The following is a 144,179-nucleotide window of genomic DNA, read 5'->3' on the forward strand; positions in this document are numbered from 1 at the left end:
TAGCAAGTTAGTAGGAGCCGCTGCAGCCAAGAGAAACGAATGCTTAGTATGCAGAGGCCCGATAGTAACTTCGGCGGGTTTAGTTAGAGGATAATGTAACACTTTTCCCGTCACCCCCATAGCTGGAATAGTTTTGCTGGTCACCTGTAGATTGAAAGGAGAGGTTATCACAGATCGGGCCGCCCCTGTATCTACAAGAAAAGTTTGTTTCCTGCCAGCTATGTCAACTATCATTGTTGGTTCTTCACTCTGACTCTCAGTTAACCTCACTGGCTGTAGACTACAGGTATGACCTGACCCCTAGCGCTGACTATTGATTTCCCGTGCAGCATTTGCTGCCGTAATATGCGCGGGTAGATGTGAGTCTTCTAGTCTATGTGAATCCTTTCTTGGAGGATATCTATGTGACCCACCCCTATGTGTATTGAGTCTTTCTTTATTACAATCTATCCTGTAATGTCCTTCCTCGTTACAGTTGAAACACCTGATCACTTTAGGTTTCCTGTTATATGGGTTGTATGCTGGTGGTCATGTGTGCACCGCTTCTAGAGCCTGTATACTTACCATCATTAACTTATCACTTTTCTCTTCCCTTTTTCTAAAAAGGTTCTTGTCATGCTCCACAGCAGACTCCCTAAGGAAGTCTACCGTGACGCCTCTCCAATTAGGTAATGTGGTTTGTACTCTCGTCTTTAAATTTTCCCTAAGGCCATCCATCAGTACCCCTACAGCTACCTCTCTGTGATGTGGGTCCTCACTTATGTTGGATATCCCAGTAAATCGTGCGATCGCTGTTATAGCTCTAGCAAAGTAATCTGAGGCAGTTTCACTATCCTTTTGTTTAATGGTGAAAATCTTACTCCAATTTACCACTACTGGAAAACAGATGGCTAAGTGTTTGACAATTTGTTCTATATTCCATTGGTTAATCTCATCAGTCAGGGTGTCATCTTCCTCCAACAAACAATCTCCAATAAATTTTTGTGTGTTAGTATTGGGAGGAAGACACGCCCTCAACACTACCCGCCAATCCTTACTGGTTGGTTCGTGAGCATTTCCTAAGTCTTTAACAAATTTCTGACATTTAGCTAACTCTTTTCTAGGATCTGGGAATTCAGTCATAATGGAACGTAATTCTGATCTAGTCCAGGGACAATGCATTGTAACATTTCTTAAAGGAACTACACCATTCTAATCTGGTTTCCCATTGGGAACCGATATTGTGCGGACCGGGAACACACCCTCTGGTACACTAACTTCAGGGGACGCTACAGGATTTACAGGCCCTAGATTTAGAACACTTTCACTCCTAGTGATCGCGCTACTCTCACCTATCTCAGCCATTTTCTCATACTTGCGCTGAGCCTCTAGTACATTAACAGCATGGGCAATGGCCGAAATCACAGTGGGTTCATCTTCATTTTCAGATACACTTGATTGAAACTGATTTAAAACAGGGTACAACTTAGTAATTTTTCTATTTTCAGTTTTAACAACGGCTGTACTTACCCCTCCCGCCACATAAGGTGGCGGGGGCGCGCTTGCGCTGAGTTCGCCACGCTTCTCAATGGTTACATCCGCCTCGCGCGCGCTTTTTGCCACGCCTATTTCCGGTTTGCATTCGCTGCTCTGCCACGTGTTACCTTCCATTTGCCACAATTTTAAACAATCATTATGTCTATTTCTCTTTTTCGTTGACTTGATCAACCATATTTTATCTTTTACAGTATTTAGTACCTCTGCATTAAAACTCCCTATTGTTGGGAAAGGCCTATCACAAGCTTTGGTCATCCCGACCCACGTGTCACAATACACAGTTGCATATGCACCATATTTCTTACACATGAGAAACCTCGCTGAACCAATAGGGCCTTCCTTAGGCAGTACACTGACCATCTCTAGCGTATGCTTAGCACCCATGTTGAACAATATACCTTCTACCCGGAACACAGACACACCGCAATGCTCTGTTCCTTCCGGCCAAATGTGAAATACAGACACACCGCAATGCTCTGTTCTTTCCACCTAATAATTTCAACTCTGTTGCTATACTCACCGCTAGAGATCTATAATGCTCGGTGAACGTATTTCCTTTAGCCGCGCTCACTCGCTTTTCTCGCCCTTGGCGAGGGTCCCTAATACAGAAATATCACTGTGGGCCCCAAGGGCTATCAGCTCCTCGATACCCTGGCTCAACCACAAAAATCTGCTGAGTTTATTATCGCTGGGAGCGCAAAGTCGATACAATCAACCTGCCTTTCCAGTATAATTCCTCCTAGCTGCTTCACCAATTCGCACTAACGGTGCGACCGGATCGCACTGCCTACCAATACTAATTATTAGCAAACCTTGCAATCTATTGGTAGCGCTTTGCGAAAACACAGTTTTCGCATTCGGTATACCTGCCCTGTATACCGTCCTTCAGTTGGGCAATCCGCCTCGTCAGACAGCAACTGAGCACCTCAACAATAAAACAGTGTATCTACGTTACAACATCACACACTATACACCTTTTCTGCGCAGAAAATCAAAAGTTCCCAACAATAGTAATAATGTCTCAGAGGCTTTCACAAGTAATTATACTATGCATGTATAATAACTATCAAAACGATTGTTTAACCACGTGGCAAGTTTACCGGAAGTTCGCGTACGCACAGCAGGAAGTACACATACGCTAAACAATGCAATACAGTTAAAACGCACAATGACAGAAAAAAGAAACAGTTTTCTCTTTTGTCCCTAGGTTCTAGTTAGCGTGCCCTAGATAATGCAAAACGGACATTCGGTTTCGCAACACAGAGTAAAATTCAGGTTTTGAACACCATGCGTTCTTACCCGTTTATGACGCGTCTCCACCCTTTTTTGAGGAACCGAAATCCGTTGGTCTTGCGTATCATCGGCAACGAAACCTCCAAAGCTCACGAGCCCCCAATTGTTAATGTGCGTATTGTCGCTAACCAATAACGATTGTCGAACCTCGATTTGTGTTTCCAAAGCACAAAGATTTATTCGCAATAAGTTGAAAAATATGCTCAAGCGAAGTAATAGTAAATACAGCCGTTACTTATCGCAGGCGCTCTGGATCCAGTGCAGTCATTCAATCCTGAAGTCTGGGGACAAGATGTCTGCACTCTGGATCACAAGCTGCTGCTTATATACACAATCAAATACAGTAATACAATGAAGATGGTATGGCTTGCATCTATTGGTCCGGGTCTCAGGAATGTCCAAGGGGTCGTCAATCATTGGCTGGTTCATCCTAAGGAATCCAAAGGAGGGGGGTCATCTCTGCAGGGGGTATGCTCTGCTCTTCCCGCCAGGATTCCTTAGTCTTAAGTAGTTCATAATTCCCTATCATTCATAACTTGCGTATGCACTCTGCGATTCCCTCGCAGAGTGAACCAAACAGTAGGATATGTAACAAGGTTCATTATACCACTCATGATGTTATTCCTTTAACCCGTTCCGTGTATTTCACTAATATGCATGTAACTCTGATATAACATATAAATACTACTATATTTCGACATAACTGACTATGTGTTGCAACTACCATTAATGTGTACTATTTTATAAGTATGCGTGTTAGTGCGAATGTATGGTAAAAGACCAATTACTGTTGCTGCCACGTGTAGTGGATGCGTACGCCCTTTCACGCCGTAGCGTGCCCTTGTACGTCGATGCGTACCGTACGCATCTTTTCAAACAAAGACAACCAAGTTTGCTAGACTTTAATTGAAATGACTTTATCCAATTTACTGACTTCGACATAGACTATACCCAATTCCTTCAGCGGTGATACTACTTTCATCTGCAAGATGGATGTCTCTCTGTGATCCAGGTTGAGTTCTGTGAAAAAGTTGCTATCACTTGTGTGACTTATTGCTCCCAAATCGCTCACAAACTATGGGACAGGTGACTTTTTTTTGCTTTAAAAGTTCCACTCTTCTGATTTGTGCATGTGTTAGTGAGTGTGGCTTTAGAATTCAGGTTGGACCCTTTTAGAAATTTCATGTGTAGCTACGTTTCCCATATTGAATAATCTTTCTTGAAGTGCCCGTTTTATGGAACTAAAATTTACTCTGGTTTCCTCAATGTGTGAATTTCTATCTGTGGCTTTAAGGGCCATTCCTGTGTCTCTTTCTACATTGTCATGTATGATTTCCTTTATATGATGGTTTTCATCTATAAGCCTGGTTTTCACAAAGTCTAATGTCAATTCAGCTTGAGGCCTTGTTTCCAGGGCATGATTAAATGCACTGTATGTGACAGGTAGACTGCACAGAAGTATGGCTACCATGTGACTATGTGTTATGCCCTCACTCATTGACCTGAGTTGCACTAACAATCCATCCCTGATCCCTCCCTTCTAGAGAGTAGGCCTAGATAAATATGAAATGTCAGGCAGATTTCAACTGGTCCATTTTCTTGTTGTTATGGTTCCATCAGATTTTGCCCATCTATTGAATGAATTTATATTCAGCTATGAAGTGTGCTTTGAAAAAAATGGATGTTACCAATGACTCGCATCAGATATTTGGCTCCCCCAATACTCCTTACAATTATCATTTTGTCCCATAAACCTCAATTTGACAAATTGGTAGTAGCTGGGAATATTTTCCAGGCTCGTTTATCAAGTTTCAGCTTTAACCTTTCCAAAAATTACTTTTATAAATATCTCCAAATTCGATACTTTATAAAATCATTACCCACATCTGTCTGATGCCATCAGCCACTCTCCCCACATTCCTTATCTGTTCTGGACAAACAGCACATGAAAGAGGAAATCTATAGATCGAATAGTTTTTTTTACAGATTTCCATTCCCATTTCCTGGAAAGGTAAGCAGATTAGTGGTAGGTGGATATTGGCACTTCCCTAACCAATGAGTATTGGTCGATAATCTGTGTTTATCAATGTTTAAAATGTCAAGATCCATATGTAAATATATAGAATGTATATGGAGGAGAGGCACCAGAGTCCTTCTACCCCATAGTTTTGTACTGTTCAAAAATTTCCTGTCTGGTATAATACCAACGTGATTCACAGTGTACTAAAAACTAATGTACACCTCACCTCATTGATACACATAGACATATACTCCCTGCAACATATCTTTGGAGCTGCTATCACACATGCTTGGCGTACTGCAAACATGGGTTGTTGGCATTCTTTAAGACCATGTTAACATGGATAACGTTCATTTTCTGTCTACCCCCATTTCCTTCCTTCTTTATTCTGCACCTCCAAGTTTTCCACTTAATTTGGAAAAGCCTGAACTACTAATAAACTACTGTAATTTAAACAGGAGGCAGTGTGCAACCAATTCCACAGCGCTGTACAGAGAATATTTGTCATTCACATCAGTCCCTGCCCCACTGGAGCTTATAGTCTAAACTCCCAGACACAGATTCTCACAGGCTAGGGTTAATTTTGTCAGAAGCCAATTAACTTACTAGTATGTTTTTGGAGTGTGGGAGTAAACTGGACCACCTGGAGAAAACCCACTCAAATACATAGGGGGAGAACATACACACTCCACACAGATAAGGTCCTGTTCGGGAATCAAACTCATGACCCCACGCTGTTGTTATTATTATTATTATTATTAATTTTTATTTATAGGGCGCCACAAAGTGTCCGTAGCGCCGTACAGGGACAAACAAGTACAATACAAGGTGGGACAGCACGGTACAGTAAACAGTAAGCACAGTAACTCAGTAAGCTCAAAGCACAGCTAGAGAGAGGGGGAGGGAAGACCAGCAAGCGCTGGAGCCCAAGAGGAAGGGCACGGATGACGGGGAGACCCCCAGAGGGGTGGGGGGGGAAAGGTAGCTGGAGAGCAGAGTTAGAAGTGAAGGAAACAGGAGGAGAGATGGCCCTGCTCAAGGGAGCGTACAATCTAAGGGGAGGGGTAGACAGACAGAGAGACACAGGGATGAGAGGGAGAGAAGGGGGAACGGGGGCAGAGTCAGGGGAGGGGAAGAGGCAGAAAAAGGTAGGAAGTTAAGTGGGAGACTGGAAAGCTTTGAGAAAGAGGTGGGTTTTTAGAGCCCTTTGAAACTGGACAGATTAGGGGATGTTCTGATGGAGGGAGGGAGCTTGTTCCAGTGGAGGGGGGCAGCGCGGGAGAAGTCTTGGACACGCACATGGGAGGAGGTGATCAGAGGGGAGGAGAGGCGACGGTCATTGGCAGATCGGAGAGGGCGGGATGGAGCGTGAATAGAGATGAGGTTGGAGATGTAGGGAGCAGTGGAGTTGGCGAGGGCCTTGTATGTGAGAGAGAGGAGCTTGAACACGATTCTGTAGGGGAAGGGGAGCCAGTGAAGGGCTAGGTAGAGGGGGGAGACAGAAGAGGAGTGACGAGAAAGGAAGATAAGCCTAGCGGCTGCGTTAAGAACGGAACGAAGGGGAGCGAGATGAGAGTGGTGGAGGCCAGTGAGAAGGTTGCAGTAGTCCAAGCGGGAGATGATCAGAGAGCTGGGAGGCAGAAGCCACTGTGCTGCCCTGTGTCCATCTGTACTAAGGCTGCTTAGCAACAGCTGTTACTATTCTAGATATTCTAGATGATCTAATGATCATATAGAGAGGTGAAGGCCTGAGAAAAAAAAAACATTGATACAATGAAGATCATGGAAACCCTATGTGGGGTATAGATGCAACTAACTAATAAGCGCTTTTTGATGCTCTAACCAATCAGAGTGAAGCTACTTTGGATTGAGGACATTGAAAGACCATTATAATAGACTGAGACAGACACACACACACACACACAGAAAGATAGTTACTGAATCTATTGAAATAAAGAAACTGTTGTGAGTTGGCATTCTATAAATCACACATTTTCTTTCGGAGACATTTTTTCTTTGACTAGCAAATTTAAATATTTTGCTGCTTTTAAAGAGTTCTGTTTAGCGGGGATGTGATGAATTTTAGAGAATGTCAATAAATTAACAGATATTTTATATTTGTCTACGTATGTGTGTTCACTCTCTACGAGACACCCACTTTCTCTTTGAACATTTTCACAGCACAAGCTGCAGAAAAAAAAACAGATTTGCAAATACTACATACATTTCCAAAGATTATTTGGATGACCCTTATGGGTGTAGAGAAGGTAGATCATTGTGATGAAAGCACAAGTAGCCCATTTTAGGGTTTATCTTGATCTGGAAGTCACAATGCTGCTTCCTATATATCACTAGTATTCCAGAGAGTTGCCTAATCAACTACATATTGCAACCCACTGTATACAAAACATTTTCAATGTGCAATATATTCTGCTGGGGCATTAATGTCAATAACTGAAAATGCATATGGGCATGGAATCTTAAGACAAGTGCCATTTCACAGATTGAGACCTTAGCAAAGTAGGACTGCACAGTTCTTGTGTGCAGGCAAGTGGGAAAGGAGGGTCCCCACAATCCTTCCACCATGATTGTCCAATATAGCAAAAATCCTCAGTGCAATTTGAGCCAGAAAAGAAGAAGAAAAAAGTGTATTATTTGATAAAAACAAAAAACCCACCTTTTCAGGATTAAATTGTGTCCATTATAAAAATGAAGAAATACACAAATTATAGTTTAGTATTTATACAAATAATCTTGTAGACTAGATATGTGTTAAGTGCACTCACCTGTGATCAGAGACTAACCTTTAAAAGAATGTTGATGTGAAAATTTCTCATATATAGGAGGAAAAAAACCTGAAAATTTAGATATAGATATTGTGCAAGCATGTTTAAAAATGTGGTTATTTTTATAAAGATTGTGAAAATACATTTCAATTAAACCCATGTTAAGATTAATGATTGTCAAGAGTGAAATAAGTGTGGATCTGAACTGTGTTTAGCGCGAGTGGCATTAAACTAAAGATCCCTGTACTGAAAAGCATGCTCTCCAATTAGCAGCATGCTAAATACTGAGGATTAATTGGTCCACACTCACAAAGGATTTCAACTAATTAAAAAAGTGCCTTTGAATTGCGTTAACTAAACTCTTCTATGTAAGGCAGACTGACAAAAAATAGTTCTGATTTATTAGAACTAATTATAAAATATTACTAATTAACTAAAGGACATAAATAAAACTATTTTCTATTCCCTTTGGCAAAGGCCTTAACAATTAAAACAGTAAATAACCAGCAAAACAGAATCCAGACCATTTCTTTCATATATGGAGAACATAGCTAAACTGTTCATTATTCCCAATAGACTTAGTTATCATTATTATCATTTGTTTATAAGGCAACAGAAAGGTTCCACAGCACCATATGTAGAGCATACACTACAAGACATTACAGAATATAACAGAAAAAAAGCCCAAACAGTACACTACAAAATAGCCAAAACAGTATCATACACAGCAACTAGTTGGAGCAGCAAGAGAGGGTAGCTAGGTAGTGAATAGCCTCTCCCCTAAGACATGAGAGATGATGGAGCAAGTCCACACAAACTGAGCCCATACCCTGGAATATGGGCTCTGCAAACAGGATCAGTGCCACCGACTGAGGAGAGGTGGGAAAACAAGCGGGTGTGCTGGTGGTGTAGATGAAGATGGAAGACACAAAGGAACAGGGCCCCGATCGTCAGAGCTTGCATTCTAGAGGGTAGAGGCAAATGTGTGTGACACAGACAGGGTTGGGACAGTGTGATAGGGGAGTAGGGGTAGGTTAGGAGAGCTGGTAGGCTTAGATGGAGACATGGGTTTTGAGTGCCTCTTTAAAGCCTTGGAAAGTGGTGCTTACTGGTCTTCCTTCCAACCTATCACACACTGTAAAACCTTGGACATGAGAAGTATTTTCACACCCCGGCAAATATGTGAACAAAGAAAATGAAGTATATTTTTATTTAAAACAATTTACCAACAGAACTATAGCACTTTTATTAAAGGGTTAAACAACCAACTCTGGTCCTCCTTCTGCCCTACCAAGGGTGAAAAAATCAACTCCCTCATTCTTAACTCTCCCCCTTATACCTGCCACCTGGATCCCATTCCCTCTCGCCTCCTTCGCTCCCTCTCTCCCACTGCCTGCTCACCTCTTCAATCTGTCACTTTTCACTGGCATCATCCCCTCTTCCTTTAAACATGCCCTTATCTCTACCATTCTCAAGAAAACGAATCTGGACCCCACCTCTCTTGCTAACTACCGCCATGTCTCACTTCTCCCCTTTGCTTATAAATTACTAGAGAGACTAGTCTGCAACCGTCGCCCTAAGCACTGCTCTAACAACTCCCTTCTGGACCCTCCCCACTCTACTGAAATCGTCCTAGCCAAAGTTACTAATGACCTTCTCTCAGCTAAATCTAAGGGTCACTTCTCCCTGCTCATCCTCCTGGACCCTCCGCAGCCTTCAACTCCATTGATCACACCCTCTGTCCTCGCTTGTTTCTCCTCCTACCTCGCCAACCACTCCTTCTCTGTATCCATTTCTGGTCCCCCCCCAACCTCCGCTCTCCCTGTAGAAGTCCCTCAGGGTTCGATTCTTTGATCTCTACTCTTTTTGCTGTACACTACCTCCCTGGATGATCTTATCACATCTTTTGGTCTTCAGTATCATCTCTACACCAATGACATTCAACTATACATCTCTTCTCATGATCCCCACCCCTCTCCTCTCTCATGTTTCTGACTGCCTTTACACCATCTCCTCTTGGATGTCTACACACTTTCTCAAAATTAACATTGCCAAAACCGAACTCATTGTCTTCCCTCCTTTCAGATTTTCCTTCCATCTTGATCTCTCTATAACTGTTAACAACACCACCATCTCTTCCGTTTCCCAACTTCGCTGCCTGGGCATTACCCTCAATTCTTCCCTCTCCTTTACCCCTGCACATTTAATCTCTCACCCAAACCTGTCGCTTCCAACTGTGCAACATCGCCCACATCCGGCCCTATCTCAGGATACCTTGAAAACCATCATCCATGCACTCATTATTTCCTGTCTTGATTACTGTAACCTTCTCCTCACCAGCCTCCCCCTCTCCTTCATCAGGTCTATACTTAACTCAGCTGCGAGACTCATCTTCCTCTCCCACCGCTCCTCTCTGCATTGACTTACACTGGCTCCCCTTTCCCTACAGAAACCTTTTCTCACCCTCACCTACTCCACTTCCCCATACATCGCCAACCTCCTCTCCATCCTGTTCCCCGCATTCAGCCAATGACTGTCGCCTTTCCTCCACTCTGATCACCTCATGCCACTCCTGAATCCAAGATATATCCCGTGCTGACCCCCCCCCCTCCACTGGAACGATCTTCCATGCTCCATCCGACTGTCCCCTAATTTGTGCACCTTCAAACCGGCACTTAAGACTCATCTTTTCCTCATCGCCTACCACCCATCCACATAACCTTCTCTCCATGTTTTGATCTCCTCACCTCTCTTCCCCTCTCCCGCTACTCGCTCCTCTTGCAATTGATGCCCTCTGACTCCCCATTGTGCCTCCTGTGTGTTTGCCCTCCCTTTAGGATGTAAACTCTTACGTGCAGGGTTCTCTTCTCTCCTGTCTCTCTACCTATTCTTCTCCGCCAAATCCACTGTGCTAGCTATGTTTGGAGCTAATGAAGTAATGGTATGTTTTGTTCACTGTTCTACCCTGTATGGTCCACTGTCTGTTTTCTGTACGGTACTGCGGAAACCTTGTGGCACCTTATAAATATAGATTATTATTAATAATAATAATAATAATAATAATAATAAAAAACAATAATACTATAATATAACATAAAAGGGAAAACAATACATTACACTACATGATCTCCTAAAGCCAATCTTTGCTGCATCCCTTTCAGTAATGATCCAATGTATTCAGGCTGTTTTTGCTCATACTACAAGCAAGGGAGTATTCCTGTTCAAGTGCGAAACTGTTTTTGTCGGGCACACACTGTTCCCAGTACTCAGGTAGGAAGAAGATAGCCAGTCTTTGCAGTCCCTCTTCTCCGCCTCACAGTTTTAGCAATTTGGAGGGATCCTTAACTGCAGCCAATTCAGCTTTACTGATCCAGACCTAAAGGGATAATCTTCAGCGGGTAACAGCCTCCTAGACAGCCTAGTGGGAACATTAATCCCCAACACTTCCTGGTAGTCAAATCTTCCAGAGGTCAAGTCTACAGGACTCCCTATGGCTTGGGTCACTGTGCTTTAACCAGGCATCAATTCCCTTGGTGATGGCGAGAGCTCCCCTTTCTGACTCTCCAACTGGCAGCTGATACCTTCCTGGAGCTGGATAAGGACAGAGGCTCTGTCCATCCACTAACATAGATGAAAGAAATCTTAGCACAACATTGCATAAAAGACATCTTGTCATGCGCCTACGCACTGACAGTAGGTGCAAAAGGCGGGCACCTGTAAGCTCCGATTGCTAGACAACGGGACGTCTTCTTAATTCCGGGTTCGGCATGCGCGTGCGTCCCTGGGCAACAGGGACATTACCCAGGGACGGAGGTTGCTGGGCAACGGGGACATTAGGCGGCTTCCGGTCGGCTGTCAGCGTCTCTGACCGCCGACAAACCTCCCAGAGTTTTCAAGCTTCATTTAGGGGTTATTTATAGGATGGCTCTGGCACCACTAGGGTGCCAGAATATTGGTTTCACCCTGCTCCAACTCATGTTTGATTGTTCCTGTTCCTAGTGTTTTAACCCGGCTATCTATTTCACCTCCCTGTGGATCTCACTTTGTACTTTTGCTGCCTGTTTGGTTTCCTGACTTATGGCCTGCCTCTTACTATTGTTTGGATCATCCCTTGTATCTTGCCGCCCGTTTGGTTCCTACCCAGATTGACTGACTACGCTTTGGTCCACTCCATTACTATGCTGGTGGCTGTCTCTGAGAAGCACAACGACTACGCGCCTCCTTGTTTAGCTGCGACAATACCAGCTACTAATTCCTTTCTGAGGGACAACAGAATCACCCAAGGAATAATTGTGAGTTTTATTGTCAGGCAGTTAAGCCTTCTTTAAATTACCACATTTTTAACATAGAGGAAAGAGAAATTAAAAAAACAAGGAAGGAAGAAGGAAAAAGAGAAGAGTTGGGAGAGAGGAAGTGGGAGAGCGAGGAGCGGTGTGGCTAGAACCGCAATAAGGAAAAGAGGAAGAGTAGGGAAAGAGATACAACAAGAAGGACATTGTACCCGCTTTTAAGTAAAGGGACCACCTGGCTACTTCTTAATGCCACCTTGCTGGCAACTTTTCTGGGGAGAACACTGTTAACTCCTCATGTCCCCAAATGGATCATAATATATAAGTATACAAATATTACAGCCAAGATGTGTATCTCATGGGTTGAATACTTTTTTTTTTTTTTTTGGATGAACATACTTCTAAATGATATAGTGAAGAGCAAAATAAATGATCAAACCTATAAAATGCACACTTTAAGAAAAAAGAACAGGAAGAAAACAAATGCAGAGTAAAACAGTGATGCGAAGCTCAAACAAGATGGGGTGCAATGGTGATGCTCTCATTTAAAAAAATACTTATAAAAACAAAAAACACAAGCAAGTTCTTCAAGAAACGGTATTAATAGAGTAGCTGTCGTACTCTGGAGTGCAAGGAACACAGTACTTGATGAGGATGTCTTTTGGGTTCAGCTGCAGAATGCCCTGAAAATTCAAAAGCTAATTTCTTTTGCAATGATTCTATCAGAATCAGTCAGCACACGTCTGTCAGACCAGACAAGACAGACAAACGTGAAAGAGTAGAAAAGCTTTCTCAATCCGGGCAAACCTACAATTTTCAGAAGTTTAATAAGAAAGGGAAAATAAACAATCAGAAACAATTGATTGTGATAGGTTAGAAATCTGGACTGATGAGACAAATTTTCGTGATGCGACAATGATTTTATTGTCATTTCTAACAATTTATTATTTATATAACATGAACAAAAATTAAAAACAGTTTAATGTATAGAGTAATAAATGTGTCATTACTGTCTAACTACTTAAACAGAACACATATTATAATCCTGTATCCAAAATTAAACTCATTTAATTTTCCTAAAGTAGCAATGTGAATTTATATCTGTAGGGTGCTAACAAAATATGTATTGCATACATTCCATTTTTTACCGACTTTCCCGATTTAACTTTTCATGTCTTCAACAATTACCAAAACCACTATATTCAGTTTTGTTTTGTTTTTTTACATTTTTCTTTCTTTTTTCAAGCATGCGAGATACAAATTTTCAAAAAAAAATTCCTTGTTCAGATGTTCCCTGACGCAAGATAGTGCCAGACGAATGCATGGCTTACACCTCCCATGAAAGGCAGTACCAAGAGTTAAATCCTGATCCAGATCAAATAATAGCGGCTATGTCAGACCCTTGAACTGGTATAAAATGCCCTGACCTGAAACTTCACTGCTTTTTATGCCTGCATTGGTTCCCACAGTATTGGTTTCTGGGTATCAGGGGATTGTACAAATTAGTGGCCCTTATCACCTGAGGATGGTAGTCTCTGCCTCTAGTCCTCCAGAACCCCCTGCTACTGATGACTCCCCAAAGTCTGGAGCTAAGGGGCGCAAACCTTGTATAATAAAGGGGCATAATCACTATAGATATGGGCTACCCTTGAATGTCTTTTTTTGTGTTCTCCAAAAACTCCAAGCTCACTGCACTTCAAATCCAGGAATCACAGTACTGTTGGGTCCCGATTAGGTCATTCCACATCAAATCAACACAGGGTTTCAAACTGACTGTTTCAGACTGAATTTAAAATTTGGTATAATAAATGCTGCCATGGGTGTAAAGAAAAAAAAGAGGTTTAAAATTAGAGCTTGCCCAACTCTCTAGCTTAATTAGGTGATCTACAAATGCAATTTAAAAAGCAAATCTTTCTTAAAGAATTGTCTTAAAGGCATATAACTTCAAAACCAGTGTACATATCAGCCTAAGATTTGGGGGGTTTCTTTACACCTATAGAAGCATTTATAATACCAAATTTACCTGAAATAAGAGAATGTTAGGTAGAATTTTTTTAAAAATTGTGTTGATTTCATATGGAACTGGTTACGATTAAATCCATTTTACATTGGGTCTATTGATACAGAATTTCGGGGAGTCCTCCTGGAAGAGGAGGCAAACCTGCCGGAATCGCTTAAATTCACGGCATTGCATGGCGTGAATTTCAACATTTTCTAGTGGGGGTGGGGCAATGGTGACGCAATGACATCACCATGCCTCCTCCTACCCACTGTCACATGACTTCTGCCCTGGGGATCTCCCAGGTAAGAAGTTTCGAAAGTTGGCATGTATGGGTAAGAGTTTCATGTGACTCTTCACAATCTTATGTGGTAATAATAAGCCTGCCAACATCTTATGATTCTAATTCAGGGCATCCTACACACACTTCTGAAGCTGCTTCCACCTGCTCATAAAAACAACCCTCCATTGTTATATGCACCAGTTACAGGTGGTGGTTGTGTAAAAGATAGGGACCAAAAACTGATGTGGCGCAAAATGGGTTAAACTTGGCTACAACAGTCATTTCTGTTAGATACATAACTAACAACCCAGTAAAACTGTTGACCATGAGTGCATTTCTCTAACATGTTAGTAAATATATTTCAAGAACACTTTTCTTCATTACATAGAGGCTGAAAATTCTCTAACTCTATGATGAGCAATACAAGTATGTCGATAAGATCCTTTTTTGCAAAAGTATTACTGTCAGGGCCATACATGCATACGTTTGAGAGGGGTCTCTGCATTCACACTCCATACCAAACCGAGATTTATATATCCCGCCAATCATCACCACCCACCAAAAACATGGCCGCTTGTCCCTGCGCTGGGACATAATGTAGCTAGCATGGTAATACAAGGAACGCGCCTCCCACAAAAGGCTCCGCCCCCAATAATAATCACAGCCTCAGCGCGCGGGGACGACCGTCAGTCAGAAGGAGGAAGCTCTTCACCCGCCAAACGCACAAAAGCGTCCTATCCACGCAAACGTTAAGGTACATTGGCAGCCATTTTTCATATGGGCACTGTGCGAGGGCGCACATCTATAGACTAATACAGCCATGACCCGGCACACATAGACGGGGGGTTACTAAAATTTCCTGCTTTAATACCCACTCCAGTTGCCTAACCTTTGCCTGCGTTAGCCAACCTCATCCAACGCCGTCGAGTGACGCCTCTCACACCTAATTGGTCAGTGGGCGAGTCCGCTGCCCCCCCTCCTTGGAGTGTGGGAGGGAGGCAAGGAGATAGAGGGCAGGACTGGGGGAGCGCGCGCTAAAGGTTTGGGGTTGGCGATTTGAACGCGAGGCGCCGGCGCGCGGGAGACAAACGGAGAGCGGGAAAGGTGCTGCGCGCGCGGTTTATCTAGAGCACCGAGCGCGAGACCACTCTCCCGGGCAGTCGCCGGAGCAACGGACGCAGAGCGAGGACCGAGACGTCACCGACCCGGTAACCGTCACCTGCACCTGACACCCATTGTGTCCTGACCGGCATTAGCGGCCGTGTGTACTTTATGTGTGTTATACCGGGGTGATCTCACGTTCCCGTCCACTCAGTGTCCAGCTCTGTCATGTGACATCTGTCTGGTACATTTACTACATTTTAAACTCTCATTTTTGTCTAGTTATATGTTATAGTGGTAATTACAAATAGTCATCACATTTCCAAGCCCCTGGCCATCTACAAGGCACAATATTTCATTTTTATACATCTCCACATGATCCTGTTTTTTATTATTATTTATAGAGCACCTGCATGTGCTGCAGCGCTTTACAAAGGTAATAAGGATATTAAAGGGCAATGGGTTTTTTTTTCACAATAAATGCATGTATTTTATTTATATTATATTAATCTTTTATTTGAGATGGATAGTTATTATAAATATCAGCCATACACTTCCTAAAATTGTAATGATGTGGGCCACTGATTCCGCAGCGCTGTACAGAGAACTCGCGCACACATCAGTCCCTGCCCCATTGTAGCTTACAGTCCAAATTCCCTAACATAGACAGACAGAGACTAGGGTCAATTTTGATAGCAGCCAATTAACCTACCAGTATGTTTTTGAGGCTATATAAATAAATGGTGATGATCTCCCAATCCTTGGTAAATCCTGTAGCATTTCTGACACAGTTGTTGATATAAATCTGTTTATCCTCTAGTGTTTGTACGCAGTGTGTGGACGTCCTTGGTGGTATCATGGCAAAGGTACAGATATTGAACATGGTGGTTCTCGATAATCCCTGCCCATTCCGTAATCCTTTCCAATTTGAGATCACCTTCGAATGTATAGAAGATCTACCAGATGGTGAGTGACCCATGTTCATTTCTGTGCTGTAAATGGGTGTTCTAATGGCAAATGTTTTGCATGACTCATTTTTGGCAGTAAAATGGGGTACTATGAGATCAGTTTTTGGTTTTTTTCAGTAGTTTTGTTTTCTAGAGGGTATCGTTCTGTTCTGTCATTTGCTTTCTTCACTGGGTTGGAATTTGATTTAAAAATGTTTGCTTTTTATCACTATATTGCCCTGTTTTATTTAAACCATCTCCGGTGAACTCCTCTGTTTTCACAGACCTTGAGTGGAAAATAATATACGTGGGTTCAGCAGAAAGCGAGGAATATGACCAAGTCCTGGACTCAGTGCTGGTAGGCCCAGTCCCTGCCGGGCGTCATATGTTTGTGTTTCAGGTAAGAAACAGCTTGCCTCCATTATGCCTGTTTTATGAAGTTGGTTCATGTCTTGGTTATAGAGCTGTGATGGTGCACATCATAAGTTACCAAATGTATCAGATCTGGACAAACACTTATTTGTATCCTTAAGGGTATGATAAAATAAAAGTAGATAAACACATTTACAGGGTTTAACAATTGACTGCAGCATGTATGCTACTTGTTTTTACTTTCCTTATGACTATTGTTTACTATGGATTGTGCAAAGTGCAGTTTCTTGAACTATGAGAACTTGCCAGGTACTTAAAGTGACCAAGTAGTCTGTACACATGTGCGGGGTGGGACATGGTAGAGCAGATTTGATATGTTTCCTATATTTGTACACATTGACCAACAATTTACATATGAATGTTTTAATCTCGTGCTTATCAATTGTGGATGAAATGCCCATGAGGCAAGCCCTCGGTGGCCATGTGAACCACTGTGTAACTAACACACAGCTCAAATTAGACAGTGTCAATGGTCATGTGTGCCCACACTACACCTTTCCTAAAGTAATATATTGTAGCCTGTTCCGTGTTGTAATTAGAGAAGTTTCGTTATAAAGTAAAAATTAAATGTTGACCTATTTCTGAGTTCATTGGTACCATATTAGAAAGTCCTATAATTTATAATTAAACATTGTTGTTTGTGGATGATAAAAATGTGTAACAGAAGTAACGTCATGCACTTCCCCTGTGCCCAGTTTGAATACTCAAAACCCGCTATGGTTCCTAACTATTGTGCTGGGTCTACCTTGTTGCATGCCTCCACTCTACCATTGAGTGCCCTTGTCAGTGTCTGTATTGGATTCGGGCTCTGCGAGAATGCGCAGGGGAATAGGTGAGGGACTAGAGGAGATGGCGCAGGGGAGTAGTTGAGGCACAGGGGAGGAGACGGCGCAGGGGGAATGGGTGAGAGGGACAGGGGAGGAGATAGGAGAGACGTAAAATGACTAGAGACATCTTAAGAATGGAAGCAGCAGGGATGCAGCCACTGTTTTGAGAAAAGAAAATAATGGATGATAGTAGATAAGGATAAAATTGAACTTATAGAAAAGGAAATTATGCAAAATTAATTTGAGACGAACAACAGTAAGGGAAGCCTGAAGCAAAGTGGGAATCAGTGATCGACTACGAGGGGTGCCACATGCACTTGGGATAAATAGGGACTATTATGGAGATATTAGAGGAAAAGTCAATATGGCTGTAAGTTTAGCGTAGGGACAGAGTGGAGGCTACATCAGCAGTCATCTGAAGACACATGTATCTACCGACACTAGACACTGCTGACAAGCAGTGGATACTGGCATAGAGTAAGTTTGCGCTCAGAAACTGCTGAAAACGGGGAGGGGGGGGGGGTATGAATTTAAAGTTGGCCACATGCTACAATATGGGGCATCTGACGTGATTATTTCTGCTCTTGTGGCCAAAAAAAACAAATGCAATGTCTAACATTTATCGTATTGATAGTTTGGATCATAATGTCATGATGCAAAATGTAGGATCGTTACATCAGACTGTGAGCAGTCATATTACATAGTAACATAGTTGATGAGGTTGAAAAAAGACACCAGTCCATCAAGTTCAACCTATTTTGGATCTCCTGCGATCCTGCACTTATATTTGAAATTAATCCAGAGTAAGCAACCGCCAATCTGTTTCAATTGGGAAAATCCCCCCAGACTCAATATTGCAGTCCTATTTTTACCCTATATCCACTACTATCCTTCATTTTAAATGAACGGTCGTATCCCTGGATACACCTTTCCGCTAAAAATTTGTCTAACCCTTTCTTAAACATATCTATTGAATCTGCCATCACAACCTTCCCTGGCAATGAATTCCATATCTTAACTGCCCTTACTGTAAAGAACCCCTTCCTTTGCTGGTTGTGAAATTTCCTCTCCTCTAACCTTAGGGGATGACCATGTGTCCTGTGTATGGTCCTTGGGGTAAAAAGTTTCCATGAAAGCTCTCTGTATTGACCCCTAATGTATTTGTACATAGTAATCATATCTCCCCTTAGACGCCTCTTTTCTAAAGTAAACATGCCTAAACTGGCTAACCTTTCCTCATAACTTAATGACTCCATACCCTTTATCAATTTTGTCGCCCTTCTCTGAACCCTTTCTAGATGAGGTCTTACCAACGATTTATACAGTGGCAAAATTACACTGTCTTCCCATCATCATCATCATCATTTATTTATATAGCGCCACTAATTCCGCAGCGCTGTACAGAGAACTCACTCACGTCAGTCCCTGCCCCATTGGAGCTTACAGTCTAAATTCCCTAATATAGACACACACTCACAGACAGACACATCTATGCCCCTTTTTATGCATGCCAATACTTTGTTTGCCCTTGCAGCTGCTGCTTGACATTGAGCACTATTGCTAAGTCTACTGTCTACGAGCACTCCCAAATCCTTTTCCATTATAGATTCTCCTAAATTAATTCCATTTAATGTATAGATTGCGTTCTTGTTTTTGATCCCTGAATGCATAACCTTACATTTATCTGTGTTAAACCTCATATTCCATTTGGCTACCCAATCCTCCAGTTTATTTAAGTCCCTCTGTAGAGAAGCTACATCTTGCTCTGATTTTATTACCTTACAGAGTTTAGTGTCATCTGCAAAAATAGAAACTTTACTCTAAACCATCACCAAGGTCATTAATAAATATATTAAAAAGGAGTGGTCCCAGCACGGAACCTTGAGGTACTCCATTTAAGACTTTTGACCAATTAGAAAATGTTCCATTTATCACAACTCTCTGTTCCCTATTCTCTAACCAGTTTTCGATCCAAGTACAAATTTTGATTCCTAGACCCAGTTCCCTTATTTTGTAAACCAACCTCTTGTGTGGCACTGTATCAAAGGCCTTTGCAAAATCTAAGTAGACCACATCTACTGTCCTGCCCTGGTCTAAGTTCCCACTAACTTCCTCGTAGAAACTAATTAGATTAGTTTGACATGGCCTATCCCTCACAAATCAATGTTGATTCCCACTAATAATTTTATTGCGTACCAAGTAATCCTGAATACTGTCCCTTAAAATACCTTCCAGTAGTTTCCCCACTATTGATGTCAGACTTACAGGTCTATAATTCTCTGGTTGTGATCTCGTCCCCTTTTTAAACAACGGCACCACATCTGCTATTCGCCAATCCCTTGGTACTGAGCCTGATGAGATTGAATCTCTGAAAATTAAGAATAGCGGTCTAGCTATTTCCGAGTTTAACTCCATAAGGACCCTTGGGTGTATGCCATCTGGACCTGGAGCTTTATTTATCTTAATATTCTTCAGTCGCCTTTGGACTTCTTCCTCTGACAACCAAGTATTAATTAATGGCATGGTTTCATTTCCATTTTTATGTATTACTCCTGCCATTTGTTCCTCTCTGGTAAATACTGAAGAAAAGAACGTGTTTAATACCTCTGCTTTTTCCTTAGTATCATTTATCAATTCACCCATCTCACTTCTTAGGGTTCCTATGTTATCTTTTTTAATCCTTTTGCCATTTATAGACTTAAAAAACTTTTTGGGGTTTGTCTTACTTTCTTTTGCAACGTGCCTTTCATTTTCTAATTTAGCCAATCTTATTTCCTTTTTGCATGTTTTATTACATTCCTTGTACCTATGGAAGCACTCCTCTGACCCTTCAGACTTAAACAATTTAAATGCACGCTTCTTCCTTTGCATTTCTTTCCTTACCTTTTTTTTTAGCCACATTGGTTTCGACTTAATTCTTTTACATTTATTTCCCATAGGAATGAACTTATACGTATATGTTTCCAACAACATTTTAAAGACGGCCCACATTTCTTCCGTATTTTTTCCTTCAAAGGCTTTGTCCCAGTCTATGCTCTTTATAGACTCCTTTAGCATATTAAAATTTTCCTTTCTAAAGTTTAAAGTCCTAGTTGATCCCTTATACTGTTGTTTCTGGAAACTAATTTAAAATGAGACCATATTATGATCACTGTTTCCCAAGTGCTCCTTTACTTGAATATTTGATATTACGTCTACGTTGTTTGTTATTACTAGGTCCAGTATAGTCCGGTTCCTAGTTGGTTCCTCTACTAATTGGGACATGTAATGGTCTTTTAGCGTGCTCAGAAACCTATTTCCCCTAGCTATACCGCAGGTCTCAGTACTCCAATCAATGTCCGAATATTTAAAATCCCCCATAATTAAAATTTGTCCTAGTTGTGTAGCCTTTTCAATTTGCTCTAGAAGTTGGGCTTCCTCAATCGTACTAATATCTGGCAGTTTATAGCATATCCCTATCAGCAACTTCTCTGAACTTTTTCCTCTGCTGGATATTTCCACCCACAATGCCTCTATATTATCACCAATATTCTCGTATATAACTTCCTGAATACTTGGTTTTAATACTGGCTTAATATAAAGACATACTCCTCCTCCCCTTTTATTTACCCTATCCCTCCTGAAGAGAGAATAGCCTTCCAAGTTGACTGCCCAGTCATGTGTATCATCCCACCAGGTCTCCGTAATACCTATAATATCATACTGCTCATTCATTGCTACTAGTTCTAACTCCCCCATTTTACCTGTCAGGCTTCTTGCATTTGCAAGCATACACTTAAATACCTAAGGGAGGCAATAGACTTCTTTGTGCTTTAAAAAGGGCCACTCATCGGCTATGCTTCCCTTTCCCCCCTCTCCACCCCCTTGACTCTTGTTAAATTCCTCCGTACTACTCTCAATGTCTATCCCATAAATACTTGCCTGCCCCTCCACCCGGAGCCTAGCTTAAAATCTCCTCCAACCTTCTAACCATCCTCTCCCCTAGCACTGCAGCCCCCTCCTCATTCAGGTGCAATCCATCACGACAATAAAGATGGCAACTGACCGAGAAATCAGCCCAGTGCTCTAAGAATCCAAAACCCTCCTTCCTACACCAATCTTTTAGCCATGCATTAACCTCCCTAATCTCCCGCTGCCTCCCTGGACTAGCGCGTGGCACAGGTAGTATTTCCGAAAATACTACCTTGGATGTCCTTGCCTTAAGTTTGTGACCTATGTCCCTGAAATCATTCTTTAGGACACCCCTTCTTCCTCTAACTTGGTCATTGGTGCCAACATGCACCAAAACCGCTGGGTCTTTCCCAGCCCCTCCCAACAATCTGTCCACCCGATCCGCAATATGCCGAGCCTGAGCACCCGGGAGACAACACACTGTTTGGCATGCACGGTCCTGGTAACAGATTGCCCTATCTACCTTCCTAATAATTGAATCCCCTACCACCACAATCTGCCTGGGTCCCTGAGTAAATTTGGTCCCCTTTATGCTGGAGAGACCATTTCCCTGGTTGCTAGAGGAAGCAGTCTCATCCAACTCTACCAATTCTGAACTGCCTTCCACAGTATCTTCATCCAATCTGGCAAATCTGCTGGGATTGTGGTTAGCTCAGAACTGGCCTGCCTCTTCCTCCCTCTGCTACCCCTAGTAACTGTTACCCAGCTGCCTACCTGTGCATCCTCCTCTGTCTCTGCTCCACCCTGCTCAGCTAACGCATCAACGGTGAGCTGTAAACTCTGCTCCAGGTTGGCAATGTCTCTCAATGTTGCAATGGTCTGCTTTAGATCAGTTACCTGGGCTTCCAAAGAGACCAATTGCTCACATTTCTCAGAGGTATAAACCTTGGAACACTTGCTCCAAGTGTGCATACATATGACAAGATATGCATTGAGTGAGATCATCAAGCCTGCTACTACTCATCTTATTATGGCTAACCTAACTTCTTATAGCCTCCAGTGAACTTGAGTACTAGCCTTTGCTAGCCACTTTCCAGATTAAACTCCTTACTGGATCTAACTCCACACTTTAAACAAAAACAGCACTTGAAATAAAAAAAGCAGTGAAATCACAAGCTCAATGAAATCGCTTGCTACCTCTTGTTAAATAGAGCTTGCACTAACCAGCTGTATCAACTATGCATTTAAACCACACCCACTAGCTCTAACAGAGAGAAGGAAAAAAAGAAAAGAAAAAAGGGACACTTAATAAACACACAGAAAAACGAATCCCGTTCAATAAACACACAGAATAATTACCCAAACTATATCACTCTCTGACCACAATAACAGGCCCAAGTGGAAACCGGAAGTAACCGGTCACTGTACCTTGTCTCCTACCCATGCTATCCAGCAGTGAGTGCGCCCACACAACTAGGTGCATTGCTGCTTACATGGTTACACACTGTTATAGCACTGATAGAAACCGGGTGGAGTATGAAAAGTCGACAGTCCTAATATCTGCCTGTTCTTAAGGTTGACACAGGTAAAATGTCTGCAGGGTTGTAAGGTCGACTGTCAAAATGTTAAGATAAATCATTATATTTAGTACGGCAATAAATGAGAACCAGGAAAATGAGGGGGAAAAAAATGGCGTGTCCCCACAAACAGCTTAACCAACCTTTATGCTACCAGCCTATACTGGTATTGGGGAAACCAGGAGGGCAAAACATGTGGGGTCCCCCTGCCCTAATGCCAAACCAGCCCCAGGCTTGTGAGCACGGGACTGGATTACCTAGGGAGACTGGGTCTGCAAAAATAATGGGGGGGGGAAGGTGTCTGAGTTTTTCTCAGTATCTTGCCCCTCCACCCGTCAGGGCAAGATTTGGTAATTAACACTACTAGTGGAGGTGTGCTCAGTAAATGTGTTCACAAAATCCTCATGGAAATGCCACCATCAGAGTTCCTGGTGAGGGAAGTTCCAGGAGGGCTTTATCTTTTATTGAATGTGCCTTTTACCCCACCTTACTCACATTGGGGGAGGGGGGGGACACACCTGGTAGAACATGGTGCAAAAGCCTGTTGGAATGGTCTCATTCCCCCATCTCTTTGAATGGAGTGAAAGGACCTTGTTTGCTATTCCACAGTGAAAAATCCTAAAAGCACCTCATGTAGATATAACTGCAGTATGGTCTTTTCTAAGTTTTATTTTTAAAACCGATATTTTTGCTTTGTTTCATTAGAGAAACACAGTCCAAAACATTTGGCAACTTCTCCCATGGTCGGAGACACCATATATGCGCTTTATTCGCTGGCTGCACACATGTCCAAAAATGGAGTAAAATCTTTCTATGCGATCATTGCATAGGATATGAAGTGCCAGAACACCTCCCCAAAATGACTGCCGTTACAATTAAACACTTCTAGGATCTAGGGGTATAGCCTTTGAGTTTTTGGTGAAATTCTTTGGAATTGATGTTAATATAAATCACTAATGCTTCACTGCAGTGATTCCTTTTCATTACAACATGGTCAACTAGAGAAACGCCCACCTTTGTTAAAACACTCCATAATTAAAGTATACTATGGTATCATCAGTCCCTATTGCTGAAACAATGTGTTATTCTGCTACCGTCCTAGCAATTATCATTTAAAAGCCCTAAACCTAAAACAAGTTGCCTTTGTATAAAAGAGCTTACCCATAGCAACCAATGTGATTTTTTTGTGATTTTGTCATATTTCTAGTATTACAATCTAGGTACTATGTGTAACTTTTTTTTTTCTCAAGTTTAACTGTGACATGTAGATATTTGACTTTTCTAGAAAGCAACTTGTTTTATGTTTAGTTCTACTGCAATATGCTATGCTGATGTGTAGATTGAGGATGGAAATGTCTTTCTTTGATCATCTTAGTGAAGTTTGCTGTTGCATGCTGTACAGATCTAGAGAAAGGCCACCTAAAGTCTAAGCAGGACAGTAATAATTCTGGAAATAATATTACACTTTGAAAATTGCAGGCAGAGGCTCCGAATTCAAGCCTTATCCCAGAGTCTGATGCTGTGGGAGTTACAGTCGTCCTAATTACTTGCACATACAGAGGACAGGAGTTCATCAGAGTCGGCTATTATGTGAATAATGAGTACTCTGACCCGGAGTTGAGAGAGAATCCACCCTTGAAGCCAGACTTTAATCAGGTACTGCCCGTGTGTGATTTTTCTCTTCTGAATGTATGAATTTAGTGATGTTGGATAATAGACCTTTTACTGACCTGTCGGGAGCCTGCTTATCTGGTCACACTGCCATGCCAATTCTGTCCTAAAGTCCTAAATACCATGACCAATGTTGCCTCCAACAGATAAATCTGAGACCTTTTGTGTGCCCCAATCCTGTTGGTTGCCCTTACTTATTTCAGTATACATAGCTGTCTGCATATTTTACTAAACATTTACAGAAAACTAAAAGGAAATCCTATTCTCACGTTCCCTAGCAAGTTGTGACAAATGCATGATGTTGAATATTGGGTCACCAGGTTACAACTTTTCTATAGAACACAATTTTACAAAATATCATTCAGTGTTAGAAGGATTAACAAACGGGATGTGTTCCCTTTTCTATACCTAGAAAAAGAGTATTGTATGCAGTTCTATATGTTTATCATGTTAGCCAACACTTGGCTTTAAATAGTGCTATATAGATACATTGTGAAGGAGTCCAGTGCATTTTGGATAAAATTAAGTTTTGCGAAGGGGTTAATGCAACAGCCTGCTAAAATAGGGAAGTGGACTGTATCTGCAGATTTGATATGGCAGGCAGTGACCAAGGCTGTTGGCTAAATCAAAAAGGCAAATAGTCAGACACATCACATGATCTGTAATACATTGCAACTGGACCAGCTATAGTCTAAAATGCATGTGTATGCTCCCAAAGGGATTCGTTGCTTACAGATAATGAAATTTGTCTTGATTATGCACCATTGTGTGACTTGAAAAGACTAATGTAGCCACTAGATAAAAATTTCATATTTAAATGTTATATTGCAAATATTTGAAGTGTCCTGTGTTTTTGTCTTTCTGTCACCCTAGAATACATTTTGTAGACACTGCTCTGCACGATTTCTGGCTTTGTATCATTTCAAAATGTTGTAGTGTTGCAGTGGCAACGCTGTACGTTTATTGTACTAATAACCTATAGCTCCCATAAAGCCACAACATGCATCAAAATATCTCCCACTGTCACATCAGCAGACAGCCTTCACCATGTTTGGAGCTGGTAGTTTTGAAATCCTGCACATAGACTATAGCTACTAATAAGTCACCACAAAATGAAATGGGAGGGGTGGGTGAGAGTCCTAAGGCTGTGTACCAATGTCTGCTACCCAGAGTAACCACTGTAAACCATATTACCCTGACCAAGCATTGTTACATTTTCTAAATTTAGGTTCACAGTTATGTTGTATTGGACAATATGTATGTTTAGACCCAAAATATTTAGTGGAAGCCACTTGTTTGAAAATGGACATATCCTTTATAATGGTAAAGGTGATGGGAAAACGGATGCAGATGTTAGAGGGGGAGTGGTGTATCAACTGCAATACATATGTTGCTAGCAGCATAGCATGACATCTGACTTTCCAATCTTTCAGCTCCAGCGAAACATCCTGGCATCAAACCCACGCGTGACACGCTTTCATATCAATTGGGATAGTGCTAGCGAATCAAAGATGGAAGATATTGAGAATGTGGACCCTGCCTCTCACACTATGCTTCCCCCATCTTGCGGACCCACCAAGGGGCTCACTGGTGCACTTAACACAATCCCAGAGAATTCAATGGACTGCATATGAGTGCTGTAATGCTGGGGCATGTGAGCCTTCCAAAGGAAATCTGCTTACTAGTCACTATGCCCAGAAAGGAAAAATACACCTATAGACTTAAGCAGTGGCAGCTTCTGACTTGTGGTCTTTTTGATCACTACCAACCTTTCCATATTGCATGATGTCCTCGGACTCAAGTGTCTTCAACTTGAAGGTAATAAAACCCTATTACTAAAAGTCAGGTTGAGAGAAAATTGTCTAGTTATTCAGCTTTGAAGCTGAGGCCCCTTTTTCTATATATGCTTTTGTGGTCTGTTACTGCCATCTCTTGCGGTCAATATGGCTTTTGACAGAGGAAGACCTGGAGTGTATTTGCACTTGGATCTTTTTAATGGTAGATGTGATTCTACAACACCTCCCTTTCACTGTTCAGCAGCTGACTTTCTGCTTTGCCCTGGCAGAGATCATAGCTCATATGTCCATCGTGAAATGCCAAAGGAGATCTTCCAGTTGAGTTTGTTCTGACTGCAGTCCTTTGTTACAGCAGATATTTCTTTTCTCTGGGCACTGTTTTACTTCCTTTACACATGTGACACACTGCCATTTACCAAATCGTAGAGCAGCATTCTTGCAACAGGATCTTATTTTATTACACTAACACTTTTGTCTCCTGTGATTAATGAGTTATATATTGATGTTCATTGAATTGTTGTATTGTTCATGTTGTGCTTTGAGCCAAGACTTTCTGCACACAAAGGACTAGTCCCAGGAGGAATATATGTTCTGATGCACAGGGATGAATGCTTCAAAATGCAGTCTAATGTCGGTGCTATCTTCTACCAAGGAATACAACAAGCACTTGCCCACTCATTAAAGATCTTAAGCTCAAAGTGGCCAAAGCCACTACTTCTCTAAAGCGTGTATTTTCTCACTCCATGAGACTGTTCATTCACAGACTAAATAAAACCTCAGCTTCTACAGGATTTGGGTGCTTTATGCCACAATTGAAGGCAGATTTTCTTTTTTTTTGATGTTCCTGTCTCCAGCATTCTCATTTTGTTTTGTGGCACATTTTAAAAACAGCTGTAATCTTCAGTATGTATTTTGTTATTTTATATATATTTGTGAGTAGGAAGTTCCTTAAATAAAAGCACTTGAGCAGGGTGTACTAATGTAGTCTTGTACATGTAACATTAGACAAAGAGGTGAAGGGCTTTTGGATTATACATATTGTAATGTAATTGTATTTGCAGTTTGTGTGAATCTGTAGATGCCAATTGATAAATACAAGAGCTTTTTGTAATAACTTTTCCATGCTTTAGCACATATTACATGTGTGGCGTGAATACTTAATGTAAATAGCTGGGAAAGATACTCTTTCACTATGGTGACCAATTTAGGACATTTCTCACCCATCAGAGAAAATATACCTTTATTTAACACTTGTTTAATAGCTTTCTCTACTTGATTTCTTTACCAGCCAGACATTATTACATTGATCATGGTAAACCCAGCAACCTGAGGACTAAAGATTTGGCTGCTACCGCTTTCCTTTTTCAAAATAAACTAGTTCTCTGTAATAAACTTAATGCAATGAATAAGTTACTAAACATTCCTTGCCATAAAACATCTATATATTATAAGTAGATGTTCACTTTGAATATAAACCATGTCTTTAGCCTTAATAGAATAACTATTGGTGGGCTTCTAAAAATCCCTTCACTGTTCATGTATTATAGCAATCATCTAATATATAAAAGCCTAGCGGCGTGTGTGTGTGTGTATAAAAACTACCGGGTGACAGTGCTCAAGCTGCAGTGCCACCTGCTGGGCGGAGTTATATACTACACACCTAAATTCTTAGCATTATCTAATATATAAAAGCCTAGCGGCGTGTGTGGCGATGAAGATGACAAGAACCTTTTTAACACCTTAAGTAGCTTGATTTGACTAGAATGCATGAGTATCATGCACGGGTTAACTTGTTTATTTATATGGTGCTAGAAGATTCTGTAGTGCTTTACAATTGGAAACGATAATAAAACAATACTGAGTAATATATACATACAGAGGTAAGAGGGCCCTGCTCGCAAGCTTACACTCTGGGACAATAGTTTGATACACAAGGGTAAGTACATCATAATGAATATTTGTCCAGATAGAATGTAAAGGTTACAAAGTATTTAGTGGGCTGTATGCTCAGTCACACAACTATGTTGGTCAGAGGGTCGTTGCAATAGCCTTACAATAGGTGGTTTGTCTGCTATAAAATTGCCTTACATGAAAATACGTTTTAAACATCGTTTAGCATACTGTGACCGCAGAAATGGATCAGTTTGATATCCCTGTGGGTAACTGCGTACCAGTGCTACTGGTTTATAGCTATAGTGGACTCAGACTAATAGTTTGAGGTTTAAGTACACTATTGCTGTAATTTATTTACAATGGAGGGATTTTTGTTTCATTGTTGCTAATCACCCTTGCATAGCTTGGGTATATAGTTTGCTTCTGCATAATACATCTAGAAGGTGATAATATAAATTAAGCACTCCTGTCTTAATTGTTTCAATGCTGCTTGTAAGCACTGAGCTGCATGCTGTGCTTCGACCTGTCATAATTTGGTCGTTTTACAAGCTGGCTTACTGACTAGCAGAATGTGCCATCTTGCTGAATGGTAGACACTGTCAAGCTGCAGAGTGTTTGTCAGCTCAGGAGGAGGTCTGCTAGCCCAAGAGAGCATGTTAATATGTGTACAGTGTTAGGCAAGCTGGTGTGTGAACATGTCTTACTAAGAGGGGATACCATCTGCATGCACAGATTATCATGGTCTTCAGCATGAACAAAACAAACATGCAATTCAAAGTATATTGTCAGTTATTTAAAAAAAAAAAAAAAAACATATTTTTAACCTTTTAAATAACTTGTGACTATACAATCAAGTGCATAAAGCAAAGACAAATTTAAAATACTTTTATTAGTGAGCACCTTGAAATTATAAACACTTTTACGATTTGTTTCCTGACTGTATGCAGCCATGATGATCTCTGAGAGTGTGTCACTATGGAAATGTTCTGCTCTTTGGTGTGAGCAGGTAAAAATGCTGCACCAAGCACTGATACGGTGCTTAAAGCCTCATGTTTCATTGATGTCACTAGTTCCTAGTGAATTGATAGGTTGGGGTCTATGAATATTGGTTCAGCTAAAATAAATGGCTGCTACCTCTGTATACATGGCAGCTACCACAAAAGCATGCTCTTACCCTTACGAGGGTGGGGGAGTGGATCATGAGTGAATTGTAGTCATCGTAGTAGCAAATATTGACTGAATCAGTCTGAGGGGCAAAAAAGAAAATTGTCTACGAGCTGTTTTGTTCCTTTTTAAAGGGAGGGGATAGAGAGGCTGGACTTATTAAAGAGGGTGGTGAAATGCAAAAAATGTGTTTTAATTATGTAACGGGCTGCTGCAAGCTGATTGCATTTATCTATCCAGGGGCATTTGTAGTGAAAAACAAAAACTTATGTATATCACGTTCACACACTTGCCATTGTTAATGATGCTTGGGTCAAGTATATTTTCTGTAAAAGTCTCACTTCATAATTGGGGGGGGTTAACAACTTTACTCAAAGTTCAGCAGTTAAAAGTAATGACATGAAAAACAATGCATGTCCACATGCTCAAAACCTGAGTAAAGTAAGTAATGAACAATTGTAATAGAATTGAAGGAACATGAACATAAAGGATGTGTAACGTTTCGGTCCCGCAAGTAGCACCTGTTCCGTTACCCGCATGTCATTGGTTTGGAAACTGCCATGTTCCAGCATCAGACAAACTTCATTCATTTCATTCAGCTATACTCAGTTCGGCACAGGTGCAAATCCATTGCACTTCTGGACCTCCCTCCTTTTCTCATTGTCATTTCTAGAGCACTATTTAAACCTCCTGGATTCACCTGTCTGATGCCTGTTCTTCAAACTCACTTCCTGTAGCCTGTGGTTCTGGTTCCTGTGCTCCATGTGGATCTTCCGCTATTCCAGCCTGCTCTCAGTTCGTGGCCTGTGTTGAACCATTGCACCAGTACCTATCCTATTATCTGCAGTGTACTTCATCGTGACAGCTCGGGTTCTCTCATCGCTATCACTCAGCCATTACTACACCTGTGATTCCTCAGCTGTTATCACGGGTTACCTCCGCTACTTCAGTTTGCTTTCAGTCTCTGCCTGAGTTGAACTATAGCTGCTCCAGTACTACTATTACCATCTTCAGTGTACTTCATCGTGACAGTTCCAGTTCTCTCATCGCTATCACTCAGAGTCGTTACTACTATTGTGACTCATCAGCTGTTACCACGGGTCACCTCTGCTGCTGCAGTCTGCTCTCATCTCTGGCTGTATTGAACGCCTGCTGTTCCAGTACTGCTATTTACCATCTCAACTGTACTACATCGCAACAGCTTCCGTTCTCTCACCGCTATCACTCGGAGCCGCTACTACTGCATCTCATCTATTGTTGCTGGGAAAAATCCTCCCAGAGGAAGAGTTTTTCCACTTTCCCAGCCAGAAACCTCGGCCATGTCTGTATATGTCAAAGAAAATCTGCAGAGGGGATTCATTAGGCCATCTGTCTCCTGCCGGAACGGCTTTTATTGTTAAAAAGGACTGGTCTCTCTGCCCCTGTATTGATTATCGGGGTCTCAATGATGTTACGGTAAAAAAATCGGTATCCTATCCCTCTCATTACTGAGTTGTTTGATCGCATCAAAGGGGCCAAAATCTTCTCTAAACTAGATCTACGAGGGGCCTACAACCTGATCTGCATACGCTTCGGAGATGAATGGAAGACAGCGTTTAACACTCATGATGGTCATTACGAATACTTAGTGATGCCCTTCTGGGCTTTGTAATGCCCCAATTGTCTTCCAAAGTTTCATCAACGAGATCTTCAGAGACCTGCTCTATTCATATGGAGTTGTCTACTTGGACAACATTCTCATATTTTCCCAGGATCTTCATTCTCATCACCAACATGTCATTGAGGTTTTGTCTAGGTTGCAGAAGAACCAACTATATTGTAAGCTAGAGAAGTGCTCATTTGAAGCTACATCCATGCCATTCCTAGAGTACATCATCTCCGGATCTGGGCTACAGATTGACCCTGAGAAGGTTCGGGCAATCTTGGATTGGCCACGTCCAGCCACTCTTAAAGCAGTACAGCGCTTCTTGGGCTTCTCTAGCTATTACAGGCAATTTAACCAGGGGTATTCCACCATCGTTGCTCCCATTACGGCTCTCCCGAAAAAAGGGGTCAAGAACTGGACAGAGGAGGCCGTGGGGGCATTCATATTCCTGAAGCAAGCCTTCTCTTTTGCACCCATCCTCAGACAACCCAATCTTTCGCAACCCTTCTTTCTAGTGGTCGATGCTTCTGCCATTGGACTAGGAGCGGTACTCGCACAGAAGTATCCTCCTAACAGACTCTTTCCTTGTGCCTTTTTCTCCCGCAAGTTTCTACCCGCAGAAAGCAATTTTTACGATTGGAGATAGAGAGCTGCTGGCCATGAAATTGGCTCTGTCAGAATGGCGGTACCTTTTTGGAGGGGTCTCAGCATGTGGTTACCATTTTTACTGACCATAAAAATTTGTTGTATCTACAGTCTGCTCAGTGCCTCAACCCTCGCCAGGTCTCTGTTCTTCCCCCGGTTCAACCTCCATGTAACCTTCAAACCTGGCCATCTTAATAAAAAGGCAGATGCACCCTCCAGGGCCTTTAGCTCCGATCTAAATTCTGATCTTCCTCTGTCGTCCCATCCTGGATCCTAAATGTTGAATAGGACTCACTACGACTAATTCTCCTCCTCCTGGGAAAACATTTGTTCCTGTCTCTCTCCGGAAAAACTGCTCCGCTGGTGTCATGCTTCCAGATTCTCCGGACACGCGGGGTTTCTCAAGGCCTATGAACTAGTTTTCCACTCCTATTAGTGGCCCTCTATTCGACCAGACGTCAAAGATTGTGTAGCTGCTTGTAACGTATGTGCCCAACACAAAAGTCCTTGTGCAAGTCCTTATGGGTCCATTACAACTATTGTCCATACCCACTAAGCCCTGGACTCACATCAGTATGGATTTTGTTACTGATCTTCCATGCAATAAAGGATGTAATACCATTTGGGTCATTGTGGACCACTTCTCGGATATGGCTCATTTTGTTCCTCTCACTGGTCTACTGTCCTCATCAGTTCTTGCTCAACACTTCATAAAAGAGATTTTTTGACTGCACGGTTGTCCCATGGAAATTGTACCTGACGGGTTCAATTTACCTCAAAATTCTGGCGTGCCCTCTGTAAAACCCTGGGTATACAACTCAATTTTTCCTCGGCTTATCACCCACAGTCCAATGGCCAAACTGAAAGGGTAAATCAGGATCTGGAGACATTCATCAGATTATTCTCTTCCGCCTCAAGACAATTGGATTGATCTCCTGCCATGGGCCGAATTTGCACATAACAATCTCTTACATGAGTCTACTACTGCTACTCCATTCTTTATTGTTACTGGACATCATCCGCTGCTTCCCAGGTTTTCTCCTCTCCCACCCACCCATGTTCCGGCTGTTGAAGATACTATCCGTGACTTTTCTTAAAAAGACCTCACGCTATAAAACCTTTGCGGACAAGAGGCGCCTAGCAGTTCCAGCACTCAACGTGGGAGACAAGGTCTGGCTATCTACACAAAATATCCGTCTCAAAGTTCCATCTATGAAGTTTGCCCCTCGTTTCATTGGACCCTATAAGATACTTCGGGTCATCAATCCAGTATCATATAAACTTCAGCTGCCCTCTTCCCTCCATATCTCCTTCCATGTTTCTCTTCTCAAACTACTCATCATCAAGTTCTCCGTTCCAGTTTCCACTTCTACTGTTCCTAAAGTCTCTCAGCAACAAGAATTTGAAATTACACAGATCCTGGATTCCAAGGTTTCCAGAGGTACCACCAAATACTTGGTACATTGGAAGGGCTTTGGTCCTGAAGAACGCTCTTGGGTCAACGCTTCCAATATCCATGCTCCAGCTCTGCTACGAAAGTTCCATGTGCAGTTCCCACGGATTTGTAAATCATATAAGGATCAACCTTATATAGTCTTTGGTGTAGTAATAAAGATGAAACAACAATGGCAGCAAACACGAAATGTCTCCTTCGATCTGCGGAGCTGGAAAATACTTTGTCCATGTAAATAAAGTCCAAAAGTTTAGTGTGTTTAAGGATGGGAGGCAGATAGTGTAGTCTTAGATGGGAGTTTATCTCATCACATAAATAATACTTCACATGAAGTATGAGATATTTGCCTGAGTGTGAAAATACTCACAACATGATATTGGGGATGGGAGATTTACTGAGAAGTTCCCTTATAGACGCTAGATATTGGAGAAGTTACTGGAAAACTTGGAGGACACTCTATGTCTGAAGTGCAAATAATAATCTGAAGAATCCCCGGTATCGTGACAGAATACAAAGGAATTCTAGTCATAATGAGGTCTTTGGAATGCAGGCAGAAATCTAAACATATAAGTTCATAGATAGGAGTTACACAGAGCCATTGAGTCATAAAGGAGCTCAAATGGTGAAAGGTCGTTCAAGGCCTAAGGCACCAAGCATACATGGGAGAAGTTTGTCCCATCGCATCTCCATTTCTGCAAACCATTTCAACATGGTTTTGTAGCTGTCCTTTGAAAACCAGGACATGGTGTGCAAAATATAGCATGGGTAAAGATCAGGTGGTGTCCAGAATACAGGTAAGAGGGCTGGAGCTGCATTCATTCTCCCCCCTCCTTCCTTCACAGGAAGGCACATATAGAAACCGTTGTACTTCCCACACTGTTCACCTGATTTGGATGTAAATTCCCTCAAATTAAAGCTGAAAGTCTGCAGTTAAAGCACATCTTGTTAGTTTCATTTCAAGTCCATTGTGGTGGTGTATAGAGCCCAAAATATGAGAATTGTGTCGATGCCCCAATATTTATGGACTTGACTGCATATAAATATACAGATAAGGTTATGGTGTGCAATTATATATGTCAGTTGTAGGCCCTGCTGTATTAAGGTGTTACCAGAATCGGCGTCAACTATGCCCTTAGCCACCTTACATTCAAACTGCACCAGTACGTGTGAATATGAAGTAATGAAAGCAGTGGTGAACAGTACATCTGTTGGCAAATGGTGGCACTATGCCCTTGACCTCCACACAATGAACAAACTGGAACCTAAGGCTCAGGATCATACAATGGATATGAAGCGGTGGGTTCTGGAAACCACGTGGAAAGACTTTCCCGCTGATCCGGATCTTGCTAGGTTATGTGCAGGTAAACTGGAAGCGACCCAGGGCTAGTCACTTTAGAGCGGATGGAACTCTGACGCCTTCTGCTCCAGTTGTCAGCTTCCACTGGTAGTGAGGACTCCCTGAGTCAGTTAAAGATGACAAGGGTTCCACACCTCCGTACGCCATCAAGGCATATTTGACTAACTGAACAGCCAATGCCAAGTTCTCCATCCTATAAATGCACACCCACCAAGCCAGAATTGGAGGAAGAAGACTAGTGAACTGCTCTAACACCACAGTCTCTACCAGCTGGATGAACATATAAGTTCCCACCACAGGCACTTGACTGCAAAGTCAGCCTAACAGCTGTATCATGGCACTCTGTCGGAAACCGCTGTTGGTAGGCCTCTGGATTAAGGGCAAACCGATCACAGATGTCTGCTTTCAGTTTCATTTAAAAATACAACAGTATATTTATTGTCATACAAACAACACTAGAATATTATGTACACACAGTAAATAAATGCCAGGCAGGTTTACCACATCGTCTCTCCCTTACCCCACTAGTTTAAGGAGTTATAGTCACCTGGCCGTCCAGCCTTCACGACCCATGGATCTCTCTCAGCTGCATATATAGACTATAGTAGAGAACGACAACTCAAAATCAGTCTTGCACTCTTCATCAATGAAATCCCAGAATGAACACCCCCTCCCCCCTGGAGTGGCTCCTTATATCTCAGGTCTAATTTCCACAGTGGTTTTCCCTCCCTAGGCAAACCCCTGGGTCTATTCTTCCTAACCATTGGTCAGTGCAGGACTAGGGGGGTTGTAGAGGGCAGTGAAGATGAGCTGACCTTCCACAGAAGCCCCCTGCTGGGATGCAGACAGAATGTCTGGACTAGTCCAATGGAGAAGAATTGATACTAATTGGCTTCCCCTACTTCCACGGATAAGGTAGCAGTGAGCCCCTCCTAAAATTAACCCCTTACAATACTTTGTGATGTCACAGGTTCCCCAGCTGTTCCATACTTCCTGTGAAGGAAGGAGGGGGGAGAATGAATGCAGCTCCAGCCCTCTTACCTGTATTCTGGACACCACCTGATCTTTACCCATAACCCTCCTGGCTTCAGTTTAAGGACAATGAATAACTACTGCAAGTCATCAATATATAATACACAATATACCTATTTACATTGAACTACCCTTAACCACATGTAATTGGACAATGCAGTTGTAGTCTGGTGAGCTGGGGAACAAAAGCAAGGGCTATAAAAAGTACTATAATCCACATTATGTGAGAAACGAGAAACAGAATGGTCACAGGGTTATCACACTCGTTTCGTCACACCAGTGAAGAGCGCTACACAGGCCGCCGGAGCCTTCCTTATTAGCAGAGGGGCAACTTGAATAGCCCAACTGTCACTGGGCAAAGCCTAAGTTGTGGCCACTTGTTCAAAAGGTGTCAAGAAAGCATCAATATCATTGTCAGCACTTATTTAAGGATTTACAGAAGCCATTGAAGGGTGATCTTGATCTCATTCTGGTAAGCAGTACAGGAGAGCATGAGCAGACTTTGTTTGTTTTGCCATCTGCTCCATTTGGGCCTGTTGGAGCTGCTGCTGTACTCTTTGTATTTGCAGCTCCTTAAAGTGTGCTGCATCACCAACTCCATGCTGGCTTCCAAGTCTTCAAGGCAGGACCCGACTTGACCCCACTCTGGCATTAACTAGTAGTGGTTTAAAATCAAGTTACTAGTCAGGGTCAAACAGTAATATTATTGCAAGGATCCACAGTAATACACGTGGACAGAAAACTAGAGCTATGCACAAAGCTCAGGGTATATTGGCTCCATCCATCCTCCACAGACACCAAGATTAGACTGAATTTGAGATCTTAGATAGGCTAAAAGTGCTCCCTAATGAGGAATGAGTAGGACTTCCTCTTGACTCCCAGGAGCTTAATACTTTCCTTAGTTGTGGCAGTTTCTTGCTCTACCACAATGGTCTTCAAGAAAACAAGAATCCTGAAAGACATGTTAGCTCCAAGCTATAAGGACAAGAACCTAGGTTGGGGTCAAATAAACTTACATGGTTTTTGCCCTTTTTGTGGAAAATAACAAACTTAATGGCTTGCAAGGTTGAACTCCACATCAGCAGTTGCTCATTGTCCCCAACAGACTGGTGGAGTCAACTAAACGAGTTATGGTCAATGAAAACGTATGACCATCAAGGTAAGGTTGGAGATTTGGAAGAGCCCATACAGTAGCCAAACATTCTTTTTATATGCCATCTCGTGATCCAGGAGTTTCTGGGAGAGGAATGCTATGGAGGGCACCTGTTTATTGCCTGCTATTTAGCTTAGTACTATTCTCAGTGCACAACGAGAAGATTGGTCTGTACCAAGACTTGTCTTTGGAAGTCTGAAGCTGCCAATACCTGGGACTGAGCCAGAGTTACTTTTGTATGTGTCACACTGGGAGAACCATATTTCTTAGCAGTCAGGTCAGTCAGTAGTTTAGCAATGGTGCTACACAAATTTTCTATAGCAGCTGACAATGCCCAGGAATCTCTGAACCACCTCTGGTTGGAGGGATGGAGCCAATTCAAGATGAACTCCACTTTGGCTGTTTTAGGCCTAATCTTTCCTCTGCCAACCCCATCTGGCACTTGTCAGGTCAAACAATCAGTCCTGCCTCTTGGCCGTGTGACAGCATCCTAGGAATGTGTGCCAGATGTTCCTTCCAGTAGTTACTAAAGAAGGCTATATTGTCTAAGTCTGGGTAAAATCCTGACACCCTGCCAGGTTGTGATCCATCAATCGCTGGGCATTACTCTAAACTTGAATAGCCCAAACGAAATGAAAAATGCTGACTGCTCTTGCTTAAGGGTATTTGCCAATACTCCTTATGTGAATCCAGGGTGAACATGTAGTGAGTCTGCCCAGCTGGTTGAGGAGTTCATTTATGGAAGGCATGGAGTAGGCATTGGTCACTGTTAACTCATTCAACTGTCTGTAGAGTATAGGATTATACAATTACCACCTTCTCTAGCATTCCTTCAACCTCTTTATTGATAATTTTGAGCACCTATAAGGCTACCCTATAGACAGGGTGCCGAAAAGACTCAGCCTCTCCAGTAACAACATAATAGGTAACCAGATGGGTTCACCATGGTCTGCTAGAAAATTGGGCCCGTTGTACCTTTATTACCCCCCCCCCCCTTCTGCCTGTCCTGTTAGTAAGTTTGGGCTTCTTTTTCTTAGTTTCTGCAGATCTGGGAGCAGATTCACTCCTAAGGCGGAACAGCAGAGAGCCACCAAAGAGCAGAGAACCAATGCACCCATCTACTATGCTTTTACCCAATTAGTAGGTACAAAGCTGATTTCCGGCTGCATGTAGGGCCCTGGTGTAATCTGTGGACCTTTATTGCTGTGTGACCATGTATGGTCCAGCCCTGGTTACCGGCAACATTCTTGCAAATAGGGAATAACATCATGTAGGGCAGAAAGTCCTGAGGGTGAATGTATTAAGGTCCGATTTCTGCAAATTGCTGATATTCTGCGACTTTGCAGGCAAAATTTTAAACAGTATTGTGTTTAAAGGCAAACATTGCGTTTAAAAATTTGCCTGGCAATTCGCCGAATATCGTCAATTTGCAGAAATCAGACCATAATACATTCACCACCAGGACTTTCTGCCCTATATGCTGTTCACCAAGTGCAAAGATCATACTCTCACTTTTGCCTATTTTGGGTAACCTGGAGGTTGCAGTAGGTTAACTTCAATAATCTCTGCAATCACGCATGCAGCTGTTTTACATATTCAATAATGGGTAACTTGGTATAGCTAAATTCCTCTAACCGGGTATCACAGATAAAGGACGGTAAGCTCTAACGCTCACCCCATATAGCAACTGTAATAGGGAGAAATTGATGTGTGCCTGTGGTACCTCCTTACAGTGATCTCTCCCTGCATAACAAATGTTTGAGCTTAATGTTGAACCTCTCATGGAGTCGGTTAGTATGAGGTTGCTTGGTATGTGCAAAAGTGTCGGCAGAATCAATTTTCTAGTGGCTGTCCAAGGCTCAACAGGCGGCCTCAGGTATTTACTCGATATTGTAGGCCATCGACCCTTATTAATCGGTCCTCTGTAGGTCTGGCTGATCTACCACACTAAGGAGACTGAGTTGAGTTACCCTGAATTCAGTTTGATGCACCTTCCCCAAAAAGAGTCACTCTTGTGATGTAGGATACTGCACTGCCAAGGGTGTTTAGGGAGCGTTAAACGGATTGAACAAGGGCAAAAGATGGGGTAGCTCATGGTCTGATCGTAATGCCTGATGTACTGGCTGCTGAAATTGCTCTTGACTCCTCGGGTAGATCTCAGGGGGGTGACTTACACATACTCATCTGCTAAATGGGCTGCCCATTCAGTAGTATCTGGCTTGTGGTCAGCTATATCCTTTCAGGTATTTGCAGGAACTGCTCTAAAATGACAAGATCTTTTTTGCAGGGGGCATCTACTGAATCTGTACCATCTAAATATTGAAAACAAGAACTGAAAATAGTTGTCAAACTGAGAATGTAAGCTCCACTCTAGGATATTTTGGAAACGTGCCCAGTAAACCTATTCAACAGCACTCTCTTTATCTCCTGGTAAACCATAGAGGACACCAGGCTCAATGTGTTATATGATTTGAGTGCCTTCTCCATTAGCCTTGGTTCTAGGGACATTTTGTCTAAATGAGTTCATGGAAGCTCATTATAGTCTCATAGTTCTGCAAATGGGTATTGATGTTCTTTCCACAGGCTCATTTCTCATTAAGAAAGTTGGCTACAGCTGCCTCACTGGTACTTTCAGTATTGCCTTCAGTATTGCCTCTAATGCACATGCCATCTGCTTTCTGAGGCATTTGGTCCTAGTGCCACCAGATGCTCTAGTGGTGAATCTGCCCAGGTAACTCTTCATCGGACCCTTCTTCCCCAAATCACTAGTTGGATAGGCCATACCTTGGTACTACTCCATTGTTAATGATTTGTTCTTGGAGAAACAAAGATTGGAAGAATTAGATTGTGTCCAAGTGAAATAAGATTTAATTCCTTGTTCTCGTGATGATGCTGCACTCCTTGTTTTCCTGTGACCGACAGATTATAGCTCACTTTAATCGACCCCCTGCTGTTCTAAATTCAGGTCAGTGTTTCTGAAGCAACTCTGACCCGTTGCCCAGAAGTAGCAGAGTAAGCGGTCAGGAAGAATTCAACTAGAGAAACATAGAGGAGCTGCAAAACTTGATAGTTGCTTAGGAGACAGGTTGTGGCAGAGTTTATCTTTCTACAACAAAGGATACCACACTGGTGGGCAGTTGATGATCAGTCGATCAGTGGCTGGTTAAGTGTTGCCAGTAGGAGCAGTCTGCCATGACTACTTTTTGAAACCAGAGTAACCCCAAAAAGCTTGGTGGGGTAGTATGCCCATGACATGATACCACACCTGTATATACATATACACACAAATAACTACCCGCATCTCTATTTATGTTCTGGGTATGTAATTTACCAGGATGTTTATTCCAGAAAGTTTCCTGCTACAATAGCTTATGCATGCAGCATAACATTCCTGAATGAGAAATCAGGACATATTACGTCACGCCCCTGTCGTGACTAGTGAATGGACGTACCTCAGCAAGTGAAGGCCACATTGTGACTGCTGCTGCTGCGCTAGTTTAATACAGTAACATTCATTAAGGATCTTAAATGAAGAGGATCCTTATTTCAGTCTCCTGGACAAAACCATGTTAGATTGCAAGGGGTGCAAATGAGTGTTCTGTTTTGCACACAAGTTAAATACTGACTGTTTTTTCATCTAACACACAAATATCAACTTTAAATTTCAGTGTACAAATAAGCTATCAAGTATTTGTGTGTTACATGAAAAAAGTCAGTATTTAACTTATGTGCAAAACAGAACACTCATTTGCACCCCTTGCAATGTAACATGGTTTTGTCCAGGAGACTGAAATAAGAATCCTCTTCATTTAAGATCCTTAATGAATCAGGGCCAGAGACAATATATGACCGCGTACACAGTATCTGACAACAGAATTAAACGCAGGGATTACACTTTAAAAGGCGGAGGGAACATGTTGCTATAAATAGCCTCCTGACGCCGGCGGTGGAGCCGGGCCCCGTCCATGACACATCCCAGTGTCCCGCCCTCTCGCTCTCACCCAAAGCCTTTCCCAGCCAAAGACGATCTGCCGCGGGCGGAGCCGCCTGATTCCCACGCCCTCCCATTGGCCTCTTCCCATTGTGACGTCACAATCGCCGTCTCCTGGGTGACAAGGGAGGAGGAGGCGGGGCGAATCCAACCGCTCGGCCGGAAAGAGGTGTCAACTCTGGAGGGAAAGAAGACATCGCTGATTGGCTGCTGCAACCGACAGTGGGGCGGGGCTCCGGCAAGGATTGGCGACGTCGGTTGAATGACGCCAAGTGAGGCGTGGCCAGCAGGTGAGCAGGGGTCCTAGAGGTATCGCAGAGGAGGAGGAATAAGGCTCCGCGGCCTGCGGGTCCTAGAGGTGACAGGAGCGGCTGTGTGCGGACTGTGGAGGTGTCAGAGCGGCAGGAGCAGACCCCGAGGTGCGCACGGTTATATATGGTAACGATGGAAGGGGAGGCCGGGATGTAATGTCCTAGCGGTAATGGAGGCTGTAGTAGTGCTGTACGGGCTGGTTAGGGGGAAGGGGAGGCCCTATGTGTGGTCCTGTCAGTGCAGCCGGCAGGGTGTGCCGTGCCCGCACAGATGACAGCAGGGAGAGAGGCCTAAGCTGACAGCTCCCAGGGATAATCCGGCCCGTTATGTCGTCCTAGCGGTTACTAGAGGGAGTCTGTGCCTGGCCTAATGTACATGTCCTACACAGGGAGAGGTGGCCGATCTGTTCCTGTGTGTGTGTGTGTGTGTGTGTGTGTGATGTACACTGTGTGTGTGATGTACACTGTGTGTGTGATGTACACTGTGTGTGTGATGTACACTGTGTGTGTGATGTACACTGTGTGTGTGTGTGTGATGTACACTGTGTGTGTGTGTGATGTACACTGTGTGTGTGTGTGATGTACACTGTGTGTGTGTGTGATGTACACTGTGTGTGTGTGTGATGTACACTGTGTGTGTGTGTGATGTACACTGTGTGTGTGATGTACACTGTGTGTGTGTGTGATGTACACTGTGTGTGTGATGTACACTGTGTGTGTGATGTACACTGTGTGTGTGTGTGTGTGTGATGTACACTGTGTGTGTGTGTGTGTGTGATGTACACTGTGTGTGTGTGTGATGTACACTGTGTGTGTGTGTGTGTGTGATGTACACTGTGTGTGTGTGTGTGTGATGTACACTGTGTGTGTGTGTGTTGTACACTGTGTGTGTGTGTGTGTGTGTGTGTGATGTACACTGTGTGTGTGTGTGTGTGTGTGATGTACACTGTGTGTGTGTGTGATGTACACTGTGTGTGTGTGTGTGTGTGATGTACACTGTGTGTGTGTGTGTGTGTGATGTACACTGTGTGTGTGTGTGTGTGTGTGTGTGTGTGATGTACACTGTGTGTGTGTGTGTGTGATGTACACTGTGTGTGTGTGTGTGTGTGTGTGTGTGTGTGTGATGTACACTGTGTGTGTGTGTGATGTACAGTGTGTGTGTGTGTGTGTGTGTGTGTGATGTACACTGTGTGTGTGTGTGTGTGTGTGTGTGTGATGTACACTGTGTGTGTGTGTGTGTGTTGTACACTGTGTGTGTGTGTGTGTGTGTGTGTGATGTACACTGTGTGTGTGTGATGTACAGTGTGTGTGTGTGTGTGTGTGTGTGTGTGTGATGTACACTGTGTGTGTGTGTGTGTGTGTGTGATGTACACTGTGTGTGTGTGTGTGATGTACACTGTGTGTGTGTGTGTGTGTGTGATGTACACTGTGTGTGTGTGTGTGTGTGTGATGTACACTGTGTGTGTGTGTGTGATGTACACTGTGTGTGTGTGTGTGAGATGTACACTGTGTGTGTGTGTGTGAGATGTACACTGTGTGTGTGTGTGTGAGATGTACACTGTGTGTGTGTGTGTGAGATGTACACTGTGTGTGTGTGTGTGTGAGATGTACACTGTGTGTGTGTGTGTGTGATGTACACTGTGTGTGTGTGTGTGTGTGTGTGATGTACACTGTGTGTGTGTGTGTGTGTGATGTACACTGTGTGTGTGTGTGTGATGTACACTGTGTGTGTGTGTGTGTGATGTACACTGTGTGTGTGTGTGTGTGTGTGTGTGTGATGTACACTGTGTGTGTGTGTGTGTGATGTACACTGTGTGTGTGTGTGTGTGTGTGTGTGTGTGATGTACACTGTGTGTGTGTGTGTGTGATGTACACTGTGTGTGTGTGTGTGTGTGTGATGTACACTGTGTGTGTGTGTGTGTGTGTGTGTGTGTGTGTGTGATGTACACTGTGTGTGTGTGTGTGTGATGTACACTGTGTGTGTGTGTGTGTGTGTGATGTACACTGTGTGTGTGTGTGATGTACACTGTGTGTGTGTGTGTGATGTACACTGTGTGTGTGTGTGTGTGTGTGTGTGTGATGTACACTGTGTGTGTGATGTACACTGTGTGTGTGTGTGATGTACACTGTGTGTGTGTGTGTGATGTACACTGTGTGTGTGTGTGTGTGATGTACACTGTGTGTGTGTGTGTGTGATGTACACTGTGTGTGTGTGATGTACACTGTGTGTGTGTGTGTGATGTACACTGTGTGTGTGTGTGTGATGTACACTGTGTGTGTGTGATGTACACTGTGTGTGTGTGATGTACACTGTGTGTGTGTGATGTACACTGTGTGTGTGTGTGATGTACACTGTGTGTGTGTGTGTGTGTGTGTGTGATGTACACTGTGTGTGTGATGTACACTGTGTGTGTGATGTACACTGTGTGTGTGTGTGTGTGATGTACACTGTGTGTGTGATGTACACTGTGTGTGTGTGTGTGTGATGTACACTGTGTGTGTGTGTGTGTGTGATGTACAGTGTGTGTGTGTGATGTACACTGTGTGTGTGTGATGTACACTGTGTGTGTGTGATGTGTACAGTGTGTGTGATGTACACTGTGTGTGATGTACACTGTGTGTGTGTGATGTACACTGTGTGTGTGTGTGTGTGTGTGTGTGTGATGTACACTCTGTGTGTGTGTGTGATGTACACTGTGTGTGTGTGTGTGTGTGATGTACACTGTGTGTGTGTGATGTACACTGTGTGTGTGTGTGATGTACACTGTGTGTGTGTGATGTACACTGTGTGTGTGTGTGATGTACACTGTGTGTGTGTGTGTTGTACACTGTGTGTGTGATGTACACTGTGTGTGTGTGATGTACAGTGTGTGTGTGTGTGTGATGTACAGTGTGTGTGTGTGATGTACAGTGTGTGTGTGTGATGTACAGTGTGTGTGTGTGTGATGTACAGTGTGTGTGTGTGTGTGTGATGTACAGTGTGTGTGTGTGATGTACAGTGTGTGTGTGTGATGTACAGTGTGTGTGTGTGATGTACAGTGTGTGTGTGTGTGTGATGTACACTGTGTGTGTGTGTGTGTGTGTGTGTGTGTGTGATGTACACTGTGTGTGTGTGTGTGTGTGATGTACACTGTGTGTGTGTGATGTACACTGTGTGTGTGAGATGTACACTGTGTGTGTGTGTGTGAGATGTACACTGTGTGTGTGAGATGTACACTGTGTGTGTGAGATGTACACTGTGTGTGTGAGATGTACACTGTGTGTGTGAGATGTACACTGTGTGTGTGTGTGTGTGAGATGTACACTGTGTGTGTGTGTGTGTGTGAGATGTACACTGTGTGTGTGTGTGAGATGTACACTGTGTGTGTGTGAGAGATGTACACTGTGTGTGTGTGAGAGATGTACACTGTGTGTGTGTGAGAGATGTACACTGTGTGTGTGTGTGTGATGTACACTGTGTGTGTGATGTACACTGTGTGTGTGTGTGTGTGATGTACACTGTGTGTGTGATGTACACTGTGTGTGTGATGTACACTGTGTGTGTGTGTGTGTGTGTGTGTGATGTACACTGTGTGTGTGTGTGTGATGTACACTGTGTGTGTGTGTGTGTGTGATGTACACTGTGTGTGTGTGATGTACACTGTGTGTGTGTGATATGTACACTGTGTGTGTGTGTGTGATATGTACACTGTGTGTGTGTGATGTACACTGTGTGTGTGTGTGATGTACACTGTGTGTGTGTGATGTACAGTGTGTGTGTGATGTACACTGTGTGTGTGATGTACACTGTGTGTGTGTGTGTGATGTACACTGTGTGTGTGTGATGTACACTGTGTGTGTGTGTGTGATGTACACTGTGTGTGTGTGTGTGTGTGTGTGTGATGTACACTGTGTGTGTGTGTGATGTACACTGTGTGTGTGTGTGTGTGTTGTACACTGTGTGTGTGTGTGTGTGTTGTACACTGTGTGTGTGTGTGTGTGTGTGTGTGTGTGATGTACACTGTGTGTGTGTGTGATGTACACTGTGTGTGTGTGTGATGTACACTGTGTGTGTGTGTGATGTACACTGTGTGTGTGTGTGATGTACACTGTGTGTGTGTGTGTCATGTACACTGTGTGTGTGTGTGATGTACACTGTGTGTGTGTGATGTGTACAGTGTGTGTGTGTGATGTACACTGTGTGTGTGTGATGTACACTGTGTGTGTGTGTGTGTGTGATGTACACTGTGTGTGTGTGTGTGATGTACACTGTGTGTGTGTGATGTACACTGTGTGTGTGTGTGTGATGTACACTGTGTGTGTGTGTGTGATGTACACTGTGTGTGTGAGATGTACACTGTGTGTGTGTGTGAGATGTACACTGTGTGTGTGTGTGTGATGTACACTGTGTGTGTGTGTGTGTTGTACACTGTGTGTGTGTGATGTACACTGTGTGTGTGTGATGTACACTGTGTGTGTGTGTGTGATGTACACTGTGTGTGTGTGTGTGTGATTGATGTACACTGTGTGTGTGTGTGATGTACACTGTGTGTGTGTGATGTGTACACTGTGTGTGTGTGTGATGTGTACACTGTGTGTGTGTGTGATGTGTACACTGTGTGTGTGTGATGTGTACTGTGTGTGTGTGATGTGTACACTTTGTGTGTGTGATGTGTACACTTTGTGTGTGTGATGTGTACAGTGTGTGTGTGTGATGTACACTGTGTGTGTGTGATGTACACTGTGTGTGTGTGATGTACACTGTGTGTGATGTACAGTGTGTGTGTGTGTGAGTGTGAGATGTACACTGTGTGTGTGATGTACACTGTGTGTGTGTGTGTGATGTACACTGTGTGTTGTACACTGTGTGTGTAAGATGTACAGTGTGTGTGTGCGTGTGTTGTACAGTGTGTGTGTGCGTGTGTTGTACAGTGTGTGTGTGCGTGTGTTGTACAGTGTGTGTGTGCGTGTGTTGTACAGTGTGTGTGTGCGTGTGTTGTACAGTGTGTGTGTGCGTGTGTTGTACAGTGTGTGTGTGATGTGTACAGTGTGTGTGTGATGTGTACAGTGTGTGTGTGTGTGATGTGTACAGTGTGTGATGTACAGTGTGTGTGTGTGATGTACACTGTGTGTGTGTGTGATGTACACTGTGTGTGTGTGATGTACACTGTGTGTGATGTACAGTGTGTGAGTGTGAGATGTACACTGTGTGTGTGATGTACACTGTGTGTGTGTGTGATGTACACTGTGTGTTGTACACTGTGTTGTACACTGTGTGTGTGAGATGTACAGTGTGTGTGTGCGTGTGTTGTACAGTGTGTGTGTGCGTGTGTTGTACAGTGTGTTGTACAGTGTGTGTGTGTGCGTGTGTTGTACAGTGTGTGTGTGCGTGTGTTGTACAGTGTGTGTGTGCGTGTGTTGTACAGTGTGTGTGTGTGCGTGTGTTGTACAGTGTGTGTGTGTGCGTGCGTTGTACAGTGTGTGTGCGTGTGTTGTACAGTGTGTGTGCGTGTGTTGTACAGTGTGTGTGCGTGTGTTGTACAGTGTGTGTGCGTGTGTTGTACAGTGTGCGTGCGTTGTACAGTGTGCGTGCGTGTGTTGTACAGTGTGCGTGCGTGTGTTGTACACTGTGCGTGCGTGTGTTGTACTGTGTGTGTGTGTTGTACAGTGTGTGTGTGTGTGTGTTGTACAGCGTGTGTGTGTGTGTTGTACAGCGTGCGTGTGTTGTACAGCGTGCGTGTGTGTGTTGTACAGCGTGCGTGTGTGTGTTGTACAGCGTGCGTGTGTGTGTTGTACAGCGTGTGTGTGTGTTGTACAGCGTGCGTGCGTTGTACAGTGTGTGTGCGTGTGTTGTACAGTGTGCGTGTGTTGTACAGTGTGCGTGTGTTGTACAGTGTGCGTGTGCGTGTGTTGTACTGTGTGTGCGTGTGTTGTACTGTGTGTGTGTGCGTGTGTTGTACTGTGTGTGTGTGTGTGTTGTACAGCGTGTGCGTGTGTTGTACTGTGTGTGCGTGTGTTGTACTGTGTGTGTGTGCGTGTGTTGTACTGTGTGTGTGTGCGTGTGTTGTACTGTGTGTGTGTGTGTTGTACAGTGTGCGTGCGTGTGTTGTACAGTGTGCGTGCGTGTGTTGTACAGTGTGCGTGCGTGTGTTGTACACTGTGCGTGCGTGTGTTGTACACTGTGCGTGCGTGTGTTGTACTGTGTGTGTGTGTGTTGTACAGCGTGTGTGTGTGTGTGTTGTACAGCGTGTGTGCGTGCGTGTGTGCGTGCGTGTGTGTTGTACAGCGTGCGTGTGTGTTGTACAGCGTGCGTGTGTGTGTTGTACAGCGTGCGTGTGTGTGTTGTACAGCGTGCGTGTGTGTGTTGTACAGCGTGCGTGTGTGTGTTGTACAGCGTGCGTGTGTGTGTTGTACAGCGTGCGTGTGTGTGTTGTACAGCGTGCGTGTGTGTGTTGTACAGCGTGCGTGTGTGTGTGTTGTACAGCGTGTGTGTGTTGTACAGCGTGCGTGTGTTGTACAGCGTGCGTGCGTGTGTTGTACAGTGTGTGTGCGTGTGTTGTACAGTGTGCGTGTGTTGTACAGTGTGCGTGTGTTGTACTGTGTGTGCGTGTGTTGTACTGTGTGTGCGTGTGTTGTACTGTGTGTGTGTGTGTTGTACAGCGTGTGTGTGTGTTGTACAGCTTGTCTGTGTGTGTTGTACAGCGTGTGTGTGTTGTACAGCGTGCGTGCGTGTGTTGTACAGCGTGCGTGCGTGTGTTGTACAGCGTGCGTGCGTGTGTTGTACAGCGTGCGTGTGTTGTACAGCGTGCGTGCGTGTGTTGTACAGCGTGCGTGTGTTGTACAGTGTGTGTGCGTGTGTTGTACTGTGTGTGTGTGTGTGCGTGTGTTGTACAGTGTGTGTGTGCGTGTGTTGTACAGTGTGTGTGTGCGTGTGTTGTACAGTGTGTGTGCGTGTGTTGTACAGTGTGCGTGTGTGTGTGTGTGTGCGTGTTTTGTACAGTGTGTGTGTGTGTGTGTGTTGTACAGTGTGTGTGTGTGTTGTACAGTGTGTGTGTGTGTTGTACAGTGTGTGTGCGTGTGTTGTACAGTGTGTGTGCGTGTGTTGTACAGTGTGTGTGCGTGTGTTGTACAGTGTGTGTGCGTGTGTTGTACAGTGTGTGTGCGTGTGTTGTACAGCGTGCGTGCGTGTGTTGTACAGCGTGTGTGTGTTGTACAGCGTGCGGGTGTGTTGTACAGCGTGCGGGTGTTGTACAGCGTGCGTGCGGGTGTTGTACAGCGTGCGTGCGGGTGTTGTACAGCGTGCGTGATGTACACTGTGTGATGTACACTGTGTGTGTGTGATGTACACTGTGTGTGTGATGTACACTGTGTGATGTACACTGTGTGTGTGTGTGGTGTACACTGTGTGTGTGTGTGTGGTGTACACTGTGTGTGTGTGTGTGTGGTGTACACTGTGTGTGTGTGTGTGTGTGGTGTACACTGTGTGTGTGTGTGGTGTACAGCGTGTGTGTTGTACAGCGTGCGTGTGTGTGTTGTACAGCATGTGTGTTGTACAGTGTATTGTACAGTGTGCATGTGTGTGGGTTGTACAGCGTGCGTGTGTGTGTGTGTGTGAGGTGTACACTGTGGTGTGTTACTGTATGGGGTATGTACGTACTAGTGTGTGTTTTGTATGGGGGAAGTATATTTGTTGGCACTGAATTGTGTAACTGAACATGACATACTGTAGTGTGCTGTACATTGCAGTCACTATAGGGAGTTACTGTATGCAATGTACTTTGTAGGCAGTATAGTGAGCTGTGTATTGTATGTTATGTAGATGGTAGTGGGCTGTATTATTGCATGAAATGTAGATGTTGGTAACTACATTTTAGATAAAACTGAGCTAAGCTGTTTATGTATTTTTACATCACTTGTTATTAAGGGACACGTTTGTTGTGCTACTTCGTTTAAATTATACATATTTGGACCCAAAGGGTAAACTTTGCCAATCGAAGCCTTTGTTTGACTGATTTAGTTGGTTAGATACACTCTGTTGGAGAGTATATCAAGTGGTATCTGTAGTTAAAGACCCCTCTTCCTTCAGAAGGAGGATGATATGCGTACCTCTGCCTACATCCTGCCCACGCTACCATATTATGTGCCATGTGTCATCCGTATGGAAATTCACAGTTCAAGCAGCTGACCATGGCTAGACAATGCAGTGCCCGGTGTATGCAGATTATTCCCCTGCAGCAACCATTAGATAATCCTTCCTAGCGATTGTATCTAAACAAAGTAGGCAGTGGCTTTTATATATGAACCTTTTCATTATAATTTAGAAGACGGTGAAAGCAAGACTTTTAAGTCAACCATTTTGTACAGGGCCCAAAGAGTCAGTGAACCAGCTTTGTGCACAATGGCTGAGCTTTTAATTAAAAAAAAACCCATGTCCTTCTAACTACTTTACTGCTGTCTGTATAAAACATTGAAGACTTGCACAAAATAATGTTTTTGGTTCAACCAGGGTATTATTGTGTGTGATATATGTACAAGACTATAGATGGAGCTATGTTATTGTGCGTTATCTACATTCTAGACTACGGGGGGCTGTGTTATTGTGTGTGATACACATACTAGACTGTACAGGGGGCTATGTTATTACGCTGATGACACACAAACCTATATCTCTTCCACTGACCTCTCTACTTCTATTCTATCTGGTGTAACCAACTGTCTTTCTGCTAGCTACACATGGATGTTCCAACGCTACCTAAAGCTCAACATGTCTTGTCTCTGAAAACCACCTCTCACTCCCGCCTACAAGACTTCTCCTGTGCTGCTCCCCACTTAAGGAATTCCCTACTCCATCAGACTTTCCTGCAGCTTTCAAATCATTAGATGCTCTTTGAAAACCCATCTCTAAAAAAAAAAGTGGTGACCTTATCCTCAATAACACTAGTCACACTAATGCACCCTCACAACTATTCCAATCTCCACTCTGAGCCACACTCGCTCCTCTTGTCTCAGTTGTTGCCTCTTCCCTTAGAATGTAAGCTCTCTAATGAGCAGGGTCCTCCATACCCTTTGTTTTCATGTCTCCATTTATTTTGTCTGTTCTTGTTTTATGTATGTCCTGTTTTATGTATGTTCTTGTCTTCCCTAATGTCCGGCACTGCAGAGCGCTGTGGTGCCTAACAAATCTACGATTATAATTGTGTGTTATCTACATTCTAGACTACGGGGAGCTGTGTTATTGTGTGTGTGATACACGTACTAGACTGTACAAGTTAGTATATATTATTTAGGACATACATCACAGACAATAGCAAAGTTCCATATAGCAACTAGGATGTATCTACCCTATATTCTGTACAATAGCATAGCTCACTAGTGTCTGCAATGTATAACATACACACAATAATATAAATATTCTAGACATAGTATTGCATGATATATATTCTTAACTATAGCAAGCTATGTCACTGTACTTAATATACTTTCCAGATACTGTGGTAATGTATGTTTGGCAGGGGATTTATATTCAGGACACTAGTGAGGTATGTCATTGTATGTAATAGAGAACATAAATAAATGGTATTGTATGTGATAAATCAGATATGTAGCTTCACTTTATTTAGAGCTAAGTTCATTTATGGTTGGAGAGTAAACTTTTATTGCATGTAATACAGAAGATTTATAGTCCTGATTTACTTTAGTGAGTATTTATTTACACACTTTAATGAGCTTCATCTGTGAGAAGGGAAGTTTAACGTTCTTCACTTAATCTTCAGTTATGTTATAATACACAAGTGCCATAAATATATATCAAAATATCATGTAAAAGATATCCTTGTATGTAGTGAATAGTCGTCACCTCGATGTTAGGACAGGGAGCAGGATCTTGTCCAGTCCTGTATTAGGACATTGTTTCACACTGAATCTTTTGTATTATAGCTTCAGGTACCCTCTGTCCTGTAAAATAAGTTGGATGTATGTTTGACATCACGATCTTCTTGTATTGGTACGACAGGAGCATCACACGTCTACTATTCCACTATCTAATGCTTAATCTCTGCCTAACTGTATGGGCAAACCTATCTGGCACAAACCACTGGTTCAGGTGAAGGGCCCAAAAATAAGCAAAGAACAAAAGAAAATGATTACAAAACGAAGCAAAAATAACTAAGAGGGTTTAGAGCAGGGTTTCCCAAACCCAGTCCTCAGGGCTCCCCAACAGTGCAGGTTTTCCGGATCACATGTGACATAATTAGGACCACCTGTGGATCTGTTACAATGTGTCAGTCAGTAATGAATACACCTGTGCCCCAGCAAGGAGATATGGAAAACCTGCACTGTTGGGGAGCCCTGAGGACTGGGTTTGGGAAACCCTCGGTTACTGTTTAAATGACATTTCCGCCCTAAAACTGAAATTTGAGCTTTGGATAGTTTCATAAATGGCGCAATATTACTTACCCAGGGTCCAGTGTTCCACCGATCCCCCTGACTTGTGTCACCATTCTGTGATGATCTCCTTGACCTACCATCAGTGTGTTGACAACACCTCTCCTATATGTAAAATGTTTTGGGTGGATTTCTTTTAAGCGTTCGTGTTGATCCCCTGCCTGTGAGTTGTGGGTCTAAACAGGGAGTAAATAGATTGGAGGAGTATAAGGACTGAACAATTCTTTCCTCTTCAAGAGTATGCTATATATCTTCTCATTTATCATAATCCATTACATTTGCATCTCACGTGGTGAATGCCAGTGGTAAAGGACAGACAGAACCTGGCAATTACCATTCTAGCTGCCAAAAATATAAACAGAATCTGCATAAAACTTTTTGTTGCATTTTGTTCTGTCAAGGGTGATCTGGGTGATCTGGGTAATGGAGTCGATCTTGTCATAGACACTGTATCAAAATCTCTTGAGTTTTAGGTGTTCCATTATATTTTGTACGTTTCCTTCCTGGCTGAGGCAAAAACTGTAACAATCCTTGAGGAAACCACTTAAAATCTCTGAACTACTTGATATTCTGCCTCCAGCAAAGAAGTGTTGATAAAACTCTTGGTCGTAATTTGCCAAATATTCCTCCAAACCTCTTGATCTAATGTTCTCTTTTATATAATTTTTTTCCATGTGATCTCATGGCAAAGTTGGCTAACCTACAGGAAAAGTATTTGTATAGTTTCCTAATGGGTTCAGGATGCTTGATCCAAGAAAGATGTTTTAGTCTTTAGTCATGATAAAAGAGAGGAGACCCATTACAATCCATAAACTGGTTTTCTGTCATCACAGGTCCTAGAGATCTAGGTGGGGGGCGTCTGTCCTGGTCCTAGAGGTCCTGCCCGCCCCCCACCATGGGCAACGCCGCTACGGCCAAGAAAGGCGGGGAGCTGGAAAGTGGTGAGTAACAGTTACGTTTTCACAGTCTCCTTATTGTGCCAGATGTGGCACGTTTGTCGTGTTTATTCTGTGAGTGACTCTGAATGGTCTATACTGAAGTTGTGTGGATGAATGACACCTACAAGCAGCATTGCCCTAGGCAGATGAGCAATATGTATGTGAAATTTAAAATGCCATTTATATATCCCATAGTGAAAAACCTGAGGTGTAGCCCAGTGATGTGGTCTGAACAATAGAATGAATACTATTTAACCTAAATCATTTATACCACAAGCGTGTATCTCCGTTCTCAATTATTTGAAACCTCTTCTACCTGGACTGTTAAACTCACTGCTTCAGTTTGTTTTGAACCATATCGATTTTCCTTAGTAAACAGCTTACTAAAGCAGCAACCCTTTGCAAGTCGTTACGCTGTCTGATTACCCAAGGATACAATGTTCTGCTGTTTAGGGGTGTCCCACCTTTTGGATGTCTTTCCTTTATGCCTTCTATGTTTGTCTCGGCCATGTGCCCAGAGGTTCATTTTATAGTGACAGATCTACTTTTACCTGAAGGTGAAAACACCAGCTGAGGGCCACGTAACTATATGTATGTATGTGTGTGTGTATATAATTTATATATATATATATATATATATATATATATATATATATATATATATATATATATATATATATATATATATATATTTATTACAAATTGATGACCCCTCATGTCAGGGTAATGATGTGTTTTACCTTTATACTTCTGGGATTGGGAAGGAAAGGGCATTCTACCATTGGGCATGCATAGTAAAAACTTGCTTACGCAAATGTGGTTCATGCAGACCTGCTGAACCACACACGCACCTGTTAGGAGGCGTGTCTCTGCCACCTGTTTGGAGGCGTGTCTCTGCCACCTGTTTGGAGGCGTGTCTCTGCCACCTGTTTGGAGGCGTGTCTCTGCCACCTGTTTGGAGGCGTGTCTCTGCCACCTGTTTGGAGGCGTGTCTCTGCCACCTGTTTGGAGGCGTGTCTCTGCCACCTGTTTGGAGGCGTGTCTCTGCCACCTGTTAGGAGGCGTGTCTCTGCCACCTGTTAGGAGGCGTGTCTCTGCCACCTGTTAGGAGGCGTGTCTCTGCCACCTGTTAGGAGGCGTGTCTCTTCCACCCGTTGCTCAGTTGAAAATACTCACTGATGAGTTGTTGTAAACCAGGTGCACATGATGGTGATAATGGAGGTATCTCAAACTGTGCACGTTTCTGTCTATGGGTGGAAATATGGTTATGTTAAGAGCTCTTTTTTTTTTTTTTTTTATATTTTTTTGTTTATTTTTCCATGTGTGACCTTCTCTTTACACTTTTACATGGTCAAGGAAACATAGTGTCTTCTACTCTCATTATATCTCACGGTACAAGGTGCATGATCTCCTATATAATTACTCACCCCAGCAGAGCCCATAGCTGGCTGTCAGACCGGTTGTTAAACACTGAACAAGAGGAAGTAATTGGCCTTGGATACGTGAGAGGGTGGGGGCTGCACACGTTTACTAGTGCTCACTCTAATACTGCAGTTCAAATCCATTTTATAAGAGTTCTGCTTCTTTCCATATAATGCACAGTGACGATATTGGTAAATTGACCATGTGTGCGCATATCTGATAAAAAGTCAGGGCATTATGTTCAGACATATCTGTAAATCCAGTCAGCAGATGACCGGGATCTTCCTGGGTGCTGTATAACTTGATCTGCCCAGTTTGACTACCCACATGTTTGGCCAAATTAGCTATGGATCCTGCTGTTTACGCTTGGATGAAGTATGACCAGATTAAGGACAGATACTTGCTGGTATTGTGTTCACTATTTTCTTTTTTTTAATGCTTGTAAAAACACAAGTTAAAAGGCACGTGTAGAGGTAAATGCATATTGATAGAACAAGATGTGTTTCAAAAACCGCAATGCAAGCAAACGGCTGTAGTGAAACAATGGTTTCTAGTGTCGCCCTTTTGGTTTAAAAAAAAAAAAAAATCATTATGGCATATTTACATTAAAGATCATGGGGCATATTCAATTAAGTATAAACATTGCGGCTACTCGGGTCTGCGTATTTTTTTTTATTAATACGCTACCGCAGCATCACAGATTTCCCGTCGCAACCCTTCGAAGGCATTTCACGCTTAATGGAATATGACCCTAAAAGGGTGAAGCTCTTCACAGAACCATTACTCAAAAGTAAGTTGTGGTAAATAATGTTGTCTTTGCTATATTACTGCAAAAATCCTGGAAATGTTGAAAGATTTTTCTAAAGTTTAGATATTTACTGATCTGTGAACACTTTTTTTTTTTTCTTTTTATTGCCCTTTAATCTGTTTTTGTATGGCCCTTGTGTATAAATAAGCCCAAAACAATAGAGGGGGCAGGGTTATATATAATACTGGGGTATGGCAATAGAAAGGGGTATAGGAAATGCGCTAGCACTGGTTAATCTATACCTGTATATAGTTTTCATGAAAGAAAATGTGTGTGCTGATGAGTTTCTCTGTTTACATGTCATTAGTGTTTGAGGAATACAGTAAGGTCTTTTGCCAGAGGGAATGTAATGGAGCCATTCTGTGTGTGTATATTGTAAGTTATGTTTGGTGAGTAATTGACACTTTGAGGAAGAAGGAAGAGTAATGTACTCGGAAGTATAGGTCAATGAGGAAATCAAGTGACTGTGCGACACTATCCAGGTTTCCTGTAAATAATGGGTTAATGGTACAGCACTGCAGGTCACTTGTAATGAGCTTTTATCCCGGATTAATCCCCTTTAGCAGTTATTAATAGCTAGCCCATCCCCTCATAACAGGGTCAGATGTGGGCAGTTGCGTCTCTTCCTGCCCCCCCTCCCCTTCTTACCACCTCCTGTCCACATACAGTGGATGCTCCGTCTCTGCATCAGATGCTCTCCTCCACCGCGGGCATCTTTCGGCGCTGGAAACTGGCTACATCTCACCTCTCCTCCTCCTCACCCCCTGCTCTGGACCGAGAGGGGCTGGAGCGCTACGGTACAGGGTTCAGGATAGGCTCTTGTAATATAGTGGGGGAAAGAGTGCTTGGAGCACATAGTGGTGGTTTAATGGTGAGCAAGAGTCATTAGTGTTGTGATATTCTGCAAGGGGTTGGTTTATGATACTAGCAAGATAGACCGGCTTTGGATGGAAGGACAACTTTTACCCCTCACTTATTTCTGAGTTTCTTTCCAGCGTAATCGCCTGTCCTAAATGAGGTCTTGGTCCTCTGTACTGGCCACTTGGCATCTGTAGTACTAGAATTTTTTTGTAAGTGGGACTACCCTCGGCTTCCCTTGTGGTTTCAGGTACAAATCATTAAAACATTTGTTGCAATGTAGGTTTAAGGAAAGTGTAGGACTCTAAACATGGTGGATAATATAGAGATTGAAATATCAGCAGCATATATGTTTACAGTGCGCTGTCCCGTATGATAACATAAGCGCTTAATTAATAGTGTGGTGCAATGTGCTGTAACCTGTAGCAACAATCCGATTTCTTACTCCCACTGTTCTAGGGCAGTTTAAAAATGTCTCGTTGGATTTTAGCACCATTGTATTTAATAAGAGCCAGAGTGACCTGCCCAGGGGCACGGCGAGCTCCAGTTTCTGTGGACTTACATACCCCATAATATTTATACTGATAATAAAACCAGCTCTTCAACCATTTCTGTTTTAGATGTGTATTGGCATGGCCTTTTATATTCCAGTGGGACTGAGCCTGAAAATATATATATGCATCTGTCTTACAGTCTTTACTGTCCTGACATGTCAAAACAGTTTTATTTACTTCCAAATCATTTAGGTCCTGGCAATGTGAAAAGTGTGATTGTCGTCCTACCATGTGACTGGGGTTTTTTTCTTTTTGTCTAAAAAAAAAAACCCCAAAACCCTCAAAAATGGTAGATTATATAGCAAGGCATGAGGCCAGCATTATGTAGAGCTTAAAAGATGTTTGAAACAACTCTGAAAATTACTTATTTGTGAGGGGTTTTTTTCTTCTTCGCTGTTTTGTCTGGGGCACTTTTAAGGTAGTGAAAACGCGTCCACATGGTTGTACTTTATACTGCGTTTTCTTGTACCCTGTAGCAAGTATTACTGATGGCACTTATTGGGGTTCATTCTGTAAAATTGTAGGTGTAAACATGTGTGATTTATTCTTTAAGACTAGAATGACTTGTAGAACATTTTTAGTTGGTTTTAAATGTTTTCTTTTTTCTATAGAGTTAAAAAGGCTTAAAATAATTGTAATCGTATTCCTAATGGTGATCCCTCAAAATGATATGGATTTATCTATAACCACTTATTGACCAGAGCGGTTTCCTCCTTCCTCTGTTGGGAACAACTGTTCTATTTATATATTTCTAAAGTCTGCCCAAGTAAATGTTATGATGTTTGGTGACTGGCTCTCTTTGGGCAGCCCATGGAAGGAAATCTCTATAGTTTATGGACTTTATATTATGAAAAACGGGTAAATTCAGGCAAATAGTGCAAAAACCAGATATTTACTATAAAATTTTCCAGCAGTTATAAAGATACTAAATATGTGTGTGGTTTACAAGGTCTGTCATGGTTATAGCGCCCAGAGACAAAGGCAAAGTTATTTATCATCTAATTCCCAGACACAGGGTCACTGACCAGCACTAATAGAAGAGGACTTCCATTTCCTGCATCATTTACACATGTTGTGAAATATAGCTACATTTTGAGTTTCATGAAGTATCTGGAGGTACTGTGCGTTTCCTCCTCCAGGTATATCACGTGACCTCCCTGCACCGTGCAGAGGAGGTCACAGGACGCCGAAGTCTGCGGCCCCTGGTCTAATAAGAACGGAAGAAGCCGTCTGGGGGGCCACAAGAGGAGGCCCAACGCTGGTTTACTCCATCCTCATGTTAGCATAGCTTTTTCTTTTTTTGTTTAGGCCATACACAGTATTTACCGCCTTTTGGATTTTTTATTTTTTTTTCATATTTTATTTTCTTACATCATGGAATCAAAATGTATTTATTCAGGAATTCTTACCACTGGTCAACACACATAGGAGGCGGTTCAATCATATGCAAGGGTTTTTTTCTACCCGTCATGTCGATAACGTTTTGCGGACTGTACATATTTTACTTCACGCTCTGAAGTTCACGTGCAATTCACTGGTAAAGTTCACTTTGCACGTTTCACCTGTTAACCCATGTCCTGTGCGAGGTACATGTGAGGTCTGCAAATAGCACGCGCCCATGAATATTCATTCATGTCTGTAGCAAGGTGCCATAATAAGGTTAGATGACAACCTCTCAGAGAGTATTGTACTCTATGGCTTCTCTTGGCACCTGCTGCTAATCTAAGCTGTTTTCGTACTGCATTGTACAAAATGTATTTTCTGTGTCCGTGTAAATGTTTTACCTCAATCATAATCTTTCAGGTTGTTGTAAATGGCGACAATATTTAGAGAATGACTTTCAGCTAGGTACTATTTTAGTCTTTCTTTCTCCAAGTCCTTTTCATAGGATTACCCCTTTTAGAGTTTGTGGTGCTAAATTAAATGAAAAAGTTGTTTTAATTTTGAGGGAAGAGGGAGTTCATATAACTTCATTTTTTTTTCCTGCCTACTAATATTCTCTTGAATGAGGTAAATGAAGGAGTGTAGACCGTGTTATGGGGATGGGTGGGGACAGGAGAGCAGCTGAGATCTCTAGTGTGGACATTTACAGTGTGTAGGATAGTGACTAGAGGGGATGAGCTGCGAGGCTGTGCTAGAGGGAGGCACAGCGTCTAGTTTATATGTACTCCCATCCTGACCTCTGTGCTCCTGGGCGGGGTTGATTCAAAGTTGAGGTTGACTATAAATCAAACATCCTCTCATCTCAGACTTCTGTTCACACGTGCACAGAGCTGGAAATTTCCACAAGTAATTCATCCACTGGGTGGTGCTGTGGTGTAAGACTTACACACACACACTTTGTGCCATAGCCTAAATATACAGTGGCGTTTGAATTATGCCTTTTTTTTTTACGTGTTAAAATGCATGTGGTACGTATGTAATGCTGAACTTTGTTCTGAGTGGATCCATAACTATCTGTGGTTTTATTTGCATTGTAGTAGTGTTTCTCTCAATACTGCTTGTTCCATTTCAATGTATTTCATTGCATTTGAAACGATAGATTGCTAGCAGTAATACGTATGCTGATTGAATGCTTTGATGTGTTCAAACACCAGTATGTATGTAGTCTTACCCGCATTCCATCTTCCACACCTGGCCATAGCTGTCTACAAAATCCCTTGTGCCCAAAGGGCTACAATTTGGTAGCTCAGTGCCTTGGCGAGCCTGCTCTTCTTAGTTCCTCTTAGTGTATACATAAGCAGCTGTGAAATGTGTCTTGGTTTTATGTTTTGTTTATCCCCAGCGAAGGGCTCAGCTGTTCATTCTGGTTTCTGAGTACAAAGCATATTAAGTTATTGTTTGGTAACATACAGGAAGTGTTCAGTCAAGTAATGTAAATTATTTAGCATTGCACCAAATATGCTATTAGTAGTGGAAATATTTTCCACTTGACTGGAAAAGTAACTTTCACTTTGTGTCCTACAATTGCTCAGCAAATAGACATACAGGGGCATATTCAATTCCGATCCGATCCGCGGTAACGCGCGTTACCGCGGAAAATGCGCACTACTGCCGGTAATACGGTATCGCAATAACGTGGATTTTTGTATGCAGCCCTATGGGCTGCGAACGAAAATCCACGTTATTGCGGTACCGCGGATTAGGTTCGGGGCCGTTCCGGCGCGATCCCGCGGATCGGGATCGGAATTGAATATGCCCCACAGTGTTCTGATCACAACAGTGCTGCCTAGTGGCCACATTATCATAAAGATGGCAGAATACTACCTGAAGTATAGTTTGTTTTTCAGAGAGTGATTGTGGAATTTTGGATGCAAATCTGTTTTTTGATTATGTTGAAAAAGGACTAATTACTGCTGTACGAGTTTCCTCAAAACAATGGCCCTTAGATATTACAGTTTTCATGTAGACTCCTTACTGACTTTCCCACATTGAAAGACAGGAAGTGATGTCACTGGCTCCTTGTGAATTGATAGGTTGTATTGTAATGAATGTTCTGCCTTCACCTTGTATGTGAAAGGTGTACACTCTGTAAACACTGCACCTTGTTTAGGTTGTAAGACACCGCCAGTCTCCATTAAATTATATGGTACCCTCTACGGCACCTAATACCCCTTCAGTTCTTGGCGCTCACAGAAGAAAGAGTGTATACCTCATTTGAATGTGTAATAAATCTAAAACACAAGTTGATCCAATATTTTTAAAAATATCTTGCAACTGCACTGTGGTGTGTCCTTCAGTAGGATTATTGTCAGGTAGTCTGAGCAGAGGGAATGATCCCTCAAAAGTCACATCCTTAACTCAGAATCAGTAATTTGGAAAAAGTGATCTTTAAGTTTCATATTGTTTTGTACAGTCTGCAGTATATTTTTTTTTTGTAACATTATTTGGAGATCACTAACTTAATGTGTGTCCTCCGTGCCGCAAAAAGAACCTTGAGCAGCTACTTAGGCCTCACTTTTCCTCCACTAGTTTAGTCTGGATCAAGCTTCCTAATCTGCAGATAGTCTTATCTGCAACTTCTTTTCTCTAGAAGCTGCATTTATTTCCTCTGTGGCTTTAGTCCTTCAACATCAGTGGTTACTTTACACTGGGCTGCAAACAAGACATTATCAATATATCACTAATTTACTGCATCTGTTGACTGCACACACTGGAGTCAGCCACAATATTCAGGACGCAACCTGCCCATTCCTAGGTGCCGATGCAATCAGCCATAAGGTCCCATAGGAACCTTGCACGATGAGTCTCTGCGGGATGTTTCTGTAAATGATCTTTGCTCATTTTTGCTCACACCTCCTAGATTGCTGTAATATCTGGTTCTGTGAGTACATAGGAACCTTAGAAATCGAACATCGTGGCTAATTGAATCAGCTCCCTAATGTGCCAGTGATTCAACTGGTTCCTATTTGGCTGCTTAGGATAGAAATTCTCTGCCCATAAAATGGCTGCATACGTCGCGTAGGTGACAACTGATATTTTAACTACGTATTGTTTGCAACCCAATAAAAAGTGACGAGAGACATAAATAATGCATAAAGCTATGGAGATGATCACTGCAGCTTGTAGAGAAAAACGTTATACTTTATTGCAAAAAGTACTCATTTGGGAAAGTAATGAATCGTTAATGGGTAAAATTGTGTGTGGCGCGCTGTTAAAAAGCAACGCAAAAATGAAGACGCAACACAGAATGGTTTTGCATTGTTTTTCTGGTTCTGTCTAATACAATGTCTGAGGCCTTAGTGGATTGTGTTCTGCGGTTATCACCTATGTAAAGAAAGGGCCATTGTGACCTTTACAAGGTCAGCACAGGCTCTTATGGGAATTGTTCCTGACCTAAGGCCATCCATTGAGATAAGCAATGTTTGACCTTTTAGAAAACAAATGCACTTCAGTATGTGTGCATCCTATATGTAGGTGGAGGATTTGTCACACTTTACTATATACCATACTGCAGTAAATGAAGAGAACCATATTCAGGGTGAAACTAGGACACAAACATGAAATAAACAAAGACACTGACACAGCAGTCGTAGCAGGCAGAAATGTAAAGACACAAATCTGTGTAGTTCTTGTTGCATTGCAAAACCACGATTTACTCATCTGTCTGTGTAAGTCACCAGGTAAATAGACACAAGACTTCACGAGCACTCAGCCATTATAACATGTGTGTATAAGTGCACCATCTCTGTGTTCCTGTGTGAGGTGCAGGCAGTATGTGGATGCACATGTATGTCTGTGTGTAGAACAAGTAGTGCCAGGCGGTGCATTGCGATAAGAACGCAGACACCTGGCAGTAAGACAGCTGGCAGACTCTGCTAAATACATGGATGAACTAGACTTTCTGTAGCTGATGCTTTTCTCCCTCCGGTCTATGGTTTGTGTTCCTGTCACGTTCATGTTGTTAATATTGCCTCCGTTCTGTTCTCATGTAAGCCTTGCTCTCCTTTCTGAATCTGTTGGTGCCTGGCCTCCTACATTCTGCACAGATGTGATCCAGTTATCCGTACACATCTGATTGTAATTGGTTCCCTTATTCCTGCCAGCGCGCACCCCTCCCCCCCTGCCTGCGCACATTGGACTTTATTGGGGCCCCCAGTCTTTTTCACACTTATGTACCTGGTTTTTTTTTTTTACATTTCTGACTGGTGTTCCCCCAATAACCCCCTCCCCCTACTTCTGTTGTACATCTATTGGTGTGCTCCTATCTGTTCATTCCACTTCAGATGCTGGTGCATCCCTTTTTCAATAACTTTTAAGTCTGTGTCCTGCAAATCTGTTGTCACTGCTGCTTTTTATAATTGACATGTAAATTTGAATCTGCAGACACTCCCTTTGTCATTGTTTGTCTTCTCCTTCATCTTTGACCGTTGGTCTCTTTACCTTCCCTGCTGTCTGCATCTGCCTGCAGCCTTTAGTGTCTCACCTTTACTCCTCGGATTTTCTTCTCTCTCCCTCCTCTCTCTCTCTCTCTCTCTCTCTCTCTCTCTTCCAGGTCTTTCTCCTCTGCCCACACTCCTCCCCTTTTTTGTTTTTATCAAGACTCCCCCTTCCACCCCCTGTCAACAAGAGAGACCTGCAGCCAGCTGATAAGAGGGCAGGCACTCACTGCCTCTTTCACTGACACTCTCTTAGCACTCTCTTTCTGTGACAATCCCCACTGCATCTGTCTCTCCCTGTCCTGTCTTGTCTCCTGCTGCCTCACATGCTCCAGTCTCTTCATTGAAGAGTGTGCTCCCTCCCTCCTCTCTACCTCTCCCTAATTCTTAACATGCTCTTTCACTTCCTGTCCTACCTTACCTGCGTTCCTATTTAATATTGGCTTTCTCTCCCCCAACACTCTTTCTGCCATGTCTGCTCCTCACTTCCCCCTCTGTAGACCCCTCTTATGTGTTACCTTCTTTTTCCAGCACATAATTTCCTTCCAAGTGTGTCTGTTCTACAATTAACACTCTATCTGCTAACTCTGATATAATTCTCTACCTTTCCCCCCCTCTTAATTGAATGTCAGACCTGCTGAACTAGTTCCCTTTTGAGTTGTGGCCCCAGGATGTCGGCCCTGCAGAAGTTGGAGAACTTTGCCTCACGGGTCTTCAATCGCGGACCCCGCAGTCCTGCTCCGGGGAGGGAGCCTGGGCTCCCCAGCAGTCCTCAGACACCCAGCCTGCCTAGCAGCTTGCTGAGCTGGGATCGGGAGAGTGAGTTTGCGCGATGCCCTGCGGGGTAGTGAGCAAGTGCGCTCAATTCTAAGTTTGAGATCTTGTTTAAAGAGACTGGAAGGTTTTTGGTTTGTGTAAATACTCTGACGGAAAGGGACAAGACACAATGTTCTGCAAGATGAAACCATAGGTATTGTGTAATGCTCAGTGCTTGGAATGTTATGTGTAAGGTTACAGTATTCTGTTTTAGTAGTGCATCACTGTTTTGGTCATTTGTGATGGTCTGCAGGACTTTTGCGTTATACTTGTGCCATTTTAATGTCAGGTGATGCTCTGCGTTTTATACAAGCAGACCAAAACGTCCTGGCATGCACACAGTTATGCGATGATCTGCATGCCTCTGTTATCTCGCCCTCTTAAAGTTTGGTTGACATAACTTTCAGCGTGTGCAATGCTCTGCAATCTGCTGTCACACTCTACTTTGCAATGCTCTGTAGTTAATCTTTTATTGCAGCTTCCTGTATTCTTTTCTGGTGTTTTTATCACTGTCTTCCACTGCTGCACAGAATGTGTCCCCCTACGCGCTGTGTCTATGCCATTGTACAGCATGTTGAACATATAGTGAACATGTGTAAGCTGACATGCTGTGAAACCCCACACACCATAGGATGGGCATAGCTGGCATAACTGGTTTGCCTGTGCTGCCAGCAGGTGTGGTTTATAGGCACTGAGGGTGGTTCCATAGTTATGCAAGTCTGTAGCATTTATTGTTCCTATGTACCTGCTCTCTGCTCATCTGCCTTTCATAGCCGACTTCTTGTCAGTACTGTCTCTGTTCTTTATGCAGTGTGTTAGTCACCTTGCAGGACCTTGTGAACGCAGCATTACATGTGGACGGTTCCTTATTTCCATGTGCAGAGAACGGGAGTTGAGTGGCTAACGTGCGCTCATGTTTTAAGTGAATGAGATCCTCCAGTAGCCATGCTTTTGAAGAAGGCATTCTGATCTTTCTTTGTCTTGAGTATAAAGAAAATAGACTAAACTAATAATATGTTACTGATGCTCATTTCTGAAATGTGCACCAGAGAAACACTGCACCATATTGCCAATAATGGATGTTTAGATGCAGATATGTCCTATACGGTGTATTCTGGGTATCCAAGAGAAGTGTGGTCTATTAACATGTTACCAGCACACTTGGAGGCAAGTCCCAGGCTTTAAGAACATAGAAGGAGGCACCAAGTCTTTATTGACCCATTTAAGGTGCACTGTAGCAGAGGGTACCAACAAGACCGCCTAATCGGTATAGACCTAAAACTCATTGGACATGGTATATCATATGCATATACTGTGCTGCTATATTACGGCTATTTTTAAGAGGTTACCAACAAGAGCATTTTACCATTTTATATATAACGGTCATCTGCATTGGCCATATTGTATGCATATACTGTGCTGTGCTTCTACTGGCTCAATTTATACCTGATCTTATGCAGTTATTCATATTGCCTGCAATTTCTCAGTTGGTGGGTTCTGTCTTTGGATATAATGTAATCCACTGTTCCATTTAGAGCCAATGTTAATGTGTAAACTGGTAATTGCTGCTTTAATACTTCATGCACTTTATTCCCCACTGTTACAGGTAGTGCATGTTCTAATGTTAGCGGCGGTGCAGGTGCACTCTATTCCCCACTGTTACAGGTAGTGCATGTTCTAATGTTAGCGGCGGTGCAGGTGCACTCTATTCCCCACTGTTACAGGTAGTGCATGTTCTAATGTTAGCGGCGGTGCAGGTGCACTCTATTCCCCACTGTTACAGGTAGTGCATGTTCTAATGTTACCGGCGGTGCAGGTGCACTCTATTCCCCACTGTTACAGGTAGTGCATGTTCTAATGTTACCAGCGGTGCAGGTGCACTCTATTCCCCACTGTTACAGGTAGTGCGTGTTCTAATGTTACCGGCGGTGCAGGTGCACTCTATTCCCCACTGTTACAGGTAGTGCGTGTTCTAATGTTACCGGCGGTGCAGGTGCACTCTATTCCCCACTGTTACAGGTAGTGCATGTTCTAATGTTACCGGCGGTGCAGGTGCACTCTATTCCCCAGTGTGTTCCCTCAAAGTACAAGTTCTAATGTTATTGGTGGTGCAGGTGCACTCTATTCCCCACTGTTACAGGTAGTGCGTGTTCTAATGTTACCGGCGGTGCAGGTGCACTCTATTCCCCACTGTTACAGGTAGTGCATGTTCTAATGTTACCGGCGGTGCAGGTGCACTCTATTCCCCACTGTTACAGGTAGTGCATGTTCTAATGTTACCGGCGGTGCAGGTGCACTCTATTCCCCACTGTTACAGGTAGTGCGTGTTCTAATGTTACCGGCGGTGCAGGTGCACTCTATTCCCCACTGTTACAGGTAGTGCGTGTTCTAATGTTACCGGCGGTGCAGGTGCACTCTATTCCCCACTGTTACAGGTAGTGCATGTTCTAATGTTACCGGCGGTGCAGGTGCACTCTATTCCCCACTGTTACAGGTAGTGCATGTTCTAATGTTACCGGCGGTGCAGGTGCATTCTATTCCCCACTGTTACAGGTAGTGCGTGTTCTAATGTTACCGGCGGTGCAGGTGCACTCTATTCCCCAGTGTGTTCCCTCAAAGTACAAGTTCTAATGTTATTGGTGGTGCAGATGCTCTCTTTTCTGCCTCCCCCATGTTGCAGGATGAACAGGCTATACACTCTCTCACACACTCCCTATTTAGCTGTTGGTGGAGCAGGTTTTTCTCTTGCATTGCAAAACAAGCAGTTGGTTATCACTCCAGTCTCTCTTGTGATATTGGAGGTGGGTCAGTGGAAAATTTTGTCTCTGTATATCAAACCAGAAATCTGTGGGACTAGCAATGTTCTGGTTGTATGGCAAGAGATCTCCTTAGCACTAGGGCTAAACAGCTGTGGTCCGTGAGTCTGACAGGTAGGACATTAACTGTTTGTGTGCCTGATGCAAGTTGTACGCAGTGGGTTCTGTTTGTCTATATGTAAGCTATTAACCTGCTATCTTCCCATACGTCCTTGTTCCAGTAAACATTCTATCTATCTTTCTACAGTGAAAGAATTCCTGGCCAAAGCAAAGGAAGACTTCCTGAAAAAATGGGAAAACCCAGCACAGGTAATAGTGCACAACTTGTAATGTTACAAAGTGCATAGCGTGGCGCGCAGGTGACGGTAGGCCGGTGGTAGGGTGCGGCGCAGGTGACGGTAGGCCGGTGGTAGGGTGCGGCGCAGGTGACGGTAGGCCGGTGGTAGGGTGACGTGCAGGTGACAGTAGGGCGGCGGTAGGGTGCCGCGCAGGTGACGGTAGGCTGGCGGTAGGGTGCCCCGCAGGTGGCGGTAGGGTGCCGCACAGGTGGCGGTAGGCAGCATGTAGCGTTTGTGCTCCTCTCACTTCTGCTTTTGTTCCTTCTCAGAACACTTCTCATCTGGAACAGTTTGAGCGCATTAAGACTCTGGGTACAGGCTCATTCGGTCGAGTGATGCTCGTCAGACATAAGGAGAATGGCCATCACTATGCTATGAAGATCTTGGATAAGCAGAAGGTCAGGCGAATAATCTGAATATTATCCCAGTAATGTGGTACACGAGGTCAAAGTATTTTGAGCAAATTTTAATGAATTGAAAATCACTCTGCACCTCGTACAATGAAATTGTGTTTTGTCTAATTGTGTCTGCTGGATTAGAGGGGAATGAATATCATCATCATTTATTTATATAGCGCCACTAATTCCGCAGCACTGTACAGAGAACTCATTCACATCAATCCCTACCCCATTGGAGCTTACAGTCTAAATTCTAAATGAATATGCAATACACCTAGTTTATCTGTCCATACAGGCTGAGTGGGGATCATGTTTGCTCTTTACCTGCCTTCTTCCATTCTATGGGCTAGATTTACTAAGCGGCGGGTTTGAAAAAGTGGAGATGTTGCCTATGGCAACCAATCAGATTCTAGCTTTCATTTATTTAGTGCATTCTACAAAATGACAGCTAGAGTCTGATTGGTTGCCATAGGCAACATCTCCACTTTTTCAACCCCACAGTTTAGTAAATATACCCCTTAGACTCTTTACTATGAACCTCATTGCTGTCTAGCCACTCTCATGCTTGAACATACTCCCAGGAGTAAATGTATCAAGCTGAGAGTTTTCCAGCGGGTTTGAAAAACCAATCAGATTCTAGCTATCATTTATTTAGTACGATCTACAAATTGATAGCTAGAATCTGATTGGTTTCTATAAGCAACATCTTCACTTTTCAAACCCGCCGGAAAACTCTCAGCTTGATACATTTAACCCCCAGTCTGGTATATTGGGAGAGAAGTAAAACACATGACTAAATCTGATGAGAGGGCCGTAGTGACAAAGTCAATGGTTATTAGTGTATCGGAAGATAACATAGTAACAACTTTAACTGCTTTTTAATAGTAAAAAAAACATAACCGCTAATGCAATAAATATTAAATAAATATTCTTGTTGAGCTGTGGAATAATTTGTTTTTGGCAGCCCAGTAACAAAATATAGTAATACTACTTTATTACTAAGAATACTCATTGCGCTGTAATACTCCATTGTTACTGGACGTACTCTGTGCAGCTCCAGGTGTAGTACTCCATTGTTCATGTCATGCTCTGCTTTGTTTGTCAGGTGGTGAAGTTGAAGCAGATTGAGCACACGCTAAATGAAAAGCGCATCCTGCAGGCTGTTAATTTCCCTTTCCTTGTACGCTTGGAGTATTCATTCAAGGTGATTTATTTGGGATAAATGTAGTGGGAACATTCAAATCTGTATTTTCTGTGCCCATTTCTAACTGTGCTGTCATTCTGTAGATTGTTTCTGTCGCTTCATGGTCTAACCTTTTCCCATGTTTGTGTAATCACAATTTCTCTATTCATGCTACCCTCTGATTATCTGCCTCTTCACTCTGATAGTTCTGCCCTTTTCTACCAGTGCCCTATTATCAGTTTACCCCATTGTTACTTGTCTTTCTCTACTACCATCCCATTGTCACAAGTCTAAAACGCTGTCTAATGCCCTATTTTCTTCTTCTTATTTCACCCCGTTGTTGCCAGTTTACCCACTAGTCTAACCCACTATCTCCTGCCTCGGTCTACTACCACCCTGTTACCACCAGTCTAACCCAGTATCTCCTGCCTTGGTCTACTACCACCCTAATATCACCAGTCTAACCCACTATCTCCTGCCTTGGTCTACTACCACCCTATTACCACCAGTCTAACCCACTATCTCCTGCCTTGGTCTACTACCACCCTAATATCACCAGTCTAACCCACTATCTCCTGCCTTGGTCTACTACCACCCTATTACCACCAGTCTAACCCACTATCTCCTGCCTTGGTCTACTACCACCCTATTACCACCAGTCTAACCCAGTATCTCCTGCCTTGGTCTACTACCACCCTATTACCACCAGTCTAACCCAGTATCTCCTGCCTTGGTCTACTACCACCCTATTACCACCAGTCTAACCCACTATCTCCTGCCTTGGTCTACTACCACCCTATTACCACCAGTCTAACCCACTATCTCCTGCCTTGGTCTACTACCACCCTATTATCACCAGTCTAACCCACTATCTCCTGCCTTGGTCTACTACCACCCTATTACCACCAGTCTAACCCAGTATCTCCTGCCTTGGTCTACTACCACCCTATTACCACCAGTCTATCCAGCCATCTCCTGCCTCTTTCTACTACCACCCTATTACCACCAGTCTAACCCAGTATCTCCTGCCTTGGTCTACTACCACCCTATTATCACCAGTCTATCCAGCCATCTCCTGCCTCTTTCTACTACCACCCTATCATTACTAGGCTACACATTCTTTCCTGGGGTTGTATTAGGCAGAACCAGAGGGCAGCCATATGTCCATACTATTGTTAGGACACAGAAGGAGCGATGTCTACTGAATAAGATATGCTATTGTCTCAATCTGTTTGGCCATCAAGTAATAGGCCACATTGTTGCACCTAAGCCCGGCCATTGTGTTGATATTACCTCATTTTGCTCTCATTTCTCAGGATAACACTAATCTGTACATGGTGATGGAATATGTAGCCGGGGGCGAGATGTTCTCTCACCTGCGCAGGATTGGGCGCTTCAGGTAGTAATGCAGTATTAATGTGTAATGTGTGGCTACTGGGGCATGGGGAGAGTTGTTTTTTTTGGCCTGATCTCTTTGGGGTCCTGGATGTAACTTTGGTACACTCTGTAGTATTGTTTTCTCCTTTTCACCACTCAGTAGTGACAGACTGTTACCTGTTTTTGTACAGTGAACCTCACGCCCGCTTTTACGCCTCCCAGATTGTATTAACCTTCGAATACCTGCACTCTCTGGATCTTATATACAGAGACCTGAAACCAGAGAATCTGCTTATAGACCAACAAGGCTACATACAGGTACTGTGCACTCTGATATAAGTCACATACTCAACCAGCTGTCAGGTCTTAGTTGCACTTGTAGTTCCACAGCAGGTGAATCGGCACAGTTTGACTGTCTGCTGTAGGTCATGTTCCTTTTATAGCAGCTTGTGGATAAAATGAAGGACTGGGAGCATCCATCTAGAAGAGATTTATACATAAACTGCAATAATACTGTACATTTAACAAAATATATATTTCTTTGAACCTGTCCGCTTGATTTGAAACAAGTAATCTCATTATGGAGATTTGCAGTGTTTAAGGGTTCTTTTGTGTTAGTGTTTTGCAGAATTGATGGTGCTGTGCTACCATCTTTATGCCTCAAGTAGTTGCTATTGTCTGTTTACTAATGCTGCCAAGCACACACTGCCATCTGTAGGCTAGGCTTAGCAACTGCAGCTCTTCTGTTTTACACAGTGATGTACGGAGGAATTTTGAGGCATATTCTCCTTTACAATCTACACATCTTTATTTTAAGCATAAAAGAACTTGTGACTTTTCCAAAGTGCTGCACTGTGATTCAGAGCAGGATCTCCTGCAAGCTTCTGGCCGTCATTGTTACATGATGGCCAGGCCTATTTGCCGCTGATTTACATCTACATCCCATCAAGTCAATCTTCTGTTGCTTGAAAATGAATTATTTAAAAGTACAATGTATAGTCTCCTGCAATGGTTTTATTACTACTGCCACAAATATTTACATGTAGGAGATGAGACCTTTTTAAAATAGACAATAAGTAAATTATTTGTGTGTACTATGTACATTAGATCCCATTGACATCATTTGTCCTTGTGTGACCTTCCTGCAGGTGACGGATTTTGGGTTTGCCAAGAGAGTCAAGGGAAGAACTTGGACTCTGTGTGGGACCCCGGAGTACTTGGCCCCTGAAATTATTCTTAGTAAGGTAAGTAAGAGAATCCACCGACTTTTCTGGTGTGGGTGGATGTATCTCACATGGAGAGAAGTCAAACATCTCTTAAACAGCAACCTGAATTTTGACTATTTTGTAATACAACTTAAACCTACTTTATCTAGCCCAATATATTATATCCGCAATTGATGTTTCAGATTGCACAGGATCAGCCCACAATCTTTAAACTTTTTATTGTAATTTTCCTATAAATTGTACTGTTGTGACTGTTGCTACATGTGAATTTACATTGGGAATAGGTGAATTTGGCAAAATAAAGGACATGTGTAGTGACTGAGGAATCCCGTATTCTGTATAAGAATACATTGTAGTATGCACAGTGTCCCCATATCATATATGGTCATATTCTCCAGATTTAGTATAGAGAGGGCTCTGTTTTTGTACTGTTAAGACAAGCTTGCACAGCCAGGTGCTTGGGTGTGCAGCAGAATGCACTTTAAAGAGTCCTACAGCAAGGAGCGAGAGTATGAGCCTGAGTGTGGACTGTAGTTTGGGCTTCTATTCTGATTCTCGTTCCTACCAGCACTCTCTTGACAGCATTGACTTGACATAAGCAGACATCAAGTGAATAATTCAAAAAGTTGATAGGAGTAATATTGCACTTTGCTTAAAGGGGAACACAACCCTTCAAAAATGTTACCTGCAATATTTGTTTTGCTGCAGTTTTGTGTCACAGATTTTCTTTGTAAATACATTTGCATTTAATGGTCTGATCTAAGCTGATCTGTTGTCATATCCAGTGGTTGGAGGTGAGTGTAGCAGTCATTACAGATGACTGATCGTAAAGCTCTGTAACCAGTGTAGCCAAAGTATAAATGTCAGAAATAATGTGGTCATTGGGGCTGGGTCACTTATAAATAACTTGTATAAATATATTTAAATTATTAGTGCTGTGCGCCATTTTATATCACTGCAAGTGTACTGATTTTGATACTGCTATGTTTGTGTATTAGGGATGTACTAATTTTTGATGCAGTAGTTATGGTGGAGGAAATGTGTTTGTGTAAGAAAGGAGGAAAGGAAATCCTAAATTGTTAATTAAGTCTTTTCATATCTGAAGTGACAAACACCTGTTTTGGCCTGAATGCCCGGCAGGAGTGCTAACAATGTAGACCGCAAATGTGAGGAAATCAGGTTGATGTGAAAAATAAATTATGTTGGATGCAAGATTAGATTATATCCTGATGTTAGATTATCTAATGTGATATGAGACGTTTCGGTGCCTGGTCGGATCAGGGGGCTGGGCTACCCCCTGACAACGTGTATAAAAAGGAGCTCTGTTTTACCATGTAATGTATCATTTCCCATCTGAACTTCTGGGTGATCACCAGTACCACAAATTGGTGTGTAAAAGTCCTTGTTGGGACTTGTGCAATAAACCATCACTGCTTGAAGATTCTTCCGGCGACTATTACCTGCTGTATCGTGTGACCAACAGATAAGAGCTTACACTCCATCCGTTCCCCGGCTGTCCTGTGTTGAACCCAGCATCTCTGTGTCAACACTCTGCCTGCTACCTGGCAGTCCTGATCATATGAAGTGGTCAGGAGGTAACAGCCAGCCCACAGCAAGGAGGCGCTGCAGCAGCTATACCAACTACCCAGAAGTACGTGTTTCTGGGTAAGGAGCCCAGTGGTGGCAGCCGAATTCTCCTACAACTGTTGAGCAGTTGGTGGGAGTCTTGTGGCAAGGTGACTCCAGTAGGAGTGATCAGTAACAGTTGGTTACTGGCGGTGATAAGGAAACCAAGATAAACTGTACAGGAAGAACATCCCTCCCGTTCTTCCTGCCCCCTACAGACTGAGTGGCTAAGTAAACCCATCCGGTCAGTCATACTTTATATGGGACTGTTTTATTAGCTGTTTGTAATTATAACATACATAATATTTTGGTTTGTCTGGCAATTTGTATGCTGGAAAATAGCTACAGCTTCCTATTTATCAATATGACTGTCAGGAGTGGCCACTTGACTTTTAAAATAGCAGTAACTAATAAAAAATTAGACATCCTCGTATGCAATCATGCATTTACAGTCGTGGCCAAAAACGTTGCCACCTTGCACTTTCTTTTTTTTTTTCCTGCCATGGATGAGCTTCCTGCACCTCTATACTCTCACTTTGGTCCACTCTTCTTGTGCAAACATCCAGTTCTCTCACATCTGAAAGCTGTCTTCTCCCAACTGCTGTTTTCAGATCTCTCCACAGATGTTCTGTGAGATTTAGATCTGGACTCATTGCAGGCCACTTCAGAACAGTCCAGCATCTTTTATTGAACCATTCCTGAGTGCTTGCTAAATTGTTTGGGGTCATCGTCCTGCTGGAAGACCCGTGACCTTCAACAGAGAACCAGTTTTCTGATGCTGCGTTCAACATTTTGCTCCAAAATGACCTAGTAATCTCCAGACTTCATGATGCCATGCACACGTTCAAGGCACCCAGTGCCAGATGCAGTATAGTAACCCCAAACCATCACTGACCCTACTCCATGTCTGTAGGGAAGGTGTTCCTTTATTTATTTATTTATTTATTAAAGCTTCATTTTACTTTCTATAAATATTATGATGATAATATGGTTTACCAATAGAGCTCTAATGAAGTCTTGTGTGTCCATAGGACATTCTCCCAAAATGAATTTGGCTTGTTCAGGTGTGTTTATTGCAAGCTCCTGTCTGGCTTTCTTATGTCTCTCTCTCTCTCCCTCCTAGCAGTGGGAACCTCCTGGGCCTCCTACTATATAAATCCCTTTCATTGAGTTGCCAATAGATGTAGCAAGTTGAAACTGGTGTACCTTGTCTCTAAAGGTCAGCTTGAATCTGTTTGGCAGTTGATTGAGGGGCTTTCACCATTGGAACAAACCTGTGCTTTTTTTCTTCCAGCCCTATCAAAGGAGGTTGGCACTGCGCCGTGTTCCTTAAACTTCATGATAACATTACGTATGGTGGGAATGGGGACATCAAGGTCTCTGTAGCCAAGCATAGTAAATCTCAAGCCAACAAATTAATCTCCAATATTCTGCCTGACCTCCTCAGACAATGCTCTGGCTTTCTTTCTTTTCTTCCTGCTCATTGCAGTGCACACAGTGACACAAAAAAAATCTATAAATATATACCTTATTTCTACTTCAGCTAAGGGGCACAGGCTCATATTGGGTTTAAGCACCACCCACAGGAGGCAGAGCACTTGAATAAAGAATAGACCCTTCATCTCCCTACTTAACCCCATTTTCAACCAAGCAGCTTCTTTTTCCAGTGCCAGTTGCAAGGAGCTTAGTGCCACAGTGTTATGCTGTGGCCTTATTACTCTAGTTTTCTTGTAAACCTTGTTTCTGCAGGTTGGCTCTTCAGCAATGTCTTCCCTTACATCCTAAAGGTGGGTGAAGAAAGAGATTTTGGCGTTTCCTTCCTCTATCTTCCAATGAATTGCATCCTTTCCCTCTACTTCCTATCTCCCATTCCCTCGGCTAATTTCCAGAATCTACTAGAACCTAACTGCTATAGCTTAGGCCAGGCCTGGCCAACCTGTGACTCTCCAGATGTTGTGAATTTACGAGCCTCTGTATGGTTTGCCTGTAGATAGGCAGCCAACAACTGGCAGGGAATGCTGGGACATGTAGTTTCAAAACACCTGGAGAGCCACAGATTGTTCAGGCCTGGCCTATACAGTAGACAGGGTGCAATGCCCCAGACATGCGTTCTCAGTCAAACAAGCATCTTAAAAACCTGTATTCTTTTGCATTAGAGGATATTCAGACAGGGTCTGTATGTCCTGCCATGGATGCACCAGTTTCTAGGTTGTCAAAGCAGACCACTATTCCACTTCCAGATTTGACTTTAATGGACCTTACTGATAAGTGTAAATGGTCTGTTTTAAGGTTGTTTTTCCACAGCATATTCAGCCTTATCCCCAGATTTTGTTATTGCCATGTTACCGCAAGTGATGGAGAAATGGGCTCAGGAGCTGCAGACGGCCTCAGAGGCTTCTCTTCTTCATGTTACAATTTTTAGGTCAGCGCAAGAAGGATTTATTCTCTCTAGGGGAAGCAGCCTTCATTACAGAGAACTTTGGTTCAAATCTACGCTAAATGTGAAGGCAGAAAGGGCCGTCTGGCTTTGTCAGTGGACCCTTACTCTCTAGTTGCCTTTCTCTTTCTGTGAAAGTACCTTTTTGGACCTCAATTATGGAGCAAGGGATCGTACTGGTCTACAAAGAATGGATTTGATGCCTGTTGATTTCTCAAATGTCAGGAGTTAGGGGATAAATTTATCTGTCTGTGTTCAAGGCTAAAGCGCTAACTTTGTCTACGGACTTCAGCTTAGCCCGCTCAGGCTTGCATGCAACACTCCTGGTATTCTTGTACGTGTTCCAAACCATTTAGGCAGGTAGCCAAATGTAACTATGCATTATTCTATTAAACAATAACAGTTACAATGTAATCGGCACATTGTATACACATAACATTAATAATGTATAAAGGGGCATAAACATAAGGGGAACACATGCTGGAGAGAAAATGTTTCCAGTGATTATTGAGGCACTCTACCCAATTGAAGTCCCAAATCACGCATAGATTACTGCAGCGGTCCAGGCCAGATATAACACATTTCTGGTGGACATGCACTAGCGCACAGATCTGAACATGGGTGTCACATATACCTTCAATACTTTTGCAGTCCTGTCACAGCAGTTCAGGCCAGTAGGGACCATAATCCCCAGCCAGTCCTTGCTCCAACAGCTGCCAAATAAATGCCTTGTTGTCTTTGGGATGGGAGTTTTGTACCGTTCCATGTTTCTATTTATGGCCTCCTGGGAGAGTGCTCCTCTGATTCTCATACCTATTGGAGGGTGTTATGTCTAAGGGACTAGCCCAGAGGCATGGGGATACTGGCTGTCATGACTTCACCCCCTACAGGCAGAGCCGTAACGAGGCCGATGCGGGCGGTGCCGCCGCCCAGGGCGCAGTCCCAAGGGGGCGCAGTGGCCGCCCGCACCTGCCTCTGTGTGAGGAGTGATTAAAAAAAAAAAAAATGAAACAGACCTCAGATTCAGACTGCCGGCCGCCCGGCGCATCCAAAATGGCGGCAGGCACCCGGCTCCACCCCCTTCTGAACTCTGCCCTCTGCCTCAGCGTATGATGTCATGACGTTGCTAGGCAGCAGAGGAGCAGAGTAGCAAAGAGGAGCCACGGCTGGTCAGGAATAAAGACAACAAAGGTAAGCTTCTAAGCAGGGGAAAGGGGATGTGTGTTGCTATTATGGAGGGAGGAGGGGGGTTGTGAACTGCTATTAGGGAGGGGGGGGGCATGTAAGCTGCTATTATGGAGGGGGGGATGTGAGCTGCTATTATGGACGGAGGGGGGGGGGGTGTGAATTGCTATTATGGAGGGAGGGGGGATGTGTGCTGCTATTATGGAGGGGAGGAATGTGTGCTGCATCTTGCTATTATGGAGGGGGGGATGCTGCTATGCTTTATGGGGGAAGGGGGGGTATGCTGCCATAATGTGTGAGGAAAGGGTGGATGTATTAATATAATGTGTGATATGAGGATAGGGAGGTTGGGTGTCTTAGTACATGGGTGGGAGGTAGGCTATTAATTTAATGGTGACGTTTAGGTGGGGGCTTATTATTTAATGGGTACTATTCTATTTGTGGGGTGCTGGTGGGTCAATTTAATTTATTGATGGGGCTTTTTAATTTAATGGTGGGGTCTATTAATTTCAGGTGAGGTATTTATCTGTATTGCAGTCACACGAATGCTCTCTGTATTGTATGGTGGTCATAGGAATGCTCTCTAAAGTATGGCGGTCACACGAATGCTCTCTGTATTGTATGGAGGTCACAGGAATGCTCTCTATGGTATGGCGGACACTAGGAGGCTCTTTATATTGTATGTGTGTGTGTGTGTGTGTGTGTATATATATATGTGTGTGTGTGTGTGTGTGTGTATATATATATATATATATATATATATATATATATATATATATATATATATATATATATATATATATATATATATATATATATATTCATTTCGTGTGATGGTGATAAGGGGGCCACTGTGATAAAGATGGCTCCATGGCACGGTGTGATAAAGGAGAAACTGTGATGGAGGGCACAGTGTGATGATTGTGCAGTGTGATACAGATGGTACCGTTACATTTATGTTTTAATTTGTTTCAGTGAGTTTTATTTCAATAACCAATTAATTTTTTATACAGCTAGCATGTGATAGCTGCATTTAAAGTACTTGATTCTATGGAGGCTTATTACATAAAGATTCTTACAAAGCCAGACAGAGAAGAATGGGGAGGGAGGGGGTTTCAGTGCAGTCTAGAACTTGTAAAGTGCTAGCCACGCCCCCACAGTAGGTTGACCACGCCCACTCGATAATTGACACTCCCACTTAGACGGGGGGGCGCCGGTTCCCTGTCTCGCCCAGGGCACTGAAATGGCTAGTTACGGCACAGGGCTCGGTTCCTGTAAGTCTGGCGGTGGGCGCTCTGGGATACTGGTGAGTACACCCCGTGAATAATTTCTTGTGAAAAGTTGGAGAGGGGTTTTCTATTTCTATTCTCCAGCTCTTAGTCACCCGAAATAGCATTGGAACACATCGATGGAGAGTTACAATGTTACACACGGTTATTGGTAGGAATTAGGCAGGCAGTGGGACTAGAAACATTGATCTTCAGTGGAACAGGTCTGCAAGGTGGACACATCCTTTTTATTGTGTGCATTGTTACCTTAGCCAAGTTGAGAGGAGCTTTGACAAGAAGGTGCTGCATGTAGTCTTTCAGACACCCCCAATTAAATTAGAGGCTTTGAAATGGTCTTTTTTTCCCTCCTCTTTGGCTAAAGGAATAAATGAGATTTGTTACTGATAAATTTTCTTTCTTGGTGGCCATAGGGAGAACACAGACTGCAGTGCGTTTGTTGACTTTGGTTGAACTCTTGAGCATGGTTTCTGGTTCAGAATTGTTTTGTTTTGCTAGAGTTCTGTTTTTTTTGTTTTTTTTTTGTTTTTCCCCAGCTCCTCGTTACTATACACCTTGGCTAGACTTCAGGGTTAAGTAAGGAAAAAGAGGTCTTGTCTTTTCTTCAAGTACCAACAGGGAAAACAGTTTATTATTTACTGGATTGTCATCTATGTAATTTATTGGAGGTTTAGATTATTTCTATGTATAAAGTGTTTTTGTGCTGTTTTTTTTTTTTTCTTCCCATTGTTTTTGTCTTTATTTTAACATTACTTCCCAAATTTACTAATGTTTTCGTCATGGGGTGTGCTCTAATTTGGCATGTTGGGAGGTATGTTTTTGTTTTATAAAAAAAAAAAGGTAATTCTGTATTAAATAGATACCTTAGTTTTGGAGGTCATAGACATGTAACATGTGACTAGCATATTAGGGAATGTTATTAGTAGCTAAAATTACATTTTTACTACTCTATAAGAAGGAATGAAAGGATTCAGTGGACAAAGTATGTCCCAGAAAAGAATAGCCCATAATTCCTGTCCAGTTAGCAATAGCCAGTGGCCCAATTTGTCCTGCACTCATTGACTCTGGTTTCATCACTGTGCTAGTAAATTAGAGGCAATAAGATTTTGGTTTATAATACAAGTTCTTTTTTTGTTTCCTAGGGGTATAATAAGGCTGTGGACTGGTGGGCTCTTGGTGTCCTGATTTATGAAATGGCTGCAGGTTATCCTCCATTCTTTGCAGATCAGCCTATTCAGATCTATGAAAAGATTGTATCTGGGAAGGTAATGGACCCGTGTTGATTTGTCTCAATACATTAACTTTTTTAAACTCCTCTACTTTTACTTATAAACCCCTTCCTTTGTCCCGTATTTCACCTTTTCCACTTACCTTTTTTGTTACAAAACTTGACTTGAGTGCTCTTACTCTTACAGGTCCGGTTCCCCTCTCACTTCAGTTCTGATTTGAAGGATCTTCTCAGAAACCTTTTGCAGGTTGACCTTACCAAGCGATTTGGGAACCTGAAGAATGGTGTGACAGACATCAAGGGCCATAAATGGTTCAGCACCACAGACTGGATTGCAGTCTATCAGAAGAAGGTACAGGGAAAATTGAGAAAGCGGTTAATAGAAAACAGTGTGGAATGGTGTGATTTGTAGGAAAGTATTTCTGATGTTGAAAGATACAAAGCCTGGTAGATTGGTACCCTAGCAACTCCTGTAAGGCCTCTGTTCCAGAGAATTGAGTGTTTGGAGGCCTTTTTAAAGGGGAGTTCCTATTAAAGTATACTAGGAAAAATTTACAATTACATAGTTTAATACAGTCAATTCCTACCATAAAATGCTTATTCTCCTATCATGTCCATTCTGAATAACCCCTCAAATTCAGTTCTTCATTTTTCACTGATTTTCTGTGTCTCAGGTGGAGGCCCCATTCATACCCAAGTGCAAGGGCCCGGGTGACACCAGTAATTTTGATGACTATGAAGAAGAAGAGATCAGAGTCTCCATTACGGATAAGTGCGCCAAAGAATTCTCTGAGTTCTGAAGAGCGTATTGAGAGCAGGAGCCATTACCTAAGACCTCCCGCAATCAAGAGACCGATGGAGAGAACGCCGCTGACCGGCACAAAAACTTCTCCTTCCCTTTCACACTCCCCACCTCTCTAGCTTTTATTAGTGGTGCAGAATTGACTTGGCGGCCATCTTATTTTATCCTGGATCTGGTGGTGCTGGTTTCGATTGGTCCTGGAGATTCCCGGTCTCTGTCATCCCCACTTCCCTCACACTTTTGCTTCTCTCCTTGACAGATCAGAGGGGCCAAGAAAGTTATTTAAATGTGACTGGTTCCTCTAGGGTGGAGTCAGAACCTTAGGGGCAGGCCCATATCCTTCAGGAGTGTGGCCTATGTTTGTTTTTTTGTTTTTTTTTTAACCATTTTCATCCGAAGAGCTTGGCTACTGGTTTTTAATCATTTAGTTTACATAGTTTATAAATATTGAACTGTTTTAATCTGAATTCTCTTTCCCGCCACACACTGTCCTGTTGCCCAGCTTTCTCTATCCTAGAATGACTTTTAAACTGAAAGTGCCAGTTTTTACCCCCACCTCACACTACTGTTTAGTTCACATACCCACTTTTTTGCCTCTGGGTTAACCTCTTCTCCCATCATTGCTGCCATAACCTTCATCTGGTATGCTCACTCGTACCACATTGGCTGTCTACAAAAAATACTTTGTTAGCAGGTATTGGAAATGGGCTATTATAGGAGAGTAACCAAACCTCTGCTGTGCCCCGCTCGCCAGTATGAAGTTTTAAAAGGGAGCTGGCCATCACAATGGGTTTTTAGGGGGTTTCAGCAGACACACAGGTCTTAAAATGTAATTTCTTGGGTGAGATAGGTATTCTGTTTTATACTGCTGTGACGCTGAGCGATAGATGAGAATAGAGGGCTGATTTCTTGTACTAACACCCCACTAATATAATGCTGTCAACTGAAAATCTATTGGGGACTTTAGGCAATAAGACACTGTTATCCTGAAGTAATAACAGGAATCTTTGGCCATTATGTGTACGAGATGCCGTTTTGTCCTGTTCTGGTGGGTTATAACCAATTTATTAGGGCAATAAGACACTTGGACTATGCTGTTGGCTTTTGTTAGGGTTGTTTTCACCGAACCCACTACAAAGTGCCTTATTGTCCCAAACACTTTGTTAAAGAAGAGCAGTGAGTACATAGAGGATATCATCCAATGCTTAACTAGGCTAAGGACAGTGGCCCATTGTTTTACAATGAGTAATAAGCCAAGAATAAAGTGAGCCGTGTCTGAGAGAATTGTATTGAATAAACCTTCCTGACGGTATTTTACTTACGGTAGCGAGAAATTACAATGACTATGGGACTTGTTTGGCGGTTTCTTCCCATCCACCCAGCACTAGATGTTACTGTTTTATTCAGATTGGTGAAACCCAAGGTAGTTTGTTGGATTTTGTTACATGTTGGTGTTGTGTAGTCCATCTTTTAGTGATGAGGGCACTAAAATATATTTATATCCTGCCTAAATGTTGCTGGGACATCATCAATGTAAGAATAATGTTTTTCAATCAAAATTGGGGTTCTAAAGCTTGGAGACATTGGATAGTTCACCTCCCATCCAGGGAAGTTGAGGCTTGTTTCTGAATTCCCATCTCCAAAAGATGATGGTTATGGAGTCAGTCTCCGTGAAGTGTTAAGATTTGTTATAGGACACTCCTATAAACTGGGACCGTACCGTAGAAATCATGCTGAAAAATGTTAACTCTTCCCTAATGTATAACAGTATATTGTTTAATAAAGGCCAAATCCACATAATCTTAATATTGTTCCATTGTTCACCACTGGCTTTCCAAACCAGGTCCTCCATGGCTAATAGACCAGGTTCTGTAGCAATACACCTAATTTTACCGTTTAGTGCTATATGGTCTGCAACACTATTGCTTACTAATTTGGGAAGTCCCCAGCTATTCTGGGGCTATGAAGGACTTCAGTGGGAATATCGGCATGAAAGGGGACATTTTAAATCCAGTATGAAGGTTGTGAAACTTGAAAAATAGGACACACTCTCTTCACCCTGTTTATAACACGACAAGTGAAAGAGGGCTGGCTTATTACAGTCATAGATGGTGAGGGAAGTGGGATAATTTGGGGGCAGATCTGTGAATTTCAAATGCGTATTCACTTAATAGAATATATATATATATATATATATATATATATATATATATATATATATATATATATTCTGATTTACTTATATATAATACACACTCACTTCTTACATGTGTTATACTGTAAACATTTGAAACAAATTACCAATAAAGTTTTGTTTAAAAAAAAAATATAGATTTTTTTTTTTTTTTATTATTACAATTATTTGGAAGGGGTATATAATGTTGTCATTTTAGTTATTTCCGTTTTGAAATAATACACCTGCTTCTAGTAAGAAATATTAATTTAGGAGTTTGACTGAAGATGTTTCATATATGACCAGGATGCATGGATGTGTTGCTTTTTGCAGTCTGAAATCCTTTGGCAGAACAAGACCATTGTTGGCGTATTATCTAATGTTTATATAGCACTAAAATACTACCTAGTACTTTACCATGAGAGAATGTTTATTCATTCATCTGTCGGTGACCCAGTGTCTCTTGCACTCTGAATATATATTTCCTCCTCAGACTCCATAGCAGTCCTCACATGTGGGTCATTGCGTAATCAGTCGAGTAGTGAGTGTATTAAGGTGTTTTTCATTTTATGAGCTGTCCTGGGGTGTCGCTCACTTTGGGCATGTTCACTGAGACAGAGGTGGCCCCTTGGCTGTTCTTTACAACCATTGGGTAGTGAATGCGAGTAAAAGCTTGCGCTCTCTAAATTTAAAAGACTCGACAGCCACCGCGTCATCAGGTAATGTGACCCAAGCTGAGGACGTCGCTTCCAGGTCCGTAAGGAGAGCAGTTAGTTTTCAGACTTCTAGTGTTGCTTGCAACATGCATTCCTGAGTCCTAGTACACACTCTGCAGAATGGATTTATAATCAGCCCTGAAAAAGCCAAAGACACTAATATATAAGCCCCTAGCTAGCATTGTTTGTTCATGAGGTTTTGTCCTATAATCACACTTGTGGAGTATCTTGATTACAAAGAGGCTTCATGTGTGGACATTTAACCATGAGCTGATAGATGCAAACATATTAAAACAACTATGGGAATTAAGTATATATTAAGTATATATAACGGTGCCTTGCAGGATGCCTTTTTTTGGAGATAAGCAACAATAATGTAGTGTTCACAATGCACGGGGGCTTTAGAGATCTGGATAAGGTATGGGATCAATTGCAGTAGCTGCAATCCAATTTTTTTTTTTTCTATCCTATTCAAGAAACTGAAACCACTGAGTAGGACTTACTTAAAGTGGGACCTAAAGTTGATCCTGCAGCTGCCTATCTTTTGGTAAAAACTGCTATCCCATGAGAAGATTCAGGTCCATTAAAAGACCTAATGCATATGAAAATGGAAAATGTTTTAAATCTTCATATCCTCAGTCTAGAGTAGCTGTAGACAGAATCTGGATGGATTCTCTGTATAAGGACATCTAAGAATAACAGTAGACACTGTAAATTCTGAAAATAGGAATTGATTTCCTCTATGTGGGGCATCACTGGATATGATCACAGTTTCTGACAGAAGTGTAGCTTCAACAACTGTGGCGTTGGGAGCCCTTTGACTGCATTTCCTGGGCAGCAGATCAACAGTAAAAATATTGCTTATATACGCTCCATTTTTAAGATGGCTTTTGTTTTGGTGGCAAACTAGATACCATGATTCAGAAAATTACAGGAGGTAAATTACATAATTTGCCACTAAATTGTAGAAGTCCTTTTCCTGCTTCATCCTCAAGTCAACTAAGAGGCCCAAAGCCAGTGTCCAGGCCAGCAGCACACTAGCCAGTATGTGGTAAATGCATGATAGTGCCCTTTTCATTCCTTTAAGGGAAAGATCGAGAAATTCTCAATGACTTGTGGTTAATACACCCTCCAGGAGGCTTGGTGGGTGGCAGGAGTGCATCATATACGGAGGCCTGAACACTACGCAACATTCCTGGGTTTGGGATATTGTGAACAAAGGTTACAAGATAGAGTTTTGAGTGCTACCCAAGAAAAGTGGTTTTGTGAAATCAAAGATTCCGCCTTCCCCGCTAGACATGATGGGATTAGGCAGCTGTCCACAGACACACATGGAGAAAGAGGTAATTTCTCTAGTACCGAACGTTTAGAGAGGCACCGGCTTTTAATCCAGACTTTTTATGGTAGAAAAACAGTCAGGAGGGTTTTGAACAGTTCTCAGTATGAGAAGATTCAATTTCTGCAAACAAGACATTTCTGCGTGGCGTCCGTATACTTTATTCTCAGTGCAAGAGATGTCCTTACATGAATAGATTTAGAGGATGCATATTCCAATTGCAAGTAACGCCATTGATTTCTCAAATTCTTCAGCCTAGAGGACATTTCCAGTTTACCAGTCTGCCATTTGACAACTCTGGCTGCCTCTCAGAAGGCAGGGAATAGCAGTTTGGCCTTATCTGGATCATAATTCTGGTAATGGGGAAATTGGAACATAGAACATGTTCTTTCCTACAAGAACAAGGTTAGGTCATAAGTACAGCCCAGAGTCACCTTGCATGTTGTCAACAGCTGCAATTTCTGGAAATACAGATAGACACAACAAAAGACAATGCATCTGTGTCAGGGAAGGCTTATCGACATTCAACATCTGATGTATTAAATTAAGTGTTGTCCATCTTCAATAAGAGATTGTCTCAGGCTATTAGAAATGTATTACTCAACAATAGGGATCCTTCCATGGGTGAAATGGCATATGAGGAATCTTAAACTAAAGGTACTTGGTCAGTTGGATCGTAGTTCAGAATCTCTAGATCAGACTATAACAGTTACACAGAGCACAAGGGAGTATCTCGACTCTCAGAACCAGAATGCACTGTAAACGGCAGATTCAAGATTAAAGGGTGGGCTGCTCCTCTGCACACAGAGGTATTCCAATACAACATTTTGTACCTTTGTTGCAACATAAACATTCATGATCTTCTCGGACTACCGTATGGTAGTGGCATTCGAAAACCTACAAGGAGACACTAAGAGCAAATCCATGATGACAGAGGGTTCAACACTCGTATCATGGACAGAAAACAATCTAAAATTAATTTCGGCTCCTCGGCTAGTAGTCAAGGGCATCAGGGTGACCGATTATCTTATCCGATCCACCAAGGAAAATGGGCATTACAGAAAGTGTTTAAAAAGTTGGTGGAAAAGTTGTAGGTACCTCAAATAGATATGATGGCGACAAGTTGAGACAAAGGCAAAGCAATTCTGCTCCTGTCCCAAAGACTCCAGAGCAGAGGTAATATATTTGACAATATCTGGGAGCTTCAGAATGGGGGTAACCTCCATCTAATCAGTAGAAGATCAGAAGAGAGGCAGTAGAAGTAATAGAGGTTCTTTCACTCTGGCCTTGACAGCCATGGTTCGCATGGTAGATGCTCCTAGAACAACCTTGGCGTCTATTGGTACAGCCTTCTGCATCTATTTTTCACCTGAATATGGAGACACCCTCTTTGGTGGTGTGGAGATTGAACAGTCATTAAGGGATTATTGCAAGCAAGAAAAAACAATTCCGTAGTGTATTAGAGTTTGGAAAACATTAATAACGTTGTGCAAATCCAGATCAATTCAGTTATGGTTAACATTCCTCAGGTGTTGGATTTCCTTCAAGAAGGTTTACAGAATGGCCTTGCTTTTATTACATTGAAGGTACAGGTTTCAACTCTCAACATGTTCCTCTACACAAGATTGGCATCAAAGGATCTGGTGAATAGTTTATTTGGTTTTCAAGCAGCTAAAAAAATGAATCCACTTGTCCAAGCTTTGGTAGCACCTTGGAACCTTAATCTTGGTTTGGAGGTTCTAATAGAACACTTACGTGACGTTTCATTTAAAATTACATCTGCTAAAAGAGTGGGAAATCTTAAGCATTTATGCTACAAGGAACCATTTTGGAACAATTGTTATTTATTATTGTTTAATATAGTGTCAATCATATTGCTTAGCGTTGTACAGAGAATATATAGTTCTTCACATCAATCCTTACCCCATTGGAGCTTATACTATAAATTCCCTAGCACACACACGAAGTTCCATTTTCTCAGAAGCCATTTAACCTACCTGTATGTTTTTTAGATTGTGGAAAAACCCATAGCACCCAGAGGAAATCCATGCAAATAGAGGGAGAATATACAAACTACAACACAAATATGTTCAGAATCTTACTCTTGACCCCATCATTTTGAGACAGCAATGGTGACCATTGAGCCACCGTGCTGACCATGATGTATGCTAATGCACTAGCAAATCCTGCATTCTTGACCAATTTCCACACTTTCATATCAACCAAGAAATTGTACTTTCATACCTTTGTCTAAAACAATCTAATGAAAGTGATCAGAGCAATTTCTGTACATCTCTTAAGAACAAAGGAATTCAGAATATTGTCCTCATAAAGGGCAAGGTCCATCCAGAGATACTCTTACAAGGTTGATTCGAGAAGGAATTTTATTGGATTATATATTTGGAATGGATGTGAGGTGTCAAAAAATGCTGAGGGAGCATCCTACAAGGGAGGTGGCAACCTCCTGGACACAGAGCTCAGGCAGGAGCTAATGAGTTATGCAAAGCTGCAAGCTGGATATTGCTTCATTCCTTCTCCAGATGTAACCTGGATGTCATAGCGTCGGCTGACATTCCGTTTGGAAGAAAAAGTATTTTAAAATATTTTATATGCATGGATTCATTAGTGTTTGCTTCATTTCTTGGACCCACCCTGTCTTATTGCTTAGGTACAACCCATTTGTTGGGGCTGCCATGGAGCCGGAGGAGGAAAAAGCAGATTGTATTTACCAATAATTTCATTCGTTGAAGTATTTCCGGGTAGCCCCAATATCCCGTCCCATATTATCCGTTTGTGTTTTCTGAGACAGCTTGGGAAGTTAATCAAAGGAAGGATGAGTCACAGAACCTTTCTGGTGTGTCAACATTATTATTATTTCTAGCTGGTGAAGGATTAACCCACTTGTTGCCACATGGAGTACTTCAACGAACTGAAATTATTGATGAGTATTCTTGCTTATTTATTGGCCACAGTTAAGCACGGCACACCCCTGAGAAGCTAGAGAACCTTCCACTTTGCTTTTGGAGCCTGGAAGGGAACCTGTGCCGACATACAGGCTGCAAGCAGATGGCTGCTTGGCTGAATTTGATTTCAGTGTCATAAGCATACGGTCCAACATTTATGACTCAAGGATCAGGGCAGAGTGGTTCACACTAATGCATGGAAAGGTTCTGTGGCTATACCACATTTGGGATATACCACATGGGAATTTCAAGAACTTCAAAAACAATATGTCACCTCCAGTCTGTATTCCATCCTTAAAAACACTCCTTAATGCCACCTGCACCTTCCACTGCTACACATGGCATCAGCTAGTTGGATGTATCTCCCAACTGTCCGCGAATAGGGACAAAATTTCAGGTACGTGAGAAAGTCCCCTTAGATTGAGGCTGTCCCTGCTAAGTGGGAATACTTGGGAGGTATGGTTGCAAAGCCACTCACCACGATAACCACACATTTTAAAGAGGAGAGGGACTGCTCTTGGCTAGACTTTGCCGTTTTGGAATGTGTTCAGCATCATAACATGAGTGAATTGGGGCCACATGGAGTACTTCAACGAACTGAAATTATTGATGAGTATTCTTGCTTATTTATTGGCCACAGTTAAACCATGATTTCTTAAAGCTGTAGTGAGCAAGTTGCTATGGTAACAACATGATTTGCTATGGTTGTTTACGATCAAATTTATTAAAAATAACCTAGTCCTAAGGCACACTCTCAGCAACAGGGAAACGTGAAAGTCTGCAACTCGTATCCTGATCTACCTACAGACAGCTTACTGCACTGATATTGGGGCTCTTCAGTGTAGGAGGATACTGCAGTATTATGTTACGGAAACTGTGCCACTGATGTAATAACTTCCTATGAGCAATATGCAACCTCTCCACTGCAGAAGAGCAGGATTCTGCCATGCAAACAGTATTATTTCACCAGAACCCTGTTTTCCTGAATTGGAGTGGCGTAATTAACGATCGCTTAGCAGTGGAAAAACTAGTTTGGTTGGTGCATGTTTTTATTTATATAACTTCCTAATTTTCCTTCCAAATTGGCCACCTTTCAGCCCTTGTAATGTCATTTAGCAGGAACTATGTTTTGTGTTTACAGTATGTAATACAATTTAATGGGAATTCCTGGTGAATGAGAACAGTGAGGAACTCCAATCCTTATTACTTATTACTATCCTTGGTCCTCCTTCCCAAGCTTCAGAGCGAATATTTAAATCCTCCGATCCCACCACAGGTCACCCAACACACCACAGTTCACACAACACACCACTCGTCACACAACACACCACAGGTCACACAACACACCACAGGTCACCCAACACACCACAGTTCACACAACACACCACAGTTCACACAACACACCACTGGTCACACAACACACCACAGTTCACACAACACACCACAGTTCACACAACACACCACAGTTCACACAACACACCACCGGTCACACAACACACCACCGGTCACACAACACACCACAGTTCACACAACACACCACTCGTCACACAACACACCACAGGTCACACAACACACCACAGGTCACCCAACACACCACAGTTCACACAACACACCACTGGTCACACAACACACCACTGGTCACACAACACACCACAGTTCACACAACACACCACAGTTCACACAACACACCACAGTTCACACAACACACCACCGGTCACACAACACACCACCGGTCACACAACACACCACAGTTCACACAACACACCACAGGTCACCCAACACACCACTGGTCACACAACACACCACTGGTCACACAACACACCACTGGTCACACAACACACCACAGGTCACACAACACACCACAGGTCACACAACACACCACTGGTCACACAACACACCACTGGTCACACAACACACCACAGTTCACCCAACACACCACAGGTCACCCAACACACCACAGGTCACCCAACACACCACAGGTCACCCAACACACCACTGGTCACACAACACACCACAGGTCACCCAACACACCACTGGTCACACAACACACCACAGGTCACACAACACACCACTGGTCACACAACACACCACTGGTCACACAACACACCACAGGTCACACAACACACCACAGGTCACCCAACACACCACAGGTCACCCAACACACCACAGGTCACCCAACACACCACTGGTCACACAACACACCACAGGTCACACAACACACCACTGGTCACACAACACACCACTGGTCACACAACACACCACAGGTCACCCAACACACCACAGTTCACCCAACACACCACAGGTCACCCAACACACCACTGGTCACACAACACACCACAGGTCACCCAACACACCACTGGTCACACAACACACCACAGGTCACACAACACACCACTGGTCACACAACACACCACTGGTCACACAACACACCACAGGTCACACAACACACCACAGGTCACCCAACACACCACAGGTCACCCAACACACCACTGGTCACACAACACACCACAGGTCACACAACACACCACTGGTCACACAACACACCACTGGTCACACAACACACCACTGGTCACACAACACACCACAGGTCACCCAACACACCACAGTTCACCCAACACACCACAGTTCACCCAACACACCACAGGTCACCCAACACACCACAGGTCACACAACACACCACTGGTCACACAACACACCACAGGTCACCCAACACACCACAGGTCACCCAACACACCACTGGTCACACAACACACCACAGTTCACACAACACACCACTGGTCACACAACACACCACTGGTCACACAACACACCACCGGTCACACAACACACCACCGGTCACACAACACACCACCGGTCACACAACACACCACCGGTCACACAACACACCACAGTTCACACAACACACCACAGGTCACCCAACACACCACTGGTCACCCAACACACCACAGTTCACCCAACACACCACAGGTCACCCAACACACCACAGGTCACCCAACACACCACAGGTCACCCAACACACCACAGGTCACACAACACACCACTGGTCACACAACACACCACAGGTCACACAACACACCACAGGTCACACAACACACCACTGGTCACACAACACACCACTGGTCACACAACACACCACTGGTCACACAACACACCACAGGTCACACAACACACCACTGGTCACACAACACACCACAGGTCACCCAACACACCACAGGTCACCCAACACACCACAGGTCACCCAACACACCACAGGTCACCCAACACACCACAGGTCACCCAACACACCACAGGTCACCCAACACACCACAGGTCACCCAACACACCACAGGTCACCCAACACACCACTGGTCACACAACACACCACAGGTCACACAACACACCACTGGTCACACAACACACCACTGGTCACACAACACACCACTGGTCACACAACACCCCATGGGAGGTAGCACATCTCAATTAGATGAGTTTATTGGGGTGACTTTCTGCAGCAGAAGTGCAGGAGACGGGCTGGTAAAGAGCACATCCTTATGGTAATATCCTCTCTTCCAGCTGAGTTTCAGGTTCTGATTCTGCTTAGCAGTCATGGGTAGTAGTTTTAGATTTTGAGACCTTAATATTTTTAAGTAAACATATTAAGGCTTGGAACTGGGGAATTTGCCAATATTTAAGGGGTATCATAACATCAGAGGTTTTGGTTGGGGGCTGTGGCTAATTTATACCTACTAGTTATTAATGAGATTGTTTGTCAATGAAGTGCTGGAATTCTCTCTCTTTCTCTTTTATTCTCATATGTGTAACTTATGTGTTTTAAAAAGTATGTAGCAGGAATGTTTTGTAAGTTTTAACCTGTGCTGACCTAGTGATCATTGATGCCTAATTTATGACAGGGTTCTGGTGTTATCTACCCTAATAAGACAAATAGCTGCTGTTGTTTGTCCTCTCTGACCAGCTGACCAGTTAGCACAGATGTAGCTTACCCTGAAACCAGTCTCACTATACCATAGCATTCAGTCGTGGGGGACAGACGTGTGTTTTGTCACAAAGTGTTTAGAAAACACAGTTGAACAACAATTGAAGACATCCAGCCATAAGCTCCATCTGCTCTAAACTGACTCTGCATTTATTCTATAACTACAGGGGACATAGTAACTAGGAATTTCTTTTTATTTACCTTAGTTTCTTGTTCAAAAATCCAAATTTTTAATAAATTGCTTTTCATACTCTGCTTTCATGGCATTATTTTTAGGACTATATATATCTCCTTCATCTTTCCTGCAGCAAACACCTTTGTTCACATTTCCTTTTCCTTACTCCACTCACCTCTATTTAACATGCATAAACTTTTTTCCAATTTATATTCACTAACTAGAACAGTCTCATCCTGTCACCAGAAATTACGGTCACACGTCTTACAATCATCTTGCATTTCATTCTCTCTAATAGTTTCTAATAGCTGGTGTTATATCACGTAATCCAGGTCCCTCTCACATCCCCCATACACCAACACTACCGAAGTCTGGCTAACCTCAAACACATCACCTGTCTTCCCTCCAAAGTCCTTTAAATGTGCCCTTTGGAATGCACGCTGTCTGTAACAAACTTGACTTGATACACAACCTCTTCCTCTCAAACAACCTTCTGGCAATAAAAGTAACATGGCTCACACAATCAGACACTGCCTCACCTGCAGCCCTTTTACATGGTGATCTCCATTTCACCCACACCCCTTGATCTGGAGGCAGACAAGGAGGTGAGGTTGGACTACTTCTCTCCCCACAGTGCACATTCACAGTTCTACCAAATGTCTCATCACTCATGTTAACATCTTTTGAAATGCACGCTATTTGGATTTTTAATCCATTCTCTATGCTGTGATCTATTGTCCCCCTGGACCACACCAACAATTTATTGAACATTTCTCAGCATTTCTAATCCACGTTCCAATGCTGCTTCCAAGCTACTCTCTCTAACATCCTCTTTTGCCCTCTCGCTGTGGGTTGAATCCTCTACTCATCGGGATGGCCACTGCCTTGATCTTGTTTTCTCTAGACTATGCTCAGTTTCTGATTTTCTTACCACTCATTTCCCCCTCTTAGATCATCACCTTATCAGCTACACATTCACACCCAGTACTTTAACCTCTCTGCTGTCAAACTCTACCAAGCCTCCTCATACTCACAAAAATGTTAACTCTGATCTTCAACATTTTTTCACTTCTCGCCAACACCTTCTCTACCCAGTTTCTACATTGTCCTCCCCTGATAGGGCAGTACCCCATTTTCACCAAACCCTAGAAAAAGTCTTTGATTAAGTGGCTCAAGCAAATATTCATACTATACGGCAACTTCGATGTGGCTCACTAAAGTAACACGAAATCTTCAAAAACTTCCTGTAAAGCTGGACGTCACTGGTGTAAATATCGTACCTCTTATGATTTGCTTACATATACTGCTATCTACCACTCCTATTAAAATACTCTGGGCACTACTAAACAAACATACTTCCAATCTCTTATCTATGCTCAGGCTTCTAACCCCAAACGCCTTTTTAACACACTTAAATTTCTTCTCAACCCTACCACCCCAAGCCCTCCTCTTACTATTTGTGCCCAGGGTCTTGCTCCCTACTTCAAGGACAATATTGATAAGATCAGACTAGAAATGGTATCCTCTTCCTCGTCTAACAATCAGCTCAATTCCGTCCCAGCACTCTCAGATACCTTCTCTTCTGCTGATCCCACAAATGAAGATGAAGTCTATCTACTCTTTTCTTATCTTCCTACTCTACCTCCTGTCCTATTGATCCTATACCCTCACAAATCTGATCCCTGTCTCCTGTGCCTATTCCACCTCTAACTAAAACCTGTAATCTTTTTCTCTACTGGTAACGTTCTGTCATTATACAAGCATGCAGTGATTACTCCTTTTCTATAAAAAGTAAATTCTGAACCAAACTCCCTCTCAAATTACCGTCCCATGCCCCTCCAAGCTTCTAGAGACAATTGCCTTCACTCGTCACATGCTTTGTTTCTGCAAACAACATATTGGATTTTCTTCAGTCAGACTTTCATTCTCAACACTCCACAGAGACTGCATTGATTAAGGTTGTCAATTATTTGATCACTGCTAAAACAAAAGGCCATTTCCTGGATTTCTGCTGCATTGACACTGTTGACCACTCTCTTCTTATACAAACGCTACAATCCCTAGGTCTTCAAGACACTATCCTATCCTGGCTCTCATCATACCTATATAATCGCTCTTTCAGTGTAAATTTCTCTGGACCCAACTCTGCTCTGCTTCCCTTATCAGTTGGAGTACCACAAGGCTCGGTACTAGATCTTCTGCTGTTCTCTATCTATACCACTTCTCTTGAAATCTAATAAGCTCCTTTGGATTTCAGTATCATCTCTATGCAGATTATGCACAAATTTATAAATCCTTTCCAGATCTTTCGTTATCTGTGTTGTCCTGCATTACTGACTGTCTTACCGCCACTTCATCTTGGATGTCCTCTCGCCAACTCAAACTCAATCTTTCAAAAACAGAGCTAATATTATTCCCACCCACCAATTTCTATTTCTGTTTACGACATGACCATAAATCCCACCTGTCAAGCTGCCTAGGTGTGATCCTTGACTCAGAACAATTCTTTGTTTCCCACTTCGACTCTATATTTAAATCATGCTGCATACAACTAAAAAATAATTCCAGAATACGCACAGGACACTACCAAAACTTAAAACTTAAATCCATGCACTCATCATCTCCTGCATTGACTATTGCAATTCCCTCCTGGTCTTCCTCGAATCAGGCTCTCATCCCTACAATCTATTTTGCACGCAGTGGCTAGATTGACTTTCCTTGCAAATTGTTCTTCCACTGCTGAACTACTCTGTCAGTATCTACACTGGTTGCCTGTTTTTTACCAAATCCAATATAAAATATTTCTACTAACATACAAGGCCATCAACAAAACTGTGCCTACATACATATCTCCTTACTTGTTTCAAAATATCTACCAACTCTAGATCTGCGACTCTCACCCACTCTCATTACATGCTCCTATTCCCAGTTACAGGACTTTTTTCGGGCTGCACCCACTTTTGTAATTCCCTCCTTCACCCAGTAAGACTTTCTTCTGGTCTTTAAACCTTCAAGCATTCTTTGAAAACCCACCTCTTGGGGCAAGTTTGTAATAATCCTCAACCACTCATAACCTCCCTAGGTTACTCTATTATCACCCTCTACACAGTTCACAGAAGAAAACAACCCTCTGAGACCCTGACCAACATTACTGTATGACTGGATCATATGGCCCACTAGGCACTCTGTAACTTGCATTCTGGCTAGGCCAATATGCAATGCGTGGAGCTTGACCTCATGTATCAGACTCCCACTGTCCCATAGATTGTAAGCTAGTGAGCAGAGCCGTTACCTCTTTGTCTGTCTGTATTACCCAGTATTGTTTTATTACTGTGTTTGCTACCAATTGTAAAGTGCTACGGAATTTGCTGGCGCTATATAAATAAATGATGGTGATGCATTTTTGGCACAGGGGAATACCAAGTTTCCCAGCAGCGTAAATCAAGCAGCGGTAATCCCTTTGAAGATTGTAAAAAAAAGGACGTGCATGCAATAAACTTTATTTGTAGCAATGTCGCGACAAGTACACTACAAGATATGAGTTTAACAAGCTGGTGCGCCTGGTTGTTTCTGCAGTGTGTTATAGCAATCTGCCTCGTTACCATCAGGGCAAGGCGCCTATCTACATCCTGTCAGAGAATATGGCTTCTAACAGGATGTAGATTAACAGTTCGTTAAAACTTATTTCTAAAAATTTTATTTTTGCTTCAATAACAATTTTTAACAGTTTCACAAAATACATTTTAGCAACACTACTTTCTAGAATTGTCTCATTTATTTTAGTTCCTAGGATACACCAAGAAAAGGATTATCAAAAATGACTGATTTAACATAATTTATGAAATATGGCTAATTTTAATCTAGTTTAATATCATGTTTTACTCTTTCATGATCCTCTTAATATGATTATTAGTGTATTATTATTATTAATAACCTTTACCTTTATAGGGCACCACATGAGGTCCACAGCGCCGTACAGAGGGAAAAACAACAGGACAGTACGTGATATAACTACAATACAGTAAACAAATAATACTGCAACTTTCAACACAGCTACTGCGGTGCCAGGGGTATGTTTAGTGCAGGCTGGGACCTGTGCCCATGAGCTTGGGCACAACTAACAGGTTTAGAGCTACTGAAAGAAGTGCTAAGACAATGGAGGAGTGGAATCAATGGGCAGAGCGCCCAAGGAGGAGGTGAGCAGTGTAGCTGGTGAGCAAACGTTATAGGTATTGAGAACAGCAGAGAAGAGGGCCCTGCTCACTAGCGCTTACAATACAAAGGGGCAGACAAATGAATGGGGGTGAGCCAATGTAAGAGGATCTGAGGCAAGCAAGAGTGGGAGAAATGGAGGGTGAAAGAGGGTGAGGTATACTACAGGGTTACATGGTTAAGCAGAGGACTGGTAGGCTTTTAGAGTACCCATCATCATCATCATTTATTTATATAGCGCCACTGATTCCGCAGCGCTGTACAGAGAACTCATTCACATCAATCCCTGCCCCATTGGAGCTTACAGTCTAAATTCCCTAACATACACACACATATCTTACCATTGGACAAATACAAGGTACAATAAAAAAAAGAGAATTAAAATGAACTTAGTTTGGTCAAAAGTAGTGCGAGATAGGGCCAACATTGTCAATAAATATATAAATAAATAAAAACAGGCTCAATGATACCCCCTCCCTTTTATAAACAATCCTGGTCAGCACTGGGGCTCCAAAAGACAGCAAGTTAGAATTAAACACCCCCACAACATTTATATAAATACAATTTCAGTGAACAAAATACACACACCCCCTCATTCAAAAAATCTTTACTAAAAAAAAAAGTTCAAGAATAAAAGAAATCTTCTGTTTTTTTGTTATTTGTTGTATGTAGTCTATGAGCTTTTAACCAACTCCAGCCTGAGGGGGAATAAGTAAAAACAAGGATCCCCCCCAAAAAAATAATAATGTCAAAAAGCAGTCCAACAATGACTAGCACAGACTCACACTTCATTAATGAAATAGTAGCCCTGATTCCTTAAGGAAAGCAAAGAAAAATAAAATGGAGTAAATTTACACCTTGGCAAAACCATGTTGCACTGGAGGGGGAGGTAAATTTTAAATGTCACGGCAAACTTATAGTTAGGGTAGGGCATTTCTTAAATCAATATTTAAGTTCAGTGTAAAAATAAAGCTATCATGTATTTGTGTGCTCCATCAATAAACAGCCAGTATTTTCCTTACTTTCAAAATAATCTACACCCGTTACATGGATTGTCCAGGAGCAAGTTTACTCCATCGTTTGCTTTGCTTTCATTAATGAATCAGGCCCAGGGAGTCTAAAATAAACAACCACAACCAGCTAACACGTGTAAAGATCTGTACAATTAACATATGAGTTAACATAGAATGTTATTTATAAAGGTCAGCAGACCTAGAAAGACAATGGTGCTGGGTGAAATACATTTTTATTTTGGCGATATTGCCCCCTTTATATGAATTGCAGGGTTATAAGCTAGTGATCTGAGCATAGTGTAATGTACAGCATCTAATGCCAAGCTGTAGTGAGGTCGTACTCGCACGTTATATTGTGGATGGAAGGATGTGGTCTGTGTGTGCGCTGCTGTTAGGGTGCTGGCTGCTGACTCTGGTGAGGGCGATTGGATGGTAATGACAGCGAGACACAGCTGTAGAATAAGGGACATAATGCCATCTCTGCAGGGGTCTGTCTGGGCTTCTGAGCAGCAGCCGGTGCCCATGCATGTTTGAGGGGGCAGGTGCCTGACTTGCTTGATTGTGTTTATTTTGCAATGTGTTGGCATCTCTCCCAGATTAGATATTGAAACAAGCTCACTGGGCTGGAGATTGTACATATATTGCAGTGTTCCAGATTGTCGGTGACATTGCAGGACTTTTCTACAGCGCAAAATGATCACAACCTTGCAGCTCCTCAGTACTGCACTTTTCATGAAACTATTAAATTCAATGCAACATGGTAGCATAAATACGTCAAAAGTAAGGCACCATGTGCATAGATACATAGGTACGTGAACATATGCCAATGTATTTTTCACTTGTTCAAAAGACGCAATGTTCCCTTAGTGTCAGTAGCTATATAAAAAGTGAGATTCAAACTAGGAGTGTGTATGTGTATATATATATATATATATATATATATATATATATATATATATATATTTAACAAGACTCAATGCTTATTATTTTTTAAGATATACGTGCAAAACAGTCCCCATCTCTCTTTTTTTCTTTTCTGTCTTTTATTTTTGCAACGTAACTGAGGCGATGGCTGCAATGTGAGGAGGAAGGAATTCCCACCAGTGGCAAAAGCAAGGAGCAATTGATTGAAGCCGTCATGCAGAGAGATCAGCGCCAAGTTGGAGATGTGTCCCAGGAAGGGCACAGCCAGGATTCAGAAGAGGACCCGACTGTGGATATTGCTCAAAACAGTGGACTGTTACTTTCTGATGATTCTAATAGTTCATGTGTGGACACTGCTTTGAACATTTATTTGCAAACTACCCTAAAATATTTGGCCCAGCGGACATTACAACCAAAATGCAGCTTATACAGCAGTACCAGCAGAAGGAAGCTGCCGACCGTGAGGAGAGGCACGCTGCTATGGAGGCGGAGCGCTAGGCAGAGCATCAGGCAGAAAGGAGGTACCAGCTGGAGCTTGCCAAGCTCAACGTCAGCTAGAAGCCAGATAGTCTGGTATCGGCAGACCCAGTCCAGAGAATTTCCTTGTTTTGGAAATAGATGGGAACATGAATGCTTTTGTGCGAGGATTTGATAAGACTTGCCGACAGTGTGGACTGCCCAAAGATCAGTGGGCACCGTATTTAACCCCTGGTTTGCAAGGGAAATCTTCCACCGGAGATGGACGGAGATTATGACGCTATCAAAGTGCCCTGTTGCAGCGATTTAATATCACCTCGGAGGCACACAGACAAAGGTTCTGTGATTTAAAACGCAGTGCCTCTGACACTTATTCAGGACTTGTGGCCCAACTGTCTGCTTTCTTCAAACAGTGAATTGGAGGGTGAAAAATCACCACCTTTGATGCTCTGAAAGATTTAATGATCCAGGAGCAGTTTCTCACTTTGTGCCCAGCTGATGTGAAGGATCGGGACCCTGAATCATCTGCAGAAGCAGCTAGACTGGCTGATAAATATACTGTCACCTGGGCACCTGCAGCTAAAAGAGGGACTCTTGCGCCAGGGGAGTCTGCCTGGAAAGGGGGACGGCCAGGAGGATCAACGCCACCACCCATTAGCGCCATCACCCACTGTCTCTTTATCTCTTGGGAGGGTTGGGACAAAGCCTGTTTTGGGAGACACCCACCTATGTTTTGTGTGCAACCAGGTGGGACACATCAGTACCGCCTGTCCAGAAAAGAAGAACACTTCACCCTCCACAGGGGGGAGTACCTTACCTGCAGTCTTCTCCAGTCATTCTGTGTGTTGCTGGACACCAAAGGAGCAAGAAGGACAACCTACAATCACCCACTGTGGGTGACAAGGCAACGGTGGGGTTATGGGACACGGGTGCTGATGTTACACTGGTGGGTTCAGATCTGGTGAGGTTAGAGGACAGGTGGGTGGAACTCACCTTACTGTGCCTATGCCCAAGGTTTACCTTGATTGGGGTTTTGAAAAGGGCCTAAGAGAGGTAGGGGTATCAGACAATATTGCTGCCAATGTGTTACTTGGGGCTGATTGAGGTAGAATCCTCTCTCAGTATGTCTGTTCAGTTGCACCTGAAATGTGTACACCAGGATGTGACAGGGAGATAGGATATTCTATTGTACCTGAAGTGTGTAATGCTTTTAATGCCACCCATGTTACAGTCTCAGAATCTGCTGAGAGTAACCACGTTTTTCCCCAGGCACTAGGGTGTGACAGGGCAAAGGTATCTTCTATTGTACCTGAAGTGAGTAATGATGATAATGCCAAAAATAGTATTGCATTAGAAACTGATTACAATGTTGCTGCAAATATTGGCATTGATTCTGGTGTAGATGAGATGATTGCTATAAATGGGATAGATGATAATGTGATCAATTCTGTTGGGGTAGATAACAGCAACGTTCTTACCTAGGTAATGTGTTCAGAAGTGAGGGTACAGTGTAAATGGGAGGGAGGGCAGAGTGAACCTGGGTGTTCCTCTGTGCCTGAACCAACAGTACCCAGGGGCATTAAAAATGTGGGGGAGACACACAGACATGACCAACGGGAAGTAGCGAGTGACAGCGGTCCTTACATTGTTGCTGGGACCTGTAGTTCAATTGTTCACCATCCAGATCTCCATCTGAGTTCTGAACATTCACCTGAATTTTCTATAGAGACAGGGGGGTCAGTTGCTAGCTCACCTTTATTAATTGTTTTTGTTTATTAACTTGTAAGCATTGTACTTTTTGTATATTAAATCTAAAAATGTAATATTGACGTCCTTATTGCTCTAAATAAATTCACTGCCAGTTTAGAAAAGAGAGATTGCTGGGCTAGGTTAACTCTTTAGATACCAGTGTGTGAAGGGTTAACTGTTTAGCTACCAGAGCACAGAGTGTGCGCAATTGGGTGATTAAATCATAGGTTTGCTAGTATATGCTGGAACACCCGTCACCAGGCCCCATAACAAAATTAGGGTGAGGGCCCAGCAATGCCGCTCTAGTCTCTCAGAATATACAGGAAACATCTTCTTTTTATCACAATAGCTAAAAAATGTGAATAATAGAATGGTGTAGAGTTAAATATTGCATTTCAGCACATGAAAATTATCACATGCAAAAACAAGGATGAATTAGTGTTATTATTTTCACTTGATGTGCCGCCATCCATACCTTAATGATGATGGATGTGTACATGTGTGTAGGCGCTTACCCCAAAAATCCTATACACTGACATTTTATTGCCCCCTGAGAACATTGATGGCTGTGGTAATTTTTCTGGTCCTGATCTTTACCTCTATGGTAGCGGACATGGGGACATTGGAGTGAAATCTGGCAGAGGTGGTTGAGGTTAGAGCCTAGTGTAATGGCGCTGCCTCAAGGGAGCTTTGTCACATATAAAAGAGGTGATGTGAAGGTTTGATGGCTTCTAGTAGGGCACCATGGAGGCCTTATGTGAAGTGGGACAGCCAAACCATGTTGGCAGGAATCGTAAGAGATAAGGAACAGGGCACAGAGCAGACAATGTATTTAGGATGATCAGAACTGATGTAATAACTGCAAGGCACACCTAGGGCATATTTCTGGACGCATCCAGGGCATCTTTGTGGGCATGTCAGGGATCTCATGCTGGGCACATTACTTGGCATGTCACATCTTCTTGAGTTTATTGATTAATCTTTAGTCTTGTTGGCCTAATTACTTGGCATAACATATTATGTTGGGAATATTACTAGTGGGCTGTACATGGGTGGCATGAGGCTGTACATGGGTGGCATGAAGCTGGTATTCTGGATATTGACCTGTATATGTGGGAACTGGGGCTCTCTGCATAGTATTTACTCCTTATGTTATCCTATGTGTGCACCGTCCTTGCTAAATGTTTCCTCTCTTGCTGCTCTGTGTACTGTGTTCTGTGTGTAGATTATGGAATTTAAACTGTAAGCTCCAATGGGGCCGGGACTGATGTGAGTGAGTTCTCTGTACAGCGCTGCAGAATTACTGGCGCTATATAAATAGCTGCTGCCGTTGATAGCAACCAATTAGATTCCAGCTGTCATTTTCTAGAATATACTAGATAAATGATGGATAGAATCTTATTGGTTGCTAAGATCTCCTCCAACACCACCACTTTTCCTTTTAGAAGCTATAGTGAATCTACCCCTTTATGTCAAATGCTATCAATGTGTATTTTGTGTGATTAAATACATTGGAATACTAGGGAATTACTACTGGCAAGATGCATGTTGTGCTCCCCAGCTGGGCACACAGTACTTCACTGAGAGTAGCTGATAATACATCCATTGTGGGATTAAAGCAAAGCCTAACATACAGTAAATAGCTCAGTAATAACCTGAATTAGGGGACACCATCAGTTTTACACTATCTCTACCTGTTCTAGATAGTTTATTATTTTGTCCTCATAACAAAGTAGCAATTTTAAGAGAAACACACATAATTGTCACATAGTTATACATAAAGAATGTTTTGATCTGCACATTATCCAGAGCACACCATTGGTGACTTGCAATAGGCACCATTAAATAATTTAGCAGCAGTATAAAACCAGATGCAAAGCAGAATCTTGACATCGGTACAGGGACAAAAGACCACTTTACTGCACCCAGCCTATGGGTTTTCCATCCCCTCATTATCTATGCCACCATGAATTCTTGGAAGCAATTGTGAATTCTTACCTGTGTTTCCGCTATAGTTTCCTTGATTTGAAAATGAGCCTGAGTCATATAAGAACAAATATTAGCGAGGGAACAGGTTATTAGCCAATCAATGCTAAGCACTCATGAACATTGGTTCACCCTACGAAATAGCTGCCCCCACTACTGTGTGTAAGTAACTTGCGCACCTTAAAGAAAGCTGAAGGCAAATGTCCTGAACACATTGGAGTGCAAGCTGCTCTACAGATAACTAGCAACCAATCAGATGTTTACACTTATTTCCGACATGAGAAATGACATTATCTGGTTGTTGTAGGATACACTTTTTCTAGAGTTACCTGTAGAACACTTTCCCCAAATGTCCACATTGGGCCTGATTCATTAAGGAAAGTTAAGTAAACAAATTTAAGTACGTTTTCTCCTGGACAAAACAATGTTATAATGCAAGGGGTGCAAATTAGTTTTCTATTTTGCATTTAAGTTAAATACTGACTGTTTTTCATGTAGCACACAAATATCAACTTTAAATTTCAGTGTACAAATAAGCTACCAAGTATTTGTGTGCTACATGAAAAACAGACAGTATTTAACTTAAGTGCAAAATAGAAAACTAATTTGCACCCCTTGCATTGTAATTTGTAACATGGTTTTTCCAGGATACTACTTATTCAATTTGTTTACTTAACTTTCCTTTATGAATCAGGCCCATTATCTGCAGGATTATAGTGGAATATTAGAAAGATAAACGTATCACATGGTTTATGGATCTTCTCACCTGATGAAGCTCAACAGCTTGTGTTATTAAGTGTCCAAAAAACTAAACTAAAAGTCTTATGCAGAAGAACTTCTAATGACATTCAGAAATATAAAAGTGAAACTTGAATTTCAAATACTTGACATAATAATTTAATTTCTGACACTGATTACTGCAAGCTATTGTGTTCTGTTATCCATGTCATATTAAGAGATGTGTTAAATTGATGTCTATGGGCTTGATTCATTAAGAAAAGTAATGCAAAATAATTACTAGCTTTGCACCTTGGCAAAACCATGTTGCATTGGAGGGGGATGTAAATTTAAAAGGCGATGGCAGATTTATAGTTGGGGTAGAGCATGTCCTAGATCAACTTTAAGTTTCAGTGTACAGATAAGCTATCAAGTATTTGTGTGCTACATGAAAAAACAGACAGTTTTTAACCTATGTGAAAAATAAAAAAACTTATTTGCACCCCTTGCATTGTAACATGGTTTTGTCCAGGAAAAATCTTACTCATTTTTTTGCCTTACTTTCCTTATGAATCAGGCCCTATGTATCCCCATCAGCTGTAAACATCATTAAGAGTTTAGTGTACTTTAATGGATCTGTAACAGTGTCTATCCATACATTCTTCTGTATATTATTGGTTGGGCACAATTTTTACATTGGGTAGTCCCAGTCTTTATAGACAACATACATCCACATGACTTTCAAAATCTGTCATTAGTGCAAAGCTCCACATTCATACAACACATTAAAAACATATTGCACATTGATGCATGCAGCTTGTTCCTGCTGCTGTACACGTTCACCACAATGCTCCTCATGGGTGGAGCCTCGTTTAGTGGAATGTTTCCACCTCAACTACTGTCCAGTCACCTTGCGGAGAGACGTCACCTTCAGGAGAGAAGCTGGTGACAGATGTGATGCTAGCGCGTGATTCGTCCAGTGGGGACAACAGTTCCGCCCACTTTCCCAATTCGACCCCCCGCACTCCTCCCTTTATCCCCCCTTCTGAAGCCGCAAGGAGCAAGGTTCTTCCGATCATCTGTTCCACCAGCCCCAGTTCAGCCCCCCTGGGACTGCGCTCCTGAGGTCCTCGCTCTGACTCGTAGATTGTGTATAACCCATCTGTAGGTGAGGTAATGGGGAAGGGTTCACCTAGAAAAAGGGGCAGGGAAAACTAAACATCATTATCTACTGTGGTAATTATTGCCATGTGATGTATTTTTTCATTATCTAGAAAATAATGTGATACTAGTATACACTTACATGCGAAATCTTCTGTCACTATATAATGTCCTGTGATATTATATTCTGCCATCTCACTATATAATGTCCGGTGATACTATACACTTCTATGTGATGTCTTCTGTCACTATATAATGTCCTGTGATACTATAATCTGCCATGTGATGTCTTCTGTCACTATATAATGTCCTGTGATATTATATTCTGCCATCTCACTATATAATGTCCGGTGATACTATACACTTCTATGTGATGTCTTCTGTCACTATATAATGTCCTGTGATATTATATTCTGCCATGTCACTATATAATGTCCGGTGATACTATACACTTCTATGTGATGTCTTCTGTCACTATATAATGTCCTGTGATACTATAATCTGCCATGTGATGTCTTCTGTCACTATATAATGTCCTGTGATATTATATTCTGCCATGTCACTATATAATGTCCGGTGATACTATACACTTCTATGTGATGTCTTCTGTCACTATATAATGTCATGTGATACTATACGCTTCAATGTGATGTCTTCTGTCACTATATAATGTCCTGTGATACTATACGCTTCAATGTGATGTCTTCTGTCACTATATAATGTCCTGTAACACTATACTCTGCCATGTGATGTCTTATGTCACCAATGTCTTGTGATACCATACACCTCCATGTGATGTCTTCTGTCACTATATAATGTCCTGGGATACCATACGCTGCCATGTGATGTCCTGGAACACTAAACAATGACACAATTATACTTGTACACCCAGTCAGTTCTAGTTTTACTTTTTGCTCATTTTAGGTTGGTGTAAGAGTCCCCACTGGTAAATATGGAAAATACTTCTTTCCACTGAAGTGAATCACCACAATCAGGGCTGGTTTTACGCCAATGATTGTGGGCATAAATGTTGGCAATCTAAGACATAACAGATTCACTATCCTGGTGACCAGTGTATTTTACTGTGCCCATTTCCCTGGTGAACAGTGTATTGCCCTGTGCCCATTTGCCTGGTGACCAATGTATTGCACTGTGCCCATTTCCCTGGCGACCAGTGTATTGCACTGTGCCCATTTGCCTGGTGACCAATGTATTGCACTGTGCCCATTTCCCTGGTGACCAGCGTATTGCACTGTGCCCATTTCCCTGGTGACCAATGTATTGCACTGTGCCCATTTCCCTGGCGACCAGTGTATTGCACTGTGCCCATTTCCCTGGCGACCAGTGTATTGCACTGTGCCCATTTCCCCGGTGACCAGCGTATTGCACTGTGCCCATTTCCCTGGTGACCAGCGTATTGCACTGTGCCCATTTCCCTGGTGACCAATGTATTTCACTGTGCCCATTTCCCTGGCGACCAATGTATTGCACTGTGCCCATTTCCCTGGCGACCAGTGTATTGCACTATGCCCATTTTCCAGGCAACCAGTGTATTGTACTGTGCCCATTTCCCTGGTGACCCTTTCTCAGCACAGAGTTGCTACTAGCCTATCGTCTCAATTTCCATCATCTCTTGTTTACTGAGTTACATTCTAATAGCTTTACATTTTAAATGTTCATCCTCAAAGAATATTAAGTTATTAACCCAACATATTTAAAATAGATTTTAAGAATTACATCTATCATGCAGAAGTGAATTTCTTGCACAAATTGCTCAGCGCTGAAAAATATGGAAACAACTTACAAACATTTAAAACCTGGGCTGTCCTTTGGAGCAACTATAATGTTAATAATTCCTTCAAAATTAGTTTACTGTGAATACGTATTTCCTTAACATGTGTACTCCTCTGTTCCTGCTGGTACCACTGATGTCACACATACATGTTACACACAGTATATACTGTATAACTGCATATTCTGTATACATATAATAAATATATTTTTTAACCAGGGCTTCTCCACATCTTGAGGTGCTCTGTAACTGTATATGGTCATTGCATAGAGCTGTGGATTATTCTCACAAACCTTTCCACATAGGACAATGTTTTAATTGCAGACGCTCTTTTATATATATTTGTATCTTAGGAATAGAGGTCCTTTAATGGCATCAGGGCTTGCACAGGATATAAAAGGAGTGCACATAATGTGCCCATGTTCTTGGCTGTAGGATTACATTCCTCTGAAGGGGCTGTCCAACACGTTTTTATTAACCCACAGGAAGTTGTGAGGTATGTCCGTCCTCGCAATGGTGTTTTTAGGTCAGGGGGCTTGGGGTGTGGCCGAGCACTTCAGAAGCGCTAGACAACCCACATGGAGTGGTCACACTCATTGTGTTATGGACATGTCCCTAATATGACACGGGCTTGAAGGCTACAACTGTATATTGTCCTTTCAACATGAAAGCCCTTACGTGTCCTATTCTAACTTATGGACCTATGAACAGATACACAAGTAGAAAAAGTTGGACTTCTTTTTGAGAAGGGCACTAATGAATTCTGGTTGGCAGTGCTACGATCGAAGCTGCCCAGATGGCTGCTATGGGCCCTACCAATGCTGGTCCATCTTCATACAGAAGCCCACGCTCCTCACTTCCAGAACTGAGAGCCCAATGGGGTTTCACTCCGCATGAGCCAGCCCCTGCGCTTGCTGAGGAGAGCAGAGCAGGAGAGATGGATACGTATCTTTTACTCACCTACCCAAATTTTACTATACGGCATGGTGACTTAGTTTTACACCCATGGTGGAAGGTATAATGACCAGGAGAAATTGGGTGAAAGATGGTGACATGCAGCGGCATTTATATTCCTGAATCTTATTATTTTATAATTGTTTTATAGCACTAATTTGATATACTTTGATGTTGTGTGACTCTATACTTTTTCTGTGTACAGGATGACAGATTATGAATGTGGTGATCTTAATTGTGGGGCTGCGTGTCCGGACTTTAGAGACTATAGTAATGTTTCTGATGACATGAGAGAGATGATAACTGGAAAGATGGACTAGAATTATATGGCAAGACATACAAGAAGATAGTAACATTGAGGTTTATAAAATAAGTAGTGGGATAAAATGGATGCAACATGGTGATGGAATGGAGGACATGCATGCGTGACAAACTAATACTCTAGTCTATGTATAAGTATATGGGAAACATACATATAAAAACACACACCATATGATATAATAATGCACAAACCACAAATACTGCATAGCACACAAAATACACACAGACGATGCACATTGACGAATGACCTTAACATTTTGCACCATCTGAAATAAAGGACACACATATGACACATGCGTAAATAAAAACAGAGGTCACCAGTTGTACAAAATAAATCAATGTTTATTATAATATTTGTAAAAAAAAAAAATACCCACAACAAACAGACAGCTAAACCAACATATTGGAGGAAAATAGTAAAAGCTAAGAAAGGTGTGAGGGGAAATATGGAGAGGAAGTGCTGGGAAGAAAAGAGGAATGAGAAGGCGAAACATAAGATAGATGATAGATGAAGTGACGTGATAAATGAGCGCTACATTGGTAGTTTGTAACACCTCTGTCAAAGTCTCAGAATGGTATGGTCCATAATCTCCTCCCTACTAATGATTAGCTCAATAGCTCTAAATTATTCACTCCCTGCTTTTCTGAGAATTGTGGTATCTTTTCATTCCAAGCATTACATAGTCAGTCATCATTACCTCTTTGGGCGCCTCTTTCCTCAGCTCCTTCCTCGTATCTTTGTTCTCCTAAAACAGTTGAAGTCAGCGGGCAATTAACAGCAGTCACTTCCCTTTTCCGCACTATTTGGTCATTCTCTGAGTCACTTATAGCAGATGGTGACGTATCTTGAGATTGCCCCTCAATGCCTGCATTCTGGAGAGGGTGAGGCACCCCTTTGCTCTTTGAAGCTGGTGTTCCAGCTGGTGTGTCTGCCCCTTCTTCTTGTCCCATATGGATACCTAAATCTGGATCAGGTGTAAGTGTAGTTTGTGGGGATGTGGCAACCTCATCTGAGTGGGATTCTACTCCAGAACTAGTATCTTCATAAGTTTTTAATTCTTCAGGGGTACTTGTCTCACTGCTACTTTGTCCTGCCAGTTGGGGATCACTCAGTGTGCTACAAACTGAAGCTCTTTCTACCACTTCTTCCTCTGTCTTATTTTGTTCCTCTTGCATATCCCCCTCTTGACCTAGGGTAGCTGGTCTTAGAGGTCTCTCTTCTGCATTTTCCTTAAAATCAGCCAACTCATCCCTCTGAACCAGCACCCATGACTCCTTCTCTGATTCCTGTGGGATAGCCGAGGGACCCACTGTCATTGTGTGGTATAAAAGCACATCACTTGCATTATTAGCTTCACAACTCTGTTCTGTTGACAGAGTCTGGACAGTGTTTTTGATCAGCGATAAGGTGTGTGTCAGCTCTGATTGGGGAACCACTGATTCTTCAGAGAAGGTTGTGTTCTCCACTGAATCTTCTGTCGCTTCTATGAAAGGATTTGTAGCTTCCACTGATATTGTCATAGTTTCCTCTACCAAGTCAGTAGGCTTTTGTAATGGTTTGAGAGATTCTTCAGCTGTTAATGGAACAGGTTCTCTTGATGCATGTAGTTCTTCTGTTGTTTTAGAATTATTTTCCTTTAAAGATTGTTCAACATCTATGTCTATGTTTGCGGACAGGTTGTATACTTGTTCTGCTGAATCCACAATCATAGTGATCTCTGGAACCATTGAAGATTTAAGTGGTGATCTTTCTGACTCTGACGTCACTGTAACTGACTCCACTTCTGCTGTACAATTTGGTTTCCTCACTGATTCTGCTGTTGGTGTTGCTGACTCTTCAACATACTTTAAGGGATAATTAAATGAATGATTTTCTACTGTTGGCATCACTGGGATATTTATTGTATTTACAGGTTTCTCTAACTCCATCAAGATTTCATATTTTACTGGTTCTTCTGTAGGTTTTACTATGTCATAATGTACTGCTACCAGCCTATCAATGAATGCCTCTTCCTCTTGAGGTTCTGCTGAAATTTCCACTGGTGCAGTGTCCACTGTTGTTAAAGACTCAGATTCCAGTAGGTCATTTTGTTTTTGAGTTGGTAAAGTATCTGGTATAGCAGAGTTCTTTATAGATTCCTTTGCATATATTTCCATATTCTCTGAAGGTTGTACTAGTGGAGATATAGCTATGTCTCCTGCTTCACATATTGTTGTGACTGAGTTCTCTGTAGAAGGTACTAGATTCTCAGGAGAGCCCATTAATTCCCATTTAGATAGTATTGTGACTTCTTCTCCATAATTTGGACATTTCACTTGTTCTAAAACTTCTAATGAAGATTTCAATTCCTCCTCTGGATAGTTAGCTGTTTCCAATAAAACCATTTCAGATGTTAATGGTTCCTCCGGGAACAATACAGAGTCAAGGTCTGAATGTCCTGGTTTTATTGGAGAACTCACAACATCAATACCAGCCTGTGCTGAGTGTAATTGTTTTTCCACTGTCACACGTCCTGATGGCCCTTTAACTGGCTCATTTATTTTGAGTATTGGGTTTCCAAAGAGCTCTGATCCATCAGATAAATGCTCTTGTTCTGCAGCTGGTCCGACTGTTTCAACTGGAGATTGTTCTTGAATTTGTTCTTCATCCATGTTTCTAGCTTCATTGTTCCCTAGTTCTAAATGTTTTATTGATTCCACCATGGAATCACAGGGGTTTTCTGCATCATATTTTACAGGTTCCACTGTGGAATTAAATTGGTCTGGTGGACAGTTTGTTTTTACTGGTGATTTAGTTATCTCTACTTCCTCTTGTGAAGTCTTATCTGGTATAGCCTGTTTTTCCAAGTCAGAACTTACAGATATCATCTGAGCTGTTTCAGAAGTTGTATCTTCTTTCTCTAGTCGTTGTGCCTCTACTGTAGAGCCCTCAGCCCCTTCTAGGTATTTGAATGGTTCTACTAGTTTTACCAGAGAGTGTGATCCTTCCAAACATTTCACATTTGCCACTGTAAAACTCACCTCCTCATTATGTTGCATTGTATTTTCTACTAGATCCAGTGGAGAGAGTATTCTTTCCTTTAAAGGCTTGAATGGTTCAAATGAAGTTTGTAATTTTTCCCCTGATGATGATAGTTCTTCCTCTAATGGTTTGACTGATTCTTTTGGGGATGTTGTAGTTTCTTCTATAGGATCCACTGGAGTTTTGATTTCTTCTGTTAAAGTTTTGACTGATTCCACTGAAGATACCAGTACTTGTTTTGTTGTGTCGACAAATCCTATTGGGCATGTTACTTCTTCCATGTTTGTATTTTCTGGGGATAGTATTCTTTTCTTTATAGTTTCATCTTCTTTCTTTAAAAGTTCCATTTCTTCTTCTGAAGTTGTTTCCTCCTCCATGGAAGAGGTCAGTGCTTCGCAAAGTTCTCCAGGGGAAGTTACTGGTTCCCTGAAATGTCTCAGTGGATTTCTAACCCCTTCCTTCAACAGTGTTCCTGGTTGTACTTCAGATACTACTTCACCCTCCACTTCTTCCTCTAAAGGTGTGATCTGCTCCAAAGAAGATGTAAGTACTTCTTGTAAAGGTTTGATACACTCCATTGGGGATTTTACTCCTTCATAAAAAGGTTTTACTGGAGTTATCTTTCCTTCTCTTAAAGGGGAGCAAGAATCTACATGGGGGTTTGCTTCTTCTTTTAAATGTTCCCATTCTGTCTTTAAAAGATCCACTGTTTGATCTGAGGGTTTGACCAGTTCCACTTGAGTTTCAAATTCTTCCTTTAAATATATAGGTGACTCATCTGAAGATGTCTGTACTACTTCTAAAGGTTTCATTAGTTCCATTGAGAGTGTGACTCCTTTATCCAATTGTTTTTTTAGAATTTGAGGTTCTTCATTTAAATCACTGACGAATTCTACTTGGGATATTACCCCTTTCTCTATCGGTTCTACTAAAGTTTTCACTTCTTCCTCTAAAGGTTTGCTTGTCTCTGCTGAACATTTTGCTCTACCCAGAGGAGATATTTCTTCCTGTAAAGGTTCTACTGGAGATTCAACTAACTCTACTAAAGATTTGTCTGTCTCCGCTGAACAGTTTGCTGGAACTAGAGACTTTTCTTCCTGTAAAGATTCCACTGGAGTTTCCACTACTTCTATTAAAGGTCTGTCTGTTTCTGCTGAAGCTTTTGCTAGATCCAGAGGAGACCTTGGTTGTTCCTGTATATGTTCAACTGTAGTGTTTACCCCTTCTTCTGAAGGTTTCATTGGATCCACTGAAAGTTTTTCTATTTCCAAATTAGACCTCAGTTGTTCTTGTTTCATTGATGTTTTCACTTCTTCTGTTGGAACTATGACTTGTTCCAGTGGTGTTTTTACATCTTCATTTGAAGAACATACTGTTTCAAACTTATTTTCTTCATCTGTAGGTGTGACTTGTTTTATGGGAGATTTTACAACGAGCTCCAAAGATTTGGATAGTTGTACTTGTGGATCCTCCGGATATGGTTCAGCTAATAATTGATCAGTTGCCACAGGAGGATTAATTGTTTCTAAAGGCACTTTGGATTCTTCCAAACGTTCTCCAGCAGTCTCTACATAATCCACTAGAGCATGTTCTGTGGCCTTGTTCACAAGTACAGCCAAAGTATCAACTAGTTCTTCTGGCAAGTTGACCTTATCAAAAGATGTATTTATTTGTTGTTTAACAGGATTTGCAGCTTTAACTAAGTTTTCATTTTCAGCATTGCTTGGATTCTTTGTATTTATGGCCTGAAGAGATTCACCTGAAGAGATTGATGGCTCCACATTCATTACTACTTCAGGTGCAGCACATTTTTCATTGACTGATTTACCAATCACAGGAGATGACTTTACTAGTTTAGATGTAGCAGGTTTAACTGGCACAGATGGTTGTTTAGTTGTTGCAGAGGCCTGTTTTCCTTGCTTACTGGGGTTAGATGTTAATGTAGTGTTCACTGGTTTAACAGGTGAAGTTTTGCCTGGCTTAGGTGATGCAGATAATATATTCATTGGTTTAACTGATGAAGTAGACGTTTTTGTTGTATTGGATTGTGTTGAAATTGGTGTAGATCTTGATGTCTTAACCAATGGAGAGAGTGTTCTAACAGGTTTGGTTGCTATTGAAGATGTGGTAGTTGGTCTTGGGGATGTAGATAGGCTTTTAGCTCCTTTTGCTGGTAATGACGCAGGGCTAACAGACTTATCAGGCACTATGTCTGTTGGTTTATTAGACATTGAGGGTGTCTTCAAAGATTTAGTTGAGTTTGATACAGAAGCGACTGGTTTAAATGGCACGGATACATTTCTTTCTGGTCGGATGCTTGGTGACTTATCTTTTGGCACTACCGCATGCTCTGGAAGTTTGCCCACTTCCTTTTTGGCTGCCCCATTCCGTTTTGTAGGCGTAGATATTTCTCCTGCTTGCGTAGTTTTAGGTTTGCTCATCTGGGCTCCCTCCACGCGTTTCTTGCCAGCTTCAGTTTTGGTGATCAGAGGGGATGCTGTCTGCTGAGGTCCCTTGTCCCCATTCTGGTGGCGGGATGTTTGGTTGGAAGGAGGTTTGATTGGAGATGCTGGATCTGAAATGGAATAGAGTTATTCACTATGTGATTTTACCAATTAGAGGGTAGGAACCAATAATTAAAACAAAGGTCCACTATATCAGTGTAAGGTGCTACCTTGCAAGGAATAGCTTACATATTAACAATGGATTTTACCAGGTTTATGATAAAATGCATTGACATTGTAATTTCTCTAAGGTTCCATATTTTGAAACAGAAAACATCCATATATATCCACATTTACGGGTTCTTTTTCCCACTAACCATGTCACACTAAACATGCATCATGGGGCTACTTTAGAGGTGATATACATCATTTTTTTTGCATCAGAGGCGCATTTCTGTACTGCGCATACCTACCAAAAATGTGTGCATGTAGGCACAGATATTTGGACATTTTCATTTGAACTACTGCAGGACAGAAGTTGTACTGTATATTCATTTAATAACATTTTATATTAGCAATGCAACTTTTGCTTTTATTAATAACTCAAGACCAGTGGTGGAAGTGGGGTGTATACTGTGGTATGCCATACCGCCATTTCTCCTGCTGTCTTCATTGTAAAACTATCAAATTCCATTCAATTCCATTCCCTTTACATTTTTCATACCGCCACTACTAAATTTCCACTACGACCACTGCTCAAGACAATATTCTCTTTTGTGTATATAACACTTCATTACTATATTGTGTATAAGTAGGGTAATGTCACTTTAGCATTTACTGCTAACACTGTCAAGCCACCTCTCTACGATATCTGTATAATATCATTAGGTGTAAGTATACACACCTGTACGCCTGACATACATCTGGGGAGAATACTGTTTTTGAGCTGGATGCATCTTGAGCAGAGTCTGACTGAACAAATACACATTTTTTTTTCTTTTTCTACATACATTTGGGGTGCAACTGTGTCCACTTGTAAATGTCTCCCCAGGAGTCTAAGTTATGGTAGAATAAGTATTGCATATTATTGTGTAAAAAATCATGGCTGTCCTTGTAAACCATGGCCCATGGGGGAATTCTAAGAGTTAGATGCTCTCTAGATGTCTTCATCAGAGAGCTATAAAAAATGAGCTTCATTCTGGCATTCCTGAAGATCAGACCCCATGTGCTGGTACACTCGGGTTACATATAGCTCTCGTTGTGTCATTATGTCACTAAGATGGTGCAGAGTACTATAACCCTGATCTCTTCTAGTCATTGTATTAGTCAGATAGCAACTCACCTCTGTGTTGCACTGGTCTGGATTTGTTGGGGGAAGCAGTCACTGTCCTGTAACACAGAAGAAATATATGTACAATACACATAAGTGGTATGATTATCAGTATTGGCACTGAATTATATTCACATATATTTGACACATTGGGGGGTATTCAATTGTTAGCGTTAACGGGAAAAAACGAGCGCTCAAAAAATATTACCGTTTATACGGTAATATTGCACACAAAAAGCGTTAATACGGTAGTTTACTCGCGGAATTTCAGCTCGCCGCTCAGGGAGCAGCGAGCTGAAATTTCGCGAGTAATTACCGTATTAACGCTAAGATTTTTTGAGCGCTCGTTTTTCCCCGTTAACGCTAACAATTGAATACCCCCCATTGTGACATTAAAATATGTCAAAAATAAGAATATATCTTACAGTTCCCATGTCTGCCATTACCTCCTATGTCTTAATTATATGGTCCTTACATAAATTCTGTCCACTATTGGTTTGATGTCAGTACTTTGGTACTGGCACCAACCCTCACCTGCACTGGTACAATCTTCGCCCCTCTCTAATAGGAAGCCCCACCATTACTGGTACCAAGTCTCGACCCACATTTGTAAGACCACATTTGTACCTAACCGAACCACTACTGACTGGTACATGCAACACACACTGACACAAAGCCACAATATTAGTGAGGTAGGAGGTTCCAGTCCTGTTGTCACCCAAGGCATACAGCTGTCCCCCTCAGATACTGTCCTGATGTGTGTGTGTTTATTTTATGTCTGTAATCTGTGTGTCTGCTTTGTGCATTTACTGTATTTCAGTTTACTGAGTATATTTGTTGTCCGTGCATTTTTGTTGTGTTTAATGTATGTTTGTTATTTCATTTTCCTGCCATTTCCACTAGTGTCTGATATGTGTTGGCAGGTGTCTGTTATCTATAAGTTTAAAGCGCTACGGAATTTGCTGGCGCTATATAAATAAATGTTGATGATGATGTTACGTTGTGTGTATGTGTGTGTGTTTAATGTTTGTCCATTATCTGTTTTCTGTGCCTGTCTGTTCTGTATATATATATATATATATATGTTTAAGATCTTTGATGTATGTGTTTTGTGTGTCAACAGTCAGTCTTACGGATTGAAATGTGCATTATAAGGAATACTTCACTCCCTACTGTGAGGTATAACACTATTACAGCTACCTCGGAGTTTGGTGCTCCGTATAAAGATATTCAGCTTGCAGCCTTGCACCCTCTTGTGGTCACTGAACATCTCAGTGATTTCTATGTTTATATCTGATAGCACTGGGTCATTATTCCATATGTTATATATAAATGACTGCCTCATCGCTATGCTGGTCATACATGTTGTGATATAGCCTGAAATTGCAGCACGGATCCCAAAATGACTGATATGCTCAATATGAATTCTATTTAAATCTATTAGATCTTTATCAGCATCCACTTGTGACGGTCCAGGTCCACTACATAAATAGACCTGCCCTTTTGTGAGAAGCAAACAGACATTATCTTCTTAGTCAGTGTTGGAACACGCTAACTAGGAAATTAATGCCGTTTGCTTTTTCCTGAATATTGACTCTTATTGCGACTACAGATTTTATACATTACAACTGCCGGACGTCTGGCTAACAGAATAACTTTCTTTGCTTTCCAGAGGGAAAGACACAAGTTTCAAACACTGGACTGCTGCAGCTGAGGGTCACTCAGCATTCCATCTGCACAGTGATCCGGCTCCTTCACAAGTAGAGGATTGTTTTTACAGTTCTACTCCGTCTCATTACAAACAAAACAACCATTAATCTGTTCCAATTAGCTGTTTATTCACTATCCAAACTTGTATATATACAAGTATATATATATAAAAATAAAAGCATGTGCGGGATGGAAAAATTATTATGATTATATGAAACCACAAAGTGGATAAGAGATATCTTTGAGAATAGTCTCTTGAGAATACCATCTCATTTGTGTATTATCTGCTATAAGCAGTGCCGTAACTAGCCATTTTAGTGCCCTGGGCGAGACAGGGAACCGGCGTCCCCCATCTAAGTGGGAGTGTCAATCGTCGAGTGGGCGTGGTCAACCTACTGGGGGGGGGGGGGCGCGTGGCTAGTGCTTTACAAGTTCTAGACTGCACTGAAACCCCCTCCCTCCCCATTCTTCTCGGTCTGGCTTTGTAAGGATCTTTATGTAATAAGCCTCCATAGAATCAAAGTACTTTAAATGCAGCTATCACATGCTAGCTGTATAAAAAATGAATTGGTTATAGCCTATAAGTATTTGTGTATTTATCCATATTACATGGGCATATGTACAATTTGTCAACTTGGATCAGTGTCTTCATTATAATATTTTCTGTATCAGCTCTCTCTTACTTTGTATGTTCACCAATCTGGTCACGTATGTGTGTGGCCTAATTGGACATTGATCTGTGGCCAATTTTTAGAAAGAACTGAGATAGTGGGTATCTGGTGCAGTGGCAAGGAAAGGAAACAAGGGAGGAAAGCTGGTTATACTTACATATACAGAGCTATGCGTCCCCAATACACTGTCACTGATGCCCATAAAGTCTCACCCGCATGGTCATACCGTATATTAGAGGTAGTCTTACCTGACTGTGCTGGTCTTTGCCATAGTTGCTTCCTTTCCTCCAGAGGTTGCTTTACCAGCTGCAGGCCTAGATGGTGGCTCTTTACAAAACAAATAAATACATTGTTATTTCTTACAAAATGTTTAAGAAATAATGTTACAGGAGTGTGTAATAAGAATAACACCAGGGGAAATAAAAGGTACTGGGTCATTTGACATGAAAATGTGAAGATAAATGTACTGGCTCTTTTAATGATCAAAGTTACTGACCTACTGTGACCCCAGAAAACCAGCTTTGCATAAAACAGATACACAATAATATGCAATAACATGTCACATGAGTAATAAGACAATCATGTTGCTGCAATGAGATGTCCTAGTGTAATAATACAATATTGCAGGGGTAATAAGACACTCGTGTTTCTGCAATGAGGTTTCCCAGTGTAATAATACAATATTGCAGGGGTAATAAGACACTCGTCTTGCTGCAATAAGATGTCTTCGTGCAGTGGTTCCCAAACTTTTTCAGTTCTCGGTACCCTTGAGGGGGTTTTTCAATTGTTGCTCCGGGCGCCGCCGGAACGAGCGCGTTAAAACTATTACCGTTTATACGGTAATATTGCGCGTAATTACCATTCATACGGTAATTTACTCGCTCAATTTCAGCTCGCAGCTCCCTGAGCAGCGAGCTGAAATTGAGCGAGTAAATTACCGTATGAATGGTAATTACGCGCAATATTACCGTATAAACGGTAATAGTTTTAACGCGCTCGTTCCGGCGGCGCCTGGAGCAACAATTGAATACGCCCCTTAGAGTCTCCATAAATTTTTAAAGGCACCCCTCCAAAATAATTATGGAGCGGTGCTGGTAGAGTCAAAAAAACTTAAAAAGTATTTAGGTCAGGACAGAAATACTTATATAGTTGTATGCAAAAATAATGCACATAAATCCATGGGAAAAGAATATTTTAATATATTTTTTTCAATTATATTTCTGTCAAAGAATAGTTTACAGCTAACTCACACTGTGCCCCTTCATCCACACACTGTGCCCCCTTCATCTCCACACACTGTGCCCTCCATCTCCACACACTGTGCCCTCCATCTCCACACACTGTGCCCTCCATCTCCACACATACTGTGCCCTCCCCTCCATCTCCACACACACTGTGTCCCCTGCATCTACACACACACACACACACACACACACACACACACACACACTGTGTCCCCTGCATCTACACACTCTGTGCCCTCCATCTCCACACATACTGTGCCCTCCCCTCCATCTCCACACACAATGTGCCCTCCTTCATCTCCACACACTCTGTGCCCTCCTTCATCTCCACACACTCTGTGCCCTCCTTCTCCACACATTCTGTGCCCTCCTTCTCCACACACTCTGTGCCCCCTCTGCATCATCACACACTCTGTGCCCCCTCTGCATCCATCACACACTCTGTGCCCCCTCTGCATCCATCACACACTCTGTGCCCCCTCTGCATCCATCACACACTCTGTGCCCCCTCTGCATCCATCACACACTCTGTGCCCCCTCTGCATCCTCCTCTCACTCTGTGCCCCCTCTGCATCCATCACTCACTCTGTGCCCCCTCTGCATCCATCACACACTCTGTGCCCCCTCTGCATCCATCACACACTCTGTGCCCCCTCTGCATCCATCACACACTCTGTGCCCCCTCTGCATCCATCACACACTCTGTGCCCCCTTTGCATCCATCACACACTCTGTGCCCCCTCTGCATCCTCCTCTCACTCTGTGCCCCCTCTGCATCCTCCTCTCACTCTGTGCTCCCTCTGCATCCATCACACACTCTGTGCCCCCTCTGCATCCTCCTCTCACTCTGTGCCCCCTCTGCATCCTCCTCTCACTCTGTGCCCCCTCTGCATCCTCCTCTCACTCTGTGCTCCCTCTGCATCCCAGAGGCCAGGAAGAGGAAAAACAAAGCAAAAAAACTTACCAATCTGGCGGCGCCTGGGACCCAGCACCCTCCTCTCTCCTGCCGCTTGTCACTGAATGTCGGGCGTGATGACATCATGCCCGACATTCAGTGAGAAGCAAGGAGGGAGGATGCTGGGTCCGTGACGCCGCCGGATTGGTTAGTTGGTTTGTTTTTTTTTTGTTTCGTTTTTTCTCTACCCGGTCGCGGCACCCCTGTGACAGCGCCGTGGCTCCCAGGCGGACACTTTGGCAACTGCTGTCCTAGTGTAATAATACAATATTGCAGGGGTAATAAGACACTCGTGTTGCTGCATTGATGTCCCAGTGTAATACAATGTCACAGGGGTAGATATTCCTTTAATGTTTTTGTTATATTATAATAAGATGTTATTGGGTGTGATGCGACGTCTAGGTTGATATTTACTGTAATAAGATGTGACAGGGGAAAGAAGACTTCCAGGAGCTGGGTTACTGTAATAACACGTTTACAGGGGTAATAAGACATTCCATTCTTGAGCTAGGTTTCTGAAATTAGATATTACTGGGGCAAAAAAGGTATTCAGAACTGGAGTAACTAAATAAAATGTTGCAGTGATAACAAAACACTCAGGAGCAAGGTTACAATAACACAATGTCATGGGTGTAATAAGACAGCCAGGTACTGTGTTAGTTTACTTAGATGTTATAAGGGCAATAAGACATGCATGAGATGGGTCACTGTGATAAGATGTTACAGTAAAAATAAAACACTCAGGAGCTGGGTTGCAGTAATAGAGTGGTAATAAGACATTAACAAGGTTACTGTGATAAATTGTTACAGGGTTAATAAGGCACTCAGGAGCTGGGTTACTGTATTTAGATTGTATTAAGAGTTAACACAGGGATACTGAAGCATCAGGAGATGGGTTACTGCAATGGTCATCAAAGTGTGGGATGGGCCCCTCTAGGGACTAGTGAGGGGGGGGGGGGGACCAGGTATGATCTAATGCACTGTGTGGAGTAGGGTAAAGCAGATGTCTGACTTATCCAGAACTGCCCCTTAATATATGCAATGCTCCTTTTTCACCATCCAACCCGCCGTACATCCATGTGTAGGAGGAACACTGTTTGAGGCAGGCATCTGCAGTGCAGAGGGAGTCTTATACACAGTGCAGTTCCTCAGTGTACTGTGTTCACCAGGTATCTCATCAATGTGTAATGCTGAGGGTGAGAGAGAGGAACAGGGCTGTGAGAGAGAGGAATAAAGACTGAGGGAGAAAGAGAGGAGCAATGGGGCTAATTGGGGGAGGGAGGAATAAAGGGTTATGGGTAGCAAAAAGAATAAGGGACAGGGTTGAAAAAGAGAGGAAAGTGCAGGGAGAGATGGAGCGGTGGTAGTCTTAATACCGATGCAGAGAAACCCGACATAATCACACCGATAGTGTGTTCCCCGACAGACTCTTCACACCGACTGCTTACAATGCACACTTCAAACGATTCTGATGAATTCAGATGCCGGCCGCGTAGAATGACATCACTTTCATGGGCAAATGTATTAATGTTGCTGGTAAGGTGTTCATTTAAGGAGATACCGGTTCTACAATGTACTTTTCAAAGGTTTGTACATTGTATAGCCGGAGCCTCCTTATAAGCCAGTGCTTAAGCCTCAGCCACTGATCCTAAGAGCCAATAGTGGATAGGCCTGAGTCTGAGACCGCTTGATTTAAAATTTCCTGTACAGTAGTCCCTCAGGAGCTGTATTACTGTAGTAATGTGTTACAGGGGTAGTAAGACTCTTAGGAGCTGGGTTACTGTTATAATATGTTACAGGGGTAGTAAGACTCTCAGGAGCTGGGTTACTGTAATAATATGTTACAGGGGTAGTGAAACTCTCAGGAGCTGGGTTACTGTAATAATATCTTACAGGGGTAGTAAGACTCTCAGGAGCTGGGTTACTATAATAAGATGTAACAGGGGTAGTAAGACTCTCAGGAGCTGGGTTACTGTAATAAGATGTTACAGGGGTAATAAGACTCTCAGGAGCTGGGTTACTGTAGTAAGATGTTACAGGGGTAATAAGACACTCGGGAGCTGGGTTACTGTAATAAGATGTAACAGGGGTAGTAAGACTCTCAGGAGCTGGGTTACTGTAATAAGATGTTACAGGGGTAATAAGACTCTCAGGAGCTGGGTTACTGTAGTAAGATGTTACAGGGGTAATAAGACACTGAGGAGCTGGGTTACTGTAATAAGATGTTACAGGGGTAATAAGACACTCAGGAGCTGGGTTACTGTAATAAGATGTTACAGGGGTAATAAGACTCTCAGGAGCTGGGTTACTGTAATAATATGTTACAGGGGTAGTAAGACTCTCAGGACCTGAGTTACTGTAATAAGATGTTACAGGGGTAATAAGACTTTCAGGACCTGGGTTACTGTAGTAAGATGTTACAGGGGTAATAAGACTCTCAGGAGCTGGGTTACTGTAGTAAGATGTTACAGGGGTAGTAACACTTTCAGGACCTGGGTTACTGTAGTAAGATGTTACAGGGGTAGTAAGACACCTTAAGGAGCTGGGTTACTGTAATAAGATGTTACAGAGGTAATAAGACTCATAGGAGCTGGGTTACTGTAATAAGATGTTACAGGGGTAATAAGACACTCAGGAGCTGGGTTACTGTAATAAGATGTTACAGGGGTAATAAGACTTTCAGGACCTGGGTTACTGTAGTAAGATGTTACAGGGGTAATAAGACTCTCAGGAGCTGGGTTACTGTAGTAAGATGTTACAGGGGTAATAAGACTTTCAGGACCTGGGTTACTGTAGTAAGATATTACAGGGGTAATAAGACTCTCAGGAGCTGGGTTACTGTAGTAAGATATTACAGGTGTAGTAACACTTTCAGGACCTGGGTTACTGTAGTAAGATGTTACAGGGGTAGTAAGACTCTCAGGAGCTGGATTACTGTAATAAGATGTTACAGAGGTAATAAGACTCACAGGAGCTGGGTTACTGTAATAAGATGTTACAGGGGTAATAAGACTTTCAGGACCTGGGTTACTGTAATAAGATGTTACAGAGGTAATAAGACTCACAGGAGCTGGGTTACTGTAATAAGATGTTACAGGGGTAATAAGACCTTCAGGAGCTGGGTTACTGTAGTAAGATGTTACAGGGGTAGTAAGACTCTCAGGAGCTGGGTTACTGTAATAAGATGTTACAGGGGTAATAAGACTCTCAGGAGCTGGGTTACTGTAATAAGATGTTACAGGGGTAATAAGACACTCAGGAGCTGGGTTACTGTAATAAGATGTTACAGGGGTAATAAGACAGTCAGGAGCTGGGTTACTGTAATACGATGTTACAGGGGTAATAAGACTCACAGGAGCTGGGTTACTGTAATAAGATGTTACAGGGGTAATAAGACTTTCAGGACCTGGGTTACTGTAGTAAGATGTTACAGGGGTAGTAAGACACTCAGGAGCTGGGTTACTGTAATAAGATGTTACAGGGGTAATAAGACTCACAGGAGCTGGGTTACTGTAATAAGATGTTACAGGGGTAATAAGACTTTCAGGACCTGGGTTACTGTAATAAGATGTTACAGGGGTAATAAGACTCTCAGGACCTGGGTTACTGTAGTAAGATGTTACAGGGGTAGTAAGACACTCAGGAGCTGGGTTACTGTAATAAGATGTTACAGGGGTAATAAGACTCACAGGAGCTGGGTTACTGTAATAAGATGTTACAGGGGTAATAAGACACTCAGGAGCTGGGTTACTGTAATAAGATGTTACAGGGGTAATAAGACACTCAGGAGCTGGGTTACTGTAGTAAGATGTTACAGGGGTAATAAGACTCTCAGGAGCTGGGTTACTGTAATAAGATGTTATTGGGGTAATAAGACACTCAGGAGCTGGGTTACTGTAATAAGATGTTACAGGGGTAATAAGACTCACAGGAGCTGGGTTACTGTAATAAGATGTTACAGGGGTAATAAGACTTTCAGGACCTGGGTTACTGTAATAAGATGTTACAGGGGTAATAAGACTCTCAGGACCTGGGTTACTGTAGTAAGATGTTACAGGGGTAGTAAGACACTCAGGAGCTGGGTTACTGTAATAAGATGTTACAGGGGTAATAAGACTCACAGGAGCTGGGTTACTGTAATAAGATGTTACAGGGGTAATAAGACACTCAGGAGCTGGGTTACTGTAATAAGATGTTACAGGGGTAATAAGACACTCAGGAGCTGGGTTACTGTAGTAAGATGTTACAGGGGTAATAAGACACTCAGGAGCTGGGTTACTGTAATAAGATGTTACAGGGGTAATAAGACTCACAGGAGCTGGGTTACTGTAATAAGATGTTACAGGGGTAATAAGACTTTCAGGACCTGGGTTACTGTAATAAGATGTTACAGGGGTAATAAGACTCTCAGGACCTGGGTTACTGTAGTAAGATGTTACAGGGGTAGTAAGACACTCAGGAGCTGGGTTACTGTAATAAGATGTTACAGGGGTAATAAGACTCACAGGAGCTGGGTTACTGTAATAAGATGTTACAGGGGTAATAAGACACTCAGGAGCTGGGTTACTGTAATAAGATGTTACAGGGGTAATAAGACACTCAGGAGCTGGGTTACTGTAGTAAGATGTTACAGGGGTAATAAGACTCTCAGGAGCTGGGTTACTGTAATAAAATGTTATAGGGGTAATAAGACACTCAGGAGCTGGGTTACTGTAGTAAGATGTTACAGGGGTAATAAGACTCTCAGGAGCTGGGTTACTGTAATAAGATGTTACAGGGGTAATAAGACTCTCAGGAGCTGGGTTACTGTAATAAGATGTTACAGGGGTAATAAGACACTCAGGAGCTGGGTTACTGTAATAAGATGTTACAGGGGTAATAAGACACTCAGGAGCTGGGTTACTGTAGTAAGATGTTACAGGGGTAATAAGACACTCAGGAGCTGGATTACTGTAATAAGATGTTACAGGGGTATTAAGACACTCAGGAGCTGGGTTACTGTAGTAAGATGTTACAAGGGGTAATAAGACACTCAGGAGCTGGGGTACTGTAATAAGATGTTACAGGGGTAATAAGACACTCAGGAGCTGGGTTACTGTAATAAGATGTTACAGGGGTAATAAGACACTCAGGAGCTGGGTTACTGTAGTAAGATGTTACAGGGGTAATAAGACACTCAGGAGCTGGGTTACTGTAATAAGATGTTACAGGGGTAATAAGACTCACATCAGCTGGGTTACTGTAATAAGATGTTACAGGGGTAATAAGACTCACAGGAGCTGGGTTACTGTAATAAGATGTTACAGGGGTAGTAAGACTTTCAGGAGCTGGGTTACTGTAGTAAGATGTTACAGAGGTAATAAGACACTCAGGAGCTGGGTTACTGTAATAAGATGTTACAGGGGTAATAAGACACTCAGGGGCTGGGTTACTGTAGTAAGATGTTACAGGGGTAATAAGACACTTAGGAGCTAGGTTACTGTAATAAGATGTTACAGAGGTAATAAGACTCTCAGGAGCTGGGTTACTGTAATAAGATGTTACAGGGGTAATAAGACACTCAGGAGCTGGGTTACTGTAGTAAGATGTTACAGGGGTAATAAGACTCTCAGGAGCTGGGTTACTGTAATAAGATGTTACAGAGGTAATAAGACTCTCAGGAGCTGGGTTACTGTAATAAGATGTTACAGGGGTAATAAGACACACAGGAGCTGGGTTACTGTAGTAAGATGTTACAGAGGTAATAAGACTCTCAGGAGCTGGGTTACTGTAATAAGATGTTACAGGGGTAATAAGACACTCAGGAGCTGGGTTACTGTAGTAAGATGTTACAGGGGTAATAAGACACTCAGGACCTGGGTTACTGTAATAAGATGTTACAGGGGTAATAAGACTCTCAGGAGCTGGGTTACTGTAGTAAGATATTACAGGGGTAATAAGACACTCAGGAGCTGGGTTACTGTAATAAGATGTTACAGGGGTAATAAGACACTCAGGAGCTGGGTTACTGTAGTAAGATGTTACAGGGGTAATAAGACACTCAGGAATCTGGTTTACTGTAATAAGATGTTACAGGGGTAATAAGACTCTTAGGAGCTGGGTTACTGTAATAAGATGTTACAGGGGTAATAAGACACTCAGGAGCTGGGTTACTGTAATAAGATGTTACAGGGGTAATAAGACTCTCAGGAGCTGGGTTACTGTAATAAGATGTTACAGAGGTAATAAGACTCACAGGAGCTGGGTTACTGTAATAAGATGTTACAGGGGTAATAAGACTCTCAGGAGCTGGGTTACTGTAGTAAGATGTTACAGGGGTAATAAGACACTCAGGAGCTGGGTTACTGTACTAAGATGTTACATGGGTAGTAAGACTCTTAGGAGCTGGATTACTGTAGTAAGATGTTACAGGGGTAGTAAGACTCTCAGGAGCTGGGTTACTGTAATAAGATGTTACAGAGGTAATAAGACTCACAGGTGCTGGGTTACTGTAGTAAGATGTTACAGGGGTAATACGACTCTCAGGAGCTGGGTTACTGTAGTAAGATGTTACAGGGGTAATAAGACACCCAGGAGCTGGGTTACTGTAGTAAGATGTTACAGGGGTAATAAGACACTCAGGAATCTGGTTTACTGTAATAAGATGTTACAGGGGTAATAAGACTCTTAGGAGCTGGGTTACTGTAATAAGATGTTACAGGGGTAATAAGACACTCAGGAGCTGGGTTACTGTAATAAGATGTTACAGGGGTAATAAGACTCTCAGGAGCTGGGTTACTGTAATAAGATGTTACAGAGGTAATAAGACTCACAGGAGCTGGGTTACTGTAATAAGATGTTACAGGGGTAATAAGACTCTCAGGAGCTGGGTTACTGTAGTAAGATGTTACAGGGGTAATAAGACTCTCAGGAGCTGGGTTACTGTAATAATATGTTACAGGGGTAATAAGACTCTCAGGAGCTGGGTTACTGTAGTAAGATGTTACAGGGGTAGTAAGACTCTCAGGAGCTGGGTTACTGTAATAAGATGTTACAGGGGTAATAAGACACTCAGGAGCTGGGTTACTGTAATAAGATGTTACAGGGGTAATAAGACACTCAGGAGCTGGGTTACTGTAATAAGATGTTACAGGGGTAATAAGACACTCAGGAGCTGGGTTACTGTAGTAAGATGTTACAGGGGTAATAAGACTCTCAGGAGCTGGGTTACTGTAATAAGATGTTATAGGGGTAATAAGACACTCAGGAGCTGGGTTACTGTAATAAGATGTTACAGGGGTAATAAGACTCACAGGAGCTGGGTTACTGTAATAAGATGTTACAGGGGTAATAAGACTTTCAGGACCTGGGTTACTGTAATAAGATGTTACAGGGGTAATAAGACTCTCAGGACCTGGGTTACTGTAGTAAGATGTTACAGGGGTAGTAAGACACTCAGGAGCTGGGTTACTGTAATAAGATGTTACAGGGGTAATAAGACACTCAGGAGCTGGGTTACTGTAATAAGATGTTACAGGGGTAATAAGACACTCAGGAGCTGGGTTACTGTAGTAAGATGTTACAGGGGTAATAAGACACTCAGGAGCTGGGTTACTGTAATAAGATGTTACAGGGGTAATAAGACTCACAGGAGCTGGGTTACTGTAATAAGATGTTACAGGGGTAATAAGACTTTCAGGACCTGGGTTACTGTAATAAGATGTTACAGGGGTAATAAGACTCTCAGGACCTGGGTTACTGTAGTAAGATGTTACAGGGGTAGTAAGACACTCAGGAGCTGGGTTACTGTAATAAGATGTTACAGGGGTAATAAGACTCACAGGAGCTGGGTTACTGTAATAAGATGTTACAGGGGTAATAAGACACTCAGGAGCTGGGTTACTGTAATAAGATGTTACAGGGGTAATAAGACACTCAGGAGCTGGGTTACTGTAGTAAGATGTTACAGGGGTAATAAGACTCTCAGGAGCTGGGTTACTGTAATAAGATGTTATAGGGGTAATAAGACACTCAGAAGCTGGGTTACTGTAGTAAGATGTTACAGGGGTAATAAGACTCTCAGGAGCTGGGTTACTGTAATAAGATGTTACAGGGGTAATAAGACTCTCAGGAGCTGGGTTACTGTAATAAGATGTTACAGGGGTAATAAGACACTCAGGAGCTGGGTTACTGTAATAAGATGTTACAGGGGTAATAAGACACTCAGGAGCTGGGTTACTGTAGTAAGATGTTACAGGGGTAATAAGACACTCAGGAGCTGTATTACTGTAATAAGATGTTACAGGGGTATTAAGACACTCAGGAGCTGGGTTACTGTAGTAAGATGTTACAAGGGGTAATAAGACACTCAGGAGCTGGGGTACTGTAATAAGATGTTACAGGGGTAATAAGACACTCAGGAGCTGGGTTACTGTAGTAAGATGTTACAGGGGTAATAAGACACTCAGGACCTGGGTTACTGTAATAAGATGTTACAGGGGTAATAAGACTCTCAGGAGCTGGGTTACTGTAGTAAGATATTACAGGGGTAATAAGACACTCAGGAGCTGGGTTACTGTAATAAGATGTTACAGGGGTAATAAGACACTCAGGAGCTGGGTTACTGTAGTAAGATGTTACAGGGGTAATAAGACACTCAGGAATCTGGTTTACTGTAATAAGATGTTACAGGGGTAATAAGACTCTTAGGAGCTGGGTTACTGTAATAAGATGTTACAGGGGTAATAAGACACTCAGGAGCTGGGTTACTGTAATAAGATGTTACAGGGGTAATAAGACTCTCAGGAGCTGGGTTACTGTAATAAGATGTTACAGAGGTAATAAGACTCACAGGAGCTGGGTTACTGTAATAAGATGTTACAGGGGTAATAAGACTCTCAGGAGCTGGGTTACTGTAGTAAGATGTTACAGGGGTAATAAGACACTCAGGAGCTGGGTTACTGTACTAAGATGTTACAGGGGTAGTAAGACTCTCAGGAGCTGGATTACTGTAGTAAGATGTTACAGGGGTAGTAAGACTCTCAGGAGCTGGGTTACTGTAATAAGATGTTACAGAGGTAATAAGACTCACAGGTGCTGGGTTACTGTAGTAAGATGTTACAGGGGTAATACGACTCTCAGGAGCTGGGTTACTGTAGTAAGATGTTACAGGGGTAATAAGACACCCAGGAGCTGGGTTACTGTAGTAAGATGTTACAGGGGTAATAAGACACTCAGGAATCTGGTTTACTGTAATAAGATGTTACAGGGGTAATAAGACTCTTAGGAGCTGGGTTACTGTAATAAGATGTTACAGGGGTAATAAGACACTCAGGAGCTGGGTTACTGTAATAAGATGTTACAGGGGTAATAAGACTCTCAGGAGCTGGGTTACTGTAATAAGATGTTACAGAGGTAATAAGACTCACAGGAGCTGGGTTACTGTAATAAGATGTTACAGGGGTAATAAGACTCTCAGGAGCTGGGTTACTGTAGTAAGATGTTACAGGGGTAATAAGACTCTCAGGAGCTGGGTTACTGTAATAATATGTTACAGGTGTAATAAGACTCTCAGGAGCTGGGTTACTGTAGTAAGATGTTACAGGGGTAGTAAGACTCTCAGGAGCTGGGTTACTGTAATAAGATGTTACAGGGGTAATAAGACTCACAGGTGCTGGGTTACTGTAGTAAGATGTTACAGGGGTAATACGACTCTCAGGAGCTGGGTTACTGTAATAAGATGTTACAGGGGTAATAAGACTCTCAGGAGCTGGGTTACTGTAATAAGATGTTACAGGGGTAATAAGACACTCAGGAGCTGGGTTACTGTAGTAAGATGTTACAGGGGTAATAAGACACTCAGGAGCTGGGTTACTGTAGTAAGATGTTACAGGGGTAATAAGACTCTCAGGAGCTGGGTTACTGTAGTAAAATGTTACAGGGGTAATAAGACTCTCAGGAGCTGGGTTACTGTAGTAAGATGTTACAGGGGTAATAAGACACTCAGGAGCTGGGTTACTGTAATAAGATGTTACAGGGGTAGTAAGACACTCAGGAGCTGGGTTACTGTAGTAAGATGTTACAGGGGTAATAAGACTCTTAGGAGCTGGGTTACTGTAATAAGATGTTACAGGGGTAATAAGACTCTCAGGAGCTGGGTTACTGTAATAAGATGTTACAGGGGTAATAAGACTCTCAGGAGCTGGGTTACTGTAATAAGATGTTACAGGGGTAATAAGACACTCAGGAGCTGGGTTACTGTAATAAGATGTTACAGGGGTAATAAGACTTTCAGGAGCTGGGTTACTGTAATAAGATGTTACAGGGGTAATAAGACACTCAGGAGCTGGGTTACTGTAGTAAGATGTTACAGGGGTAATAAGACTCTTAGGAGCTGGGTTACTGTAATAAGATGTTACAGGGGTAATAAGACTCTCAGGAGCTGGGTTACTGTACTAAGATGTTACAGGGGTAATAAGACTCACAGGAGCTGGGTTACTGTAATAACATGTTACAGGGGTAGTAAGACTTTAGAGAGCTGGGATAGTATAACATGATGTTATAGCTGCAATAATACATTAAGGAACTGGGTTTCTACAGTCAGATGTTCTAGAGGTAATAAGACAAGAACTGTCTTTATGAACTAAGATGTATCAAGGGTAATACAACATACAGACGTTGATTTACAATAATAAAATGTTACAGGGATAATAAGACATTTAGGAGCTGGGTTACTCTAATAAGATGTTACAGTGGAGAATTGGACACCGCTAGATACAGATAAATAAAGTGCTTCTCATACTACTGTATGAAAACTCTTCCTGTCCTTGACCGGTAATACTTAGTAACCATGTTACATTGACAGTGGATATGTAATGCTTCACAGACACTCCTACATGTCCCATGGGCTAACTAACACTAGCTAGTTAATAATATGATGCTAACTAGCAATTATACATGAAAAATATATTCCTTCCCTATAGAATACAGTCTGTATCTCTGCACCCACTATACTCAGTGCATGTCTCCACTGCACAGTCGTCCAGTATATGTTGTGCTGGTATAAGTGCATAGAAGTAAACAATAGTGACACAATTGGGCTGGGGTAGTAAGACGTAGGTTATACGGTTCACTCACCTGCACTCCTGGAGGTTGCTGGTCGGGAGGTATTTGTGGCTACTTTGGGAGATGGAGAAGGGCTTCCCGGTTTTGTGCTTCTAGATACAGAGGATCTAGAAGTTAGAGGTTTCTTTGGGGTCCCCCCCTTTGTTTGACCGCTGGTGGAGGAGTCCATATTGATTTAACCTGCAGTGAGGATAGATGTGGTTATTAATTACATGGTTCTAGGCAGAATATAATTGCCCTATTTGTTCTCTGTATGACTGTCCAGCCTCTGTGTAATCCTGTGTAGCTACGGTCTTCGCCCCCGTCAGAGAGGTTTCAGGTTGGCTGTCTTCGCAGCTGGAGACAAGTTTGATACCAGACACTGAATTAATTTTGAGTTAATAGTCTAGGTCACCGAATTTTGGGCTGTATAGTCCTAGACGTATTAATTATGTAGAAAAAGACAGATGCTGTCTACACCTCCTACCCATCACCCACACAAATATAGATTCACAAATGTTCTTAAATACATAGTCATTAACACATAGATACGTTCAAAAGAGAGATGACACAAACATAGGTTTGTTGTATGTAGGTGGAAATCTACAGCCACACAGAAGGAACAAACCGTGCACACAATTCACTGCAGAAACTCACCCGTTCCCAAATCCACAACTGCCTGCAACAAGCGCCTCATTTTAATTCAGATTTGAGGTACTTTGCATTTGAATGGGTGCGCCCTTCCCCCCCATGACACAAAACACTGGGACACAAGAGCCATCAGGGAGACCCTGAAACACACAGGCTCAGCCACTTGCATCATCTTCTATGTTTACACAAGCCACACACACACAGCACAAACCTCACTGTGGCTGTGGTAGATGCAAAATAACACACTACAACAATAGACTCAAAAGACAAGCAAATGTAGACAAACACTGCATTACTGGCATGGCAACACACACAGACCCACACACTTCTAAGATAATTGTATACACACAGAAAGGTATTGTACAGACGAATTACACACAGGTACCCTGAGACAATACGGCACCTCTTCCCTCACCTCTCTGCCGCTCGGGTGTGTGTCTATGAGTCACTGCCTCTGTCCCTCCTCTCCACACAGAGACAAGTGTCACAGGGAGAAGAAGAGGAGATAGATGAGAACAGGGTACCAGGGAGAATAAACAGGCCAATCAGAGGAGAGCACAGCATTTGGATACCCGCTCTTGCATTCATGCTCCCCCCACACTCCCTTGTTCAGGGGTGATGTGAATATTCATACACTCCCAGGGGGGAGATTAACGCTCTCTATTATCCGTCCAAGGAGACGGCTGGAGAGATCAATAGAGCTTCCTCTACCACACAACAATACCCTCTGCACTTACTGAAAGGACTGGCAGCAGCAGCTGGATTGGCCTCATGGACACACTGTGTGTGCCTCTGCCCTAATGCAACTCACACAACACACAACTAGTGTGCACGCAGTCTACAGAGCCACATTTTATACTGCAAACATGTAAAACAGTCTCTTACATCCAGTATAATAACACTATTACATAGGCTGGGGACTCCTGTGCTGGCTGCCTGGCAACAGACTGAAATAAAAGGATATGAAAGCTGACTTAGGTTATAGATTTAGGTACAAGCTCTATCAGTTGCAGCTTTCAATTTTCTTCTTGTTAAACAGATTTGTCCTGCTAGTCTATCCATCCTCCGGGAGGGGGACGTCGCCATACATTAATCCTTACACTGATGATGAACAAACGCCAGACAGCCACTGAGATTCATAGTTTATACCTCTAACAGCAACATGGAAAGAAAATAAGCATAAACAAGTGTAGAATCATACAGTGGAGACAGGTAAAATACTAGGCTAGGGAAGGCCTGTATTTAACACATATGCACATGCAGTCTTGCTAAACATCACTACATTAACGGACAGTAAAAAGAAGCAGTATTTTCACCATTAAATTTTTTTTAGATCAGTATAAATTGCTCTGTCCTGATACTACAATATTGTGCTGCAGAACAACCTACAGAAGACATATTACATTTAAAATAATGGATCTTTCAATATATTGTAAGGGTTCGGGCCACCCTGGGCTAACACACTTGCAGCGCCCACCTCGCTTCCCACGACAGGTTAAAGGTAAAAAAACAAACATGTCCTTAATTTAAAATCCGGCTTCTCTCACTCCCACCCCCCACCCCCAATCTTTACTTTTGTGAGTTTAGAAAACTCAGCTCCACTTGGCTTCTTAAACAGATCACAGCAGTCTTTGTCACGTAATTCGTTTTCATTAAAAAGAGAACTGTATAGGGGAGCGGAGGCGTGAAAAAGCGCTACTGAGGGCGAAGGTAGATGGGGGTTGTCACAATAGCGCCTGTCTCCGTCCTTGTCGCTACTCTCATCCTCAACTCCAGCACCAAGACTCATTGGGTCGAGTCATTAAGCAGAGTATCTGTTGTTTTCGGCGTATCCGCCGTAAAATGCTACCGCGTCCAAGTAATCTATAAGAGCAAACAGCACTTACTACAGCCTACAATGTAGGGGAGTGAACAGGGTGGGGAATGGGCGGATTTACATAGGCAATATACTGTATGGCCAAGTTAACATGTGGCGCACTGAGAAGTGCTCTGGATTGCTGTTGGATCTCCTGCTCCAGCTAGGGGTCTGGTTTAAGTGTTTATTAAAAAAAGGTTTTATTACCCCACCCCCACCGCCCAGGGTTGTGGCAAGAACCCTAGTGTTTTCAGCACAGGGCTGAGTACCCCTGGGGGGGAACGGGGGGTGGGGGAATCGTTTTGTAGATCCCATCACCCTGGCAGGGGACCTTATGCTGCGGGTTCCCCTGCTACAGTGTAGACAAAGTCTAGTGCTCGTTGTGGTAAAATCGTGGGGACCCCATGCTTTTTGTCCCCCCGATTTTGCTACTACCAGCACTAGGCTGGCAGCAATAGGATTAAACTGCTTGTGGTGAGGGGGGGGGGGGGGGTGGGGGAGGGGGGGGAACACTGATTTTTTAATTTATTTATTTTTCCCCTGTATTCTGTCAGCGGGTCCAGCAGCTGATGCCTGCAGGTAATTGTACGTATCACACAGTGTCTTGTGTAGGAGAGCAGAGCAGAGTAAAAATACTTCATATTTCACCCACAATTAATATTACAGACAGCAACACAGAATAGCAGGTAACACTGCTTATTAACAGTATCCTCAATTCTGGTCACTATTACTCATTTACATTTTTTAATATTTTCGCTAATTTTGTGATTTGTCATTAATCCCAAATAATACATGGGGAACTCTAGTATTTTAATGAATATCAATAAAGTTATGTTTTATATATATATGAATTTTTCTCAATCTGATAGTCTACATTTAACAATTTAAACCCTTTGAGTGCCCCTCTATATATATTTTCTCTTTCTCTTTTCTTTTTCAGAGTAAAAATACACCTATAGTCAGCAACACACGTATCTTGAGATCTGTTCCTTGTTGACTACAGAAGTATGCAGAGCCAAATTTACATGGGGTGTAAAAATTCTTTGCTGTGGGAATATATCAAGATAAAACCTTAGTACATTTTTATTGATGGTTTTTTTTCTTTCGAGAATGATTCACTTATATTTTAAAATTAATTTCAGTTTACACCTCTCCCTGTCCCAATTTTGCACCCCCTACAATCTTCTGCCCTAGCCAGCAGCCTAGTCAGACTATTGAATAATCAGGCCCAGGTTGTTGGTGTTAATGTCAAATTAATCTGACCTTTTATTCATCATAGGTGAAGAGTTACTGGGGAATTTGATCTGAAATTATATCTATTATCTTCATCAGTTGTGATTGTTTTACATGGGAAAAGGGGAGTGAGCTACTGGATTGTGGGTATGGCCAATGTTAATTGTGGATGTGGTTGGTTAGATTGTTGTGTGTCCTCGACAGATCCCGATATGCACTGATTATTTGTGGAAACAGTAAAATCATCATTTCAAAGTTCAACCTATCCCTTTAAGACCACCTTCTTCATTCATTTCTACTATTAATCCTATGTCCACTCACAGGGGTTAGACTAGGAGAGATCCTTGCAATATCTCCCCTTTGCTTACAGAGAGGTGAGTTGCTGTACAGATGGACAGTCAGCCGGTGACCACTAGACTTTGTCGGTGAGAGTTAGGAGGGAAAATTTATCTCTCTGGAACTGACCATCATGCAGGATGTAGAAGAACTTAGGAAACTCTTAAGGAGATTTATCGAGCTTGCTCACTACAACTTTCAGTAGGTCAACAAAGGCAGCAATATGGCCAGGGATGCCGCGTAAGGGAATTGGAAACTTGGATAAAGTCCTGCTCCTTGTTCCCGCTTGGAAAAATAATTTGATGGCCACATGGGAGGCTAGTCACGTTAGACACCCCAAGTAGCCCCCCAAAGGGGTCACAATGATCAAGAAATCAGGTTAAATGTGTTCTACATTTAATATGTAAAATGTTGGTAAGAGAACATGATGACCCTAGGTCTATATTTCCCTGGGTTGGAGCACCCCTCCGTGTACTGACCACTAGCCTTACAGGCTACGAGACTTTGAACCATAAAGGTAGGTTACCTAGGGGTGGAAGTCCTGGTCAATCCAGAGCCCCACGTTGTGGAAAAAGACATACAGGTGTTAATGACAAGAGGAACCCACCTCTGTCATGTCTACAGGGATAAAGCTCCATTGAGAGAGTGTTTGAGCCCTTTACTTTGCTGGCAAAGCCACAGGCGTTGGTAAGCCCAAAGAGCAGGGGGTCGAAAAGCCAAGTGAAGAACACAGCTGGCGCTAGCACTAGGAGTATAAGGACCAGCAATCTTGATCCTGGGCTGGACGAACTTCAGGACATTCCACTCCATTTGGACTGTGGTGAACCAGGGTTTTGTTTTTTGTTTTTAAAAAGGGGCAGTGCCCAGGGTAAGAGGTAGAACTCATTGGTAGGATGTTACAACGTTCACTGGACTCTCTGTAAGTGCACAATGCTGCAAGATTATAGCTAGCAGATTTACTATGCAGTGATATCCATTATGGGCACGTTCATGATTTAGCCACTTGTTTATTCTTTTGCATGAGCCATCAGGTTTGTGATGTCAGAGGTGCCATAGAATTCAAAGTTATTTTTTTTTTTGCAAATATCTTTTATTCGCCTAGTCTGTCTCTCTAACGCCTTATTATTTTCATAATAGTAGATTACTTTCTTTGTCAGTATGTAAAATACAATAAATGCAATTTGCATTATTCAAAAATGTAGTTTCCTCTTTGTAAGATACTACAATTACATGTGTGTGGATGGAGAACAGCTAATGCAAAGCACCTCTCTCTGCACTCGTTGTAATGCATGATGTAATGACATTAGTAAGAGCACAGCCAGTCTAGCGGTGTCTCCTATGTACCAGCCTAGGTTACTACTGCTTGTATATTACTTTTATTCATATTACTGTACTTTATTGACCAATTCCGCAAAGCGTAGCTACATGAAAATGGTGCTAATACATTTTTAATTAACTCCTTATTCACAAAAGACTAAAGTTGTGTTTTAGAACAATACATTTAAAATAATAAGTGACTTTACTATCAGTCTATATAGAATGTTAACTAAATATAATTAATGCAGGAATCTTTTACTTTAAATCTCAGCAAACTCACAACAGTAGTCTGCAGCAGTGGAGAATCTGGTTTTAAATACATCATTTTAAAGACAATATTTAAGGATACATTTAACACAGTTTATGTGTGAATTTGACTCTAGGGGGTAATTGTATCAAGCTGAGAGTTTTCCGGCGGGTTTGAAAAACCGATCAGATTCTAGCTATCATTTATTTAGTACATTCTACAAAATGACAGCTAGAATCTGATTGGTTGCTATAGGCAACATCTCCACTTTTTAAACCCGCCGGAAAACTCTCAGCTTGATACATTTACCCCTAGATGTTCATACAACATACATTACAGGTTGTTTAGATGATTAGACAAGAGCACAAGGCTGAAACTAATCACCACATCCAGTTACACAAGGGTTTTGTAAATCTTTAGTGAGTGAAATTTTCTGTTTTATTAGAGCAGGACTTTAGAGAGTCAATTAATACTCTCCACTCTTGTCTGACTCTGCGCAGCCTGCAGATACTGTATGTCTTTCCTTAATAAACTTCAGCATCTATTTAGATTTCACGTAACTTCAATGAAAGTTTTCTGTGTGGTAGATTTCAGCCAAAGAGAGCACTGATTGATTTTACTGTGATCTGCAGTATATACACTGTATTATGGTCCTCAAGTGGAACTCTACAATATATACTGGTCATCAGATATAGATCTACACTATATAATAGTAATAAGATGGGGCTATGGAATATATACTGGTCATCAGATATGGATCTACAATATATAATAGTAATAAGATGGGGCTATGGAATATATACTGGTCATCAGATATGGATCTACAATATATAATAGTAATAAGATGGGGCTATGGAATATATACTGGTCAACAGATAATAATCTAGGATATATACTGGCAATTAGATATGGATCTACAATATATAATGGTGACCAGATGGGGCTATGTAATATATACTGATCATCATTTGAGGTTCGACATTGTTTACTGGCCATCAGATTGAACTAAGTAATAAAAAAACAAACATATGGGGAACATCTCAGAGCTTAGTGCAGTCCTCTGTAGAAAGCGGAAGAAGTAAGAAATTGCAGGCACACTTCTTAGATCATATCGCCTCCCTAACCCTAGTTGTGAGACAACAAGGGCACTTACCAGAGAAGCTACTTAGAGGTCTACTGAACAGAAGTCGGAGGCTGCTCTGTAAGATAAAGTACATGGTTCAAGAATTTATAAATCATTCCATAAAAAAGCCTCTTATGGGAGAGTTGCAAGGAAGGACGCCATCAACTACAGAGATGTGCTAGAAAGTCTTGTGGTCTGAGAAGACTATAGATGAACTTGTTGCCTGAATGCTAAGAAGTTTGTATGGAGCAAATCAAAAACACTGCACAACAGCCAGGTAGCACTGCCCCCACCGTGGAACATGGCCGTGGTAGCATCATGTTAGGAGGATGCTTTTCACATGCAGGGACTGACAATCTCATTAGGATCACTTGGAAGAAGTTGCACATTAAATACAGATTCTGGACACAACACTACTACCCTCTGCCAAAACACTCAAACTGGGGAGGAAGTTTCAAAAAGTCTTTCAACAGGACAATGATCACAGCAACACTGGAGTGGCTGAAAGCGAAGGGAACAGATGACAGTGAGAATCCTGGCTTTAATCGCATCAAAAATCTATGAGAAGACCTCACCCTTACTGTCCATCACGCTCGCCGACTAACCTGACCCAAGTTTGCAAGGAGTAATTGGCAAAAATTGCTCCGTCAATGACAGAAATGCTCTCACACTAACACACACTAATATTCAAATATTATAGTAGTGGGATGTCTCTCTCTTTTACCTGAACTTATTATATATAACATTATATTTCACAAAGCCTTAATGATTAGGAACGCTGTAGGCAATGTTGACATTGGCACCAAGCAACTCGAAGCACGCGCTTATCAAAGTGTGTGTGTACAGATCCATTCACTTACATTATTTTGTTTTAGACCCAACATCAGAAAATGTTTACTATACTTTGTTTATACGTGGTAAACGCATTGAGCTCTTAATTTTAATTCTTGTCTGAACTGGTCCTAATACTGACACACACACAGGCCTTTAGAACAACACATGCTTAAAATTCAGCACTACAAAGTACTAAATCTCAAAATAACACTTAGGGTGTGTATCTGGGCTTTGTGACAGTGAATGTGTCAGTCCTGTAATAAGGGATGGAACATCATAGAACAGAGGAGCAACGCGTTTTACTTGCAGTAGGGGCCATGTGCATTATAGGAAATGTGCTGACTGTTTTTCTCTACATGTGGAATAGGCTCTTAAACATACCACTTAATCGAACTTCCTATGTGTTATGAGGGAGAAAATTGGATCAATACAAAATTATTATAACACCACAATAAAAGTACAATGATGCACCAAACACACAAACATAATTGCTGACAAAGAACCCTTCCACTATATAACTTCCAGAGACACTTTGCTACTGGAGAGACGCTACAAGCAGTGACCCTAAACATACAGTGGAAACCCCCATCTTACATAACATAATTTTACTTTATTCTAAATAATGTTCCTGCAGATCAACTAATGCAACTAATGAAGTATACAGAATAAGATCAGATACAATTGCATACAAAGTTTTGCTGTGGATCTTTAAATTTATATTTAAATAAATGCAACAGAAAGTAAGTCCTCTCTTCTACCTCACAATTAAGACACGTTAAGTAAGAACTAGGGTACATATATGAGCCACCTCCTACTCCCACATACTATGACACCATGAGACACAGACATAACACCCCAACCACCACCCTCCGCTCATACACACTGTATCTTAGATATATATATACCCCCCTCCCTAACATACTGCAATACCTTCCAAGTAAACACAGCACAGGTGCAGCAAGCAGAGTGGCAAAATTTTCCTCTCTATCCCAGCTCCACCTCACACTCGGAACTGGGTCGCACATCAGGATTATCTAGACTACCTGGTCACATCAATTTAGCATTGATTATACAACGACAATATGACACACACGGGAGCAACCTATAATCCACGGAACGTGTCCCCTCCCTGTGCTAGGTGACAAGAGAAGACGTGTAATGTTTGCTGTGCCCACCAGGTGGCAGTACTATCCTCTGCACATATTCTCTTACTTAACCCATTCCTCAAATGTGATCATTAACCCCTGCAGAGCATAGCACTGTTCTCCCCTCTTGCTGAGGGAGCAATCTCCATGGTAATAAGCCTCGTTAAATGGGCAGGAAGCAGAAAGATACATTAATAAGGCTCAGGGGAGGAAGCCATGCTCTGAGCAAGAGCATATGCATGTATCTGCAGTAAGTATCTATTAGTAAATACCAGTTGTACTGTTTATGGCCAGATGATCCTGGAAGGAACATTCTGAAACCTTTTAATGGAATCTTATATGGTCCCGAGTCAAAGATTTTTGTTCATGGGGAAAAAGATAAACATTAATGTTTTAAGCACCATATATTATTATGTACAGTGTCAGACTGGGGTGTTAGGGGTAAGCTCACCAGAAAATCTAGTCATAGGGGTCCATCTACCATGTAAAAATGAATATAACAGGCCTCATGCAGAGTCAGGCGCCAAGACTGTAGGCGTAAATTACGTCTGTTAAAATGGCGTAAGTTACTTAGTATGCCCTAATCATGAACAAATTAAAAAAAATTATTTAAAAAAACAATACCCTCCCCCCAAAAAAGGCTAAACCAGCTGTAGCACTGCCAGCCTAAATCGGATGGGCAAAAAGTGTGTAATGCCCCGGAAAATGCCAATAAGGCGCTAGGTTATGTCTGGTGGTGCTATGTCAGAAAAACCCCTCAGCGGCAACCAGCCCTAGGCCAATCAGCATGGGGCTGAATTCTCTTGATGATGATGATGATGATGATGATGATGAATGGCAATAAGTTTTTTTGTGCCATCCCCCAAAAAGTGCTCTCAACACCAGCAATTGCTGGGGGTAAGGGGGTGGGGGTTTGGAGAGTGTATGGTTCCCCCTTGGGTGAAACTGCGTGTGACATAAGCAGAGCCTCTGAGCAGAGCGAGCCGCTGTATACTGATTAATAGCCACCAGGCCGCCCGACCTGTCCTCCATGTTGCAGCTCCGCAATGGGCAAGTCTTTCATGCTGTGTGTTTTTATATTACAGTATTTTTTGCTCTTGCAGTCATGGGTATGCTGGCATTTGTACTAGCATTCCCAAGCTGTTTAGGGCTGTCATGGTTTTCTGGGACCAGTAGTGCACCAGGCAAACAATGCTGAAATCAATCTTTGAATTGTTTATTACACCAACATGCAATGATAGTTCTAGTGCTTCAGCACAGGGCTGTGTTTTTCTAGGGGGTGGGGATCATTTTTTTTGCAGCCCAGTTCCCCTAGGGAATTCAGCCCTGTGCTGAACAGGTTAGGGCTGATTGACATTAGGACAGGGGGACCCCACGCTGGGGGTTTCTCGTTATAGAGTCGCAACCCAGCCTGTCATAGCCTAGTGGTGGTAGCAGCAATCGCAAGGGAAACCCACGCTGTTTCTCCCCTTGCAATTACCACTACCAGCTTAGGCTATCAGCGCTGGTGTTGGGAGTACATCATTTTATAAAATCTATTTACATTTTTTTTCCAACAGGTCTCTGGTGATGATGGGGTAGAGCTTCCGCACCAGATATACCTCCTGACCGGCATATCTGTCTCTACCTCACAGGTAAACACCCCTTTACTGTAACCCATCCTCTCCTTCCCCTGTTCCACCTCTTCAGTAAGGAGATGTGCATAAAAGGTCAGATTCATGTTCGGACATACAGCCGTTTGCGCAGAGTATCTTGTGTGATTCCACACTACGTATGCAAACGGTCATTACACCAATCAGCGTAATTGCAGACAATTCCACACGCAACTGTCTACTGCAGAATGGGTAGGAAAGGAAAGGAGGGGGCTAACATGTGTCATGTACAGTAAGGGCATTCTAATGCAAATGTGGCCGATTTAAGTCCTATGTTTGTGTGGAAAGTACTCTCGATTTCATACATATCTTTTAAGCCCCCTACAGGGCAGGTGGAAACATCGACAGATAGTGATGACTGACATGTCATAGTCTTTGTATTATAAAGTACACGTATGCATGCCTGTAGCTATTACAGAACAACTGTATGCAGAAAATATATACTATAAAAACACATTGTGGGCCTCATTCATCAAGGAACGCAGAATGAGCATTCTTTAAACACGTACATACATCAGGCATACTCACGCTGTATTGTAAAGATACGCCTGTTGTTGAATACAGGTGTGGGTCTGCTCTGCTCTAACAGTCAATACACTGCAGGATACGTCCAAATGATGTGGAATAGAAAGTCCCAAAAGAAAGCACAGGGCAAAAAAAACCTACTGAGTGCTTGTCACCTGCTAATAATATAGTTATTAATGACAATACATTTTTTTTCTAAGTTTATTTTTTAATTTTTTTAAATACATTATTAAGATGTTATTAGTGTTATTAGTGTTTACTCTACATACAGTTTTTACAGCTGCTCCTGATTGCAGACACATGTTCTAGTTTCCATACATGACCGTGATCACTATCACTCGGCACTTACACCAGAACTTACCTTTGAGTTGCCCAAAGCTTGAATCAGACGCTGCTGCGTGCGCTCCAGCTTGGCGCACCTTTACTGTACACAGGGGCGGACCCAGACATTTGTCCTACCCCGGGCAATTTTAGGGGGGGGGGGGATTTAGGCCCCGCCCCCTTTCTGTGTTCTAAGGCTGCCGGCGGCTGCACAGTATGTGCAGGTCCGTTCAGCAGTGAAAGTGTGCTGTCCCGCTGCTCTGATTGTGTTTAAAACACAATCAGAGCAGCCGGGCAGCATGCTGTCCCTGCTGAACGGACCTGCACAGTCTGCAGCTGTCGGCAGCAAGCCCCGATCGCCCCCCCCCCCCTGGATCCGCCACTGACTGTACATGACTTTGTGCATACGCCCATTCTCCTCCCTATTTCTCCCCCGAAATCGTAGCCTGTAGTAAGTGTCCTTTGCGCTCGAAGATGAATTGGGCGTTGCTGTGTATGCTGCGGCTCTGGGCATGCATAGTGTGATCTTACGCACATATCGGCATGTACGTTCCTTAATCAGTTAGACCCTGTATGTACAGTATGCATTAAAATCATCTTTATGTAATTAATGTAGATTTTTTTTTTTTTAAAGTTTTATATTTGAAAACATTTTTTTTTATAAATCATTATAGCATTAACGATTATTATTTTAATTTCTAATAAAATAAAAGTTTTTTGCCTTTTGATGTGAACTTTTATTGTACATATGCATGTGCGTATTCTGTTCTGTGTGTCTACGTGTGGTAAGTAACATTTAGGAGGTGAGTACTTCCACCCAATTAAAATTGGAGCGTATCTTGAGATCCGCTTGAATACAGATGGATCTTCGCTCAAGTTGCATGCTCTTTTTAAACACGGAACGTATGTAAAAGTTGCATTGAATCAGGCCCAAAATGTATAATATGGATGTAGAAATGTATATCTTTTGTGCACTTGCAACGTTAAAAAAATGGTATTCTAGGTTTAAAGGCCGACCTTACACCCTACTCTAAATGACCCTGTTAGGGTCAAATTCCGTCTGAGAAACTTCTGCAGCCAAATACAAAATAAGGAGAAAATTCTGCTCATCTGTACTGTATAACCCTGATGACAGCCCTGAATGTGACATACACATTGCTGGAGCATGATGTAATATTTGCACTTCTACTGTCGTTCCTGCGTTCAGTATATAATATGACTGTTCCCATCACAGTAACCTGCAATGAATACCCAGCTTCAGCTGAGCTTCTAACTCTGCCTGTTTCACGGCAGTAACCACACTCTGCTGTTATTATTATTGTATTAAAACCTTCAAGGGAGGAATAACATTTGCTACAGTATTGCAATAAAGTAGCATAAAAGCACTGAGAGCAATAAAAAGATAATGTATTAAAGAGTTGCTCAGAGTGAAAGTGAACGATTCAAGTGAGAATGTTTCTTTATCCAATATGATGACAAGTCCTGTATTGTTACAAGATTTATTTAAATTAAAAAATAAACAATAAATCTTTAAAAGTTTTGACAGAAGCACTGAGAAAGTGATAAATGGCAGATGTACTGTATATATGTCCTTAATATGTGTTTTATAACCACAGGGAGATTTTTGTATTTAGGAAGGAGCTTCCCAAAGAGTGTTTTCAGCTGTGGCAAAAGCCGGTATAAGGGTCCCTGGGGTTATGAATGTAGAGAAGAGGGCGGGCTCCATTAATAAGGCCCATTCAGGTTCTCCATCTTGCTAGCAAGTTGCTAGTATTCAGGAGTTGCACCTGATGAGGTGGCGATAGAAAGCTGCTAGGCAGTTCCCTCGCTCTCTCTCACTACCTGGGGAACAGGTCAGATGCCTGTAGAGAGACATTGCAATTTGTTACCAGTAAGTGCTGATATTTTGTGCGTGTAGTGCCTTCATTTTAGAGAGGGTATTTCTCCTGTATTAGTTAGAAGCCGGACAGGCTAGGATTTTGTTAATGTTTTATTTGGATGCTGGTGAATAAAACTAGATGAGGCTACTTGAACCAAGATACTGGACTGATGCATGTGAAGTGCAGCCATTCTACCTAAAGAAAATGACACCCCTAATTGTGACAAGGGGCGGGGCTATGGTACCACCCCCCCCCCTCTCCCACACTTGCCCGCTCACCCCAATGAGAATACACAGCATCTTCCTCCCACTAATCCAGAGTCAGACTATACATTCGATGGAACGCCTTCTGCTCCTTCCACTTGTCCTTTTGCACCTTCATTCTGATTAATGTACTAAAAACATTCATACAAACAAAAGCGACATTTGCTTCAGCGCTTTTGTACATTATCTATTACAAGTCTGTAGCAAAGTTCTTGCTTTATTAAATATGATTAGTAAAATATAAATTTATATTTTTTTACAATTAATATGACATTTAAGAATGAACAGATGTGACTCACATGTAGGGTTCATATATTTTTGAAATTAAGAAGTTGAATTGTGGGAAAAAAAGCATTGTAAGTTAAAACCGGGACACAGGAGTGTTCAGATTTATGCCTTAGTGGCTAAAAAGTCAGCATTCTTATGAATGTTGGTTCAGCTCACAAAATGGCTGATGTGCCTCAATGATGTCACTGGTTCCTCCTGATTTCATAGGCTGCCTTCTTATGACTAATTTGACATCATACAAAGTGGTTACCTCCATTTCATAGGGGTAAAGGGTGCCATTTAATTGTAGTTACTCTTCACACATTGTTAGGAACTCCTTCAGTCAGCACGACAGAACCCGGAATCTGCTCCGATGTCTGGTGTTCACTGGAGCCCCTAGTGGTGGGGACAGACTTGGCTGCAGACAAACGGAGGGTCGTGTAGTGTGCACTGACTGGGGAGAACCCAGAGGCAGCGTGGTAGAACACAGCGATGTGAGGTCCAGGCAAAAGGTCAAGGGCCGGCAGCAGACAGGGATATCAGAAAACAAGCCGTAGTCAGGGGTCACAGGCAATACAACGAAGTCCAAAAACAAGCCAGGGGTCATACACAGGAAATCCAATAATAGAGTAAACACAGGAGCAGGGAAACAGGAACAGGAGCCTAGCTAAACAGGAAGCTATAACTGGCAATGAGGCTCTGTCCTCACTGCCTTAAGTAGCAAGGGGAGCCAATAGGAGTGAGTGCCAGTGAGACCCCTCCCTACTGCACTAATCTCAGAGAATAGGCCATACAGAAATAGGAGAACAGAATAATCAATTCTATCAGAGCCAGGTATGGTAACTTCCTAGCCAAGACTCTAACACAGAATCTATACACAAAAAAACAAAACAAGAAGTTACCTTTTTCTGCGCGCATGCGCCCGGGTGTCAGACCGCTGGCCGGGCGCTGCGGCCTCCGGATTACAGCGTCCCGGTTGTTGCCTAGGCAACCGGGACGTCAGAGGTGGAAGTGAGACCCCGGTCGTCATGGAGACGGCCGGGGCGTCTGAGAGAGCCGGAAGCGAGCCGCGGCGGCCCGTCGGGGAGCCGCGGCTCGTAACAGTACCCCCCCCTTGAGGAGGGGTCAATGCACCCCGACTTCCAGGTTTCCCAGGATACTTTTTAAAAAAGTCTTTAATGAGTTGGTTAGCATGTAGATGCTTCTGCGGTACCCAGGACCGTTCCTCCGGGCCGTAGCCTTTCCAGTGGACCAAAAAGTGGAGTTGACTTTGCACCTTTTTGGAGTCTAGGATCTTTTCAACAATGAACTCTTGGTGTCCTCTGACTGAGACAGGACGAGGTCTGTGCAATTGACGTGGTCTGAATTTATGTGAACATGTAACTGCTTTCAACAAGGAACAATGGAATGTGTTAGGAATCTTGAGTGAAGGAGGAAGTTTCAACTTGAAAGCCACGGGATTAATCTGTTTAATAATGGAGAAGGGTCCAATAAACCTAGGACCTAACTTCCTACAAGGTTGCTTAAGTTTAATGTTGCGGGTAGACAGCCACACCTTGTCCCCGACCTTGAAAGGACACGGTCCACGATGCTGATCAGCATAATATTTAGACTTAAATGAAGCTTGATTGAGGGCAAGGTGAACCTTTCTCCATATCCGGCACAGATAAGAAATCGAAGAACTAGATTTGGCTTGATTCGAGACTTCCAGCGAGTTGGACCGAGGATGGAATCCGAAGTTACAGAAGAATGGCGATACCAGAGTAGATGAATGGCACGAGTTGTTGTAGGCGAACTCTGCCCATGGAAGCAAAGCAGCCCAATCACTATGGCATTTAGTTACATATAAACGGAGAAATTGCTCAAGGGATTGATTAACCCTCTCCGTTTGTCCGTTGGATTGTGGGTGATACCCCGAAGATAGACAGAGTTTAATTCCTAATTGGGCACAGAATGCTCTCCAGAATGTGGCTACAAATTGGGAGCCGCGGTCAGAGACAATATTAACAGGAAGTCCATGGAGCTTGAAAATGTGCTGAATGAATAGGGATGCCAAGGTTTTAGCACATGGCAATCCTACAAGAGGGATGAAATGTGCCATCTTACTAAATCTGTCTACTATCACCCAGATGGTGTTAAAGCTGGATGAGCGTGGTAATTCTACGATGAAGTTCATCGATATGTGGGTCCAGGGTCTCGTTGGAACGGATAGTGGCATAAGAGGCCCGGCAGGACGTCTGCGAGAAGATTTATTCCTGGCACAGGTTTCACAGGATAACACAAACTCTTTGGTATCGGCTGCCAAGGAAGGCCACCAGACGGAACGAGACAGAAGTTCCAATGTCTTGGATACTCCAGGGTGACCTGAGGTTTTATTATCATGACATTCAGTGAAGACCGTCCTCCTCAGATAAGCTGGTACGAATAATTTACCCCTGGGAGTAGCTGATGGTGCCAACTGTTGGAGACCCCGGAGGGTTGTGCCAAGATCCTGAGTTAGGCCAAGGACTACTTTGGATGCCGGAATAATGAAAGCGGTTTCTGTGAGGGAAGGATGAGAGGCGATGAAACTGCGAGACAAGGCGTCTGCCTTATTGTTCTTGGATCCGGGCCGGAACGTAATTGTAAAGTTGAAACGGGAGAAGAAAAGGACCCACCGGGCTTGCCTGGAGTTCACAATTTTAGCAGATTGAATATACTGTAGATTTTTGTGGTCAGTATATACTGTAACCACATGAT

At 42.4% G+C, this 144,179-nt stretch overlaps 3 protein-coding genes across 13 annotated transcripts; 2 read left to right on the forward strand and 1 right to left on the reverse strand.

The window, feature by feature from the left end:
- Positions 1-11,512: 11,512 nt before the first annotated feature.
- ASF1B (anti-silencing function 1B histone chaperone) lies at positions 11,513-27,428 on the forward strand. 5 transcript variants are annotated; one of them, XM_075206905.1, is made up of 5 exons: positions 11,513-11,927; positions 16,128-16,273; positions 16,539-16,654; positions 24,461-24,637; positions 26,086-27,428. In XM_075206905.1, exons 2-5 carry the CDS (start codon positions 16,165-16,167, stop codon positions 26,284-26,286), a joined length of 603 nt encoding a protein of 200 aa, XP_075063006.1. In that variant the 5' UTR covers positions 11,513-11,927; positions 16,128-16,164; the 3' UTR covers positions 26,287-27,428. The 5 variants fall into 5 exon arrangements, with proteins under 5 accessions (XP_075063006.1, XP_075063005.1, XP_075063004.1 ...); XM_075206904.1 differs by lacking the exon at positions 11,513-11,927 and adding an exon at positions 14,868-14,960; XM_075206903.1 differs by lacking the exon at positions 11,513-11,927 and adding an exon at positions 15,034-15,414.
- Positions 27,429-40,982: 13,554 nt separating this feature from the next.
- Positions 40,983-80,497, forward strand: PRKACA (protein kinase cAMP-activated catalytic subunit alpha). 5 transcript variants are annotated; one of them, XM_075206911.1, is made up of 11 exons: positions 40,983-41,071; positions 52,348-52,455; positions 65,853-65,914; positions 66,213-66,341; positions 67,447-67,545; positions 68,841-68,923; positions 69,093-69,219; positions 70,050-70,145; positions 77,804-77,926; positions 78,077-78,241; positions 78,564-80,497. In XM_075206911.1, the coding sequence occupies exons 2-11, from the start codon at positions 52,410-52,412 to the stop codon at positions 78,687-78,689; spliced, it is 1,056 nt and encodes a 351-aa protein (XP_075063012.1). In that variant the 5' UTR covers positions 40,983-41,071; positions 52,348-52,409; the 3' UTR covers positions 78,690-80,497. The 5 variants fall into 5 exon arrangements, with proteins under 5 accessions (XP_075063012.1, XP_075063011.1, XP_075063010.1 ...); XM_075206910.1 differs by having other exon boundaries at positions 41,000-41,219; XM_075206909.1 differs by having other exon boundaries at positions 41,001-41,200.
- Positions 80,498-101,269: 20,772 nt separating this feature from the next.
- PRR36 (proline rich 36) lies at positions 101,270-136,417 on the reverse strand. Of its 3 annotated transcripts, none has more exons than XM_075206912.1 (6): positions 136,318-136,417; positions 127,825-127,992; positions 114,759-114,837; positions 112,142-112,188; positions 106,032-110,930; positions 101,270-102,297 (listed from the first exon to the last, which is right to left on the reverse strand). In XM_075206912.1, exons 2-6 carry the CDS (start codon positions 127,979-127,981, stop codon positions 101,978-101,980), a joined length of 5,502 nt encoding a protein of 1,833 aa, XP_075063013.1. In that variant the 5' UTR covers positions 127,982-127,992; positions 136,318-136,417; the 3' UTR covers positions 101,270-101,977. The 3 variants fall into 3 exon arrangements, with proteins under 3 accessions (XP_075063013.1, XP_075063014.1, XP_075063015.1); XM_075206913.1 differs by lacking the exon at positions 136,318-136,417 and adding an exon at positions 128,858-128,878; XM_075206914.1 differs by lacking the exon at positions 101,270-102,297 and having other exon boundaries at positions 105,659-110,930.
- Between the last annotated feature and the right edge of the window lie 7,762 nt (positions 136,418-144,179).

Source organism: Mixophyes fleayi, chromosome 4 (genome assembly GCF_038048845.1).
Source record: "Mixophyes fleayi isolate aMixFle1 chromosome 4, aMixFle1.hap1, whole genome shotgun sequence".
NCBI classification, from domain to species: Eukaryota; Metazoa; Chordata; class Amphibia; order Anura; family Limnodynastidae; genus Mixophyes; species Mixophyes fleayi.

Bases quoted from the DNA above. Each gene is read 5' to 3' on its own strand.
- ASF1B (XM_075206902.1), top strand. From the start codon at position 15,721: ATGTGCTGCAGCGCTTTACAAAG. The intron at 16,274-16,538 runs GTGAGTGACCCA...CTGTTTTCACAG, and splicing joins TATAGAAGATCTACCAGATG to ACCTTGAGTGGAAAATAATA. The intron at 24,638-26,085 runs GTACTGCCCGTG...CCAATCTTTCAG, and splicing joins TGAAGCCAGACTTTAATCAG to CTCCAGCGAAACATCCTGGC.
- PRKACA (XM_075206907.1), top strand. From the start codon at position 62,645: ATGTCGGCCCTGCAGAAGTTGGAGAACTTTGCCTCACGGGTCTTCAAT. The intron at 62,793-65,852 runs GTGAGTTTGCGC...ATCTTTCTACAG, and splicing joins GCTGAGCTGGGATCGGGAGA to TGAAAGAATTCCTGGCCAAA. The intron at 68,924-69,092 runs GTAGTAATGCAG...GTTTTTGTACAG, and splicing joins CGCAGGATTGGGCGCTTCAG to TGAACCTCACGCCCGCTTTT.
- PRR36 (XM_075206912.1), bottom strand. From the start codon at position 127,981: ATGGACTCCTCCACCAGCGGTCAAACAAAGGGGGGGACCCCAAAGAAA. The intron at 114,838-127,824 runs GTGAGTGAACCG...TGTTTTGTAAAG, and splicing joins AGCAACCTCCAGGAGTGCAG to AGCCACCATCTAGGCCTGCA. The intron at 110,931-112,141 runs GTGAGTTGCTAT...ATTCCATTTCAG, and splicing joins CAGACCAGTGCAACACAGAG to ATCCAGCATCTCCAATCAAA.